The sequence below is a fragment of the Podarcis bocagei genome (genome assembly GCF_964188305.1).
Source record: "Podarcis bocagei genome assembly, chromosome: 1".
Classification (NCBI taxonomy): Eukaryota; Metazoa; Chordata; class Lepidosauria; order Squamata; family Lacertidae; genus Podarcis; species Podarcis bocagei.
In genome coordinates, this window is record NC_138125.1 from 24,267,704 (window position 1) to 24,411,882 (window position 144,179).

The 144,179-nt window shown below is 42.7% G+C and overlaps 1 protein-coding gene and 2 long non-coding RNA genes across 5 annotated transcripts; all 3 read left to right on the top strand.

Moving 5' to 3' along the window:
* The first annotated feature begins 381 nt into the window (after window positions 1-381).
* Window positions 382-101,355, top strand: TTC7B (tetratricopeptide repeat domain 7B). Of its 3 annotated transcripts, XM_081172790.1 has the most exons (22): window positions 382-564; window positions 12,797-12,951; window positions 14,699-14,867; window positions 17,793-17,923; window positions 21,951-22,072; window positions 38,964-39,042; window positions 41,618-41,790; window positions 46,219-46,282; window positions 47,142-47,279; window positions 52,064-52,147; window positions 53,145-53,249; window positions 54,267-54,384; window positions 54,546-54,603; window positions 57,066-57,138; window positions 58,644-58,804; window positions 63,131-63,247; window positions 68,550-68,647; window positions 72,542-72,709; window positions 75,266-75,316; window positions 79,357-79,497; window positions 83,918-84,120; window positions 100,285-101,355. In XM_081172790.1, the coding sequence occupies exons 1-22, from the start codon at window positions 444-446 to the stop codon at window positions 100,504-100,506; spliced, it is 2,751 nt and encodes a 916-aa protein (XP_081028916.1). In that variant the 5' UTR covers window positions 382-443; the 3' UTR covers window positions 100,507-101,355. The 3 variants fall into 3 exon arrangements, with proteins under 3 accessions (XP_081028916.1, XP_081028917.1, XP_081028918.1); XM_081172791.1 differs by lacking the exon at window positions 75,266-75,316 and having other exon boundaries at window positions 383-564; XM_081172792.1 differs by lacking the exons at window positions 72,542-72,709; window positions 75,266-75,316 and having other exon boundaries at window positions 384-564.
* Window positions 75,328-79,024, top strand: LOC308576154. Its single transcript, XR_014003120.1, has 2 exons — window positions 75,328-77,116; window positions 77,306-79,024. It is a non-coding gene; the product is annotated as an uncharacterized lncRNA (long non-coding RNA).
* Window positions 81,231-82,719, top strand: LOC308588317. Its single transcript, XR_014008623.1, has 2 exons — window positions 81,231-81,810; window positions 81,843-82,719. It is a non-coding gene; the product is annotated as an uncharacterized lncRNA (long non-coding RNA).
* Window positions 101,356-144,179: the final 42,824 nt, after the last annotated feature.

Sequence of the window (144,179 nt, forward strand, 5' to 3'; positions counted from 1 at the left end):
TATTCTAGGGCTTATAAATGTCTGTGTCTATATAATTTTATTCTTTCTCAATATGAACACCGTCAGATGGTCAATATTAGCTGCCTCCCCCAGCCCTGAAGGAGGAAGGAGCCGAGCGCAGCGAGCCGCTCTGGCGACTGAGCTCTTCTCCCGCCCGTCCCGTTTTTCCCGCCCAAGGAGCCGCTCCTCCTCCTTTCCTCCTCCTCCTCCTCCGCCCGCGCCGCCCCGCCTCGTTCCTCCGAGCGCCCGGCAGGTGGCGCTGCAGCGAGCAGCGCTGGCTCCCCCTCCGGTTCCCGTTCCGGGGCCGCAGCCGGGCTCGTTCCGCCGCCGAAAAGGCGCCCGCCGCTGCTGCTGCTGCTGCCGCCGCCGCCGCCGCGCCCCCTGCCCCCACCCGTGGCCGGGCCCCGCGGCGCCCGGGGGCCGCCCAGCCTCCCCCTGCCGCCATGGCCACCAAGAAAGGGGGTTCGCGGCTGGAGACCGAGATCGAGAGGTGCCGCTCCGAGTGCCAGTGGGAGAGGATCCCCGAGCTCGTCAAGCAGCTCTCGGCCAAGCTCATCGCGAACGGTGCGGCCCTGCGAGGGGGGGGCGGGGGGAAGGGAAGCCGCGGGGCCGGACCCCCCTCCCTGACCCACCTGCTCCTCCTCCGGCGAGGGTGGAAGGCGCAGGGGCGGTGGAGGCAGAGCTTCCCCCCAAGTAGGCAGCCGCGGTGCGTCAGGGGATGGGTGCCCTCGCGTGGCAGCGGGCAGCCCGCCTTATCGGTTGCACAACAACAAGAGGGGCGCCTCTGGGCATGTGCAGAATGCGGCCCTCCGCCGCCGCCGGGCCACATGAGCGCCCCTGAGGGCAGAGGCTCCCAGGTCGGAGGGGACGGCGTCGACGCCCTGCCCTTCCCCACAGAGGAAGCTCTGGGTGCTCAATTGAGTGGGCTGGGGGGTGGCACTTCTGTGACCCCTTCCCCCAGGCTGTGGGTGGTACCCTGCCACCTGAGGTGCCTTGTGTTTTTGCATGTTGATGCTGCAGAGTGATGTCGGTAGTCTGTGCATGCTCTCAGGTATCTCTCTCTCTCCTTTAATATCGTCCCCTGGCATAAAGTCTGAAGTATCTTGGGTTGAAAACTGGCAGGGAATTTCCTGCGGTTAATGCTGTGGTGTTAGGCCAGCCTCAAATTTAAGCCTCGAAGAGCAGCGTTAGGGTGTGAACTGATGGTTCTGGTTTGTTTGTTTTATTGGTCAGATGCTCTAATGCTTCCGTTTTATTTGTTTCATACATGCAAGGAGTTGCGTATAAGTATTTATGCCTTCAGGTCTTTGACGATGGTGCTGAAACAGCGTGCACCTGTGTGATTTTATCTAATAGAGGTCTAAGGACTTCTGGCTAAAGCTTTTTAAGCTTGCATCTCATCTGAACACCAGGTAGAGTTTCCTGCCACTTAACCAGAATTAGTGTCTCCATAATTTGGCATTAGCAAAAAGGACTTCCAGGGAGGCCTGAGAATCTGTGGCTTGCTTGGCAAGTAACAATAGCATCAATGAGTGAGTGTGCTGGGAGGAAATCACAGCCACTTCACTCCTCCCCTGGTTTTGGTACTGCTGCAATACCAGGAGCTAAACCATGGTTTGTTTTAGCGTCATGTGTTAACCTGGGCTCATTATTTGTTCAGCTCCATAGAAGCCAAGGTTTGCTCATGCCTTAGCTTCAATTTCCATAATTTCAGTACTCCCCACACAGAGAAATTGTGGCTGGATCTGCTCATTTTGACTGGCCCTCTAAATGGTTTCCCTGTTTGAGAAATTGATCTCATAGTATCACTAATATTGATATAGTATAACTAATATTGACCATCTGACGGTGTTCATACTGAGGAACAATAAAATTATATAGACACAGACATTTATGAGCCCTAGAATAGGAATACATTCATTGAAGAGTTGTAGGGGGAAAGCAATACCTAAAAACAACAACCAAAAACTTCTATCAGGTTGTACTGCCAGGGCCTATAAAAAGAAAGTTATGAGTTGTTCACTTAACATGAGGAAACAGTGACAAACCTGTTCCTCTTTCATGTGTTGGGTAATGTGTGCTTTAACTAATAAAAAGTGGAAACATAAGGTTAAGGTAAAAGACCCCTGGATGGTTAAGTTTAGTCAAAGGCGACTGTGGGATGGAGCGCTCATCTTGTTTCAGGCCGAGGGAGCCGGCGTTTGTCCACAGACAGCTTTCCGGGTCATGTGGCCAGCATGACTAAACCGCTTCTGGCATACAGAGGACCGTGATGAGTGCTAAAGTGCACGGAAACGCTGTTTACGTTCCCCCCACAGCGGTACCTATTTATCCACTTGCACTGGTGTGCTTTTGAACTGCTAGGTTGGCAGAAGCTGGGACAAAGCAACAGGAGCTCACCACTGTCGTGCAAATTCGAACCACTGACCTTCCGATCGGCAAGCCCAAGAGGCTCATTGATTAAGACCACAGCGCCATCTGTGTCCCAGTGGAAACAGAATACAATACTGAACACCCCTTGATGGGATTCTGATGCATTGAGCTATGACGTAAAATGGTCTTTCTTTCTGTAAGCAGGGTACTGGAATTGGGAATTTGATCAGTCTAAAAAGATTTGGTCCAATATTGGTCATGCATTTTTAAAAACCTTTGTATGGGATCAACAAAGATGGTAACTATCAACAGGTTTCATATATGAGCTTCTTACAAAAGAGAGAGAGAGCTGTTGTTGTAAAACAGTAATTATTAATTCATGTTTATTCCACCCCTCCTCCAAGAAGCTCATGATACCTTATGGAGCCCTTTTATTCTGACAACAACCCTGTGAGGTAGCTTAGACTAAGGCTGGGTAGGTGACTGGTCTAACCACTGTCTGATGTGCTTCATGGTTGAGTGAGGATTTAAGCCTATGGCCCCCTGGTTCCAGCCTCATCCTTTGTTCACTATGCTGTGGCCATTGCCACCTATAGCTGTGTTCCTGTTTGAATATGCCTATACAGGCGTCCTCCCACTTAACATGGGGTTTACGTTCCAGGCCCCCACATGCATAAGTGAAATCGCTTAAAGTGTGGAGCTTCCCAGTATAATAGGGAGGGTGTGGGGGGGGGAGAGAGAGAGAGAGGAGACTCATCCTGGAAATCGCTTGGGGCCACTGTTCAACCTGTCTCGAGCCTGCCTGCCTATCTATGGGGAGCTGCTGCATGTGGCGTTGGCTGGAAGGGAGAACGCCGAGAAGGGCATCCAGCAAAACTGGTGCCAGGATGGGGGTGTGGATGCGCAGCAGAGATGGGGAGAAGGAGCCTCCTGCCCCGCACTGCTGGTTGATCAAAGGCCGCCTTCCCTCTCCTGAGCAACTTCAGGGCAGTAGCTCCAGTGTGGGAGCTACTCCAGTAGAGCCTGTGTGGTGTAGTGGTTAAGGGCGGTGGACTCGTAATCTGGTGAACCGGGTTCGTGTCCCCGCTCCTCCACATGCAGCTGCTGGGTGACCTTGGGCTAGTCACACTTCTCTGAAGTCTCTCAGCCCCACTCACCTCACAGAGTGTTTGTTGTGGGGGAGGAAGGGAAAGGAGATTGTTAGCCGCTTTGAGACTCCTTTGGGTAGTGATAAAGCGGGATATCAAATCCAAACTCTTCTTCTTCTCCAAGTAAGGAAACGCTTGTTCATTCATTCATTTTGCAGCGACCTGCATAAATGCAGTTGTGCACAAGTAGGATGCACATAAGGATTTGTGTAAACAGGTAAAAGATAAAGGACCCCTGGACGGTTAAGTCCGGTCAAAGGCGACTATGTACCTGTATTTATATCAGGGAGCTAATATGAGAAGTTGTGTGATGCTTCTAGGCTTGCCCATGATTGCTGCCATAACGATTAATTTCACCATAATGACATTTTTACATGTAAGCTGCCATCTACACAGTGGCATTTTTGGAATATTTGACAATATTAGACTGGTCAGTTGCACAGCTTGTCAGCCCTATGGTTAAGAGTGTGTTGTTATATGCAACTGTAAGTCCTGAAAATAACCTTTTTTAAATTAAAAAAAAATCCTCTATGTTAATGTAGCATTTGCTGTTATAAATTACAAGGTGGTCGTTAGCTACTGTGAACATTTGTGGTGTAGTAGTAGTAATAATAATAATAATTATTATTATTATTATTATTATTTATTTATACCCCGCCCATCTGGCTGGGTTTCCCCAGCCACTCTGGGCGGCTTCCAAAAGAATATTAAAATACTGTGATACATCAAACATTAAAAGCTTCCCTAAACAGGGCTGCCTTCAGATGTCTTCTAAAAGTCTGGTAGTTGTTGTTCTCTTTGACATCTGGTGGGAGGGCGTTCCACAGGGAGGGCGCCACTACCGAGAAGGCCCTCTGCCTGGTTCCCTGTAACTTGGCTTCTCGCAGTGAGGGAACCGCCAGAAGGCCCTCGGCGCTGGACCTCAGTGTCCGGGTAGAACGATGGAGGTGGAGACACTCCTTCAGGTATACTGGACCGAGGCCGTTTAGGGCTTTAAAGGTCAGCACCAACACTTTGAATTGTGCTCGGAAACGTACTGGGAGCCAATGTAGGTCTTTCAAGACCAGTGTTATATGGTCTCGGCGGCCGCTCCCAGTCACCAGTCTGGCTGCTGCAGACTTTCAGTCTTTAGTACAGTGTCTTTCAAAATGCATTACAGGGAGCTGTGGGATTCTTGAAAGAGAAGCTATATAAAATTCTTAATAAAGAATAAATAAAATAAGAAGGAACAACTTTTAAAGAAGAACCTTAAGCATGTATATGAAGAAGTAAGTCCCACTTTTTCCAGTCGGATTTACTTCCCAGTCCACGTGTTTTGTTTAGCAGACTTAGGTTGCAAGCTTATACAATTAACTTGGAAGTAAAAGTAGAACTTCCTTTTGAATAAGCATGTTTGGGTCAGACAGGCTCTAATTGTTATATGTACATTCTTGGAAATAAGTTTTACTGAAATGAATAATTTGTAGTGGGCATCTGCAAGCTATAAAAATGTTAGTGCGGAAAGAAACATTTGCAGCTATCACTTCAGTTGAACCATAAACCTCTGTTAACATGATTATTTAAAATTCCAGATTGTCACTATTTTTGGTTGGCCTTCAATCATGTACCGGCTAATTCAAATTGCATTGCTCCCCCCAAATCAGACTTTTTGTGATAAGGAAAGTGATTGGGGTGACAACACTGGAATGAATGGGATAACTTAATATAACCTTAACAAATTGGAATGAATGAACAACTAAATAGTCATTGTTATCTAACCTTCCTGCAAATATGTGCAAATAAATCTGGATTAATGTCCAATAAACTGGTCATTTGGAAGCAACTTAACAAGCTTTACTAAAGCTATGTTGGTCTTTTCACATGTGCACTCACGAGGTCCTACACACTTGCCACCAACCAAGAAGTACAGTAGTTACTACTGAAGATTATAGGATATAACTTATGAATCTCTATGTAGAAGGAGGCAGTTTCCTGCTCAAAAAAGAGTAAGGCTTGAATGAGGTTTTGATCATATTTTGTTTACATCTTCATATCTACATGTTACTCCCTCCCCAACTAGCTCTTTTATTTCTTGTAAACAAGTCTGTTAACTGTTTAAAAAGCCAAAAACACCAAGTGTGCTGACAAGATTAGAGGATACGAATATGTCATTAAACCTATCTTCATTGTTTGTGTGCATTTGATATTTTGAGTTCCAGTGTGCTTTGGTTTAGTGAAGCATTCCAGGCTTGTGGTTATTAGTAGTACTATCTGCAGAGGGGTATTGAGAGCTTTTCCATCAACAGCGATTCTCATACCAATGGCTTTAAAGGCTTTTAGGGGATATTTGAGATACCACACTTCTCTTGTAGCAAAGCACTCTGTGGTATTCCAGTACTGCTGCCCGTTTAGTTACGATATCCCTCCAGGCATTCTTTTAAGTAAGCTTCTCTATTTATGTTTTGGAGTAAGGGAAAGCATGGCACCGGGATATGGTGATGAGAGTGTACTACGATTAGAGAATGGGGTATGTTGTTGCTACCAGTGGCTATCACGGATTAAAAAGCAATGTGATTGACATAAAGTCCTAAATGTATTTATTTGAGAGTACATACCATACCAGCAGAATTTGCTTGTAGATGTTATGCTAAGAAATATAATATATTTATTTACACCAAAGAGTTTTGGACCATAGGGTGAAGTTTAAATCTGGAAGGTGCTGAACTCTTATGACTGAGAAGCTGTCAGAGAAATGGTTTTGTTGGGTTGCTGGAAGAAATGAAACAAGTACTAGAGTAGGAGGGCTGCTTCACTCCCCCCCCCCAAATGGAAAGCACAGTTGCAACAAACCATTGTTTTAAAAAAGCATGCCACATGTTTGTTAAGGACCTGTGATTGGCTACAACTTCCTCTTGGACTGCATAGTTGGTGACAAACTGGGATTGGCTGAGATAGAAGAAATAAACTGCTGGTTTTGGCTATGAAACTAACCACAGTTTTTCATGTGAAGCTGTGGTTAGTTGAAAATGGAAAGGAGAAACTTTGGGGACATGCCATATCCAATGCTTAACCTTTTGACATACAGGCAGCAACCATTTTGTGCGGGGGCTTCCGTTCCTGGCCCCTGTGTGTGTGTGAGCACAATCCCACCACATTCTGCCCTGCCCATGTTCCACCCCATTCCTCCCTGTTTTGAGTCCAGAAGGACCTCAGCATTGGTGGTTGCACGTCAGTTGAAGGTGCACAAAATGGTCACCATCTGTATTTTATCTGAGAAAGGAAGCCCACAAAGTTTTTCATTCATATACAATATTGCTAACTCCTTTGCACACACAGAGAATTACAGGCTGGGGGTGATAACCAATTTAGGTTATGTAAGTTCATTGATTTCTAATTTCTGAGTATGCTTAATGTTGGATATTACTCTGCCAGTGTAATCATAACCATGTCTACTCAGAAGTAAGTACTATTGAATTCAAAGAGACTTACTTACAGATAAGTGGGTATAGGATATAGCCTTAGGGCAGTGTTAGAAACTCAGATATATAAGCTAGGTGCCAAATGGCTCCTTAAACCAGGGTTACAGTCGCCAAAACAGAATGTCTAGTTGCCATTTGAGGCCAGACAGCTCGGAAGTCGTATTTTTTGTTTTGACTTTTTGGTTCCTGACATTCATTCTGATCACGGATAGAATTCTAAAGGATGCCTTATTAGTGTGTGAAAACAAGCAAGACCCAAGGATCCTCAGGCATGTACCTGGCTGGTAACCAGGTGCAAAATGTGCCTGGCGCCTGGCAAATTTCAAATGCTGCCTTAGGGTGAGATCAAACAGGGTTTTACCTCCTCCTCCTGCTGCTGCTGCTGCTGCATAGCCCAAAATCTGGAATTCTATGGAGGGATCCTATGAAAGAGATTTTGAGGGTTCATGGGGAGCTGTTGTGCCAGGTTTGGCAACAATATACTGAGAGGTGGCCAAACCTATGACCAAAAAGTGGGAGAAATCATGGCAAAGTAACATTTTGGCCTGTCATCTTGATTCAAATGTGGCCCGGCATCCAAGCATGGATGAAGTGCGTCAGCCCCACCTTGGAACCCTCATGCCATGTTTAGCAACATTATATTCAAGAGGCATCCAAACGTGCAGAGAACAAACAGGTGGGCAGACAAGATAAACCATTCTCCCCCAATAGGGGTGGCATAGAAATTTAATAAAATCATACTCCCTAGAAAGTACCATATTTTTTGCTCTATAAGACTCACTTTTTCCCTCCTAAAAAGTAAGGGGAAATGTGTGTGCGTCTTATGGAGTGAATGCAGGCTGCGCAGCTATCCCAGAAGCCAGAACAGCAAGAGGGATTGCTGCTTTCACTGCTCAGCGATCCCTCTTGCTGTTCTGGCTTCTGAGATTCAGAATATTTTTTTTCTAGTTTTCCTCCTCCAAAAACTAGGTGCGTCTTGTGGTCTGATGCGTCTTATAGAGCGAAAAATACGGTATGTCAGGCACCATACACACCGCAAACTGTTCTATTGGCTACAATAAAATGCTTATTTAAATCCTAATTTCAGCAGGGGCAGGGAACGCTATGGGCAATGCGAATCTGCAGGTGCAAAATTGGCAAACCCCTGTACTAGCAGTTCAGACATAAGTCTTCTCCCTTGTCTGTCTGTCTGTCTGTCTACATGTCTCTCTCTCTCCCCCCCCCCCCGCCCCACACCACAGGACATTATTCGGCATTGCTGAACAGCCCTAAAATCTATTGTTAAGGCTATTGAAATCTATTGTTTCTTGATAATTATACAAATCAAGATCTTTTTTCAGTATTTTAGGGATATGAGCAGCAGCATTCACCTTAATGTTGTGTAGTTCTTATATACCAGGAACCGAAATTGGTAAGAATTTCCTTCCTTTGCTGCTTAGCTGTTGCCATAACCTTCTGTGATATTCCTGTTTCTTTTTCTAAATAGCATTATGAAGCAGTTATGCAGATCTCTTAGCAACTAATCTCATAAGTAGACTGCCCTAAAGTGGTTGTGTTTTTTTGTGCATGATAAAAACATGGATTTGTTCTGTTTTCTTGACCCTGCCTCTCTCTGGTTCAATTATATTGAAGTAATCAGAATTGCAGGCAGTTATTCAATAACACCTATGCACTGGAACATTGGTGCAAATTGCTTACTTCAGTTTCCATCCATGCCTCTCCCTTAGAGTGAACTGCAATTTCTCTAGTATAGCCATTCTTTGGTGTTGAAGATAATCCTGTTTTTCTCTACTTAATACTGTTACAGGACTTGTTTTCCTCATTGCTGTTGTCTTCTCAGAGTGGATATCTTAAAGTGTTTTTGCTGCTCTTCAGAAAATGCAGTGTCAGGAAACCTCACTTGACTAGGAAGGCAGGGGACAGCAATGTGGTTTCCATAAAAAGTAGTCATGTAGTATGTAGGGAGAAAATGCCACTGCTGGTATAGACGTATTTTCCCCTGTTAATGCCACATGCATTTTTTGAGCAATTCTAAAGCTTGAGACGTGGCAATTTGTTAACCTTTGCAAGTGATGCAATCAGTATTGGTAGCCTTCTGTCCTTGCTGGCTTTCTTGTGCAACTAAACAATCGACTCCTTATGCTGTTCTATAAATATTTGATTGCGGATTTTTCTGGTTATCTAATTCAGTATACAAGGAAATTGGCCACTTCCAAGCTATTCAAAATCAGCAGTGGGTTAAGATTTTTTTTAAAAAAAGTTAAGTAAAGTATGAAACCTTGATAGACATTTTGTCAGTCTTTAACTTCATGCCCTATAACAACTAGCCGCTGATTTCCCCGACTCATTAATTCTTGACTTCACTCTTTGGCAATCACTTCTTTGAAGATTCTTTTTGGTGTTTTGAGCTTCCAGTATATGGTAAGGTGGTGTCTAAGAATGGCCTTTATACCATGATCGCATGAAACAAGTTTCATTGGCTGTTCCAGGTTAATAATTCTCTCTCTCTATTGGTTACTTTTAGGTACTTACAGTTTATCATCTAGTACGGTGGTTCCCAAATAGCTCAGTAATGAAGATTCCGTTTTTCGGACTCCCTGGGGTCCACAGACTACCAATTGGGAACCACTGATCTAGTATGAATAATGTCAAGCACAGTACTGAAAACTTCCTGAAGTTACTTTATTTCCATCCTGTTCATAGTCCCAGTGTTCCATCTCTTTACTGTTCCTTGGGTTCTGATTTCTTCTGCTTAAATTATCCCAGCCAATTGAGGATTACATTTGCAAGTTCAATGACATCATGCTGCTAGCCAGTCAGATTCGTTCAAATGACATCACAAAGTCAAGCTAGAAGCGTTAACTTCTCTTTGAATGGGGCTTGAGGAGGAAGGCACATTGTGCTAATTTTTGCACCTTTGCTTATCTAAATAAGAGCTGGAAGGAGGGGAAATTTTTGTGGCGGATGCAAATACAGTTGTACCTCGAAAGTCAAACGCCTTGGAAGTCAAACATTTTGGCTCCCGAATGTCGCAAACCCGGAAGTGAGTGTTGCAGTTTGTGAACGTTCTTTGGAACCCGAACATCCAACACGGGTTTCACGGCTCCCGATTGGCTGCAGGCGCTTCCTGCAGCCAATCGGAAGCCGCATCTTGGTTTCTGAAAGTTTTGGAAGTCAAACGGACTTCTGAAATGGATTCCATTCGACTTCCGAGGTACGACTGTAGTTCAGCTCGGCCTCAAACAGTTACAAAATGATACAGGGATTTATATTTTATTTTTTTGTAGGGGAGCGAATTGGTCATTAAAAGTATTATTTAATAGGCCACAATCATATTTCTTGCAACAGCCCTGCTTTGTTGTCCTGGGGCTTAGCTCAGCTTTACTAGGGTGCAGTTTGGAGTGCAAAACAGGATTGACCAGAGGCCACAGAAATATGTATAGGAAAGACAGCTCTACAATCTTCCTCTAAATCTCTATAAAGCTATTGGCTGTGCACAGCCTGGAATGTAGACTTGATAAACAACAACCTAGAAATGCTAAGAGTTAGTAAGGCAAATCAGTTCTTTTTGTCTCAAAGTGGAAATGGCTTTTCAAACTGTCTAGGGTCCAAAGTAAACATTTACAACTGTAGCTGCATGTAATGATAGCCTGGCTTTTGTTGTGGCCCACTACTAGTGGGGGAATCAATCCTTTTGCCTGAAACTGCCCTCCCAATTGCTTTTCTCCTTTGGATAAGGCACCTGTCTGCAGAGTAAATATAGGTCAGGGCATTTGTAGAGAAGTGAATTCAATGGACAAATGGGCTAGCAGGATCAAGCCTCCTGCCTCCAACCACTGCAAATCTTCTGCCTCCTGAAGGCCCTTTGCAAAGGAGAAGCAGCTGTTAGATTAAACTTAACACTTAGCTATGGCTCTTGGGGTCCTAACTATTGGAATGATTGATTTCCAAGCTTATGCCAGTAGCTCCCCAACTCATTCTTAGAGCCGAACATCGCGTTCTTCATGGTAATAATTTCTGCTTGGGCAAAGCAGTTATTAGAAATTATAACTATGGCTTATGGGCCAGAATGAGATGTCAACTATGTTTACAAAAGCTGTAGAACACTCCTTCCTTCAGTAATATATGAACAGCAGTTCCCGTTACTTTGGTAATTATTGCATAGCAGAATGTCTTAGGGCTATGATGCACACTGTTAACAAGATGGATTTACGGTTTTGTTTACCTACAAATCAGATAGGAGTTTGCTGAATGTGCCTCTCCCAGATTCCTGGCAAGTAGACATGGGCATAAATCTTTCTGGTATTACAGTTTTCATTAAATGAATGTTCACGCAGTAGACAGTTGAAGTTCTCAAAGTGTCTGTCACCTGTGTGTGGTTACAGACAGTTAACCAAGATTGTTTGTATGCTGGTCGAAGATGACTCGAATAAAATTCATTTCTGAGTTTTTTTCTGTCTAGAATCTTATAACCCCTAGAACCAATATACTTAGAACAATGCTACTGGTGTAGCAAGCAGATTTGACATACATATAGTTATGCATGCCCTATTCTATTTTGCATACATAACTAATTCTGTTATGCATGCCTAATTCTGAAAGTTGTTGTACAGCAATTATGTGTCACTGTATAAAGCATCCAAAATTTGCTTAAATGCAATGCAGAGATTTTAAAGGATAAGACAATACCTGCCGAAAGGCTCATTATCTAATAGATGCAATACTGTGCGGAAAACCATGAGGAGGAGGGCAACCAAATTCAGTTATCAATGCTTTTCTGTGGAATTTTTTAAAGGAGCCTAAATACATTAAATCAATATGGGCTGTGCAAGCTGTTGGTCACAGTGTTGTGCGGTCCTCTGCTGCAAAAGTACATGGTTGTAACTTGGCAGTTGATGGGCGGGTAAAAAAGTGTAGAAGATATATGAAGTTAGAAGGGAAGAAGAGAACTGAAGTAAGGGCACGACCCTCCTCGCCCATGAAAATGCATTTCACAAGGTTTCTTCAGTCCAAATGGCGCATTAAATATAGAACTACTGATATCCTGACATCCTTTTTAAGGAACAGGAAAAGCCACTCCTAGGGGAGAGACACAAGAGCAGAGAAGGGAGAGTGGCATTTTCTCTCTTGCTGTGTCCCTGTTGCAGTGCCTCCCCCCCCCCCCCACGCCACTGCAGGGGAAAAGCCATGAAATTCTCTGAATGTTTGTGTAGACACTTGGGAAGAAGCAATTTGGAGTTGGGAAACAGCACACTAATTATCACCTCTCCCCTTGAGCTCTCCATCTAGTTCCATCTAGTTTTGTGCCAGGCAAAAACGTTCCTTTTTAACCAGGCCTTTGGTTGACTGACATTCAATGCCCTTTTAAAATGTGTGTGTGTGTGTAGGGGTTATTGGCATGTTGTTGTTGTTTACATTTTGATTATGTATTCTGTGTTTTTATATCATGATTTGATCCTGCGAACCACCCTGAGACCTGCTGGTATAGGGCAGTATCCACATTTAATTAACGAATTAATAAATAATCTTTTCCTGTTCTATAAGGGCTCGTGGGCTACCACTGCACATACGTAACACGCAACATTCCTTTTGGACTATGAGTCAAGAACTCTTTTCAAAGAAGTGTTTTGTGCTGCAAGAGAAGCTATGGGAATGAAAGCATTATTATTATTATTTTACTCTCTTGAAAATCATTTCTGCCGCTGTGTGTTTCACAAACACGGCTGTAGGCTTTCTGTGTCCTCTTATGATCAGCGTCTGGTGTTAGCAGCATGTGCAGACCATTGATCTGCTTAATGATCTCGTCTCTCTCCATAGATGACATGGCAGAGCTCCTCCTTGGCGAATCCAAGCTGGAACTTTTTCTAAAAGAGAACCCTCTTAAGCAGGGCGCGAGCCCCTGTGGTCCCCGGCCAAAGTTAATTGAAGTCAGGAAGCACCTCACTGCAGCGCTTGACCGAGGAAATCTAAAGGTACTTGCCACTTCTAAAACAGTATCTGGGAATTTTTGAGTTAACATATAAAGTCTGCATCAGGCTTTTGGAATCAGGTTTGGGAAGTATTTTTCCATTGCTGTGTTTGGATTTTGCGAGGTGGACACATTTTCTATATTCTTATTTCCATACTTCCCTTGTTCCCAGTTGGGAGCTCCGAATAGTGTACACAATCCTTAAAATGTCTTTTAAGGACATTCACAAACTTTCTGTTAACCCACCACATAACATTATGAGGCATTAACCACTTCCTGGACCCACATGGTCTATCCCTTTCTACTGAATCTCACCCGCCATGTTGTGCAAGGATCAAGAGAGTGCATGGCTTGCCTGACCCCTGCAAGCACCCTGTCCACATCGTTGGGTTACTATAAGAAACCGATTCCACAAAATATGACAAAAAGGTGATTGAGTAACTTCCGCTGGACTGGCAGCAATTGTGGTGTTGAGTTCCAAATGCATATGAACCTGACACCTCAAAGGGCTTTACAAATCTATCACCGAAGGCTATTGAGTGACTGGCTGTTTCTGCCTGGACTTCAGTAGCCCATTCACCACTCAAGAAGGCTCTGCTGGGTAGTTCACTGATAATGCAGCAAAGTAGGCTTTCTTGCTGCCTATGTCATCTGATAGGCTCAGTTGTGTGCTCTCACTCGTGTATTGTTGTATTTGCTACAAGAATTGAGCTCCACCTGTTGGCTGGCTCAGTTCATTGCCAGGAGCTCCTTTTTGGGCTGTCTGAGGACGGAGAGGGAGCAATCATGATGATGGCTCTACCCATCAGGCTTCATTTCGCTTTAGAATTATTTACAGTAGGTATTTGGTGTCCAATAATGGACGCAGGTGGCGCTGTGGTCTAAATCACTGAGCCTCTTGGGCTTGCTGATCGGAAGGTCGGCGGTTCAAATCCCCGCTCCCGTTGCCCAGTCCCTGTTCCTGTCAACTTAGCAGTTTGAAAGCACGCCAAAGTGCAAGTAGATAAATAGGTACCACTCCGGCAGGAAGGTAAACAGTGTTTCCGTGCGCTGCTCTGGTTCGCCAGAAGCGGTTAGTCATGCTGGCCAATGACCTGAAAGCTGTCTGTGGACAAACGCCGGCTCCCTCGGCCAATAAAGCGAGATGAGCACCACAACCCCAGAGTCGTCCGCGACTGGACCTAACGGTCAGGGGTCCCTTTACCTTTAATGGTCATTTGTTAATTTTTATTACAGTTTCATCCTTACCGTTTCATCCAGCAATCTAACAGCAAATTCCCAGCATTCCCCCCCCCCCAGTGTTGTGGCACACTAATGGACAAAGGAATAAAACCCAGGATGGGGTTATGCAGATAAAGGGCTGTGCTGTGCAGAAAGGAGCTGGAAACAGGGCATAAAAGTGCTATTTAGCTGGTATTTTGAAATAGTAAAGTTAATGGTAGCAACCATTCATATAGGGAAAAAGATTATTAGTTCATTTTTCTTCCTCTTGCTTGGTATTTTTATTTCGGTTATGCAATTTTCACAGCTGCATTTTTGCTGCAAGGTGAAATGTTATCCAGGATGTTTTTGCGACTGTGTTAAAAATAAATTTCATGAGTGTAATTATTTCCTGTGTTTTCAGTTGCAACGATTCCTCATCTTTAGAATATAAAACTATACACAATGCTAGATAGAGTGTTTGGACAAGGTAAGAATGCAGATAATGCTGTGTTTTCTTGGAGTAAATATATGCAATTTCTTTCCTCCAGCCAGAGTTCTTACAAGAAGCCAACTTGGTTATGGCCAAATCAAACTATATGGAAGGTGATTACAAAGAAGCTCTTAACATATATGCGAGAGTGGGTCTCGATGGCTTGCAGCTAGTAGCTGTACCTCCTTATCGGCTGAGGATGATAGCTGAAGCATATTCTACCAAAGGTAAGACGACTTTCAGTTCTTCCATGATTTTTCTCCCACATCCCCTTCAAATAAAATACATTGCACATGTGACCAAATTGAAACTTGGTGATGCTTGTTTCTGTTAACATTTTGGCTGCATAGGAAGAAGCATGATTCTTTGCAAGAAGCAAAGATAAGAAAACTAGTAATTCAGATTAAATGCATACACATATTGGTCAAAGTATGTCCCACTCTCAGTGTTAACCTGTTAATTCAAAAGGCACCACAGTTGGTTCCAACAAGCAAGCAAGCTGTGACTTGTGTGATCACCATCTTGGAGCCATAGATATGCACCAGATCACACCTTCTCTTCCCCCAAACTGGTACATTGCAACTTTTGGTTTTTCCATCTCTGTGGCTCCGACTTCCACTATTCACGCAAGTAGATGGCATTTATAAGCAGTTATTTTGATCATATTATCAGAAATACTTTTGAGGAACGTTATGCTTAATTTAGTTTAAGTTCACTAAAACTGCAAGCTGAAAACTCATTGAATTAGATACATGCTTTTGATTCAGCAAAGGAACTCAAATTCAGGCAGCCCTGAATAATAATAATAATAATAATAATAATAATAATAATAATAATAATAATAATAATTTATTTATACCACACCCATCTGGCTGGGTAGGTTGTCTAATCAAACCTTCATCTGTGATTTTGGAATATACCCCAGATCCCCAGCAAAAACATTGAGTTGAGAATTGTACGTTTTCAAGGCTTCCTACAGCCATCCTGTCAGGGATGTTGATTTCAGATAACTCCTTTTTGGAATATGTCTTGATGTTCCCTTCTACAAAAGTATCTTCCTTCTATATTCATTCTGATGTACTTTATCATTATGAACAGCATCTAGAAGTTAAAAACGGGCAATGATAGGTTTAGGTCATTTCCCTCTATGCAATACTGATGTAGTTTCTATAGGTGGCAGTGTTGCCCCAGCGTCAAGATGTGTTCTGCAGTGTGCGTGCATAACAGAAAGCTGGGTCATTGTTTTGAGAACACAGCAGATTCTGTGCATTGGGGTATAGAATTTTTCATGCCTTGATGCATTTGGAATTGCTTCTTTTGTCTGGATGAGCAAACATTTGCCATCTATGTGGTTTGTTTTTCTTCAGAGAGAGCAGACTCAGTGGCAGCATTGACAACTGATTCTAAATAATGTCTAAAATTAATCTGAGTGTTTGCATGCCCTGCACAGTTCAGTCCAACTGCTGGTCATATAGCTGTGAAGAGATTTTGCTGCCTAGCGTGGTAGGAGTGTAGGATACTTGATAGGCTTCCTATATAACAGTATTCGAGTTTGAAGGGGTGGGTAGATGTTAAAATTAATTTTAATGCTTTTAAAAATGTCTCTGATCTAGGGAAAAGATTAAGGTAAAAGGCACCCTACAAAAGGATTGTTTGGCTTGAGTGAAATGAGTAGATTTTTGCAGACAAGTTAACGTTGAAAACCTACTCTCCCTTATACAGTCAGACCTTGGTTTTTGAACAGCCTAGTTCTCAAACATTTTGGCTCCCGAATGATCCAAACCTGGAAGTGACTGTTCCGGTTTTTGAATGTTCTTTTGAAAGCCGAACGTCCAAAGGGGCTTCCATGCCTTCCGATTGGCTGCAGGAGCTTCCTGCAGCCAATCAGAAGCCGCGCTTTGGAAGTTGAACGCTTTGGAAGTCGAATGGACTTCTGGAATGGATTCCGTTCGACTTCCAAGGTACAACTGTACTTGCAACAAGCAAAATGAGGTATTGGCAGTGACATGCTAGCAAAAGGGAGGTTTCTGGGAAGACTTGCTCCTTAATAAGGGGTCACAGGGAACCAAAATATTGTCAAATAGGGCATTGTTAATTGACAGCCGCTTCCCTAATGCGTCTGGGTACCACAGGTATGGATTGATGCCCAGAGATAGCTTGGCACCAGTCAGATAGGGTGAGGACAGCTCTCTTCACTTGTGTTGCTCCTAGGAGCTGTCTAGAGACCTACGTCACACATTAAGTGCTCCCCCCTCCAGCCTTTCCACTGTTGCCTGTAAACCATGATGATTGCACACTTGGAGAAACCTCCGTCCATCTGTCTCTTGGCCTTAAGAGGCCGTTGGCCTTTTACTCCACTTCACTTTCCTGTCCAAATACGATGAGAACAAGTGTTACTGAGTTTCCCATCATTTTTAATTTCTTACCTCTTAGCGCTGCTATGATAGATTTAAAAATGCTTATATTATTACCAGAAACAAATGTTAGCCTATTAAGCACCGAAGCCTTCTTTTATTCAATAAATAAAGAGTAACGAATTCAGTTTTACAGTTTGTTGTTTACTAAGCCCAGTACTGCCTTCTCCAGTGTTGTATCTTCCTCCCTGAATTCAGTTAAGTATAGAATAATGTACCTCTATCAGAACAAACGTACCTACTAGCAGCCTTGTACCTAGCATTGCTTCGGAATTCTAAGAAAGCAAAAAATCAGGTCAGTTTTGAAAGGTAGAGACCACCACCTGAACATAGACAAAAACCTGCTCCTCGATCTCAGGAACCATCATGCAAAATTTTGTAAGGGTTTCCTTAGAGGTGTCCAAATGCATAGTGAACAGAGAAACCACCTTCCAAAATATATAATGGATACTGTTACGTATGTAGTCATAAACTACATGCACAGAAGTTAATTTAGTTTTCCAAACAGCAGGTCTTCCACAGTCTGGAAAAAGGTGGCGGCGGGGGGAAGACATGCTTTGCTTTATCCATGGATTTTCTCAAATCAGATATACCCCTGGTTTTTCTGTTAGGTACAGCAGTTTACAAGGACACTACGGCACAATTAACTATTGTATTGGTTTCTCTGCTTGGCCAGTGAAAGCAGACTGCCTTAGCTCCTGATTATTTTATTTTCATTGAAATATCTTTTATTTTTAGGTCTTTGTCTAGAAAAGTTGCCAATTTCCTCTTCAACAAGTAACCTCCATGCAGATCGTGAACAAGAAATTATTATGTGCTATGAGAAGGCTGGGGATATAGCCCTTCTGTACCTCCAGGAGATAGAAAGGGTAAGATGGAATATCTAGTTCAGTTGAAATATTGGATGTGATTTATTCCATAGTAGGACGTAATGCCTAGTGCAGTCCTCTTCAAGGTAAGCTCAAGGTGATAGGCATGGTTCTCCCCCTCCCCTTTTAATGCTCACAACATTAAAATGTATGTTGTTCTAAACTTTTTTTAACATTGTGTTTTTATTGTTGTAACCAACCCTGCCACCTTAGGTTGAAGGGCAGGTAAGAAATTATAGTAACAGCCACCATCACAGCCCTGTGAGATAGGTTAGACTGAAAACCATTTGGTGACTGGCTAAAGGTCACCAAATGAGTTTCATGGCTGAGTAGGGATTTGAACCCTAGACTCCCAGAGTCCAACACTCTGACCCAGGCATAGGCAAACTCGGCCCTCTAGATGTTTTGGGACTACAACTCCCATCATCCCTGACCACTGGTCCTGTTAGCTAGGGATGATGGGAGTTGTAGTCCCAAAATATCTGGAGGGTCAAGTTTGCCTATGCCTGCTCTAACCACAAAACCACACCATACTCCCAGATAAGTATGCATGGATTTACAGTCTTAGGAAAGTCAACTGTCTCTCTCTCTCATAAGGATTGCAGAAAATACATATAAAGCACATTGCACAATGTCACTGGTATAAAATGCTGTTAACATCATTTTTATATAACTTAGGGCAGTATCGGCCATCATGTTTATTCATGAAACCTAAAGATCGAAAAACTAAATTTATGTTTACTTACTTGGACTAGTTTTAACTGTAGAAATTCATGTACATACTTTGGTTTGTGAAAGAGGACTATAGAGCTGGAAAGGACTGGATCGTTCCATTAGGCCAACACTTGTGCTAAGAAAATGTTCCTTCACACAAGTCACATTAGCATATAACGACAAATTATGGTTTTGTGCTGTGTGGATGGGTTTCTATGCGCTTAAACAAAGCATTAGACATACCCCCTTGGCCTTCTGCATTGCTGGGAGAATGTCTGCTTGGTGTTACATAAGAAACTGAGACCCCGGTTTACAACAAACCATGGTTAGTTTCTATGCAAACCAGCTTCAAACCATAGGCTATTAAGCTTTCTTGTTTAATAAGACATATTCACATTGAGAAGGGCTGTAGCTCAGTAGTTTCTTGTGATTCCTGAACCACCTCAGGGAAAAGTAGCAGTGTTGGTTTGCTTCAGTATGCTACTGATCTTGATTAAAAACCTACCTTGGCCATAAATTCAAAAGGTTACTTCGAGGATGTCATTCTGTCCTGGCTTTTGCATTCCAGGTATTAGTGAAAAGAGAAAGACCTGGGTGAGATGTTCAGAGCATGCCAGTTTTGATTTATGCATGAATTTGATTAAAAAAAATATCAGTAGCATATTGTGATCAGCAATGCAATTCTGCACTTTAATTTCTCCTGAAATTTCCAGAAACTTGTGTGCCATCTAAAATAGAGCACCTCTTGTTTCTTTAAGTAAAGCATTAATTTACAGCTTTAATGCCTAATTCACTATTTGGAGACATTTACTGAAGATTAAATAACTCATTCCTTGACCCCTGTGTGCATTATTTTAATAAATCTGGCTGCATGCCAGAATAGGATATCTCATTATTTGCTGGAACTGAGCTCCTATTGATGGCTCATTTCTTTACACATTCCAGCTGAAAATAATCCAACATCATGTGCTGTTCAGCACTTTTTGTTCAGAATGCTGTGACTTTTTATCACTGTCTCAAGGTTATGACAGTGTGGCTTGCGTAACTCACAGGAAAACTCCTAAGGGTTCACGTGGTAAAAAGAATCTTTCACCAAAAATGTACCAGTAGTGTGTGGTGGAAAATGTGTTGCAGCTTTGTTCTTAATGAAAGCTGGCATGCCTGAGTGGCTTATTGGTTGTGTAATCTTAAACTATAACACAGAATTTGTAGTCCTGAAGTATATGCAGAGTCCTGGATTTTATTTATGACCTTGTGTTTCATTTTCCCAACCTGTTAAATTGACTTCATAGGAATGTACTGGAGTTTATCTGGTTTCTAAACCATAAAAATCCTCTGAATGAACTTTTTAATCCATTCTTTCCTCAGTGGTCTCAACAGCTGTTTACCGCTTGTTTAAGCAACTTGGGTTCTTGCTATCTTTGTTTATAACATTTTTCTAGCCTCAAAGTTAGGTATAAAACACTAAAATAGAGTAAGAAAGCAACAGTTACAGAAATCGTAAAATAAAAACAGGACAGTGGGACCAGGAAGTGAAAAATTGATGAAAGCAGCAAATTGGGCCATTAAATGGAATCACATTAACATAAAATGCAGTTAAAGGCAAGGGAGAACAGCATGGGCATGGAAGTAGCTTTGAGTGCTATAGCAGTTTAGATTAGCCTTTGCCAACCAGATGTTTAGGGCTACAACTTCCATCAGCTGCGCTGGTTGGGGCTGTTGGGCATGGGAGTAGCCAGGATTTTTGTTGTGGGGGCAGGACTTCGTTAGGAGGGGCATAACTGACATGATTGGTCAGTTGGTTAAGTATTTCTATTGTTTTACTTGGGGGGCAGCTGCACCTATGCTGTTGGGAGTCCAAAATATCTGGAGTTCTTCCAGGAAGAAGAGCAAGTGAGTCTGGGCCGAACAGCACCGGCCTTTTCTTGGCCCTTGCCCCACCCCCAGCCGGCAGCCCATTGTCCTGCCGAGATGGGGGCAGGGCGATGGCCACCCTGTAACCAGGTGGGTGGCACCTGGCCAGGTAATCCCACGCGGTGTCGCAAACCGTGTGAGGAGGTGAGTGGACATTGTTTTACTTGATCGGGGGGGGAGGGTCTTCACCCATGCTGTTGGGAGTCCAGAATATCTGGAGTGGACATTGTTTTACTTGATCGGGGGTGGTGGTGGAGGGGGCTGCACCCATGCTGTTGGGAGTCCAGAATATCTGGAGTGGTTTCAGGTTAAAGGTAAAGGTAAAGGGACCCCTGACCATTAGGTCCAGTCGTGGCTGACTCTGGGGTTGCGGCGCTCATCTCACTTTATTGGCCGAGGGAGCCGGCGTACAGCTTCCGGGTCATGTGGTCAGCGTGACTAAGCCGCTTCTGCCAAACCAGAGCAGCGCGCGGAAACGCCATTTGCCTTCCCGCCGGAGCGGTACCTATTTATCTACTTGCACTTTGACGTGCTTTCGAACTGCTAGGTTGGTAGGAGGGTTTCAGGTTGGCAAAGGCTAAATAGTGAGCCCATTTGAAAGTAATGCTAAACCGTGGTTTAGCACTAACTTGATGAGACTCCATGAGCTTGAGCAAAATATGGGGCTCATGCATTTAGTTTAGTTTCACTTTCAAAGAATCTCTCTTTAGCGTTATGGATGACTTGAGGATTGTGGTTTATAACAAAGCAACGGTCAGCACAGGAGCAGCTAACTAGGAGCACAGTTTAGCAACTAACCAGTGCTTTGTTGTTAACCAAGATCTGCAGCTGGTATGTAATGCTAAGCCAAGAGTTGACTGCTGGAGTGAGAGTGTGGTTGCCAACCTCAGGGTTTTAGAATCCCCACATACTCATACTTGGTATTCAGGCCAGTAGAAGTTTAGGATTGGAGTTGTAATGACCAGCACACTCTTCCGAGGTTTGGGAAAGACTCAGAGAGTGTGAGCTGCCTCTACAGTAAGCCCCAAAGGTGTAGGTTGAACGAAGAAGTGCTGGGACAGTGGCTCAGAACCTTTAAAAAGGTGATTTCTTTAGTGCCTCCCAGGTTCCCTCCCATCTGGGGATGCAAGAGTAAGTTGGAGGTTGGTGGCAGCAACTCCTGTGCTGTGGAGTAAAACCTACTGGCAGCACACCAGGACTGTTGTGTTGCAGTTGCGCAACGAAGGGAGTGTGAGAGCCTCTCTTGGGCACCCACCACTATTGTCACATATGGAACATGAAATAGATATTGAGATGAATAAAAGGAACGTATGAAGATCAATACTGTGTGTGTAAGTTGACTTGGGAGAAAGGTAGTAACTTGGGTAATTTCGATTTATTCCATTGTGTGATCACCCAGGTAATCATGGCCAATATACAGAACAGAAGCCCTAAGCCAGGGCCTGCGGCACATGAACAAGAACTTGGATATTTTTTAGAAACAGGACTTCAGAGAGCCCATGTCTTGTACTTCAAAAATGGGTAAGACTTAGTTCAATATTCTCCTTGATCATAAATTTAAGAATCTGCCAGAAAGTGAAGTAGGCCAGCCTTGGGTTATGTCTTAATATTTCAAAAGTATAGATACTTTGAAAATATTAACTCCTTCGTGACAGTCAATTTTTCATTGCACAATAATTTGAATTGTGTTCAAAATAGTGTTCAGTATGTTTAATGGGAATGTAATCGGTTACAAAAAATATATTAAAGATTTCCCCATTTGGTGGTAAAGTTTTAGTAATGAAGAATGCTACAAAAAGAAGAGTGGTTGATCTTAAAACTTCTTTTCCAAATCTCTTCAGTTACCACTTATTTTAATATTGTGCTGCAGGATAAACGTGCATGAAGACCAACAGTATGTATATGCATATTTCCATTTGTGACTACTCCGTAGATCCTTGTAGACTCTGCATGTCAGGTCATCCATAATTTTGCAATAACCTTCCCTAAGAATAGTTTACTAAGGTATATAAGAAATCCAAAAATGCTACAGAAAATGAAGAAAGGAATTCAAGCCTCTGTTCATTTTTGAAGGCTTCAAAACTTGGTGCACTAGGTTTTAGATTAGTTTGCTACTCCCACAACCCTCTGAAAGATGTGACTATTATAACATTTTAGATTCAAGTAAACCTTTATAGGAAGAGTAGAATATCCTGCTGTGTTGGTAAACTGTGTTTGATATAACTGTCGTAGCTGGTGAAAAGCACTCCAAGTTTTGAAACATAGCATGTAATTGCTCATTTGAGTTTTATAGGTCCCATTTTCAGTGTTTTGAGAACCAATATGGAATAATGCATGGCCTCTGAGTTGTACTGTAGTTCTGATGCCATTATTTAATTGGACGAAAAATGGAATATTAAGATTTCATTTTTCGAGTACCCCTAGTAAATAAGGTTGCCAGGGGGGAAGGTGAGGAAGGAAATGTTGTGCTCTATTTCAGTTTTTAGTGGGAAATACTGGAAAAGAATGAGCTACAGAATGCATGTTCCTAAAACTTTGCACAGGAGAAATATAGGAATTTTCTTATTTAAGTACACAGATAGTTTGCGTAGTCTGGGCTTAGGGTTGGTGGGCTGATCACAGTGAACTAGTTTTATTCCAGTTCAAGAAACTAGTAGTGGACTCTGGTCCACAAAATAAATTTGTTAATCTTTAAGGTGCCTCAAGACTCCTTGTTGTGTTTGCTGCAACAGAAACAGACTATCACGGCTACTACTTGGTAAATTATTCACCCTGAGAATTCATTTCTTCCTATAAAACATCAATTACTAGCTGGCTTCTGTTCTGAAGAATTAAGGCCATTTCCTACACTCTTGTGTTTGTTCCTCAGAGTGAAGGTTTCATATTTAATTAACCCAAGATCTATGAATATGGCCCTTTCAACCATCCAGTTTTCATTCTGGAAGTAACTTGGTGCAATCTTACGTGAAAATGCTAGATTTAGAAGTGGCTTGTAGATATGTTACCAATATAAGTGGCGAAGGTTGGGTGTTTGACCTCTTCAAAAACATTTGCCTGATCATGTGTTTTTAAAGTATCAACATCATGGCAAGAAATAAGATTATATGCTGGTCTGGCACTAATTGCAAATTAACCACACAAATAACCACAGCTGCTATTGTGAAATAATTACATTAATTCTAAAAATGTAATGAATTGTATATTTTATTGCATTTTTATTCTGTTCTACCGAGACCTGAAGGGGGTTCCCCTTTCCCCCATTTTATCCACACAACAACCTGATGCAGGTTAGCGTGTGTGTGTGTGTGTGTGTGTGTGTGTGACTGGCCCAGCACCACTTAGCGAGCTTCAGGGTGGAAAGTGGGCACGAACCTTGTTCTCCCTGATCTTAGTCGGACATCTTCTCACTAGGCAGTGTCTTTTACCATTGATGGTTGTTTGTTTGCAGCTATAGGAGAAGCTTTGCTTTGCTGCTATATTTGCCCATGGCTTCTGCCCTTGCAAATTACACCATCATTACAGGAAAGAAAGAAAGAAGAGAGAGAGAGAGAGGGAGAGGTTACCATCTACACAATTCCATTCCATTTTTGGAATATTTCACAGTGTTTGATTATGGTCAGATAATAAGTGGTCAGCTGAAAATATTTGACTAGTCAAATGACTGGCATGTCAACCAAATAACATGCTATTTATATGTTGTTGGAATCCATCTGCCTCAAGAGACAATGGAGTGCACCTCTGGGGGTGAAATCAAACCTCCGCATGGAAGTGACCTCCACGGGATGCAAGCCTGGGCAGTGTGCATGGAGATCCTGGGCTGCACAGACGACAAGCCCTCCCCCCCCCCCGTCTTGCTGATGTGCTCCAAAGAAAAGCAGAATAATCTGTTTGGCACCAGCTTGGCTGCAGGAGATGCCGCAAGGAAGCATACAAGGCGCCATCCCACCGTCTTAGGGACTCCACTCTGGATTTGTGTAGGGGTTACACCTTAGGCTTTTCTTCTCCCAAAGATATCTCAAAAGGTAGTGCAGGTTTGGAGTGTTCCTTCTCCTAGATGGGCTACTTCTCCAGGTTGGTGAGCTCCATCTGTCCCTCACTTCCCTCTACAGCATATGCAGAAACCGCCTTCTTGACTGTTGGACCCTCTCTTGGTCTCAATCTGCTCGTTCTGCTTGAACCCTTATTTGCATGCAGGGAAAATTCCCAACTCACTGAGGGTTTGAGACCCATTGGCTTCCCTCACCTGGTCTAGCCAGCATGTCAATCATTTAGGATTGTACACCATTCCAGGAATTGAGGTTATGCATTGCAGTTATGACTCGTTGTTGCGTGTTTTTCTAGGTATATCTGTTTTGTAACTTACAATTTTCATTGCCATAGTGCAAACACAAGTAATTTTTTTGAAGAAGGTCTTCAAATCAATCCTTACTCTGAGTGATAATCTTGAACAGTCATGACGCATGGCACTTGGTTTGGCTATTCCAATTTAGGCCCCATTGTTTTGATATCCCTTTGTGCAGGAATCTTTATTTTCTCCTAAATACCCCATTCATTGTCTTCCCTTATAAAGATGGTCATTGCTTTCTTTTTTCATACATGGCCAGTCTAATGGGGAAAAAAACATATTATATTTTGGGTCATTTCACACATTTCTATTTTTTTAGCTGCACAGCTCATCTGTTTTAAATGCACACTTGAAATGGATTATGTGAATGCAGTAAATGTGTCACAGAGCAGTTATTGACTGTGGTTCCCTGTTGAGTGTGCCCTTGGTGGCAAACTTGTCTACCTGGGTGCAACATAAAATGGGCCGAAACACAGAAAATCCTAGGATGTTTTCATACACTTTCTGCTGGTGCTTCTTTGTATTCACAGCTGTGACACATGTTAGATTTTTAAATATGTGTGTTTTCCAGCTGTCTGTAGGAAAGGGTTGCAATGGAAGTAGGAGTTTGGCACAGCTTTAGCATTTTCATAAATAATAAACTGTTATGTACTGAGTTGAATAGGATCCAAAATGCAGCAGTCTGATTGGTCCTAGAACAATAGGATCCAAAATGCAGCAGTCTGATTGGTCCTAGAACAAAAGGATTCAGAATGCAGCAGTCTGATTGGTCCTAGAACAATAGGATTCAGAATGCAGCAGTCTGATTGGTCTGCAGGAGCCACCCAATCCAGCTCCAGATGGAAGTGAATCCACAACCTGATTGGCCTACAGGAGAAGTCCAGAATTAGCCAATCACATGCAGCCCATTGTGTAAATAATGTATATAAAGCAGATACTTTGAGGGGACCTTCATTCCTCCTCACCACTATGAGCTGAATAAAGAGCATGAAATCCACTCTTGATATATTTCATAAACCATTGAAAATTTGATTGCATGTAAAGAGATACTTTTAAAAGCATTAAATGCAGGGTTGAGTTAGGAGTGAAAACTCTGTCATTTCTCACAGATTTGGCTTCCAGAGTTCTTTGGGCAAAGGCCCTGCAGTTGAGTCTGTCTGAATGCATTTGAACTTTGTTGAACAATGTGAATGATTGCACTCTCACCATGTTGATCACTATTGCTGTGTTTATGGGAGTGTGTATGAGTGGGAGAAAAACACTACTTGGAAAATATGCAAAGATACTAGCATCAGTAAAAAAGGTTAGACTCATCGCACTGGTGGGTGTTGTATATTGTTGCTTATTGAAGCAGAATAATTTATCTTAAGGTGGACCAAGTGATCCATTTAATTGGTTCCATTATTAGCTGTTTCTGTGAAGGTTTTCTTTTAAACAGAAATGTTAACCTGCTGTTAGAGACACTAATGAAACTTTGAAGATCCATTACCTTTTAGGTAAACTGAAACAGCAAGTAGACATGGAAAATCAATTATCTTCTCGAAGTCTGACCCCGTTTTATAACCATATATAATTTGTACACTTCAAGTTGTCATTAATTTCTTCTCCCCAAAAGAAGAGAAAAATGAAAAAAAATAACGGTATTGTATTCACTGGCTGCGGTCGCATGTCATGCTATACCATAGTTTAGTATGACATGCTCAAGCGGGAATGAGCCATAGTGAGCCTCAGGCTTGTGTGCTTTGTCCCTCTCATCCTGTCGCTGTCATACTATAGTTACTGAAGCTGGCTTATTTAAACTAAACATAGTTAGGATTAATCACAGCAGAAGGGAAAGCTCCAGACTCCCTCTCCTGACTGCATGGGAAGAGCGGATCATGTGAGTTCAAGGATTGTGGTGACTCATTCCTGCTCATGCACATCATATGAAACTATGGGTTGGTGCCAATATGCAAATGTAGTCTCTCTTTCATAACAGTATTCTGAATATTAAAATTACATTAAAGACTATGGTATCTGAAGAAGTGTGCATGCACACAAAGCTCATACCAATAACTAACTTAGTTGGTCTCTAAGGTGCTACTGGAAGGATTTTTTAAAAAAATTTAATTTAATTTTTTTATTTTATTTTGTTTCGACTATGAACAGAGTTATTATTCATAATAAGCAACTTTTTTGGGTTGCTTATCCAGTTGTCACTTTGCCCAGGGGGTCTTGCTCCGACCCTCAGTCCAAAGCGGTAAAAGTCTTTTATCAAAGCACTTTTCCGAGAGAGCAGGGTTCAAGGTCTGGCACGGAGAATCAGTTGTAAGTCCACAATGTGATCCAGCAGCAAGATCAGGAAACAGTCAAGAGGTCAGTGTCACATTGATATATCACAGGTTGAATATCCCAGTAAGGTAGGTAACTAGAATGGAGAAAAAGGAACCAGAGGCCTATGTTGTTTCCAGCAACTGGCAAACTCAAGAGCGAGACCTGATATACTGTGGCCTCCTAGACCATACCCATACTGACCCAAGGATTGTTTCCTCACAAGTGGAGTGACAAATCTTGGTCCATATGTTTATGCTATGTTGTTGTTCTTGGGCCTAGCCCTGGCCTTTTGGCATTCTTGAGGACAACTGGGTGGCCCAGTGTCTCCCTCTGACAGTTCCAAGGGGTCTTCAACTAGTCTTCCAGAAGAAGACCTATCAAGGTGATCCTCAGCACTGGTTCTAGAATACCCCACCTGCTCCCCAAATGGAATATCTAGTTAATCATCTGAAGACCCAGTGCCTGGCACCAAGTCAGAGCTAGGTCTGTTTTACAGTTTAAAGGAAGGGATGTCATAGTTTTGGATTTCCACAGGACTTAGTAGAACCCTGTTTGTCTCCTGCCTGCTGGATACACATGGGAGTAATACACCAATCCAGAAAATGAGAAATCTATATGCGCCTCGCAGCTCTGCTCATCATAATATCCACCCCCTAGAAAGGGAAGCCTGGATTGGGCAAATGAGAGTCACCCACAACCTTCCTAGTTTGCTTCTTGTTCATTTACCGGTGAGAGAGGAAATGGGAGCTCTGTTGAGCCCTGCAGGGATCCTTCCATGTAGAGGCCAGAAGAATATCATGCCTATCTCTCTATACTGAATTCGGACTCATTTATCACCATGCTGATGACTAAGTGTGCAAAGCTACTCTTTGCAGTCACATTCACATGAGTGACAATTTATCAACAACTTCAGCATTCAGGCATAGCCCAGCTTGTATTAATTGGCTCAAGGGGAGAATGAGAGCCATATTGTTTTATCTTTTGCAAACTACTCTTCACTGGCATTTACCTCCTTCCTTGCCTTTCTCTTTTAATTAACTTGGAATCTCTTTCTGCAATGATCATCATTCTTTCTCATTGCTCTGATCGCATCACTCTTTGCTTTATATCCTTGGGTATGACTTTATATACCTGGACTGACTCCCTGCAACTTTTAGGCTGGTTTATTAACAGGGGTAGTAAATCAGTTGTTTTCCCTTGCCTTAATGGATAACGCTTTCATTAGAACTGCAGTGAACAGAAAAATAAGTCTGAATCAAAGGGAACAGAACATCTCCTTAGACATTCAGGGAAGATAACCTGTTAGGGATATTGTTTTGCATCTCCTAAAGCTGCTTGTACCATGTCATGCATTCTCAGTGTTGTCTGAAGCTGATTTTGGAATGGAATACCAATGAGAAATTTCTATACTATAATGCCTAGATGTTTCACAATGAAATTCCACACTGTATTTTTTAAATGCAGAATGAAGCATTTCTGCTATAAAGTCAAGTGAACAACAACAGAATTTCCTTTCATTAATTTCTAACTTTTTTAACCAAGTTTATGCTCAGTGTTTGAATGACTTCCACATTTTTGTGTGGTTAATAGTTTGAACCTGCAAATGTGTTAAATTGCTCTTGTGCAGGCTCAGTAGGATTGTAAAAGTCTTTTATTGGTTGACACTATGGACTTAATTTGGGGTTCTCTTTAAAGGCTGTGAAGAAACAAGATATGCTTTAAGCAATAGCAATGGTGTTATTTAAAAAGCAAGATCTTCTGTTTTATTTCAAGTAGAATGGTTGCAAACCAGTAGCCTCCATCTTGAGACTGCTAGCTATGTGGCACCTCCTACAGTAAGGGTAGATGGTGGACTATAGCTCTAGTTACATGGTGAACAGATTGCTGTTCCTCCCTCTAAAGATTTCGCAGGGTGATTTGCACTACTATCATCACGAGTGACATCTTTCTCGCTTTGTTTGTTTGTCATTTTACTGTTGAAAATTATGGTTATCTCAAACTGTGATCCTTTAGAACCATGGTTTGCAAACTTATTTTGAACTTGTTTCAGTCCATGATTAATGGGGAATCCTGGTTTGCGTTAACCAGAATTTATGTTGGTACGCATGCAGTGACCTGGTTTGCATGTGACAGCCATGGTTGCCAGGAGGAGTCAAACCATGAGCTCGGTCTGGATGGCCTGCTAACGAAACCTTGGCTTATCCCCTGGCAGCACCAGGGGATGAGTGTAGCAACCACTATCACTTCTTCAGGAACCCACACGCTTACATGTTCATGTTAAGCCATGGTTTGGCTGAGCATGAACTGAGCCACTGTGAAGCAATGTTTAATGCTGGAGAGGGAGGGAGGATATTACTCCAGAGACGGGAGGAGGAAAGGAAAAGGAGCAAGTGTACTATGACTGCTTCCCAGTTTGCAAGCTATTAGAGCTGCAGATGGCATGGACCCTGTGCCAGACCTGTCTTGGCCCTTTTGAACTTGCTCCTTCATTCTAACCTTTTGAAAAATGTCCGAAGGCACTTCTGTTTTCCTAGTGTTTTTAGGGGACTGGTTAATTCTAATTCAGCACATCATTTCTTCCTATACTCACTTTTCTCTGTTCTGTATTCACTGTGGTTTTCATTGGAATTGCATTTTGAGTGCTTATATATTTTTATTGAAGTTTGTAAAATGCCCTAAACACCAATTTAAGTATTTTTAATTTAAATGTTAATGCCCCACCACATAGCCTGTAATAGAGTGGCAAGTCCATGACAGTACTACATAAATCAATCTTGTATCCTTTTTCCAGCTAATCATCTGCCAGTAAGAGGTTGCAGGCTGTTTTTCGTTTTTGTTTGTAAATGGCAAGGTAGTAAATCTTTGCAATTTTGGTGAAAGCTTTCTGACTCTTTTGTAATTAATACAGATTAAGGCTAGAAGTGGCTCTCAGCCCATTGCTCTGATTGCCTAATTGCATCTCCCCTATGTGCCATTGCTGCTGCTTTTCCAGCTTAGAAGCTTCCAAGTTTGAAAGACACTGCTTTGCTTGAGGTGTCGAAGTCTTCTCAGGGTCTCGCTTTAGCTTACAAAGGCATCAGAGCTGCTGCCACCCTACTTTTCAAAGATGCTCTCCAAAAGCACTTGTTGTTTAGTCGTTTAGTCGTGTCCGACTCTTCGTGACCCCATGGACCAGAGCACGCCCGGCACTCCTGTCTTCCACTGCCTCCCACAGTTTGGTCAGACTCATGTTTTTGGCTTCGAGAACACTATCCAACCATCTTGTCCTCTGTCGTCCCCTTCTCCTTGTGCCCTCAATCTTTCCCAACATCAGGGTCTTTTCCAGGGAGTCTTCTCTTCTCATGAGGTGGCCAAAGTACTGGAGCCTCAGCTTCAGGATCTGTCCTTCCAGTGAGCACTCAGGGCTGATTTCCTTCAGAATGGATAGGTTTGATCTTGCAGTCTATGGGACTCTCAAGAGTCTCCTCCAACACCATAATTCAAAAGCATCAATTCTTCGGCGATCAGCCTTCCTTATCGTCCAGCTCTCACTTCCATACATCACTACTGGGAAAACCATGGCTTTAACTATACGGACCTTTGTTGGCAAGGTGATGTCTCTGCTTAGGCTCAAGTGATTCTGGGGGGACAAAATTACTTCTCAAGGAACTCAATCTCTGTGATATGAGGCAGTGTGGTCGGTGCGTAGGACTAGGCTGTAGAATTAAACTATTTTAGACAAGGGTAAATTTATGAAGAGAGTTTACAGGCGTTTGAAAGATGGAAAAGGAGACACTGCTTTTAATGGGATTGAATGTGTGCTTGAATAATGCCTCTTGCTTGCCTGGTGGAGGATGGAGAAATGGTTTATGTGTAGAAACTCTGGCTTTTGTGAGTCTCGACTGTAGCCTGCTCTAGAAAGGGAACAGTGGCATCCATACTCTGCCCATTTTACCTGTGGTCTTGCGCACTGCTGAAACGTGCCCCCCCAGAAGGTTGCTCACAAGAAAATGTGGTCCTTGGCTGAAAAAGAAGGTTCCCTATCCCTTCTCTGTTAATTATGTGCCCCCATTGCAGAGAAATCCTAAACCAGCCCTAGAAAGGAAAAAACACAACAGCTTGTTTTCCTTTCAAGAGGCGATCTAGCTAGTTCACACCATTTCCCTCTCTTTAAAACAAAAACACGTAAAATGGATGGCAAATGCATGTTTCCATTGACTGGGTGGAAAGGGCGTTTCACCCAGTCGAGGGCAGAATTGACAAACCGGACTAATGAGGTTACAAGGTTAAATGTCCAATCCAAGGGGAGAATTACCCTGCTACGCTAATCCCCTTTGTATACGTGACTGTAGACAATTTTCAGGAAATTTGCAGGATGGAAAAACGGGGAAGCATTTGTAGATATCTTTATGTGAGGTGAAGTATGTGGAACAATCAGACATCTGGACAAGCAGGTGGTGGTTGTTCTTCAAAATGAAGTTGTTGACCAAATCTAAGGTTTAGGTTCCACCACTGCACCCAAAACGAACATGCACTGTAATGTTTTGCTGAGTATAGTGGTACCTTGGATTAAGAACTTAATTCGTTCCAGAGGTCCGTTCTTAACCTGAAACTGTTCTTAACCTGAAGCACCACTTTAGCTAATGGTGCCTCCTGCTGCGGCCGCACCACCGGAGCACGATTTCTGTTCTCATCCTGAAGCAAAGTTCTTAACCTGAGGTACTATTTCTAGGTTAGCGGAGTCTGTAACCTGAAGCGTCTGTAACCTGAGGTACCACTGTATACTACTTTCTGCCATATCAGTCCAGGACAGAGGTTGATCAGTTGCTACTTTCTCAGGTCAAGGAGCCTCCTGGATTAGAGGCATGTTGCAGGAGTCCATAATTCCTTGCATGCTGTATGCGTTGCACTGTGACTTTTTCACCCCCCTTTTCTTTCCTTTTAAAACAAAAAGACAGAGGCTGCTCATGCGCAGTCCACATAATGCTGCGCTGTATATCCAGATCCACCCGTTTAGCTGCGGGGAGCAGCTGCTCCTTTTCCGACGTCCACTGAGCCGTTGGCAGATTACAAGTCCATCTCAGTGATGTATAAAAATGCCCTCTGGTCAGGACTTCCCCAGATTTAGATTGTCGTTGGTTGCCACGATCCCTTTCCCTGGCTTTGGAGGCAGGGATAATCCCCTGGCCTGCTCCTGATTCCAAGCCTGGAGGAATAGTGGAGGCTCAGAGCAGAGCTTTAGAAGTCCTGGGTGTTCCTTCAGAGTCAGAATGACTTCCTAGTGATCTCTGCCTGCCTCACCAGGTCCAAGCTCATGAGAGGGTGGAGGCTCTTCATACACAGGAGAAAGCATGGACACTCACCTTGTTGAGGGGCTTGTTGTGCTAAGCAAGGTGAGCGTATCAGGACCCTTTGGTGATTTTGAAAACAAAAGCAGCATATTTGTATATTTGTGAAACTGTTAGATGGCTTTGGGTGGGATTCAGCTAATAAGTCCCTTTAGAGGAAGCCCTGTGCAATATTGAATTTTGCTTCATCGCGAAGGATGTACATTTGTATAGATGGTAACCTTGGAGGCATTTCTGAACTTCTAAACTCATGGGGTTATAAATCCTTTCTTTAAAGTTTAAACTCCCACTTTCGCATTCTTGTTTCTAGGGTCCTACGTAAGCAGAGTGGGCCACTTTTCATTAGAAGTTGTGGAGCCTGGCAGTAAGTGAGCATGAAAACATGCGAACTGATTCACAGCTTCCTTTTAAATGGAAAATCTATTAGCAGAGAGTTTATCTGGTGAACCAGATTTCCTGAAAATTCCTGTACTAAAAACCTCTTAAAATGACCTTTGTCCCAGTTGTTACAGTAGTACATTTGTGACTGTGCTTTTGCAAGCTTTGTGTAAGGAACAGAAATTGTATTATCACGAGAAGAACCATGCGACGGCAGCCCATGTTAAACTATGGTTTAAAACAGCCTATGTTTTAATTTGAATGAACAATGTTGCTGGTGCAAACTACTCAAAAGTTCCCATGGTGTTCCTCCCTTATCCTGCTGTTCCTGCTTTGCTACAAATGAAACAAGCCAGATACAGTGGTACCTCGGGTTACATACGCTTCAGGTTACAGACTCTGCTAACCCAGAAATAGTGCTTCAGGTTAAGAACTTTGCTTCAGGATGAGAACAGAAATTGTGCTCCGGCTGCGCAGCGGCAGCAGCAGGAGGCCCCATTAGCTAAAGTGGTGCTTCAGGTTAAGAACAGTTTCAGGTTAAGTACGGACCTCCGGAACGAATTAAGTACTTAACCTGAGGTACCACTGTACTGGCATGTCATGCCATCCAAACGGGCTTCTGGTTTGTTTTCCCAAATAAACGAAGACTCGCAACCAAGGTTTGTTCTTTGCTAACTGCTTGCGTGTTGTTTGGGAGAAACAAATTGTGAACCTGGATTTAGACAGTACAACAAACCAGACTCTGGCTTGCTTCACTCATGGCATGGCAGCAACAGGAATCGGGAGTGAGTGTCACAGGAACTTTTGAGTAGAATGCATATTTCTTATTCACATTAAAACATTGTTTCGAACAGTGGTTTAATGTGACAGGCGAACCAAGCCAGTGTGATGTGACTCTTTAGAACACAATTATAGCTACCCTCCATTTCCGTTGCCAGGGTACATTTAAAATGAAGTCTACTCTTCCTAAAATCCTCAAATCCAAAATATCTAAAAATACCGGCTGTGTGGGATGATAGCGCAGGATAGGGATGCAGTTTAGAGTACATTGATGTCCTGAAGCCAAATGTTTGATTCCAGAAGTCCCTTCTAAATTAGAGAATGTTTGTTACCATATACTAGTTTTCAGAATTATTATTTTTTAACAATAAGCTCTATTTCAATAGCCACTATGGCTGTCCATTTGAATAAAGTACTCTCACAGAGCAATCCCTTTTGTGGCACACTGATTCATATTTAAACCTTTTCAAAAATTGATAGTACATCTTACATAGTAAAGTAGTTGCATTAGTTCTTCATCACCAAAACCCTTTTGTTCCCTCTATGCTCCCATAGTGATATGGAGCCTAGAAGCGCCCCAAACTGGCATATAACCCTCCGTCCAATCCCAAAGCAGCTTGAGAGAGAGTGGCCAGGAGTTGTTGGTTGTTAGGGTAGAAGCAGCTACAGAGTTCGTACCATGGCGCCCCTTTCCAAATAGGGCCTTTTATCTCAGCAGCATGGATAGTACTACAAGGTGTCTCCTTCCCGCACCACTCTGGCAATATCAGAAACCCCAGGTCTTTGCCAATGTTGCTCCTCCGAGAAGATGGGCCAGTTATGGTTCTGAAAGAAGCTATACCTTCCATGTGACCAGGAACCTGTGATGTAGCAGAGTAGCACAGGAAGTTGATATTGAGTCCCATCTCACTGAGGTAATATTGGAACCATCTATTATTATTATTATTATTATTATTATTATTATTATTATTATACCACCCTTCATCCAAGGATCTATTCCAGCAGCAACAATATGTGTTTGCATGGATCATGTAGGGAGTCCCAGCTGAAATAAGAAAGATTTCTGGCAAGCCATTAGGAACATAGAAAGCTGCCTTTGACCAGCCCCTTAGCGTCATGGCTCACCTACCTAATACGTTATCTTTTTTACCTGGAGATAACTGGGATTGAATCTGAAACATGCATGCACAGCTCTGCTACTGAGCTAGGATCGATCATTTATAAGAGCAGTAGGAAACTAGAAGCTGCACTTTTGGTTTGGGTGCTTTTTAATTTTTATTTTGTTTAACATTCAAGAAGATATATAAGCCTGTACAGTGGTGCCTCGCAAGACGAAATTAATCCGTTCCGCGAGTCTCTTCGTCTTGCGGTTTTTTCGTCTTGCGAAGCAACCCTATTAGCGGCTTAGCGGATTAGCACTATTAGCGGCTTAGCGGCTATTAGCGGCTTAGCGGCTATTAAAGGCTTAGCGGCTTAGCGGCTAAAAGGCTATTAGCGGCTTAGCGACTTAGAAAAAGGGGGGGAAGCGGAAAAAAATCGGAACACTCGCAAGACGTTTTCGTCTTGCAAAGCAAGCCCATAGGGAAAATCGTCTTGCGAAGCAGCTCAAAAACGGAAAACCCTTTCGTCTAGCGGGTTTTCCGTCTTGCGGGGCACCACTGTATTTTGCAACTATTGCGCGTGCGCGCACACACACACACAGCCATCTATTATTATTATTAGTTGGGATCTAAGATAAGAAGCTAACCTTCAGAATGGGGGACAGCTTACATTAGAGACCACTTTTGCTTAGATGGCAGTATTGAATTTTCCATATTGCTCATACACTGCTCGTTTAGCTATTGCCTGGGCTGAAATGACTAATGTTTTGTAAAACCGGATTTGGCGACTACTATCTCCGTACTTCTGCTTCGGTTTTCGGTTCTTTTGAACCCCTTGGTTTTCTGTTCCCTTTCCATAAACAGTGCCCAAAATCTCAGACAGGAAGTTAGAACAGACAGCAAGAGACAGTGTAGGTGAGAAGATGCTTAGCAGGTTAATTTCATTGTTTTATTTCTATTGTTAAGTGCAGAAGTATTTTGGTCTGATGATCTGCAGATATTATGCTACTCTGCACTAGGAAGTTTAATGAAGCAATTCAGAGACACTGCAGAAGAAAATATTGTAAGCCCTGACGCCACGCCAAAGTGCACTGCACTGCAAAATTATTGTTTTTATCCTGGCAAAAGTGCTGATTAACTAACTTGTGATGCATTTTAATCTTGCATCAGTGCACTGCCTGGGTCACAGGTGCCCTGGCACAATGTAAATCAGTATTTATTATGCTGGAGTGTAATTGTCTCAGCCAAATGGAGTTGGTGAGCTGGACCGTTAACTGATGCAAAAGTCTGCATTTCCTCTCCTGAATTACAAAACTGCACCATTTTGATATCTGCCTGGTTCGCGTGATCAAGATAGCCATCTTTATAATGCCGAGAGTGTCTGAATTTTCATGTTTTGCACAAACATTAGAATTAGCATAGGGAATTTGCATAATTAGTTTGTTTCTTGATAACTCCAAGAAATACAATTTCTTCTCTCAGATCTTCTATTTGTGTCAATAGCATTTTCTTTTTCACCTGCTTTTCTTCTCTCGTGTAATTCAGAGAAATTGCAGTGTTAAGTTACATCTTTATTTATGTTGATATATAAGGCATCCCTTCCACTTGCCCCCAAAACTCTTGGGCAGTTTTCCAAGGGGAAATTTTCCTCCTTTTAAGCCTAGTGATAAAGGGAGTGTAAGAGAATTAATTGTGTTCTCTTCTGGAACATCCTGCTGAGAAGCGGGAAAACATCCCAGAAGTCTCTGCTTTACTAGAGGTCATTTTAGGTCATTTTTACAAAGAGGTACCTGGGGGTAGCAGAGCTTAACTTGCTGTGGGGCTATAAAGAGCACAATGTGATGTTGATATAGGAGCTTCTAGGATGATCTTCTATTATCCAATGAGGAGAAGAATGGAGGGTGTTCATCTAGCATCCACTTCTTTATTGATGCCAGGGAGGCAACGAGGAGAATCAACTAAAGTTGCAGCTTCTGTAAAAGGAAGGGGGAAGGTGGGGCGAGCGTTTGAAACTCCTATTGTTCTAGGTGCATTTTGCGACAGGGAATTTCATTAGTGCGAGCAGTTTCTGAGCTCTGGGCACACAGTATTGCGCCTAAGATTTCAGATTAAAACTGCAGAGTGGATGGAAAGGAGGACCTTTTTCGGCCTCCCCACTTCCAGCCACTCTCTGAAGACTGGAGAAGAGGGTCTCTTAAGAATACAGTGGTACCTTGGGTTACATACGCTTCAGGTTACAGACGCTTCAGGTTACAGACTCTGCTAACCCAGAAATAGTACCTCAGGTTAAGAACTTTGCTTCAGGATGAGAACAGAAATTGTGCTCCAGCAGCGCGGCAGCAGCAGGAGGCCCCATTAGCTAAAGTGGTGCTTCAGGTTAAGAACAGTTTCAGGTTAAGTACAGACCTCCGGAATGAATTAAGTACTTAACCCGAGGTACCACTGTATTAGTGGGGCAGGCAGGGGAAACATGGCTTTGTTTTTTGCAGTCTTCCGATGAGGACTAGACCATGTGAAAAATGAACGTAAGATTTTAGCTGCAGTTCATTCATTTTCAGCTTTGTATTCTTGTTGTAAAAAAAGTGTGCATAGACATTCTGTTGTCGTGCCCATACCCTAGGTTTAAGGTGCCATTTAGCGCCTAGCTTTCATATCTCAGTTTCTAACTCTGGGTGGGGCAAATGGTGATGTGGTCCTCAAGACCCACAAAAACATGGAGCCAGTTTTTGCGCTCTGTACGCATGCAAGGATACTGAGCATGATTGGTTAATTGAAGGCTGCAATTCCATGCACATTTATTTGGAAGCAAGTTGTATGGAACAAAGTAGGGTCTAACTTTCAAGTAAATGTATATGAACATGGTTGCAAGTATTAAGAACTTTCCATAAGCAGGGAAAGGCAACTATTAGTATTTTCCTAATATGGGAATATTGTAGAAATCAGTCAGCTGGAGGGCATAAAATAGGCATAAAACAATCATCCATACGAACTTCATGGATAATTTTGGTGATATATGATGACATCTTCTGGATTCAAGTGCTGGTAATAAGTTGAGTCTGTTACAAAGCCCATAATAATGAATATATAATATTTAGGATGATGATTCATTGCAATAAAGGAGGAACTAAACTTCCTTTTTAAAACTGATATGGGATTGTGTGTGTTAGAAGGGGGAAATGCTTTGTTTGAAAGGGGAAACGGTTTGTAAATTAGCAGGGGTGGGTACAGGATATTCTGTCATATACAGCTTCCATTTATGGATTGTTGTGAATCGTTCGGAGCACTGCAGAAGTCTTCACATTCTGACAAGCCGAACGTGAAGTTGTGTACTGCAGCTTTACTGCAAAGTCCAGTGTCCAAGTCTGCTGTCAATCCTGCTGTTTAATTTCATGTTACTGTTGCTCAGGTTTATTTGACCTTGGAGAAAAGGCTATTTTTATATGGTTGAGACATGCACTTCTTGCGCTCATTCTGTCCCTCATTTATTTCCGTTTATTTAGCAGTAATGGGAATACATTTTTTATGAGAGAAAAAAATGACGAGAGGTTCATTCTCATTTTAAGAAAGAATAGTGAATTAAATGTTGTGGTACCCTTCTGCTCTACTTGCTACCTCTCCTGTAAACCCTGTACTGTTGAAAATTAAAGTTGGTTGTAAAGTTGTTTTCAGAACAAGTGTATATTAAAGATATGCCATCCAGTTCTTTACTTTTCCGTCTCAGCATTATGGTTCCTTTACATTTCTGAGGGATGGGAGGGATTTTTGTTCAGCCCAGATTTATATTCTGGATTACTAGAAGAATAGCTGCAACAGGAGGAAGATAACAAACATTGCTTTGCTGTCCAGTGACAAATTAATTGCAATCTGGGCATATCTGGGATGCAGACTGTCAAAGCTGAAATGTCAACAAACCATTTGGCCTTTCTTGTGTTAGTGTTTTTTGCCTTCTCTGAAACATACATGTTATGTTTTGGATTTGAGGAAATAGTATTTTTTGTGATCCAGAGTAAAAAGTTACTTGATCTTTACAAAAGTGGATAAATCAACTTTAGTAACTGGGCTGGCATTGGAGGGGGGGCGGGATGGGACTGATGCTTTCTTATAAAGTATTAAATGTTAACATATTAGCTGGAAATACTATTTCTGTGGAATTCTGTGTATACATACAGGAATTTGACAAGAGGAGTCGGTAGATTTAGAGAGATCCTACGAGCTGTTGAAACAAGAACTACACAAAATTTACGCATGGTAAGTTTTCATAACTACAATTAACTACAGATTGTTAAAAATCGATAATTAGTGATTATTATAGTCTGCAGTTTTATACATTCCTGCTTGGGAGTAAGCCCCTATTGAACACATTGAAAAGTGGGGCATTTTCTGAAAAGTGGGACTTTTCATAAGAATGCACTGTAGTAATTTTTGATGTATTGCAGTGCAATGACCCTTGCTGTAACCAGCAGATAAAAATATTATTACGTTACAATTGGTGGTTAACATGCTTGCCTATGCAAGCTTATAATAAAAGTTAACAATTCAGAGAAGAACCTTGACCAGCATTTACTATTTATTAGAATTTTGACAAGTGGGACCCGCATTTATAAACTGTTAAGAGGCTCCATTTACAATCAGGCGGTACATAAATTTTGTTAAATTAAATAACCATACAGTGTGAAGTGCTTCTGTTCATGTTTCTAGCCACGCCGTTCCTTCACTCTCATCCCCTGACTTTCTGGGCTGTTTCTCCCAACAGCCACCCTTTCATGTGCATTGAACGTTACATAAAAACATGAAAAACCCTTCTAGGTTAGGCCAACGACCCATGTAGTTCAGCATCCTGTTCTTACATTGGCCAACCAGGTACCTATGGGAGGAGCACAACTGGACCTGGATGCAGTAACACACCCCCCCCCCCACCTGCAATTCCCATTCTGGGTGGAATTCTTCATAGCACCAAGGACAGGGGTCAGCAAACTTTTTTTGGGAGGGGGCTGCTTTACCGTCCCCCAGACCTAGTGATGGGGCCGGACTGTGCCCGTGGGAGCACACACACGGCGGAGGGGGCTTCTCTCTCTCCCCTTCTCTCCTCCGGCCTACCTCCTCTGCCACTCTGCCTGCGGTTGGGAGCCAGCGGTGGCGGCGGCGCCTCTCCTTTTCGGGCCAGCTTTCCCAGGCGCCAGGCGTGGTGCTAGCAGGCACGCCAAGCTCCAGCCCACAACGCAGCCATGGGGAGAGGCCGGCAGGCGGGCGGCGAGGCTTCCTATCAAAGCCCAGCCCCCTTCCTCCACAGGGCGGGGAGAAGCCAGGAAGGGGGAGGGAGGAGGGAGGAGATGCCACTGCGGGGGGGGGGGGGACTGCAAAAAAATGGTGCCCCCAAAAAGAGGGGGGAAATGGCGATCGCGCCAATCCAAGCGGCGATTGCAGAACCGTTCGTGGGCCGGATCCAGAGGGCAATTGGGCCAGTTCTGGCCCACAGACCTTAGTTTGCCAACCCCTGACTAAGGAGATTGTTCCGTCAGTGCAAGCATTTCTGCTTGCCTGACGGAACAATCTCCCCTCTCCTCCTTCTGTGTGTGACGTTCTGGGGGATCTCTTGATCCTCCAAAGAGGATTTGGGGAGAGGTGGGGAGGAAGAAAGCCCTGTTGTACTAGTGGAAGTCCTTGCAGTGGCTTCCACTATTGGAACAGGGTAGCTGAATCCAGCCAACTGCCTCTAAAACTAGAAGTGGAGCGTAACCATTCATAGCCTCTGTGAATTCTCAGTGGCCTGGTTTTTGTTGGGAGGGGAGTGTTCCTGCTAAGTTTTTTGTTTTTGTTTGTATTTCTTGTAATCTTGAGGTTGTCCTACGCCTGTTGATAGTGGGACTACTATGGATGGGCTTCTGGGCACAACTCTGGGGCCCCACACATCCCAGGAGCTCCTGAACAGCCCTGGACATGCCCCAGAGGTGCTAGATATCTCCCATTTTGATGTTTAAAATTTATGAGCCCATGACAGGAGTGGTGTGAGCTCAGCCAATGAGATTCCACCTTTGGGGTTTTGAGGCAAATGAGAGCAGGAAGTGGGTGGGATGATGAGGCTTGGCCTGTCCCCTTGCTACTCAGATGGCCTCGGGAGCCCCACAACTCCAAAGCTGACATCTCATTGGCTGAACTTGCTGCCACTCTCCCCCTGTGGGAGTTAGGAAACGCATGGATCCTCAAGGATCTGGTCAGCACAGCGCTTCACAATGTGCCATCCATCAGTCTTGCTTCACTTGCGAGCTTTGCTCACCCAGCTAGCTAGCCAGGCACAGAGGGAGATGTTCTGGGCCACCACTACTGACTCAAAAGCGGGAAAGTTTAAAAAGGTAAGGTGGGAAAAGGATGGAGTAGCCAGAGGATGGAATGCACTGTCTTTGGGGCCTTCCTCAAACCTGGCACCATCTCTACCCACATGTAGAGTGACCCCTTAGCTGTGTAAGGAGCTCAGAGAATGAGCTACCTTTCACCAGCTGCTCTTTTAAACCTCAGTTGATCCTGTTGGGAACTTTGTTTTTGTTAGCCAGTTTCATTCTAATACGTATTACAGTGACATCTTATGTTAATCACTTTGAGTACTATTGTAAGAAGGTATAGAACACGTTGAGCAAAATGCAATATGTTGATGGCACATTCCGTTGTTGTACCGAAGTTACGTGTTGCCATTGCTTGTTTTGCTTCATGCTCATAAGCATAATTTTACACAGTTATACTTACGTCCCTACTGCTGCAGTCTGTTTTTTTGTACACCCTTTTTTTGTACACCCTTAACTTCCGGGAAAATACTTTTCTTTGTTGACAGACAATAGCAAGGCAGCTAGCCGAAATCTTGCTACGAGGCATGTGTGAACAAAGTTACTGGAATCCACTGGATGACCCTCCTCACGAGTCACCCCTGAATGATCCCCTATGGAAAGGAGCAAATACTAAGAGTTATGCGCTTAGCAGAAGACCACGGGTGTACTCTGGAGAAAAGTAAGCTTTTTGTTTATGATAATGATTATCTTTTAATCCGTTACTATGAATTGCAACAGTATATAAATTGGGCTGATAAAGTGTAGGAACGCAACTCTTAAACTGTGCCAGTGCGCATAGGAGTGAAAGAATGGTGGAGAACAAAATTCATACTTTCTGGTTTGTGTTAAAGCTATTTGGATATTATGCCTGTTTTGTTGAGAGATGCTTTAAGTGGGCTGCAGTGTATTAGCTTAAAAAGTTGGAGTCCTCCAGCCAGTGGCATGGTCTTGGCTGCTCTTTCTCTCTCTTTAAAATTGCCAAAAAGTGGTAGCTTGAATCTCTCCTGCCTCCCAGTCACCTGCTTGTCAAGTTAGAATAGCACCAACATCTTCAGAAGTATTTTCTTGGTAGGTCCCACCATTTTTTGGAACATCATGCAGAAGTTTTTCCTACCTTAGAACTATTTTTGGAGCTTCAGAATTTTTACCTGCCGTGAGCCTTTGTTCCATGAAGTAATGAAACAATCCAATATTTAAATTTCTAATTGTTATTGCTGTAGTTCAATGTTGTTGATTATTTTCATGTGCTGTGACCTGCTCCAGTAGCATGTAGGAGGCTTTCTAAAATGATAAAGCATTTAAGTTCCCAGGGTGGGATTCACCTAACTAGCCCCATCAGAGGAAGCCTTGTGCAAGGACTCCCACTTGTGCAATGGGACTGTCCCATCTCTCCTCCCACCCCCACCCCCCATCCCTCTCCCAGATTGGCTCTGGTAGGTTGGGAGAACCCGAGAACAACACAGAGCAGGAAGGAGAGGGGGGTTGGTCTGTCTGGCAGGCTGAAAGGCTTGTGCAGAGGGAACGACTGGAAGAGCACAGCGTTGAGTTCACCAGAGATCAGCAAACTTTTTCAGCAGGGGGCCAGTCCACTATCCCTCAGACCCTGTGGGGGGCTGAACTATATATGTATATATATATTGTGGGGGGTGAACGAATTCCTATGCCCCACAAATAACCCAGAAATGCATTTTAAATAAAAGGACACATTCTACTTATGTAAAAACATGCTGATTCCTGGACTGTCCGCGGGCCAGATTTAGAAGGTGATTGGGCCAGATCCGGCCCCCAGGCCTTAGTTTGCCTACCCATGAGTTACACCCACAGTGCTTATGAAAAGGTGTCCAAGTTCAAAAAAGAAAAGAAAAGCCGATGTGTAGCTGTATTTTTCTAGGCGTTGTTTCGGAACAGCGGGAGAGCAATTAAAATGACAATGCTTCCAGTCTCTTATTAGCGATAATGACAACATTGAAATGTGTGTTTTAAAATATTTCACAAGAATAGTTAGCAAAGCCATTCCAGAAACGATTCTTACAGTACAGAGACTAGACCTGTATTTATGTTGTTTTGAGCTGGGTAGAGATTTTTCAAATGCAGAAAATTGCAGGGGAAAATTGGTTCTAAGCATTTCCCTTAGCTTTGGTCTGAAAGATTTCCCCGAGCATGTTTAAATGCACTCACTTGCATTTGCTATCATTTGGCACTTTGGACCTGGTAAGTGGAGTGAAATTTGTTTTATCCGACTTTTTTGATATACTGAATTATGCATAGAGTAGAATATTAGTGAAGCATTTCCTTAAAGGCGTAACAAAAGTAAATTCCCAGAAGAAGAAGAAATGTTCTTCTGGTCTTCCTTTCCTTATTACATAAAGAAGTTTGTTTTCTATATTTAATACCTCTGAGGATTCCTAAATAGCTGCATCCCTTGATCTTTGCTAATATTATGGGAAGGGAAGAAAAAGCAAGAAGAACAGAAGTACAGAAAGTAGGTCTTACACTGGATAGGACTATTTGTCATTGAAGCCTTATACTGCCTACTCTGGCAGGTAGCATCTCTCCAGGATCTTGGGCAGAAGTAGGAATGGTGGAAAACCATTTTGGGCTCCACTTTCAAGTGAATTGATCTAATTATTATTATTATTATTATTATTATTATTATTATTATTATTATTATTATTATTATTATTAATTACCCCACCCTTCTGGCTGGGTTTCCCCAGCCACTCTGGGTGACTCCCAACAGAATATTAAAAACACGATAAAACATCAAACATTAAAAAAAACTTCCCTAACCAGGGCTGCCTTCAGATGTCTTCTAAAAGTCAGATAGTTGTTTATTTTCTTGACATCTGATGGGAAGGCATTCCACAGGGCAGGCGCCACTACCGAGAAGGCACTCTGCCTGGTTCCCTGTAACCTTGCAGTAAGGGAACCGCCAGAAGATCATCGGAGCTGGACCTCAGTGTCCGGGCTGAATGACAGGCGTGGAGACGCTCCTTCAGGTATACTGGGCTGAGGCCGTTTAGGGCTTTAAAGGTCAGCACCAACACTTTGAATTGTTTGCACCTCATGCACTGATACGCAGGTGGGATACAATTACCTTTCTGATTTTGCACTTCTCTAAATCTTGTGATATAGTTATCACTTCATAGCCATACAAAAATGAGTTAAAAGCTATGAACTTTAGGATAAATCGTCTGCAGCAGCGTCATTGGTCACTTGATAATACCAGGAAATAGAGCCTTTAGTGCCGTCATCCTAGGATTGCGGCATACTCAGCTAAGATTCAGCAGCTGCCTTCTGTTTTAACTTTTAAACCCCTGTTGAAAACTTCTATTCCACCAGGCCTATGCAAGCAATTAAGAATACATCTTTCCACAATAGTTAATTGATGTCTGCTTTTAACTTTTCAAAATACAGTTTTGTGTCTTTTTGTTGTAAACTGCTTTGATATTTTTAATGAAATAGTGGCCTATACATATTTTATAAATAAAAAAATAAATTTAGAAATGTGCACATTGAGATAAGATGTATATATAAATATTATGTTGTGCTAAAAGATGTATGGGATGTGGGTGGTGCTGTGGGTTAAACCACAGAGCCTAGGACTTGCTGATCAGAAGGTTGGCGGTTCGAATCCCCGTTGCTCGGTCCCTGCTCTTGCCAACCTAGCAGTTCGAAAGCATGTCAAAGTGCAAGTAGATAAATAGGTACCGCTCCGGCTGGAAGGTAAACGGCGTTTCCGTGTGCTGCTCTGGTTCGCCAGAAGCGGCTTAGTCATGCTGGCCACATGACCCGGAAGCTGTATGCCAGCTCCCTCGGCCAATAAAGCGAGATAAGTGCCGCAACCCCAGAGTCTGGACCTAATGGTTAGGGGTCCCTTTACCTTTACCTTTAAATAATGTATAAAGATAAAAGTAGATACAGTCGTACCTTGGTTTTCGAACAGCTTAGTTCTCGCATATTTTGGCTCCCGAACGCTGCAAACCCGGAAGCGACTGTTCTGGTTTACAAACTATTTTTTGAAGCCTAACATCCGATGGGGTTTCTGCGGCTTCTGATTGGCTGCAGGAGCTTCATGCAGCCAATCAGAAGCCACACTTTGGTTTTCGAACATTTTGGAAGTTGAATGGACTTCCAAAATCAGTTCCAGAACTGATTCCGTTAGACTTCCAAGGTATTACTGTAGTTGAATATCAATTTTCATACAGATTTTTTTTTAATGTTCAGATTAATGCAGAAATGAGGTAGAATGGACAGGAATAAACACATGTAAAATTGTCATGGACCAGAAATATAGTGGTCCTCAGACAGAGGTCTTTCCCATCACCTGTTTCTTGATCTTTTTAAACTGGAGATATCAGTGACTGACAAGTGCCTAGGACCAGTGATGCAAAGCACTGAGTTATGGACCCTCCCCTAAATCACTTAGTCATTCAATAAAAGGAATTTGCTTTGTACCTATAAAAACTCAGTAGTGTGGGGCAGAGGAGAAACATCATCATGTAATTTAATCTGAGTTTATTGTTTCTTCAGTGGGCATTCCACAAAGTTCTGTCTATCTCAGGAGCATTCCCCTTGCTCCTGCCAACCTTCCATATTCCCAATTAAGCAGAAGAATATCTGGCATTGTAGATCTTCTAAGAAAGAATATAATAATGCAAAGTGGTTCAAGCAAATTAATGCTATTAAGGGTTTGGAGAGCAACTAAAAATGCAAGGTATTATGATCCAAATATAAGAAGCCTAGAAAGAAAATTTAGTGTTGGCTATTGAGTGTGTATTGCTATAAATCCAGAAATATGAAGGTGGTGCCTTTGAGCACAAATGCAATGTGACAATTTATAGTTGTCAAAAATAGCAAATTGGGTTGAGCTGTTAGTTGTTGATCCTAATTACTGCAGTTTTGTTAAATTTCAAAACATCTTTTAAAAATAGCTGTATTTTCATTATTTGATTTGCTGATGATATGAGACCCAAACTAGGTTTTCATAAACAAAGTTTCGGTAAATCATTAATAGCACAAAATGTGACACAGCAGTTAATTATTGTATGTAAATGAATCTTGAATAACTTGATTTTTACGGTAATGAATACTCAATTTTTAACAGCATTTTCTGTCCTCAAGAGAACACTGAAGAAGCACTCTTGCTGCTGCTGATTAGTGAATCTATGGTAAGTGAGCCATTTTTCTTTATGAAGGAACCCTCATTTACATTCCTGCTGTTGCATTATTAACCTTAGTCAACCTTTTCGCACCATGATTTACTCCATTTTGAAGACGAGCATATGCTGTACCATACTTCAGGCACTCTGTAGGATCCGTACTGCTGCTGGCATTGCCATTGTGGGTGTCTGCAACTGTGTATGTTTTTGAGCTGCCAGAAGTTCCAGGGCTGAAAGGAAATGTCAGTTTTGTTCAAGGGGAATTATAATCTTGATCTATGAAGATGTGTTTTCAAGGCAATATGTGAGTAGTTAAGCTTCTAAAAGCAGAGTGCTCCTTATCGGCCACTTTGAAAACCTACCCTGGTGACTGATTACCTTGATTCACTTATTTTTATTGACTCGAACCATTGGCCATCATCAGCGTCTTTAAAAACAGCCAGACAACTATGAGTGTGAAGTCGTGTTGAAAAGTAAAGGACGTGGTGATTTTCTCCCCTAGTCGGATATAAAAGTAAATTATCTACTAATTTATATCTAAAACCCTACAGAGGAATACATTTAGAGCAATTCATCTTTATTGTTTAATGCATCCACCAGGTGAATAAACAAATGCCATATGCACTGTTCTTCTTGTGGAGAGAGGTTGTTCAGCGTCTTTTCATGTTTTTAAACATCTCAGGTATTTTGCATCTCAGGTATTTATGGTAGTTGTGATGCAGCATCCCTTGAGAAATGCAGTTCCTTCATCCACAGCAACGAAAGTTTGAATTTGCTATTCCATTTTGGAGAACCCCAAGCATGGGACTTGGGTTTTATGTTTTTGCTTCACTGATCCTCTCTTCTCGTTTTTGGTCTTGCTATCCAGGCTAATCGCGATGCTGTGCTGAGCAGAATACCAGAACATAAAAATGATCGCATCATCAGTTTGCAAAGTGCGTCTGTAGTCTATGACTTGCTTACCATTGCTTTGGGAAGAAGAGGTCAATATGAAATGTTATCAGAGGTAAGCTGTGACAGCTGACCAATGAATCCAAGGCCCAGAGGTTCACCTAGGCGACATTCTGGGTTGAGAGCATATGGAAAGTTAACACGCCAATTCAGCATAGCATGGCACAATCTGTGTATCATTCAGCTGAATGCTGACTTTGGTGGATATAATACAAGTACTATCTTAGAGATAACAGTCATTGTGTAATGTGGACACAAATAATGGAATGTAATTCATAATCAGTGCAGCTAAACATTTCTTCAACTAGATGATTGTAGTGTTTTTGTTCGGCACGTTTTGTCCCAAATTAAACAGTTTGATTCAGGTTCACACTGCTCTATAGTTAGGAGACTTCATTACTTGTTCAGTACCAATTTGCTTAGCTGTGTATTTGAGTGATCCCACCTCGTGACTGTCTTTAAGATGTTATAGAAAATAAGGTGAGAGAGCTGACAGATAAGTATTTTATTTTTTTTGTATGTAACAGGAATGCTTTTGTCTAGCTTGCTGATGCAAAATTTAGCAGCTACAGCTTAATGGAAGCCAATTTTTAAAAACCCTTTACTACTAATATTGAGCCAACTCCAATGGCTTTTGAGTTGTTTCCAGGCCCAATTCAAACTGCTGAATTTTATCTTTAAATGCTTAAATGGTTTTGAACCTAGGTATCTTACATTCTGGCTTTCCCCATAGATTGTTAGTTGAATTCTCTTTCTGGCTAGTGTCACCATAGTGATTCAAAGCCTGGTTGAAGAAAACGTCGCCATCACATTAGGCAAAACCAACTTGAATGCTTTCATTGCCTTCTTATAACTAGATTCTGTGATAAAAACAATATTGCGAATGAATTCTTAGGGTGTTTTTGTTTTGTTTTGTTTTGCTTTAAGAAAAAAATCATACACATGCAGAGTCCTGTTATTTTCTAAGGTTACAATGCTACACAAGCTTACCTGAGAGTTGCCTCAGAATAGACATGTATAGCATTGTTTTGGGGTATTTGAAGTAACTTTTAAGTTAGCATTTGTTAAAAATAAATTAAAATTTATCAACTTTTATTTAAAAAGCCAAGTTAAGTGTGTGTGTATGAATAGATATTCCAAAATATATATAGACCAATTGAAAATTATTTAACTCCCCTGAATTCTCAAAGCAAGGGAGGAAAATGGTATGCTGTACATACATCAGGGATGCTATTACTAACAACTGTGTAAAAACATAGTACTGTTACTCATGCTAGAACTTCTCTCTGTGACTACATAATAAATGGCCTACCTAGAAGATGAAGATGTGGGGAAATGACTGTATCAGGTCAGAAAGTTTGAATGGTCCCAGTTCACTACTTTAGCTTGGCTTTTGTTGTTGTTGTTTTGTTATTATGGCTGAGTGTTGGTGAATCAAATATTTTAACTTTAAGTTCTATACAGTGGTACCTCGGGTTAAGTACTTAATTCGTTCCAGAGTTCCGTTCTTAACCTGAAATTGTTCTTAACACCACTTTAGCACCACTTTAGCTAATGGGGCCTCCTGCTGCTGCCGTGCCGCCGGAGCACGATTTCTGTTCTCATCCTGAAGCAAAGTGCTTAACCCGAAGCACTATTTCTGGGTTAGCAGAGTCTGTAACCTGAAGCGTATGTAACCTGAAGCGTATGTAACCCGAGGTACCACTGTATTGTGAAAAACAATATAGGGAAAATACTTGCGAGGGGAAATACTTTAATCTTGCCATTTAAAAACAAATCAATGGTTCACAGCAAGTAGATGCAGAACTTGGACTGATGCGTGCAGCTGTGAGGAACTGAGCAACTCAAGCAAAACTTTGCATGAAAATATTCAGAGTATACTTGCCAGGAGATCACCATGGTGGTTACAGTAGCTGGTTTCCTTTTTGCAAAGAGATGACCTACATTTCTCACTTTCCCCATTTGGATCATGCACTGTTGCTTTGAAAGGTCGTATCTGTAACCTTGAACCTACTTTGGAACTTTCTTGTTACACTTCCCTTGACTTTTTCCTTTTACCTTACTCTTTTTACGGACACAGATAAAGCCAGCTTGTGCTTTGTCCTCCTGATCTGTGTTCTATTGATTCCGTTGTCTTGATCAGTAGAGCTTTTGAACTGGAATAAATCAGAGATTTCAGAAGCTGTGCACTTTGTGACCTAAAGTGTTTGAGAGAGGCTCCCCCCCTCCCGCCCGCCCCCAGCTGCATCAATCTCAGCATGAAGAGTTTTTATGAAGTGGCTTAAGGAATATGCTAGGAGTTAAGGGGGAAAGAGAGGGAGGGAAGAAGAGACACGAGAGAGGATCCCCCCAATGCTATGAACAATATGTTCCACTTGGGAAAATTAAGTTTGGGTTTACAGTGGTACCTCTAGTTACGAAGTTAATTCATTCCGGAGGTCCGTTCTTAACCAGAGACTGTTCTTAACTAGAGGCGTGCTTTCACTAATGGGGCCTCTTGCTGCCGCTGCGCTGCCGGCGCACAATTTCTGTTCTCATCCCGGGGCAAAGTTCTCAACTTGTGGTAACTCTTCCAGGTTAGCAGAGTTTGTAACCTGAAGCGTTTGTAACCTGAGGCGTTTGTAACTGAAGGTACTACTGTACTTTAAATGTGAAATTTTCAAAAGAAGGGAGGATTTGCATTCTTTGATAAAGAGAAGCTAAGTTGCACATACAGTGGTACCTCAGGTTACAGACGCTTCAGGTTACAGACTCCACTAACCCAGAAATAATACCTCAGGTTAAGAACTTTGCTTCAGGATGAGAATATAAATCGTGCGGCGGCAGCGGGAGGCCCCATTAGCTAAGGTAGTACCTCAGGTTAAGAACAGTTTCAGGTTAAGAACAGACCTCCAGAACAAATCAAGTTCTTAACCCGAGGTACCACTGTAATTTTACAGAATCACCCCCCAAAACGAGGGAAGAGGAAGGAGAGGCATGAGTAGTATATTGTTTAAAGCCTTCAAACCAGTCTACCTCCTTCCCCACAGACCCTCTTGAGAGTTAAGAGCAGCTGAAGGGGGTCTCTTGGTTGTTGTTCTACTCTCAGAAGCTTGCGGGGGGAGTGGCAGTCTGGAAGAAGACATTTTCTGTGACATCTTCTGTTGTGGAATTCCCTCCCCACAGAGATGTGTATTTTACTTTCCCTATACAGTGGTACCTCGGGTTACATACGCTTCAGGTTACATACGGTTCAGGTTACACACTCCGCTAACCCAGAAATAGTGCTTCAGGTTAAGAAATTTGCTTCAGGATAAGAACAGAAATCGGGCTCCAGCGATGCAGCGGCAGCGGGAGGCCCCATTAGCTAAAGTGGTGCTTCAGGTTAAGTACAGTTTCAGGTTAAGAACTGACCTCCGGAACGAATTAAGTACTTAACCCGAGGTACCACTGTACAGCTTTTGGGGAGTGCAGAAGACTCATTGCCTCTGACACCTGATACATGTGCATTCAGGACCTGCCTTATTCCTAGGGCTGCAATTTGTGTTTACTGTTTTAAATGGTTGTAGGCCCTCCTGGGAGCTGCTGGGGAAGGGTGGATAATAAGTGTAAAAGTAATAATAAAAATAAAAGTAATAACAGCAGGAAGCAGGTTTCACTCCATATTTTGTGGGCCCCAGGCAAGAGATCTGCAGTATGCCCAACCCATCCATTTTCTATCTCCAATGCTAGGGCCAAATACCCTTGGAAGAAACTGCTTAGGGGCCACATGTCCAGAGTAGGTGGGGGCACAAGAAACACGCACCCCATTCTTGCACACATTGCATTCTCACGCATCACATTCTCTCTCTTGTACATTGACTTATATCTTTCTTCTTTGGCAATCACTCGTAGCCGAGTAAGATTGTCTTCCATAAACACGGTTTTAACAATGGGCCCATAAGTGACTGTGGAGGCCAATTCTGGATCCACACGTCCTTCCACAGTGGGGTCATTGGTTGATCAGTGTGTGGATTTGCCAAGCGTGCCTTCTTCCTAGCACGTTTCTCCCTTGCGTCCTGAGTTCAAGTGTCTTCAAAGCCTTTGGTAAAGGCTGTTCTCGAACTGGAGCGCTCGCAGGCCAGTGTTTCCCAGTTGTCAGTGTTTATACTACATTTTTTTAGATTTGCCTCGAGGCAGTCTTTAAACCTCTTTTGTTGACCACCAGCATTACACTTTCCATTTTTAGCGATTGGCTAAGATTTCATCTCTGTGCACTGAGAAAGTAGAACCCACAGAAAGAAAAAGCAGTGATCTAGCCATGCACAAAACTTCCTTCATGGCTTATGTGCATCCACATGAAGACACCCTTCTGGTTTGTTCCTTTCAGCACACAAGTGGCTGAACCGTTACGTGCAACCCTAGACACCTATGGTTTACAAACAAGCCAGAATATTAAGCCATGGCTTGAAGTTATTCAGTTATTTCTTTGGTATGTAAAGAAAGCCCAATACCTTGTGGAAGGAGACCTGAGAGGTGGGTTCATATTGTGCTGTGGAGAAAAAAATAGGTTAGCAGAAAACGTGAAAAAAAGGAAATCCCAAGTTACAATTGTAATAAATTTGCCTTCTTTGGGTTAATGCAGCGATGTGCACTTCATGAGTCATAAAAATGTAAAAGTAGCCCTTTGTTTTTTGCATTCGGCAATATTACTTTTATTGCACTTTTATTTTATTGAGAGGTTTGTTTAATTGTTGCTCATTTATATAGCACTTGCAAAAAGCCAAGTGCCTTATAACTTTTATTTATTTCCAGGCTACTGCTGGAAAGATGCACGCTATCACTTTAACTGAAACTGGGTGTTGTTTCTTCTTGTTTTAGTGCTTGGAAAGAGCAATGAAATTTGCATTTGAAGAATTCCATCTTTGGTATCAGTTTGCACTGTCCTTAATGGCAGCAGGAAAAGTAGGTCTCTTTGCAGATTTTGTTTTATTGAGGTCTGCTGCTTATAATATGGGCTGCAATCCCGCACATGCTAAACCGGTGGTGTTTTAGGGGGTTGTACTTGGGTGCAGGATTGTAGCTTTAACTCCATTTAACACCAAAGAACTTTAAGTCACATTTACTGTCTTTGTGCAAGACTGAATATAATTTCAGTAAGGCAAACACTTTTATATGCTCACTGTTAAGCTTAGCATTCTGCTGAAAGAGGTTGAATTCATTTTGTTTTGTTTTGTTTATTTCAAGTGACTTGAAACTTTTTAGCAATAATCTGCTAAAATTAATCCCTGCAGGAGGTGTGTTTTCAGTCACTGTCTCTGTCCAATGTATTATTCAGAAATTCTGCCCTATTTTTTTTTAATTGAGAAAAAAGGTTGATAACTAGATGGATAGAAATATGAAATGGCATTCGTTGGTTCCCTGGTTTTGAACTATTCCCTCCCCTCCATTCCCTTTTCTTTAGAGCAGCCTCTTCACTCATAAATGGGAGGAAAATGGAACATAAGTTGTGCTGGGGGGAAAACAGCCATAAAGGGGAGGTATTTGGTGGTAGTTCTTGCTAATATTCTTGCTAATATTTGGTAATATTATTAAATAATATTTTTAAAAAACCAGACTATTTTTTTTAATCCAGTGTGGCAGTGTTCCTCCATCTCTTAAATACAACTTTCTGGCTTATCTGCGGCTTGGAAATTAGACATGTAGCCTGTGACCCACCATGTTTGATAGCCTGGCTGTGTTGCACAGGAGGCAATACCTGTTCCATTCTCTAAAAAGAAAGATACTCACAATCAGATTTGTGGGTATTGATCCTATAATGGATTTAAACTAATGCCTTTTATTTGAAATTTGTTTAGAATTCTTTTGTTACAGCTTGGAAGGGGCTTAAATGGCAAAATGCAAAATTCTTACTATATTCCACTACCCTGGTTGTCTTATCCCGAGACATGTTTTTGTACAGTCTGCTCGAGCTGTGAAGGTCTTGAAAGAGTGTATACGGTTGAAACCAGACGATGCCACAATCCCACTTCTTGCTGCCAAATTATGTATGGGATCCCTTCATTGGGTAAGTTGTTTATTAGTTCTCTTGAGTCAAGAAAAATGCGTATTTAAAGAAATATGCACACATGCCGTTGCTTTGCTGCTTTTGATCCAGCATGATTAATATTCAACGGAAATGTGATTCCTTCTGCCAGGTCAAAATATCAAAATTCCAAGAATATATCCGATTGAAAAGAATATACGTTCAAAAGAGTGTTGAGATCCCCAACCACTGCCACGATAATTTTAGAATTTTTGAGCACCCTGAGCTGAGTGTCAAGATGGGTAAACTTGGTTCAGATTGGAAACGGGTTGCTAATTGCAGGTAGCATTGGAGAATGCTAAAATATATATGTTGATAAAAGCTGTAAATTGACTTGCAATTATGGTGCATGTGCGACTCTTTGGAATACATGAATACTCTCAAGAACTGGGGTGCGCAAGTTGGGAAGCAGCATGTTGGTTGGATTAGATAACCCTATCATTCTGTGTTGCCCAGGCAAAGGTTGCGATTCTTTAAAAATTCATCTGATTGCTCAAAAGATTAATAAAAATTATCAGTTTTTTTTAAAAATGCATGCCACACCAAGCACACTGTTACAGATCATCCACAATTAACCAACCATATGAGAATAATCTCCAAAAAAAGTAGCAGTTTTCAAAATAGTTTCATAGTTGGTTTATTGTTCACAAGGTAGGACCCCATCCCTCTGTGCATAGTCAGCTAGATTTTCTTTCTTAAAGGCCACTTTTACATGATGCATACTCTGACCCACCTCCCCATTAAGGTGGATGCAAGCATTTCCAACTTGGAGATTCTGGACCAAAACTGATTGATAAAGTCGGGAGAGAAAAACACCCTGGCAGCCTTCTATAAATACCCTGTTCTATACTTGTTCTATTCTTAATTCATCACTGAGGATGGCAGTCCAATTAATCTAACATTTAAGCAGACCCCATTTGAAATAGATAGTGACCATTGGGAGTGAACATGGTTCTGTCTATTAACTAGTCTCGTATAAATCTGTGCTTTTGTTTTTAGTTAGAAGAAGCAGAACGGTTTGCCAGAATGGTGGTTGATATGGGGGACAAAACATCAGAATTCAAAGCGAAAGGTTTCTTAGCCCTGGGACTGACTTACAGCTTACAAGCTACAGATGGTAAGTATATCAGTTTATAAGGGTAAAGTGTCAACAACATAGAGCATTTAGAAATATGTCAAACAGTCAAAAGGATTCATTGTATGTGCATTTTTTTTATTTTAAAAAAATGCTTGGTCTGAAGCCTCTGCTTAATATGACTAATTAAATCCTGTTTTTAGCTTCTTTGCGCGGGATACAAGAGGTCCTGCAGCGAAAGGCTCTTCTTGCATTTCAAAGGTGAGTGGGTGTTAATCTTTTCATTCAGCTGTAGATAATGAAAAAACCTTATGTGTATTTTTAAAAGAGATATTTATAAATGATTATGTAATGTGGATTTTACCTCTGGGAGTCTGCGTGCATGAGTACAGAACATATTGCGTTAACATTTGCTTCATCAAGTAGTGCTGGCAAATCCTTTGGAATCAGACTGGATTTCCTCTGATTTCATTATTAAAGATATTTTTGTTATCAGCTAGTAGAGAATAATGTTTGCGCAACATCTGTTTAAAGAATGACTCTTTGTCTGAATACACATTTTGTTCCAGAAGAAGAAAATGTAGCTCTGAATAGCATTCCCAAAATTGACAGAATATACTGTATATGATATTGATGTTGTTTTATTAGATTGGTTTAAAGTATTTATTGTTCATTCAGGGACTTAAACCCTCTTATTCTAAGAGGTTATGAGCAAATGCAATGTCTTCACCATGACTTGTAATGTGGCTCAGGAATTCTCATAAAGCAGAAGGATGAAAATAGTATATTTCTTCAATCGTGTTTTAATAACTTAAGCGTTACTGGTTCTCTATTAGCTTTCTAGAGACATATTATCTTCAATCACAACTTCTAGCTCCTTAACTATGTACACAGGCAGAATAGTTGCATGAGCAGAGAATTAGGGCAGATCCATTCGATAGTAACATGATTGTGAGCCGTCTCTAAATTTAATTTGTACCTCAAGCAATATAGTGATTGACTGATTCGTCCCCTTAATAAATAAATAAATTTACATTTTTATGTAAATAGAGGCCCCACATCTGATAGAACTTGAACTTTCTCATCTAATTCTTTTAATTGTTCTTTCGGATGTTTTAATTGTTTAGTAAAGCACAGCTGAAATTAAGGCATAAGGACTAGGCTGTAATGTTTGCTACAGGACAGGGTGAACATGCTTTTTAACGGGGGGAAAAATGTTCTGAGTTAGAAGGCTTCTGGAGAAATTCCTTTCTGACTCTATTCATGACCCTCCAGCAGTGGAAAATATGGATTTAGCTATCATATACACTTTCTTGCTACAGATGGCATCACCTCTGTCATCTCTTGTACCATAGCAGGCATTTGTGCAAGCAGTATTAAGTCTGGATTATTTCTGGGCTATTTACAGAGGTCTGAAATTGATGGGTGTCATATAGATCAGTGGGCAGCTGCCAGATGGTAACAACTTTAAGTCAGTCCTAGCTTTAACTGGATTTTTGAAACAGTAACCTACAAGATAAAATCTCTGTATCCCATTATTAATTCAATGAGCTGCCTATTTATCAGTTTTTTAATTCACTTCTTAAAAATAGAATAAAATGTTAAAGGTCCCCTGTCCCTTAACCTCAGAGCAGAAGCTATTCTTCCTACTTCAAGAATATTATTACTTCACTGCATATTTTGCTTGTGAGCATATGCCGAGACCATATAACACCGGTCTTGAAAGACCTGCATTGGCTCCCAGTACGTTTCCGAGCACAATTCAAAGTGTTGGTGCTGACCTTTAAAGCCCTAAACGGCCTCGGTCCAGTATACCTGAAGGAGCGTCTCCACCCCCATCAGTCTGCCCGGACGCTGAGGTCCAGCGCCGAGGGCCTTCTGGCTGTTCCCTCACTGCGAGAAGCAAAGCTACAGGGAACCAGGCAGAGGGCCTTCTCGGTAGTGGCGCCCGCCCTGTGGAACACCCTTCCAGCAGATGTCAAAGCGATAAACAACTATCTGACATTCAGGAGACATCTTAAGGCAGCCCTGTTCAGGGAAGTTTTTAACGTGTGACATTTTACTGTATTTTTGGTTTTTATGGAAGCCGCCCAGAGTGGCTGGGGAGGCCCAGCCAGATGGGCGGGGTATAAATAATAAATTATTATTATTATTATTATTATTGTGAGCACTTGACAATGGAAACCTTGAAATACGGTCCCTGGAAAATGTGTGAAAGTGCCTTCATCTCCCATCTTCCCCAGATGTTCCAAACATTTGATTTTGCATTTATGCATGTATTCAAATATTCCAACGTCTGCAGGCCACAGATTCCCCACTCTGAACTAGAGACTTACTTTGCAAAGCTGTGGTAGAAGACCCAGTGGAGAGTCATGAGAAATATGAGGACTCTCTTTCTTCTAGTTCACCTTTGCCTCTCCAGCCTTACACCCTGTCAATTTGGTCCTTTTTTTTGTTTTTAACACCCACCACATGCAAAACTGTGGAATAAATAAAAGCAGAGATCCTCACATGAACTGTACGGTTAATAATAAGGCTGATGGCTGTAATGTTGTGGTTTAAGATGGGGATGCAAGAGAAGGCTGAGGAGCAGAGTTAGCTTCCTGCTCAGGAACAAAATTCCGCTGGTAGATCAGTTATCAGCAGTACAAATTGACAAATACAAAGGTAAACCTGGACATTTAAAGTGACTTGATGGTCTAAATACGTTTACTATTTTTCAGGGCTCACATCTTGTCTCCAACTGATCACCTGGCAGCATTTTATCTAGCTTTACAGTTTGCTATATCCCGACAGGTGAGTTCTGAAATTGTCACGTTATTGGGTCCCCCCCCCCATATTTTTCAGCAGAATCCATATGCCGGTGGGGGAGGGGGTCAGCAAAAAAAAAAACCCTACAGGGGGATAATTAGGGAAGTATAAATAATAGCTGTATTAGTTAATGATCATCTGTACGTTCATATTTATTCTTGATCTTCCTGTTTCTAAGAAGTGGAACAAACGCTTTCTTCGTCCACCAAGAAGTGCAAAGAACAGCTTCAGGTCCTTCGTACCTTGAAAACAAGGCTCTTATGCTGAGATGTTTAAGAAGAACTGGAGATATCTCTGGGATGCATCTAGCCTTCAGAGTCCAGAAGCACAAAGGCTTTGATATTTTTACTCAGCCTTCTTCTCTGACCCTCAAGCCCCATCCCAACATGAAATCCAGTCCCTTGCTGCCTTTCTATTTTAAGGAAATCTCCTCTCATTCTCTTGAGAGAGTTGTAGGATGCTTCCAGATGGGGGCCTTCTATTGCAAATGGGTCATTCATATCAGATTTTTCTGAGTGTGCATCTGTCATGTTACCTTCCACACATTCTCATTTTTCAGCCATTGATATTCATGGCTGCTCTGTTTCTTGCTGTCCATACCAGTGTCTAAAGCTTGGCATTTTTATATCGGTGGGATTTTTTTCTTGTCTCCCCTTCCCCCACCATTATTTTATTCCATTCTGGATATGTGTCCAGGTGTTTCTATATCTTTGCTCCTTTAAATAACTGAGGTCTTACGCATGAGTGCTAAAGAGATTTTGCGCAAAACCTCTGTATTAAAGCCTGATGTATGTTCCACAGTTACAGTGGTGGTAGCAATGAAGCAAGGGGCACCACTGATGTTTCCAGCAGTGTTTTTCTTGAGACCTCACTCATCCCCAACCATGTGGTGTAGTTAGAACCACTCCATGTTCATCAGAAACAAAACCACACTACTCCTTTTGGACAGCAGGGGTTTGTTCTGAGGACAAATTTTTGGATGACTATCAACACCAGCCAAAATGGTGTCCCCCTGTATAGTTATGCTTGTTTCTTGAAGAGTATTGATGTTTTAATTTGTTACATAAAATGCGACAAAGCTGAATTTTGTTTAGTCAGAAGAAAATCTGTTAAGTTGCAAAAATTCTGATGCCTGAAACACCAAAGCTTGTTCCAAGTTGCTTTGCGTTTTGAGTGCAAAGGGAAAATGTTAAAGTTTATTTTAGGAAGCTAATAGGAGTCACATACTTTGGCTACTTTTCATTGCCAGTGAACGGCAAGATCATCAGTGCCTCTTGACACTTTAGTGAACAGTTTTGTGTGTGTGTGTGTGTGTCTGTCTGTCTGTCTGTCTGTCTGTCTGTCTGTCTGTCTGTCTGTGTTTTCCCCCTAGCAGTGAATATTTCCTTGGTGGAGGCACTTTCCATTCTCATTTCTTCCTAATCTCGAAAAGCAGGGGAATTATACTGTATGTGATAAGAATAACCCATTTCAACTTTTCTTTCAAATAGATACCAGAAGCTTTAGGATATGTTCGTCAAGCTCTTCAGCTTCAAGGAGACGATGCTAACTCTCTGCATCTCCTTGCCCTCTTGCTGTCAGCTCAGAAACACTATCACGATGCGCTGAATATCATTGACATGGCCTTGAGCGAATACCCAGAGAACTTTATGTGAGTAGGGTTTTTTGGTAGTTTCTATGCATATGCGTGCTTAGTATGAGACAAAATTTAAACCCTTGAAATGACTGAGCCATTTTTGGCCTTGCAAATTTTGTGCATTGCGTTTCTCCCTTTTTCCATGTTGCAAAAGGCTATAGCTTTCAAACTTGGTGAATAGCAATGTGATATTCTGCTTCCTCGATTCTTATTTTTCGTTGTATTGGTTAGCTTTTGCAGCAAAGTAATATTCACAGACCTTACATGATACACAAAATGAAAATGACAAGCTCTCGTCCTCTCCTTTTCTTTTTTTGAAAGAAATGTCATGACTTCCCTTTGCAAAGTTGATGGGTTCCATTGAGTGGATTATCTTGCTGCTTTTCTCAATGTATCATGATAAATAAATGAGAATAAAGAGCCACATCACAAAACAGCTGAGTGGCAAATAGCACTTATTCAGCAGACGTGTGCACATCAATGTGCTTAAAATGTCACTGGTTCTTATCATTCTGTAAAAACAAGTAGTGTATCAGAGTGGTTATGAACATGATCTGTGAGTCAGAAGTTCCTGGTTCAAATATTAACTCAGTTTTGAGCTCATTTAATGGCTTTAAGCAAGCTGCTGTCTTCCACCTTTATTCCCTACCCCTGTAATCTGCTGTGTGTAGTAGTATTGGCCTGCCTTATAGGGGTGTTGTAATGATTAGCAGAAAAATGTATTTGCTTAGGAATACACCCCTTAAGAGGAGGTTAAGGGGTGATATGATAGCCATGTTCAAATATATAAAAGGATGTCACATAGAGGAGGGAGAAAGGTTGTTTTCTACTGCTCCAGAGAAGCGGACACGGAGCAATGGATCCAAACTACAAGAAAGAAGATTCCACCTAAACATTAGGAAGAACTTCCTGACAGTAAGAGCTGTTCGACAGTGGAATTTGCTGCCAAGGAGTGTGGTGGAGTCTCCTTCTTTGGAGGTCTTTAAGCAGAGGCTTGACAACCATATGTCAGGAGTGCTCTGATGGTGTTTCCTGCTTGGCAGGGGGTTGGACTCGATGGCCCTTGTGATCTCTTCCAACTCTATGATTCTATGATTTTATGATTCTAAGTGTTATATTTCTACCTGGTGGTAGTGTAATACTATTAAAATAAATGTAAATATTGAAACACCGCCCCCCCCCCAAGTGTAAATCTGTGTTTCTGCTTCTCAGGGCTGAATTTCATGACAGGCAGAAAACCTGTAAAAAAAACCTGTAAAAAAACCTCCAGGAAACCCCAGTATAAGAACATAAGAGCCCTGCTGGATCAGGGTGCAGTACTTACATAAGCTTGCTTTTTTTGTGTGGGGAACTGGCTAATGATGGGCTATGGCAGTTTATAAGATTTGGGTTTATTTACAGATATTCAGGTTGAACATACGTGGGAGCACAGCATAAACGCTCCCAACGGCAGCATCAGATCTCCAATGTGAGATAGCCAAGACCCCAAAACACTGTTAGCTTTCAAAGCCCAAATCTGCTCATTCTCCTTCTCTGCTGGCCTCCGGCTCAGATTTGACTCTGGGCTCAGACCTGACAACTGCAATCTGTTGTTTCTCCTTACACCATTGAACCTCTTCATAGTATAGGACTGCATGTTATTTAGTGGCCATATGCTATTCTTGGGTTTAAAAAGTCACTATATCATTTGGCTGTGGCAGCATCTCTAGAGATTGGTAGAGAGAAGGGAAACAGCTTGATGCTTTGAGATTGGAAAATAAACCACTCTAATGTGAAATTATTGTTTTTCCATCTTAGTATTATCATGGCATTCTGTCTTTGGTTAAACTTGTGTTAATTTTTTTTCTTCTTTCATTACTAATGACTATCAGAAAATATGGTCATCATTACTAATGAACATCAGAAAAATATGGTCTCCTGGTGGACAAATATCAAACTACAAACTCTGCTTCAAGTAGACATCTGTCAGATGTTGCTTGTGTTGTTTTAAAAAGACCCTTAATACATTTATTTACTTCAGTTTTTATTGCTCCAAGTCTCTATGAAGAAGCAAAGGAATAGTTGTTAAAAAGAATGGGTAATGATTTGCTTTCCATCATAGCTTTCAAATATTTTTTAGGACACTGAAGATTTCTCACTAAAGCTATTACCGCAGAGCAGGGGCACATTTACATGGCATCACTGTTGGTTCTCATTGATATTACTCCTTTCCTTATTCGTGTAAGCAGATAACTGTTTTGAAATAGGGCCATTAAGATTAACTGGTTTTTAGTTGTGCCTGAAATTCCTTCTACAAGTATTAAATTTCTCAAAAAAACAGGGTCAGATTCTTCGCATATGCTAAAGATGTAAGTCATTCTGGTTGGGTTCCAGTTGTTTATCTGACTTTTGTGCTGAGAGTTTCTGCCTGCTCATAGCCATTACCAAAAACCAGCCCAGTAAATATTCCATCCTACTGTTGAACTATAGGAATACTGACTTGTAGTAAGAATCTTTAATCCATCATAAGGCATTGTAATGATAGTACACACGTGAAAGGACACACTTCTTTGCTTTTTTACTTTGTTTTGATCCTAGTTTGGAGTTGTTTAATGCTGTATTATAATTGTTTTTAAAGCTGTTTCATTTTGTGAGCCAGCCAGAGAATAAGTCATCATTATGTGGTGCCACATAAATAATGTCAAATAAATTAGAAAATAGTATAGCCCTTGTCTCTCAGAGTGCTTCATCATTTCTACACCTGCAATCTATGTGGGGACCATGCCAGTTTCTATACCAGTTGCTTGTTGAAACAACAGAGAAGGGACTTACAGGATCAGTCCCAAACTGCAAGTGCAGTCAGCCATTATGCCAAACCATGGTTTGTAAAGCAAAACTGTCATTAGGTATTATTCCAGCTTACAAACTATCGTTTGCAAGGGGCTGCCAATGTTGCAAATGTAACAGTGATTTGCTGTTACGACTGAATTCACAAGCTGTTGACTATCCACAATTAGTGCCATTGTTTGTCAAAAGTCTGCTGCATCGTGAACTTATGAAACTGAATGTTGATTGTTTTATCTTCTGCTTTTTATTATTTTGCTTTTATTGTTTGAGTGAATTATTTTATTACATTTTTAAGTTTGCATATGAAAGGTGGGATATAATATGTTAAGTCCTAGATCTGGATGAGTAACTTATATATTTTTTAGCTACGTCTGTATTCTGCAAACAGCCGTCTGGAGGCTGATACATACTTTTGATACACAAATTGGTGTTTTCGTTGGAGCCTACAGTCTGTAGAATTGATACCCTCTAATAGAGAGGGTTTTGGTTAAGGGGTGGTACATGACTGGACCACTATTTAAATCTACTCAAAAGAGTGATGCAACGGTCAAGTGCAGAATCTCTCTCAGTCTTTGAAAACAGCTGTGAAATTCTGAAAACATTTTACCACGGCATAATTAAAACTTGATCAGACCAGCTGACTGGACACAATCCCACAGGCACTTTCTTGTCCATTGCTTAAAGCAATTGTGCACTTCCAAGCAAAACTTGCAAAACCCTCACAAATCCCCTCCTCGTGTTTCTGGGCTGCTTGCCTTTTTTAGAATTACGCCTACAAACCAGTTCAAAATGTTCTATTTTGGTGGATGGAATTGACAGATTAGTTGACTTAACACATTTCTCATTCGGTACACCTCTAATACACTTGCTTTCCCTATAACAGTTAGTTTTCGCTCCTCCTAATTGCTTCCAATATAATTCAGAGGCACGCAACCTTTAGCAAAACAAACTGGTAAGCAGAATAAACCTTTGCATTATTCAAGTATAATTTCTTCAGCATTGTAATGGTTCCTTTTTTGTTGCCATAAAGCTTAATAGAAAATTGGTTAGTTTTGGCTGCTGACTAGAGTTCTTTCAAAGTTAGAGTGTACATGTTGGCTTGGTTTTTGAGTCCACTTTCATGAGCTACTTTGTGAAGAAGAAAAATGATGCTTGTTTGCTGTTTTCAAAGAGAACGTCTGCCTCTGTGCTCTAGAACCGTGATCTAAAACCTTTTATCTTTAGGGAACCCTTTTCATATTGACTTGCCTACAAAGAAACTCCTTCGTGTGGGTAACCTAGAGTAATTGTGAAAGCACTGAAGTTCACAAAAAAAGGATCCGCTAGGCTTGTTAAGTCTTAGCATCACTTGGCGTGAACCAAGGCTGCTTGTCTGCTTTCCACAGGCATCTGGGACGGACACTGGAGGAAGTGGGATGATGGAGTAGATAGCCTTTGCTCTGCCCATCAGGGCTGCATTCATGTTTTCAGCGTCCTTTATTATTGAATTACAGTTTGATTTCTTCTCCTTCTCAGATTACTGTTTTCAAAAGTCAAATTGGAATCACTCTGCCGGGGCCCAGATGAGGCGCTCCTCACTTGTAAACACATGTTGCAGATCTGGAAATCCTGTTACAATCTCACTAACCCCAGGTAAGGACAATACAGAACAACATGGAACGCATTCTGTTTGTGTGTGCAGGGGGTCGGAGCGAATCCTTTGCATGTAAATAAAGGTTGGAATTCAACATCACCCTCTTCCAGTCATTCTGTTTGTGCAAGCATCGCAGTTTGCCAGATGGGACAATCCTCCCACCGTTTTGTGTTCTGGGTATTCTCTCCCCCTCCCCCCCCCCCACCAATGGGGGAGCAGGAGGAAGAAAAGGCAGGGCAGCCTTGTTGCACAATGGGAAGTCCTTGTGCTGGGATTTTGCTGGATGGTTAGGTGAATTCTGCTCATAGCTTGTTTGGGGAGGGGGGAGTATCATACTCCAGTTTATATTTCATGTGAGGTTTGTGTGGCTATATTTTTGCTTACCATGTTAGTTGCTTTTCTGTTATGGGTGTGGCGTATGTGCATTGGACCAGCTTGATTTCTTTATTTAACTGGAAAGAATCCGAACTGTTCCACTTGAGTGACCTTCAAGATAGTAAACAAAAATGAAGTTTGGGTTGTATCCAGTTGTGGCATTCTGCTGACAGAGGGCTCTTTGATTCGGCAGAGACTTCCATTAGTTGAGATTGTAGGGCAACGGTTTTCTTTGATTTCCCCCTTCCCTTTTCCCCGTCCCCCTGCATGCTCAATCTGCTCCAAGAAGAAATGAAAATCTTGAGTGAGTGAAACTCTAGAGTGGTTGCAGTACAGTACAAGTAGCAGAAATTCTGATTTGCTTTCCGTAAAAAGAGAGGATTCATTCTGCTTTGCAAAGCAAAATCAGAATCTTGAGAGTAGAAACACTGTTTTTTTTCCTGGTAGTACTTTACAATTTTCTACTGCTACATTCCTGTCAAGTAAATGAAAAGATACAATGACGTTATGCCACAGCAAGGCATATCAGAGTAATATTCCATCCTGTATGATGCTATCAGATCAGCAAGGTCCCCCATGCAGCATATCACATTTCTCTTTTCAAATTCTGTAAAAGCCAGCATGTAATAGCTGTGGCCCCGCTGTGAGTTAACAACCTTCATGTGGCGCTCTCTTTATGCCAGGTGAGAACTGACTCGGAGTAAACGCTTGCATATGCGCCCAGCTCGACTTCAGCAGTCTTGCAGATGTCATTCACTGTCAGACTTCAAATGCGTGATCCAAGATGAGACAAACATTTATGTTCTGCATAAAGGCTGTGGGTTTTATGTCTTCCCCTCCACCCCTTCAAAATGTTGATTCATTTAAGCACACAAAGCAGGCAAATGAGGCAGAGGGGAAAGTATAACCTACCAGTTATGGATTATGCACTTATTATAAGACAAACTCACTGGTAATTGGGTTTTTTCCCCCATTTGAGATTTGGCATATGTGATGTTTCATACATCAGCTTTCCTAAAATGTTTAGGAAGGACCTATGCTGTCATTGGTACACGCGATTAGAAGGCTGTGGCTCTGTAGACCTGGTTGCTCCCTTCATTACCACTACATTTCCTTGTGGGGTGGCAAGCCATAAAAGTTTATTAAGCCTAATGAATGTTAGAAGAGTCCTTCTGGATCAGATCAAAGGCCTATCAAGTCCAACATCCTGTATCTCACAGTGGTCAGTCAGGCGCTTTGGGGAAGTTCACAGGAAGAACATTGGAGCAACAGCCTGCTCCCAGTTCCTTTACAACTGATGATCAGAAACATATTGCCTCTGATCCTGAGGGTAATATATAGCCATCATGACCACTAGCCATTGGTACTCCTATGCCTAGCCTCCTTTTAAAGCCATCAGAGTTGGTGGCCATCACCACGTTTTGTGGCTGCAAATTGCGCCATGACCCTCCAGCAGGTAGAGAGAAGAAGAAAACACAGGAAGTAGAATGGCTGTGCAGATGGTGTCATCACCAGAGAGGGCTGCAACATCCCATACATCCTCGCCCAACTTATCAGTGTGTCTTACTGAGGCTGAATGAAGCTGGGGGTGCTGCTAAATGATGTATTAAGTGTATTAAGTTTAATCAGAGCTCTAAAGCAAGGTTTAGGGGCATCCCAGGGTTCATTTTATGACTGGTTAACAGTTACCAGATACAGCAATGAACCAAGCGTGAAGGGCATCTTATTCTGTGCCTGCCACCCATCCTATTATGAGTGATTCGAGGTATTATAACATCTGCCTATGACCACAGCAGTAGTGTGGGCAGGGCCTGTTTTTAATAAGAATACTAAAAATGTTGTTAATGATGATGATGATGATAGTAGTAGTAGTAGTAGTAGTAATAATAATAATAATAATAACAATAATAATAATAATAATGCAGTACTATTATGTAAATAATATTTTTCCCAGTAATTTCACATTTCTGTGCACAACTTTTAATTCAGAGAACAAATGTGTGGGATTGTGCTTTAAATTGATAATGTTCCCCAAAATAAAATACCCTGTCCTCATTCAGTAGGTATCTGGGAAATACATAGTTAAATCAATTGCTCGTCTCTAAATTTTAAAAGTTGGTTTCAGTCATATCTAAGTCTACGAATTGTATTTTGATTAAGTAAAAAGTGGATTATAGTTGTTGCTGTTGCTGATAGAATCAGTAGATTCAGAAGCAGCCTTTTTCATCTTAAAAACATTTTGAAGCTATTTCCCCATTCTGTATTTGCAAAATGTTCTGCTTATCTGAGTTTCCAGAGTGCTGATTTGAGCAGTGTGGTGATAGTTTCCTTTTACACCTAATTTCAGCATGATATCTATGTGCACACAACTGCAGTAATATGTTTAAACCTTCAAACTTCTGCAGCTTGCTTGATGTCAGCACAGAATCTAATCATGTTTGGCCAGTGCTTTTCTGATGAGCTTGATGCACTCTTGGCTAAAAATATTTTTTAGTAGTGATTATCCTGGAGAGCAGTGTGCATTTTGACCTGCAATGAACCAGAGAAGTTATACCATTCCAGTGGAAAGTACTGTATATAATTTTCAAATGACATCATTTGTTAGTTGTTTCAGTTTCCTTGCTTCTTACTAAGTCAGTTAGGGTGCAGTTGTAACATTGCTTTTTCTGCCTTGAGTTTAGAATTGATGACTTAAAAAAAATAAATCTAAGAACTCAGTTATTAAAAAGTAAAACACAATTAACAACAACAACAATTTATTATTTGTACCCCGCCCATCTGGCTGGGTTTCCCCAGCCACTCTGGGCAGCTTCCAACAAAGATTAAAAATACATTAAAATGTCACACATTAAAAACTTCCCTGAACAGGGCTGCCTTCAGATGTCTTCTAAATGTCAGGTAGTCTTTGACATCTAATGGGAGGGCGTTCCACAGGGCGGGCGCCACTACCAAGAAGGCCCTCTGCCTGGTTCCCTGTAGCTTTGCTTCTCGCACTGAGGGAACCGCCAGAAGACCCTCAGCGCTGGACCTCTGCGTGCGGGCAGAACAGTGGGGGTGGAGACGCTCCTTCAAATATACTGGGCCTGGCTGTGGAATATATAAGAAGAGAACTTTCCTGCATCACATGAATTAATAATCACCAGTAAAGGACCCCTGGATGGTTAAGTCAGTGAAATTTGACTTTGGGGTGTGGCGCTCATCTCCACTTTCAGTGCTGAAATGCTTTTACGTACCTGTGCTTAATGAAAATTGGGTTGGCTCAGGGTTATATGGTGGCAGTGGCAACAAGTAATCTGTCTCAATATGCAGTTATTACACCTTCTCTGCCAGGTCAGTCAAGATTCAGAACCAGTTGTGCGGTGGTTGGTACACCAACCGAATCCTTATTACTGACTACATACACTTATAATGGACTGTGTCTGAGTTATGCATAGCAAATAAACCATCCTTATGGACTACAACAGCTCATGTTTCTCACTCATTAATGCTCCTGCCTGGGCTGCCCAGCTGGAAGCAACTGAGACCTGTGCTAGCCAGCCGAGCCTCCACAAGAGCTTATTTACCTTCAGCTTCATTTTCTTCCTCACTGACGTTTGGCACAGCATTGTTCATGTATCAAGGAAGTAATTAATAGAGCTGTTTCCAGGAAATGTGTGCTGACTGATGTAATAGTTATTGGTTGATAAAATGGACTAAGGAAGGTCCCTTCTGTTTCCTGTGGATTACTGTAATTGCATCATTGCACAAGGAATTAGCTGTGTTGGTGTCTTACAGAGTTTTTTTTGTTTTTTGTAGCATTTTAACAGCAGCCAGACAAAGAAAGGAAATAGTTTCATTCTGTATATAGAACACATTGCTTAAAAATTGGATTTAGACATCTCACCGAAAGGAAATTTTGAGTTTATTCAGATTCAAAACCAGGAAGCCATTTTCCAGCTTAGGATAGATGTGAAGAAATGAGGATTTCTACCACTTTAAAAACCAGATCACTAGGGATGACAGCAGTGTTGATGCCACTAAGCAACATTGCACCCCTATAGAAAGGGACGGATAGTATTTGCTTTTAACTGGCGCAATTATAACATCATCCATATAATCATTCCTCACCATTTTGTCACTATACTTTACAGTCATACCTTGGAAGTCGAACAGAATCCATTCCAAAAGTCCGTTCGACTTCCAAAACATTCGAAAACCAAAGTGTGGCTTCTGATTGGCTGCATGACGCTCCTGCCGCCAATCGGAAGGCACGGAACCCGCGTCGGACATTCGACTTCCCAAAGAACGTTCGAAAACTGGAATGCTCACTTCTGGGTTTCGATCGTTCAGGAGCAGATTTGTTTGGGAGCCAAGGCGTTTGAGATCCAAGGTACGACTGCCTTTCCAAAATAAGAGGGAAATAATTCCCTTTTCCTGAGCTGACACTGGCGGTATTCACATTCATAAAGTGGAAGACGTTCCATAAATATGTGTAGTCATTGCATTTTCTTCCGGCATTCATCCCTGCCTTGATTTCCCTCTCGTCCCTCTGTTGTTTCCCTTGTGTCTGTTTTTAGATTGTAAACCCCTTGGAGGAGGGTATCCATCATCTCATTCTGTGGAAGTCATTCATGGAAAGACTTCTTTTTTTAAGCTTGGTCTCTCAGATCCGCCAAGTGGAGCCAATCATTTTCATGCCACAAGTGACTCAGTAGGGTAGACATCCACTCACAATTAAACAAGTGCTTTGAAGTGATCTGAACCATAGTGTGAAAAGACTTTAATCAGCATAAAATGCAGTGTTTTTTATATGATATATGGGCTGTCTATCCCGTTGGTAGATAAAGTACACATAGCGCTGAACTCTGTATATGAAGAGCTGTACAGTAAGCTAAATAGTCACTTTTAAAGCCTTAAATGACAAATGCCTTGCATTGTTTCCTACAGCGATTCTGGACGGGGCAGCAGTTTGTTAGACAGAGCCATTGCCGACAGGCGACAACTTAGTACAATTACTTTGCCAGACTTCAGTGACCCTGAAACAGGTGAGGATTACTGTCTACAACAATAAAGTGTCAGAAACTATATGTGTTGTCTGCTAGATGCCTTAATCTAAAACCTATCAAAGCAATTGAGGCAAGATAGAAATTTGCTGCGGTATATTTATTTATTTTATGTTTAGTTTCATATTACACACACACACACACATTAAATTTATACATATGCAATAAAAGTTCAGGCACATACTCTTGAGTTGTGTGTTAGCCCTCTCCTGTGTTAAATGCTTAACATAAATATCCATGTATACTAAGGGCCAAAAGTTCATAATCCAAACTTTGCGCCTTGGGCAATCCTCTGCATTGTTACTAAAGAGTGATTCCTATTGCAGGGGTGACTAATTCCAATTCCTATCAGCCCAGACCAGCATGGCCATGGATGATGGGATTTGTAGTCCAGCCTCACATGTAGAGCCAAAAGCACAGAATTCCTTGGGGCATAGTATCAAGTAAACACAGGACTGGATGGTACAGACGTCTTCATACATTTGTTTTTAGGCGTATATTTCAGTGTATGATATAAAAAGGGTGAATGTGGGAAGCAGATGTTTGAAAATCATATCTCTCCCACAAGTACACTCATGATGGAACCAGCTACATTAGTTCATGAAGTCTTTAAGTTCAGGCAGAACCCTAGTTTGTTTTTGTTTTTCACCTGTAAGCCCTTCTACACACCTAAAGATGTTTTTGCTGCATTATGTAAACAATATTGAAGGACAAAGTTTTAATATTTTTTACAATATAAAGTAATGTAAGCAGTTCCACTCATCATAAGTAGATTTCCTGCATGACTTCTGATTCGTTTATTTTTAGTTTACTGGCTCATTGAAAGCATACTTCAGTTTAGGGATGGCCACATAATGTAATGTGGACACATTTAACTAAAAATATATATATTTCAACCTGCCAAGTCATTAGCCTATCATTGAAAACAGGGCAAAATTAAATTGCATAGTTTATCCATATTGGTCTTTACTATATCTGTGTGCAGTCTCTTTCTTATGCCTGTTTGTTTTCATTAGCATATAAAACCACTTTAGATCTTCCCAAACCATACAGTGTTGCCATAACAGATAAAAGTTTCCATATTAAAGAGAAAATTTCTAGTGTTCTAAATGAAGATACCCAATCTACTATCTGTCTCCTATTTTCTTTTTCTTTCCAATTGGGTATTGGCAATGAGGTGCATTTCCCAGTCTTCACACCGGAGTCGAAATGTTTTGTGTTGTTATTTACATGAGTTGCTATTTAGGCAGGCTTCAGTTCTAAAATTCCACAAGCTCTTTGCAGGCAATATAGTACCTGTCTATACACAGTGGTGGAATCAGGCCACACTAACTGGGCCCATCTCTTGCCGCTCTGGACCTCTCTGATGTTAAAGCAATGATTTCACGTTCAGTTATGGACCTTTGCACATTCCCCCCCATTCGATGTCCAATGTCCAAATATCAGGCAAGTTTGGAAGCTGGGACTGGGAAAATGGCAGGGTTGGTAGAGGGAGGTATTGCACAGTATAAGATGAAAGAGCTACAGGGACTGGTCAGAACTGGACCTTCAGCATACAACAGAGTTACAGCCCCTCCCCAAGGGGAGAGGGTGGGCTCTGAATTTGCTGTGAGCAAACATGTCCTTATCTGGCATTTAGAGGTAGGAGTGGAAGATAACCCTGTCCGAAATGCTGAAGAACTGCAGCCAGTTAGTGTAGAGACAATACTGCACTAGATGGACCAGTGGTCTGACTGTATAAGGTAAATGTCTGTGTTCCCCCAGGCCAGAGGATAGTAGACCATGCGTTAAAAGTTAGTATGGCCTTCACTTTTTTCTTTGCAATCTTTTAAACTGGTCTAGATTCCTCCCAGGGGACGCGGGTGGCGCTGTGGGTTAAACCACAGAGCCTAGGACTTGCCGATCAGAAGGTCGGCGGTTCGAATCCCCGCAACAGAGTGAGCTCCCATTGCTCGGTCCTTGCTCCTGCCAACCTAGCAGTTTGAAAGCATGTCAAAGTGCAAGTAGATAAATAGGTACCGCTCTGGCGGGAAGGTAAACAGCGTTTCCGTGCGCTGCTCTGGTTTGCCAGAAGCGGCTTAGTCATGCTGGCCACATGACCCAGAAGCTGTATGCTGGCTCCCTCGGCCAATAAAGCGAGATGAGCACCGCAACCCCAGAGTCGGTCACGACTGGACCTAATGGCCAGGGGTCCCTTTACCTTTACTAGATTCCTCCCACCCACCTTATAACCATGCCCTTCACCCATTTTCAGAGTCAAAAGTACTTTTCTGGATCTAGGTACAACAAAGCCAGATCATAGTTTAGAGGCAAGTTTAGACTACAAGCATCAATGGACCTTAGTCAGACTTTTTTTTTTAGACTATGGGCTGCTAATCTGGTTTTAGGACAGAACTGAAGATTAAGTTTGATTTGTTTTCAACCTACCTATGCTTATGTGTCAAAGGCTGCTTTGATAGTGGCTCTGGCCAGCTGCCCACCTGGAACAAACTCTTGCTTGTGCTTCTTTTAGCAAGCTAGCCATTCTTTACGCACTTTTCTTCTGGTCTTCATTGAGGCTTCAGGGACCTCCCAAAACGGAGGTTCAAATGTAAAAGTTGATCCTTGGCGGCTTGCTCCATCCATGCATGAACTGCAAAATAGCCACTTCTCCTGCTGCTTCATCAGTACTGGAATTTTTTTGTTTTTTGTTTTAATGAAGAGCCAAAAGAAAAAAGTGAAGTATGAGCATTTGTAACTAGATCAGAGCTGATAGACAATTTACCAGTTGTTTCATAGATCTCTTCTTTAAAACAATCAACTGTGACTGCAATCTGCAAAGCGTTATCTGGCAGAGCTGTTTTCAGTGGTGCACAGCCCAGCATACCCAGGCTGTCTCCACCCACTCATTTTCTACCAGCTCTGACAAGTTTTCCCGCCTCCTTTTCAAGCAAAATGGCTCGTCTAGAGCAAGAGGGAGTCTAGTTCCACTACAGAATTTGAATTATAGGGAGGATTTTGGAGTTACTTTGAAGCAACTCTTTATTTTGAGGCCTTGCCTGGCTTATTTACATAAAAGGGGATAATCCTTTATATGCCTCTGTAAATTCTCGGGAGGAAGAACTGGATTGAGTAAAAATAAATGCACACATTGCCTTTGATATTGTCAAGGGAGGGTGTGAGCAACAAATTCTCGAGTTGCACCTGAGCACATGAACCAGGATGCTTTGCCAGCGAAATGACACCAGGATCTCCTTCCTTTCATGGAACAGGGTGATGAAGCGGACCTTCTGTCTCCTGTCGTTCAAGGATTGATTTATTTTTTAAATGAAGTTCAGTATCACTTACCTAGACAGTTGGTGTTTTATTTCTAACTTGGACAAGCATTTGGCAGCTTCAGGCACTCAGGTTTTAGGACACAGTGGGCAACATGGTGCTCTGCAAATGTTGGACTACGACACCATTCCTCCCTGAGCATTGCCACACCAGGTAGGGCTGATGGGAGTTGGAGTCCGAAGCATCTGCAAGACACCACCTTGGCTACCCCCGTTTCAGAAAATAATTTTTCCCATCTGTATTCCTATTGGACGTGCCAAATAGTTTGCCTTACAAATGTTTCCAGTATAACAGTTTTCCTTTCCAAAATAACCTGACTTGATTGAAACTGGTTTTACTAAATCTCAGTAGACATTTAAAAAATTTTCGTGCAAGGAAAGTGACCTTTTTGCAGTGCTTGTAGGAAAATATATTTTGTGTGGTAAACTGTTGCTTCCTTTTTAGTGGTGGTTAAATGAGCTATACATTATTAGGATTATTCTTTTCTTTTCATGGCATCCATTAAGCCATTCAAAACCTATTCCTGGCATTTTCTTTATGTTTTTCTCTTTCACTTTTTAGCTTCTGATTCCTCCACATCTTCACCTCTCTCAAGAACAGACTCTCCTCTCCACCTGTTTATGTCTCCTCAGTCTCCTCACCCTCATCCCAAATCCGATACCTTTGTCTGGCCCTATGCAACCAATCCATACTGTGACCTCGTTCCTGGGCCCTGCGAACCGCCACTCTGTAAACTGATTTCCTCTTTCTGATAGGCGTGCTGGTTTGCTCTGTTTGTGCTTCTGATAATCTCCACAACTGCTAAGCATCCATTGCCCTGAAATGTTGTTGAACATCAAGGTATTTGGTATTAGTGCAACCTACCTGTTTGGATTATATGATGATGATGATGATGATTTTTTTAAAAAAAATCATTAGGGCATTTGAAACTGTTTTAGGCTGCAATACTCCATGTTTCTTCAAGTAAGCAGTGATGGTTTCAAGTGGGCATGCTCTTAAATCAGTCTCCTAACTCCTCACTCCAATACCCTTGGAAGGCTCATGAAATGTTACATCGAGGGACCACCAGGGGGCTCCATGGCCTCCCTGAGAGCACTGAGTAAGTGCTGCCATAAGGCATTTTAGCAATATTGCCATGGGTCAGTGGCACAGCTGTTCCAAGAGTCTGTTGCGCAAGGATTGGTACCCATTGTCGATGCAGTGCTGTGGAGCGAGGATTAACGCTGGGGGTGTACCAGGATGTGGAAGATTTCCATGTCTTGGCTGTGAGCCAGGAGAAGAAAGAAGAAGCAATGGGGTTGCCATTTTAACTCCCCAACCCACCTCACAGCTCTGGATCTGAAGCCTCAAGCTGGAGAAAACCTGGCTCCTTGTAGGACATGGCAACTCTTGGTCCACATTCCTGTGCCTCCACATCATGTGTGATGGAGCACTCGGAAAACACGCTGTTAGTATTATAAGTATGTGCCCAAATTTGTCAGTACAGTGGTACCTCGGGTTACATTCGCTTCAGGTTACAGACTCCACTAACCCAGAAATATTACCTCAGGTTAAGAACTTTGCTTCAGGATGAGAACAGAAATCATGCTCTGGCGGCGCAGCAGCAGTAGGAGGCCCCATTAGCTAAAGTGGTGATTCAGGTTAAGAACAGTTTCAAGTTAAGAACGGACCTCCGGAACGAATTAAGTACTTAACCTGAGGTACCACTGTACTATACTGATTCTTGAGTGGTAGGAACTCGGCTCCTACTTCTCCTTTTGTACTATAGGTGCAACATTTTTTATTTTTTACTGGAGTTTGTTCTCATCCATGCAATTAACTCGTTTTGAAATGTTAGGACCTTTATTTGACAGAATTAAATATAATTGGCAACAATTTTCATTCCTAGAAGCTAACTTCAAGACAGGAAAGATTTCTTTTGCACTGTGGTGGTTGGTTGTTTTTTTTCCCTATCGTAAATTGGTGTAATCTGTTCGTTTGGGAGAGTAGAGTAAGTAAATCGTTGTCTCTGGCACTGAATTAGATGACAGGTGCTGGAAAATAAGTAGCAAAGGAGTGCAAATTAATCAGGTCACAATGTAGTTGGATCCTATTCAAGATGCTGTTTGAAAGGATAGCACTTGTGCTTTCATATTGGTATTAATTCTGCTCCCACTTGTTTTGTTGAGGCTTTTCTGTGATCCTGGTTCTTCAGTGGGACATTTAAAAAAATATCACCCCTCCCTAAGAGCCCCACTGCACCTTACAGAAAGTGAGGCCATAGCTAAGGTGATACAATTCTGGGCTCTGCTACTTTGGGCTGCAGGCCAGGCAGTCAAGTAGTGCATCTGAAAGGATGCTGTGCTAAAGATTTTTGTTTTGGTGTGTTAGTTTACTACCTGAAGTGAGGTGGGGTTTCTTCATGAGGGAGCATACGAAAAAAGGTCTTTGCTTCTGAAATGGTGCTGCCCAGAAAATTGCTGTGAGGTGTAGTTTGTGGTTTGGTCTTCGTCTACTGGTCTCTGATGGATCTGTGTCAGAATTCATTTTGCAGTGGTTGGAATCGTGCTGTCTGCACTTATGGGTGCTGATATGAACTTTTGGGGATTTATCCCCCCCCCCAAAAAAAAACCACTTTAAAAATTCAGGACTAGTTATTACTTTGGATGCTAGCTAACAGCTGGGGAAGTGTGATAGACAATATCCTTTTCTAAAACAGAGCCTCTACAGAGCATAGCCCACGTAGCATTAAATTGTTGTTGGTGAAGCCGCGAACTTATTTAGCTTTCCATAGGGATGTAGGACCAATCATGAGATGCTGCAGAAATGAAAGCACAAAAGCAGGCTGTGAATTTCCTACCTCCAGCGAGAGCTGCAATATCTTATGAGGGCGGGGGGAAATATAGTTATGGGGCAGTTTTGTAAGAGCCTCAATTATTTGACCTCAGAGCAGCTGTTTATGCACTTTCATTCCCCCATTGAATCCATATGAATAGAATTGGTCCAAACCCTCTGTAGCTTTCTTGCTCTCAATATGTATACTCTGTTGTTTTTCTATATTCAATTTGATTGTTAACATGACATGGAAGGGATTTATTTAACAAGAACTTTCTCCAAATTCTTACCGGAAATTCATCATGACTTTAAACTCCTTATTTTGAAATGTTCACTGTCCTTTGGAAAAACAAGAAAACGAGCTTGCAGTTTGAAGGTTATCAGAAGTGTATTTTGCTTTTTTTGTGCGGTTCTGTTTTATAGCTGTTATCCTTCGTGATTTTAATTTGTGGTTTGATCTGTTGTTTAAAGGCAACCCTCCAGATGCTTACTTTCATGGTTTTTTCTCCCTTTTTTCAGTTTGTAAGTAGTATTTACTATACAGGTCTATTTTTAAACTTCTAAAGGCTTAGTAATAACACCTTCCCTCCACCACAGAATGTAAATGTGTGTCCATTCGTCATGGAGGTTTGACATTGTGCAAAGCGAGGCTGCTGCTCCTTAGCCATTCAAGTCACCCCTGAGGCTGCAATCCTGTGAGATCTGAATGCCCTCAGCTAGGACTAGAGTTCTGTTGTTAAAGAGGCAGTATTGATTTCTGGAGGGCTGCAAATAAAGGTCCTTGGGAGCAGGGGCTGACTTTATAAAATCCATTGCATAAGTCCGTAATCCACCATATTTATGATTTCTCCAGATCAGTTAGTTCATTTTCTGGCCTCTTGGCTGGAAGGAATAAGGGGCGGAAAGAGATTTTAAAAGAAAATAAAACAAGGTTAACCTATTCTAAAAAAAAAAAAAAAGCACTTAATTTATTTATTTATTTAAGATACGTTGTTGGCATTCTTACGCCTAATACTGTATTATTATTTATTAGCCATCTATGTGGTCTTGGCACCATTCTAAATGATGTTGATGGCAGTGTACGATCAATTAGCAAAAAGCGCATGATACTTGTTTCATGTACCAACCCTATGGAACAAAGAAAGTTTTGTTTGTTGATTTAAGCCCCAAGCTCCTCTTCGTTAATGTACGCCATCCTTTTTGGAAAACGTCGACGAGCCTTTTAACATATTGGAGGTAGGGGACGAGTTATTGCAGTTGCTAATAAAGGGTGATATACAATGTTCATCATATTCAGACTAGATCCATTGAAATCAGTGGACACTATTGATGCCAATGTTTTTACTCTCAGTATGACTATCATTGGGTGTTGCCCACCGTCTTGTGGGATTAGCCCAGGGACAGCCAGTGTGGTATTACCTCCAGTTATTGTGGACTATAACACCTATCAGCCCAGACCATTGATGATGCTGACTGGTCTAATAGGCTTTGTAGTCCAAGCAGCTGAAGGGCACAAACTTGGCTACCCCTAGATTAGACGTACACATACATGTTTTATTTGGTCCTACAGAATGTACTGTCTCTTCATCTAGAGAGAGTTTTACTCGCACCGGCATACAGATCTCTGCATGTATCACAGTTTGGCACTCTTACATGCTCTGGCACCTGCTTTTTTTGTGTGTGCATGTGAAATCGGGTTGTATTTTCACCTTGCATGATTTTGCTCATTTCCTTTCCTTTAATTAATACATTGTTCTCATGAAATTTGATTGAAAAGCAACTTTCCATTTTGCAGCAAGGAGAGGGGTGAGCCTCTGAAGGATTTGCATTATGTCAAGTATTTACCATTTCATCATTCACTTGGCAATCCTAAAGATAAACACAGGGGAAGTAGCAACATGCTCATCATATTAAGAAGGGGATTCCCCCCATCCCATAAACGTTCAAGTAGAAAAGCAATACAGAATTGTCTTCTTTTGGTTTTTTCCCCCTTGTGCCGGAGTCAGCCAATTTATCAGCTGTTCAGAAACAAAAAAGGCCTTCTCAAAGTAAACACTAGCAAAAAAATGCTGGAAAATTTAATAATCATCTTGTCACAATGACAGGCTTCCTTTGTCGGTGGTTCAAATAGTGGCAGGTGTCCCTTGCTGAAATAAAGCACTATAAAATTAAGCCGTTTAAACAAAGCACTGGTTCATCCTAGTGAATGAAATCGTAGCTCAGTTACTTTTGTTAAGTTTATAATGACTCCTGGAACGGGTATAAGGTGAAGTGGTACACAAATAGCTATGCAGTGTAATAAGAAGTGAGGCAGCAAATTTGGTGGCTGAAGTCACAGCTGAATATTGGATTTTTGCTATTTTCAGAAAGTTAAGCCCTGACCATGAAAAGGGTGTTCTAGTTAAACAAGCAAGCCATAGTTGATAGCAGAAAATCTCCAGTTGGCGATTGACTAGAAAAACATAAATGGGAGGTATTGGAACAGTTGTTGTGATCGATGTGTGTTTGGAGATTAGATGTTTGCCTTATCCCTACCATCTCCCACACAGGCCTCATTTTCACTGAGACCCTAAGCCCATATCAGGCTTATGTTGGTTCACTGCAGTTGGGGCTCACTTGACTTGAATGCTGCTTTATAGGACCCAGAATCCTAGATGCCAGGGATAATATATGTACTAAATCAGGTATCAAAGCTGGTTTGGGGGGAAGACCTGGTTAGTCTTCACCACATTTATATGTGCCAAAACGTATGAATGTCCTCTCATAGCGGTCCCCCTTTCAATAATGAGAAGTCATATTACTTATGTAATATTTTGAATTCGTGGTGCCCATGGCATTTCCAGTCATTAGAAAATAAAAGAGCTCTCTTGGATAACACCAAAGGCCCATATGGTGCAGCATCTTGTTCTCACTGTGGCCAATCAGAAGCCCATGGGAAGCCCATAAGCAAGATTTGAGTGCAATCTCCCCACCTGGGATTTCCAGCAATTGGTATTCAGAGGCATACAGTTGTGCCTTGGTTCTCGAACGCCTTGGTACTTGCACATTTTGGCTCCCGAACGCTGCAAACCCAGAAGTGAGTGTTCCGGTTTGCGAACGTTTTTTGGAAGCTCCCGCGGCTTCCAATTGAGTGCAGGAAGCTACTGCAGCCAACTGGAAGCCGCACCTTGGTTTTCAAACCGTTTTGGGAGTCGAACAGACTCCCGGAACGGATTAAGTTTGAGAACGAAGGTACGATTGTACTGACTCCTGACAACAGAGGCAGAATGTAGCCATTGTGGCCAGAGATCTAACAACAGCCTTCTCCTGCATTGATTTGTCTAGTTCTCTTTTAAAGCTGTTCCTTTTGGAGCTTCTGTGGGGCAAGCAGTTCAGCAGATGACATTTACCCTTTCTGCATGCCAGGGAAAGTTTCAGTCGATTAAGTTCTGCTTGTCACACAGGTCTTAAAGACCCAGGAGCTCTTGCCAGACTTAAGACACCGATAACTTTATGAGTGAGGAAGAAGTTACAGTGTAAACACCTGACATTATTTGAGGTACATTTTAGCAGCTCTGTTCCAAAATTGCCGTCAAGGAAATATTAGAAGGTGATTGGATGAGTGTGCCAATTTGTTTGTAGCTTGAGAAAGAAGGCATTCGTCTCTCTGCTTCTCCTTGCAAACATTTCAGATGCTTCACTCTTCGTTTATATTCTTCGGTGTCCTCCGCTTTTGTCAAGCGTGCATTTAAGTCTTGGAAGGTCATGTTTAATTGGTACCACGTTAGAGAGATGCAGTGAGTGTCTCACATGTTTAGGAACTACAGCAGAACTGATATGTGAAGATATCTAGTATTATAGAAGGAGTTGCTTGTTTATTTGTACATGCATATCAAATAGAAATTGGCTAAAAGCAATAAACAGTAACATATAGGAAAATATCAAGGAAAAGAATAATCTGTTGGTTAGATTCCCCCCTCCCTGCTTAGATTTATCAACTCCATTTTGGATGAAGTGCTCATTCTGTTCACTTCCCCAGCTGCTAATATTGGTGATTAAGTGAACTTTATAGTCTTTGCAGCTTAATTGGTTTCTGTTCAGGGAAACGTTGAGATCATTCTGAATTTCTTAGGTTATTTTAGTCTCTCTATTATTATCCTTAAAATAGTATTCTAATTACCCCTCCAGGGAGGTGGGGTGTTCAGTGATAACTAGCAGTGAAGAGTAAGTAGTAAGAGTTACATCATATAAGCATCATCCCCAAACCTCTTTGAGTCTTACAGCTTGTATGTGTGTGTGTGGAACTTGTATACCTGCTGTCGGTCGTCGAAAGCTTTGTGTTTCACGAGTGGCTGCTCCAATCTCATCTGTCATTTCCGCTAGTAATGTAATAGGCTTTTAATGCAGGTTCACTAACACTAACATCCTTATAATCGGGGAAGGGGGAGCCTGGCAAACGTAGATGTTTTAAGGTTTCGCAACACCTTTACATGCACAGAGTTAAAATGAAGAACAGCAAGCAGCTGAAGCCCAGGCTTTCTCTTTCTTTCTACTGATGCAAGCTATGTCTATTATTTCCGCAGGTTCGATCCATGCGACGTCGATAGCAGCCTCTAGAGTGGAGCAGGCGCTGTCTGAAGTTGCCTCGTCTTTGCAGAGCAGTGCTCCGAAGCAAGGTCCTCTGCATCCTTGGATGACTCTGGCTCAAATCTGGCTTCATGCAGGTAATAGGGCACAGCTGCTGTTTTCTTTTTTCCTGCTCATTAGCTACAGGAATCTAGTCATTGCCTTCAGCGGGGCAGAATGTTTTTATTGTATGTCAGCTAAAAGCACAGCTTTTAAGGACACTTATTCGGAATGTGGCATTTCGTTACATTTCAAGACAAGAACATTGTATGCTTAATTTATGAAACAGTAGTCTAGGGGAGGATGGCATTTAGTATTTAACAACCTTGTCAGGAGGTTGAGTTCCCCACCCCACCCCACCCCCGCCGCCCCCTTCCCATCCGCTGCTAAGGTTGTGTTAAGTCATGGAAATTTAAAGTGCCTCATTGAAAATTAAGAGTGACGTTGTTTTGGTGAACTTTAATCTGGGCAGCTCAAACTATGAATTTCCGGCAAAAAAGATAAAATGCCATCTGCAATTATATGCTTTTCAGACTGCAAATGAGAATAGCAAGCTAAAACTAATTTCGGGAGGGGGGTGGAGAATCTGAAATACATTTTTTATGTAGAATAATAAAATTGTAAAGTTGGGACCACGCGGGTCATCTAGTCCAACCTCCTGCAATGAAGGAATCTTCTTGCCCAACATGGGGCTTGAACCCAAGTCCCTGAGATTAAGAGCCTGATGCTCTTCTGACTTGAGGTGTCAATAACAAACTCATGTAAATGTGCTTTAATAGAGTAAAAGAGGTTGGCTGAACCTTCTGGTGTTAAAACTCAAATACGTGAGGTATATTGAGATACCGATATTACAGTTATGGAATAACGTTTAAGGCAGTTCAACCCACAAGTGAGGTGGGAAGCTATTATCAGGGACTATAATGTACCTATTTCAAGAAACGATGCTGTTTTTGAAATACAGGTCAGAAGTAAAATCACCTTGCCCCAAAACAAATCAGCCGTAGATCCATATGATGTATTTGTTAACTACGCTGTATTGTCTTAGACAGCAAGTTAGAGGAATAAGATCCACAGATTATTTTCCCAAATGAGATGTTGTCTGCAAATACAGAAACTAGAATGCTAGTTACTCACTCATTCATAAAACCCATCTTGCTCTAATCTTCATCATAAGGTTGTTCTGAGTATGGGCGGGGGGGGGGGGCAGGACATGTACACTGTCCTGAGTGCATTAGTAGGGTACAGAGATTAGAAACTTGCAGCCTTGTACCCAGCGTTGCTCCAGAATGCTGAGAAAGCAAAAACTCAGTGCGGTGTTGAAAAGTTCGGTCTGCCATCTTGATTGAAAATGGCATCCAATGATGCCCATACCTGCTTCTTGATCTCAGAAACCACCATGCAAAAATTTCATTAAGAAGTGTCCAAAATGCATAGAAAACAGGCAGGCAGACAAATACCGTTCCAAAATATTTAGTTGGGGTAGTAGTAGGATGATAAAAACAATAGGAAATCTCAGCTACCAGTTTCCAAGTAAGGGCATATAGGTTTGCAACTGTATATTGTGATCCTGCACATATTAATCAGAAACGAATCACATTGAGTTCAGTGGGGCGTGCTGCCAGCTACTTAAGGTTAGGACAGAAGCCTTTGTCTGCTTCCTAAAATGATAAATAAATAAAGAAAGGAAGAATCTTGCAGGGAAGAAAAGAATGTACTTGACCTCAGATCTGAACTGTGCCTTGAGGTTGGAAATATAAAGATGTACAGTGTGGTGTTGTGGTGTTTTGTTGTAAGGCACTGTTACTGTTGTAAGGCACTGTCTCCACCCCCATCGTTCTACCCGGACACTGAGGTCCAGCACCGAGGGCCTTCTGGCAGTTCCCTCACTGTGAGAAGCCAAGTTACAGGGAACCAGGCAGAGGGCCTTCTCGGTAGTGGCGCCTTCCCTGTGGAACACCCTCCCACCAGATGTCAAAGAGAACAACAACTACCAGGCTTTTAGAAGACATCTGAAGGCAGCCCTGTTTCGGGAAGCTTTTAATGTTTGATGTATTATGGTATTTTAATATTCTTTTGGAAGCCGCCCAGAGTGGCTGGGGAAGCCCAGCCAGATGGGCGGGGTATAAATAATAAATTATTATTATTATTATTATTATTATTATTATTATTATTATTATTATTATTATTATTATTATTATTACAGTGGAAAGTACGGTAAGTAAATGTCCCTGTGGTACATCATGAATGGCCCTTGGGATCCTGGCTGTCACTTTTTCACTTATTTCTATCATGCTGATGATAGTAAATAGCGCTTATTTAAAAACCTTCGTATGGGAGCAGTTTTTTATATATCAACCACATTATTTTACAGCGATGGGTAGGGGGAAACACAATTGTGTGTTTGTGTGTGTGTGTGTGTGTGTGTGTGCGCATGTGCATGTAGATGTTGTTTGGTTATTAAAGTACAAGTGAGCAGGAAAGGGGAGCTATATAGGGAATTTATAAATCAGCATCTTTACTGCTTCTGTGAAAACTGAGGTAGTTCACAGCAGTATGAATGATATCAAGCAAAATTTGAGAGAGGGAGAGAAAATGCCTGAAAGTGTCAGTGGAAACAAATTGCATGCAGCCCCTCATCATTAATAACTCATTGGGAGACAGACTTGAGTGCCCGTCTGAGCCTAATCATAAGGCATTTTGCTCTGTAGCCTGGGCTGCAATTTACTTAAACATTGGCTTTAAAATTATCAAATGCTTTCATGAGGTCCTTGATGTTTTTATGCAATTATTGGAAGGGCTTCATCAAACTTTTCAGATTTTCCTTTATTCTTCCTCTGCTGGTTCCCAGCAGATCGAAGTGCTAATATATGCCTTCACACCTTTGGTTAAAATAATCTTTACTTACTGGGCTGGGATCCAGACAGCTACTTTAAGAATCCCCAAAGGCTTGCATGTGCTCCTCAGATTCCCCACCCCCGCCTTTGAACACTTCCCCATCCCATATTGCTAACAGTTTATGAAACTGTCCCTCGGTTTCAAAAGCGGTTGCTATCGTAGAGAGAGGGGTTGCTCTCTTAGAAATAAAAGTCCAACTTTCCCCTGAGTATTTGGAACTAGTTGCCTGATTCTTTGCCCCAACCTGGAGCTGAGATAGGGGATTTTTTTTTGGGGGGGGTGTCACATTGTGTGACTGGATTTTGTTCAGTACACATGACAGTTTAGTTGAATCCCACTCATTGTGTTTTTAAAGGGTCTCAAAGTTCATGCATGTTGTCTGAATTCTCCTGTTCCAGGGCCATGTTGTTGTTGTTGTTGTTGTTGTTGTTGTTGTTGTTGTTTTTAAAAAAGTTCAAGGATCATAATAATAACATAATAATAGTTTATTATTTATACCCCACCCATCTGGCTGGGTTTCCCCAGTCACTGTGGGCGGCTCCCAACAGAATATTAAAAACACGATAAAACATCAAACATTAAAAACCTCCCTCAACAGGGTTGCCTTCAGATGTCTTCTAAAAGTCAGGTAGTTGTTTTATTTCCTTGACATCTGATGGGAGGGCGTTCCACAGAGTGGGTGCCACTACCGATAAGCCCCTCTGCCTGTTTCCCTGTAACCTTGCAGTGAGGGATTCGGCAGAAGGCCCTTGGAGCTGGACCTAAGTATCCAGGCTGAATGATCGGGGTGGGGACACTTATAGAGATAGGAGAGGTTTGAAGGTTGTTTTCTTTCATATGGAAACAACCCAGTACTATTTTTCTAGAAAAAGAGGTGCTGGAACTCACCATGAACGCCTCCCTTGTTCTCTTCTAATGGCAACGGTGCCCACCTGAGAGGTGCCAGAACTGATTTCTGGCGAGTTCCAGCTGAGAAAAAGCCCTGAAACAACCCATGCAACCTCATTATTGTCCCACATTTTTTTTTTAAAGATATTTATTGAAATTTTACAGACAATAAAAAATTACAAGATTAAAAAGAAAAAAAAGAAAAAAGAATAACAATAATAAAAGAAAAAGAGATACAAAAATAGAAAGACAAAACACATAAAAAGTAAGAAAAATTTAAAAAGAAATCAATATTTTCATGTCTTATATTTCATTTACTTGTTTCCTGACCTCACACCCCCCTTTTTTCTATTCCAGTTCACATAGTTAATTCAGCAAATCCTTACCCTCTATCCATTATTGTCCCACATCAGAGCTAAGCCCAAGTTTCCCTTTGTTCTTTTCCCACCCTACCCTTTCTACCCTTGGATTTACAAAAGCTGGCGCCTCAAGAGAATTAATGAAGATTGGAATATATATAATTGAGAGAGAAAATATTTGCTTGAGGTAGTTTCCTTGGGGAACTTAGCCATAAAACAATCAATGGAGAGTATATTAGAAGAAGAGTTTGGATTTGATATCCCGCTTTATCACTACCCGAAGGAGCCTCAAAGCGGCTAACATTCTCCTTTCCCTTCCTCCCCTGTTAATTAGGGAGGACCATTCATTCGTCTCTCTCCTTCCTCCTCCTTACAGCTGAAGTATACATAGGAATTGGAAAGCCTGCAGAAGCCACAGCATGTACTCAGGAAGCTGCTAACCTCTTTCCAATGTCTCACAACGTTCTGTACATGAGAGGTCAAGTGGCAGAACTTCGGGGAAATATTGATGAAGCCAAACGCTGGTATGAAGAGGCCTTATCCATCAGCCCAACGCATGTCAAAAGTATGCAGAGATTGGTAAGTCCTGTTTGTACCACAGAATGCATGCGAAGCACTTGAACACTGGAAAAGACTTTGCATATGTCAAGTGCTCTGTGGTTAATATTATTATTGCGCCCCAATTATACAAACAGTTGGATAATTAGAAATTTGTTGAGCAGTCTACAATGATGTTTCGTAAGTTCAGTTAATGTGGAGCCTTAGGGCATTGGTTTCAAAACTGTTTTGAGGCTATCTGCGGTGGAAGAAGAGAAAGAACCACATTGGTAAAAATAATAAACAAGGAACAAACCACTTCCAGTGCTGCTCCTTGGCAGCCCCCCACCCATGCACCTCACAGTTGCAGCACCAGCCACATTTAGGTAGTAAAGGGGGGAATTCTCTTGGAGTTGCTAGTTTGACTCGTACAACTTGCAGTTGTCAATGGTGACCTTTTGCCCAGAGGGGCCTTTCCCAGGGTCAGCCAGGGCACCCAGGAGAGGCGAGGTGAGACAGCCAGGAGGGGTGGGCGTCCCCCTTTCAATCACCTGGTGTCAAGTGATCCATTTTTGCTCCGTGCTTAGAAAACCCAACAGGAACACAGCTCTCTGCAAGCATCAAAGAGCCCCAGGCAACACTAAGCGCAGGGTTCTGCAGGTGACACCTATCAGCTGGTCAGCAAACTCCACAAGCCACATTTGGGCCAGCCATGTGTCGTATCTGCCCAAAAGCTCATGTCCTATATGCTGCCAGATTTTGGGCAGGTGGGTGCAGGCCCATGCAGTGCTTGTGTGAGGCCCAGGCAGGAGTCTTGTTAGAATGAAGTTATAAACTCAAACAAAAAAAGCAGCAAGTCCCAGGTGCCCCTTTCAGCTTAGCCCTCTGAGACCCGGGTAGATGTACCCGGCTGTTCCCTGCTCTGCGTGGGCCTAGGTGGGTGTGGCTTGACTAAGCCCAAACCATCATGCCTGCCTTGGTGAGCCTAATTAGGCTGTGGGCTGTAGGTTCTGCACCGATGTTAGCGTAGCTTTGATTGTTCTCCCAGATTGCAGTACAACACTGGACCTGCTGACATGCTCATTTTGATTTTGTTCACAGTATGAATTACTTATAAGGCATTTAACTGCTGCATAAGGCATTTCGCTGCATCTGATTTTCGTACAACTTAACTCAATATTTTTACCTCTTTCCTATTCATGTCTTCTGCTTCATGTGGATGGAAATTAGTATTGATTTCAAATTTCTTTTTCAGTTCTTCAAGTGGTTGCAGGTTTTGTAATAAGTTTTCTTTCTAAATGCTGTGTGTGTGTTCACATTTATTAACAGAGGAAGGGGAGTCTGAAATATTGGGGCACAACAGTGAAATTCCCTTGGTTTTCCTCTACATTTTCTCACTAATAAATGTGATACCTGATATAGTTTCAAACATGTGGATGGTGCCAAAAATCACACAACCTCCCGATATATAATATACAATTCAAGACAAAGATATAAGACACCCAATGCAAATATGTTTCCAATGATACGGGAATATCCTACAATACAGATCTTTTGGAAGAACTGTCTTATTAAAAAAGGGGGAGGGCAGGACTTTTGATATTATCTTCCAAGGGATCTAGTAGTAATTTTGTTTGGATATCTTAGAGGTATAATGTTGGAAGAAGACCTGGAAACGGTAGTTCGTTTAATGATGGCGGCTAGAACGCTAACCTTTCAAAACTGGGGGGGGGGGACCCCAACCGCCTGTGATATAAAGAAATAAATGTAATAACTTAGGAGAAGGCACCCCAGGATGGCAAGGTATTCATGCCCTCTCTCCCTCATTCCACAACAACACAGTCCAAGTCTATTGGAGGGGGTGTGTGTCTTGTTTTATTTGTCTTATTTATTAAAACCAGCCATGATGGACTAAAAAATGCAGTGCCTAGTTTGATGTTAGTAAATTGCTCATAGTGGTACAGAAGTTATAGGCGCAAGTTCAGGAATCTCCTTTCGGCCAGCAGGAATGGTATCTTTGATCTATTCCATTAGAATTGTATTGCAGAGTAGCCTTTTCAGCGTAGCTTTGCTGTGCAAAAAACTCCAAAAAACCCAAAACCCCACTGTCCCATTTTAACATAGCTGTTCAAAGTACCTCTGCTGCAAATAGATCTCAGTGGAAAAGTTATAATCCCTTCCTTGTACCCAACGTTTTTATTCAAAAGTAGGAGCTTGTTTCTGCCTAGGCCCCTATAAATTATTCAGAGAGGCTTTTCCTCCCTGCATCCCGAAAAAGAGCACATAAGGCAAAACACCAGAATGGAACACAGAACAGGGGAAGGTTTCTTTTTCTTTTCTTTTTTGGTTCTCCGGCTGTTTGAGATAATTAAGCACATTGGCAAGTGCTAAAAGGTACCTTGTAAAGCGCGTGGGCGGTGGACAGAAAGCAGCACACTTATGTTAAAATAAAAGCCATACATTAAAATCCCCTGCCTTGCCCACTTGAGTTCAACTTGAAAGAAGCAGTTTCTATTATATTTCCCGTAAAGACTCCTCTGAACGCCATAGAGACTCTTGTCCTCAGCTGATAGAAAATGGGCTAGGATAACTTCCCTTAATTCTGGGGAGAAGCCTCCTTCCCCCCCTTTCCATAACAAACGTTACACAAATTTTTAAGATTTAGACAAGAGTGTGGCCCTCTTCCCCATCCTCCCCACGCCCTCTTGCCTTTCTTTCCCTTTATGTTTTTCCCCTTTACATTTGGGGCCCCTCCAATTATAGCAGGATGGGTCCTATGCTGCCCCGAAAACCTACATGTTTTCTGCGTCAAGTGTTTACTTAATATATGCAAGTGAGCAGTCACAGTTTGCGTTTGCTAAGGGCTAGTGTCTGTAAAATGGGAATAACAAGTCTTCATAGTATTAACAGAATGAGTAAGAGATCAGTGGCATAAGGTTTACGTACACACTTCCCAAAATTTTGAAGAGAGGATTTTTTGACTGTGTTTCCAGCTTCCTATAGCAAAGTTTTCTTTGGGTGGATGCTGGTTTTATTTGTGTCTCTGCTAGGACTTTTGTGATAATTCACTTTTATTGGTAATTTTGTACTGCTTTTATGGTGGATTATATTTTATTGTATATATTGCTGTACGCCGCCTTGTAGTGTGAACCGGCATTTACTTAAGTCTGAACAAACTCACCCTGTTCTGCTCCGTTATTATGCTAACTTGAGTTAGATTCTGCTCCAAGAGCCCATTTCTCCAGAATGAAAACATTTAATTACAGTGTATTTTTTTTATGTTGCCATTCCTTGGTTCTCCTGCTGAGCATCTATGCATACATAGTGAGCCTGCCTTTCCCGAAATTGGCTCAGGGGGTCCGGAGGAAACCCGGAACAGCATAGAGGAGCAAGAGAGTGGCCAGTGGTCAGAATATCTTGTTTGATATTCTTCTTTCTGTTGGCAGAGCGGATAATTCCATTAAGTATTTATTTTTTAAAAAAATGTACTGGAAAATGTTACTGAAACAAAGTTTCTGCCTTGTAGTGCAACAGTTTTTATAGTGGTCCTTTGAAGATGAAATGTCAGGTGGCAGGTTCATGTGAGCTTTCCATTTTATTGTCTCCTTTGTGTGTTAGCGTTGGAAAAGATGCTCTTTTCCATTGCTTATCAGTTAAACAGAAGCACTTCTGTGATTTGGAAAATATAAATTAATGGCAGTGCTCAAGCTAGAGCAAGTTGTGGCAATGACTTCATGCTCGTGTATCTAATTGCATTGAACTAAGTAGATCGTTTCTAGCCAAACGTAGGATGTCATTGCGATTCACTCATCTTGCATCTGGTTAAAGTGCTAGTGTTGAACTTCACTGGCCTAACAAGGTGCATTCTTCAATAGAGTTATATGTTGTTGTTTAGTTGTTTAGTCGTGTCCGACTCTTCGTGACCCCCCTGGACCAGAGAACGCCAGGCACTTCTGTCTTCCACAGCCTCCCGCAGTTTGGTCAAACTCATGCTGGTAGCTTCAAGAACACTATCCGACCATCTCGTCCTCTGTCATCCCCTTCTCCTTGTGCCCTCCATCTTTCCCAACATCAGGGTTTTTTCCAGGGAGTCTTCTCTTCTCATGAGGTGGCCAAAGTATTGGAGCCTCAGCTTCACAATCTGTCCTTCACAATCTGTCCTTTCAGTGAGCGTTCAGGGCTGATTTCCTTCAGAATGGATAGGTTTGTTCTTCTTGCAGACCATGGGACTCTCAAGAGTCTCCTCCAACACCATAATTCAAAAGAGCTACATAGCGTGTTTTATTTAATGTTTTGTCAAATTGTGCATATCAGAGAACAGTGTTCTGTCATGAGGGTCAAGCCAAGCTCATCATTTAAAATAATAATGATGTACAAGGTGTAGCGCCCCCCCCCCCCGATTTACTAGGACAAATGACACATGATGCTAAAAGTGTCCATAGTAACTACTTCAAACTTTTTCCTAAGACTCATAGCCAGACTCATGGAGATCACAGCTTGGGAATAAACACTTAAATTCTCCGTGCACACTGCTGTCCTGGTGAAACTGCTATTGAATTGCTTTAAAGACTTCATGTAGCTATTAATAACACATTTAGCCTGACATATAGTTTTGCCTTAAAAGAATGGGCAGAGAATTCTTGAGGATGCAAGAAACCTAGCCTATTTCACAGAATTCAAGGAGATGCTGAATGTCTGCATTTCAGCCCACTGGTGCGGCAACATACTAATTTTGTATCAGCTTGCCAATTTTTTTTGTAATGTATCGGTATCAATATTTGCCTAGTATATAGGCCAATTTAACTGTGGTTCCATGATTTCTGAACCAGACATAATTATGTATAGAAACTTAAATGATCCAACTAAGAATTTTAGTAAATCAACTGATTAATCAGCTAGCCAATTAAATCATGACTAATGCTCAGTAGCAGTGCTGTTTCCTGAATATTAACTGATGGTAACTTCATTTTGACTAAGTATAGCATGTGTTGTTGGTTTTAGAAGAAGAACGTGCATCTTTAAAAAAATAAAAATGTAAGGAAGCTTGATAATGTGTTTATAGTGTCTGCTCAGTTAGATAATGCACTGTATTACCTTTTAATTTGGTGAGTGGCTCTCCTATTCAAGGCTTCTTAAAGCAATTTAATGTTATAATATTAATTAAGAACTGATTATCAGTTTTGCTGCAAAATTGGCCATGAAGATGTGATGTTGAATGAGATTAGATTATATTCCGTTACCCCCCATGATCCTTAAGGACTGGGTGAGCTGCAGGCAATTCAATGAAAGTAGTAATTTTCTTTGCTGCTTGCCTATATCTTTTTTCTCTCTCTGATCTTTGTCACTGTTTAGTTCTACAGTTGTAATATTTGCATAGCCTTGTGAGATGCTATACTTAAATACAGCATGCTGTTTTCCTTGCACTGAGCCGCTACACCAGAATGCAGCAGAATAGTTATCGTGTTTACTCACTTTGTTGAATGTTAAGGCCTTTATCTGGACACTTGGTCCTGTTTAAATAAAAGGAGTGGGGAGAAGAAACAGGGCCTTTTAAGTGGTGGCTCCTCTTGGTTAAACCTGCTTAACCAGGCAAGTTCCCTGGTGAATGTCAGAAGGTTCCCAAAGACCTTCCTCTCTAGGAGTGCCCCTTGGGTGAGTGATTCTGGCTCTTTGCTTCACATTAGTTTTAGATTTTTAGTGCTTAGCGATTATCAATTAAGCTGTCTAAAAGAAAAACTTGGCCAATAAATAATTCCGTGTGTAATAATGAACTTGTTCTCCAAGTGTGGATCCTTGTGTGGCCAAACTGGCAGGTATCAGCACATCCTGGGAAGCCCTAGCATTTTGAAGTATGAAAAATCTTCAGACCAAAATAAACCAGTAAGGATTGAGCGTACTCAATGGCCACAGGACGCAGAGTGTCTAGGGGTGGAAAACCAGGAGGGGAGATTTCGGTGGAGCATTCTAGGAGACAAGATGGCTGCCTGGAAGGAACACTGAACAGGAGCTCTGCACACTGCAATATTTTGACTTCGGTCTTCCATGATCTGCTTCCACCTCTCCACCTGCTTTTTTCCTGTGTTGAGCAAGAAGGTTTGAAGAGGGGTTCTGAGTGCGTTTGGCTGGATCCCCATGCCCTATCTTCTGCTTACCCATAGTTTGTAAAAGTAAAGGGACCCCTGGCCATTAGGTCCAGTCGTGATTGACTCTGGGGTTGCAGCGCTCATCTCGCTTTATTGGCCGAGGGAGCCGGAGTACAGCTTCCGGGTCATGTGGCCAGAGCAGCGCATGGAAACGCCATTTACCTTCCCGCCGGAGCGGTACCTATTTAGCTACTTGCACTTTAACGTGCTTTTGAACTGCTAGGTTGGCAGGAGCTGGGACCGAACAACGGGAGCTCACCCCGTCACAGGGATTCGAACCGTCGACCTTCTGATCGGCAAGTCCTAGGCTTTGTGGTTTAACCCACAGCGCCACCTGCGTCCCGAGCACCCATAGTTTATATTGTGGCATTATTTCAAAAAGCAAGGCTTTTAGGGAAGCATCCGGATCATACATATTGAGACCCTGACATTGTCTTTGAGAATATAGCTCTGCGTCATTGTTCGGGGCTTTTGCTTAGGAAAATTGGACAGAGAAGTTACGCTGACAAAGATTTGGCATGCTAAAAGGAAGCTTCCATGCCCCAAAGCCACATTTCCTCGCATATAGCATTTGACCTGGAAGAAAGGGTCTTTTATAGCACTTAATGGTCAGGTTTTAAAAGGGGAGCAAAGCAGGCCATTAGCAAACCACCAACCTTGAAAGAGCACAGAGACAAAAGGCCCTGTTAGCATTACATGGGAGCTAAAAGCTTAAGCATCATGCAGTCCTCTTTGGGAGATGCTAGAAAGCACCATGCACAGGAAGCCCAGGAGCTGTGCGCACATTTCTTTACACTTTCGCTTTGGATAAAAATGTGTTTTACATGTAACTAGTTAATAATGGAGTAAGAACCCCAAGTATATATTCTTTACCCAAGGCCTGACTTTTCAAGGGAGTCGCTTTTGCTTCTCCTCCTGCCATCTGAGGTGAGGCAAGTGGTAAGAGGGGAGAAGGCTGCTGGCCTTGATGGCCGTCAACGGTTTCCGCTGTCTGAGGCGGTGTGCCCCTGAATACCCATCGCCATGGGTGGAGCCAGGATTTTTGTTGGGGGGGGAGCAGGTCTTTTGTTGAGGGAGCAGAACCTCAAGTTTGCTATGCATTTTTATTGGTTTTTATTGATTGGGGGGGCAGCTGCCCCTCCTTGGCTATGCCCATTGCTAAAGATCGCAAGTCGAGAAAGCTCTGTGGCAGTCAGGTCCTGTTTGCAAGCTTCCCATACGCATCTGATTGGTCACTGTGAGAACAGAATGCTGGACTAGATGTTCCCTTCTTATTTCTTACAGTCTTTGTTGTTGTGGCATCCAGTTTGTGGAGCTCTCTCCTGAGGAGTCTCTCACCCGGAGAAGAGAGGAATAGAAGAGGGAAGGAAGGAATAGAAGAGGGAAGGAAGGAAGGAAGGAAGGAAGGAAGGAAGGAAGGAAGGAACTTCCAATTGCCACCTGTCAGTTACATACAAAAAAATTATTCAAAATATTCTCTCTAGGCTAACATCCAGCTGTTCTACCTTCTGATAGTAGTAGTAGTAGTAGTAATTACCGTATTTTTCGCCCCATAGGGCGCACCGGCCCGTAGGGCGCATCTAGTTTTTTTTGGGGGGGGATAAAGAAAAAAAAATCCCCCCCCAGGCGCGGGGCTGGGGCGGGGGAAGCCCGAGCTTCCCTCGACCCCAGCCCCCAGAGCAGGCTGCTATCCACAAGCCTAGGGAGCCTGGCGGGAAAGTCGCGCTGGTCCCCCCAGGCTTGCGGATATCTGCCCGAAGCCCGGGGTGCGCTAAGCAGCGGGATGCAGGCAGCTCTCCGCAAGCCTTGGGAGTCTGGCACGACTTCGCGCCAGGCTCCCACGGCTTGCGGAGAGCTGCCCGAAGCCTGGAGAGCAAGAGGGGTCGGTGCGAAAGCCTGCATTTGCCCCATAGGACGCACACACATTTCCCCTTCATTTTTCGAGGGGGAAAAGTGCGTCCTATAGGGCGAAAAATACGGTATTATAATTTATACCCCACCCGTCTGGCTGGGTTTCCCCAGTCACTCTGGGCAGCTCCCAACAGAATATTAAAAACACAGTGAAACATCAAACATTAAAAACTTCCCTAAACAAGGCTTCAGATGTCTTCTGAAACAATACTTTTCCATACTTCAGACCTAAACATCTCAAATTCATTCGTTTTCCTTTCCCAGGCTGTGACTTCTCCCATTGGGTCATCTTGGAATTTGGAGTGCCAACTTTCTTTTTTTTAAAGTAATATTTTAGGTTTTGTGGTTGTGAAAGCATGATGACCTTGATGCTGAACCATTAGCACAAACTAATGCTTTGAAATATTTCATCATTCAGCTTGGCTTCTTCTTTTTAAGCAGTGGAAGAAGAAATAGGGGAAGTACCGGTCAGTTGAGCTGACAGTTGGTGCCTATGTGTTGCTTCAGTTAGTGTGAATCATGTGTATATCATCTTGACACAAAATTAAAAATGCATGGAAAAGAGAGAAAGTGCCTCCTCACATCACTCACATTTATGTGTAACTCATTTCTTGGAAATCTTTGCAGTTATTTAGCTGCTGTACAAAGAATCTTAGCAGTGAAAATCTTGGCAAAATGTCTGCTCAGAATGGCAGAAAGCACAATTATTGGAAGGGAGGGGAAGTTTTGATGCAGGTGGGTAGCATGTGAGGGATATAGATCCATTATTTCTATGTGCCCACTAAGTTCTCTGGGGTGACCCTGGGCAAAGTTGCTCAGCCTAGTTCACCTGAGAGCGCTTGTGATGCTCTTTGTACACTGAAATTGGACAGAGGATAACAATAGCAAGGTAGATTGTGTGTGGCTTCTGAATGGCCTCTATAATTCAATGCATTTTCATTATTGAAACCAGAAAAGTACTTGTAGAAGGATGATGATGATGATAACAACAACAACAACAACAACAACAACAACAACAACAACAACAACAACAATATTTTCTTATTTATAATCCACCCATCTGGCTGGGTTTCCCCAGCCACTGTGGGTGGGTTCCAACAAAATATTAAAATACAATAGTCCTTAGATATTAAAAGCTTCCCTAAACAGAGCTGCCTTCAGATGTCTTCTAAAAGTCTGACATCTGGTGGGAGAGTGTTCCACAGGGCAGGCGCCACTACTGAGAAGGCCCTCCGCCTGGCTCCCTGTAACTTCTCTTCTCGCAATGAGGGAACCGCCAGAAGGCCCTCGGAGCTGGACCTCAGTGTCTGGGCAGAACGATGGGGGCGGAGACGCTCCTTCAGGTATACTGGGCTGAGGCCGTTTAGGGCTTTAAAGGTCAGCACCAACACTTTGAATTGTTCTCGGAAACATACTGGGAGACTGGTGTTATCTTGGTCTGTCAAATAATGTGTTTTTCATATGAAAGGACATCAAAAAACATAGAAACCTTGACTTGAAAATAGATTTTTTGATACATTTAATCAATTATATAAGACATATTACTGTACTATTGAAGCTTACATAGTCTCCTTTTTCTTCCTAAGCAGCCAGAGATTCATCACCTGGAGCCAAATTTGAAATAGTGGCTTTGAAAAAAGGGCAGACACGCCCTCTTATGCCCAGAGCACCTCTTCTGCCTAGAATTTTTTTTCGTGGGGGAGGGGGTTGTACTAGAACTGTCACACAAAAATCCGTTCTTCAATCAGTCAGTCATTTTATTTGTATGCCGCCTTTCCAAAGCTAAAACCATGTTCAAGGCAGCTTACAACATATAAAAAAAATTACCTGACTACAAACATAGCAAAAGTAGTCATAAAGAAAACATTAAAAAGTAAACAACCAAATTGAACAATTGCCACTTAAATTATAAGATTCAAAATGAAAGTACAGAAAATTAACAGGAACACCCACCCCCAAACAAAACCCCCTAAAGAATATTCTGTTCAGCAGCCTCAGCTTTTGCAGCTGGAGTCAGTCCAGGCCCTGCCCTCCCAGGCCAGGTGGGAAAAGGTCTGTAAGGCAGGGAGCAGGTCTTCCAGGGTTCACAGTCAAGATTCTTGATCCCACTCCGCTCAGAAAACACCATTTATATTGTTCTGTATAATACCTGTAAAAGATACAAAACAACAACAACAATTGATTTGTTTCAGTAGCCTAATTTGGAAATAGAAAAGAAAGGCTATTTCTGTTGTTAAACAGTTGGTAATAGGAAATCCTTGGTGCTCTACTGCAAGTTATCCAGAGATCTATCCTGCATAAACAAAGCTCAATCATCTTTTGTATGAGCCATGTTTTGTAGCTCTTGTATCAATATTATTTACTTTTCTCTTCCGCTGATTAAATGTTTAGATTCATATCAGATTGAAAATGCTTCTCTGTAATAATTTCTGCTTATACTGGGGAAGGATGACTTAAGTAACCAGTATTGTTGTACTAGAAAGCAAAACATCGTATCTCATTTTGTTTTGTTGCTTTTAATTAAAAACAGCTATTCAGTTGAATCTATACACCTATGAAATAAATGGTTTCGTAAAATACACAGCAGGGCCAGCAGGAGGTGAGAAAATAAGCTTAGAAATGAAGGACAGAGAAGTTGTGCCAATGTGGAAATACAATTCTCCTACTCGACTCATCAGGGCCAACTCCATTTCCTGTATTCAGATTCCCCCCCCCCCCACTTTACCGCAGGTTCAAAACCATGAATGTTACTGTTTTCTTGGCAGCTCAGAATGAACTTTAATGGATTTAAGTGTTTCTGACTTGGCACATAACCCACTTGTGCAGATGTAACAAAGCACAAATTTCAAAAGAAAACAGATTTACTGCCATTCAACGTGAATTTATTCCATATATGTCAGATTCACATCACCCTTTATGAAAGCAACCAGTGGGGTTTTTTTTTCTGGGGGGGGGGAACGCAGGGGTACGCATACCCCTAAACATTTTGTGAATCTGAGTTTGGCCTCATTGAGGGGCAGTATTTTAATATGAGTAGGAAAATGAGAGTACCTCTAAATTATTTTTTTTAGAAAAAAAGGACTGAAAGCAACACACACTTCGTGGAGGGCCCTGTGTTGTGTGCATACAGAGAGATACAGGCACTTTGTCGGGCAGCCTTTTTACAGCACCAGCATTCTCATAAACTGCAGAAATGTTCATCCAAATGCACATAATTGTGGTATACAGTAGTAGTAGTTGTTGCTGCTGCTGCCGCCACCATGTTCATTTTGTGCCAGCCATTAGTTACTGAGAAATAAATGAATAACTGTCCTGCTGAGGTGGGGTGATAAATGGAGCAATGATACAAAAAGCAGAAAAATTGTCAATGATGTGCTTGAGCTTTGGAGTTGATCAAGAAAACCTATGTAAAAGCAAGATGTACTAAAAAAAAAAGAGGCCAAGGGAAACTGTCTGTCTGGTAGTATTACTGACAAAGGTGTCCTGTCATTGTACAAACTCTGGCTTTTTGGTGCAGCTGGATTCCTGAAAAATCTAAGGTTTTTTTCCTGTTCCTTTTGCTGCGATCGAATTCCTAGCTCTGACTGTTGCAGAGATGCATTTTAAAACCGTGTGTGACTCAGGCCTCATGCAGCTGAGTTGTGTGGGTGGATGCAACTTGCATTTGAAGAGAAGTGTTATGATTTAAACAGAAATAGATATCTAAGGGCGGCAAGCAGTTGGTCTTGTGTTCTTTTGCCGTAGGAACCTGGAGGCAGTACTGCAGGCCAATTACACATCTTGTTAAAATGGGCCACAGGGCTTGGTTTTTCAACCTGCTCATGGTGCAAAGCCAAAAAGATGTAGACTATTGTGCTACTTTGTGCATTCACAATTTTTAGGCCAATAAGATACATCACCTGAATCATGCCCAGCAGAAAAGCTTGCCTAACACTTGCTTTGGTTGTATTTTGCTACCAAATGAAGGCCTTTTTATTTTCCCAGGCCTTTTAATCTATTTAAGATTTATTTAAAAAAAAAAAATTCTCTGCAACTTGTCTTTCTTCTGTAGCATACTTTTACCATATTGTTATTTAATTTCAAGTTGTTTCCTTGTTGTAAGCCTCTGCTTTAGGACAGCCTGTGCAGTCATACCTTGGAAGTCGAACAGAATCCATTCCAGAAGTCTATTCGACTTCAAAATGTTTAAAAATCGGAACACACACTTCCGGGTTTTCGATCGTTCGTGAGCCGGAACGTTCAACTCCCAAGGCGTTCGGAAGCCGAGGTACGACTGTAAACCTTCCAAGCAAATAAGTAAATAAATAGTTTGGCTTCCCCCCAGTGGCGTGCCCTGAAGCTGGGGGAGGAACTAGCTGCCCATGGCGGACATTCGGCATGCCACCCACCCACGACTCCCAAGTCACTCGAACTCCAAAGCTGTCAAAATGAAGGGAGAAGGGGGAGATGCTGCCAGCAAAGCAGCATAGCTCCCCCCCTACCCCGACGGCTCGGGGTAGGCTTGGGAGTCGCAGGCAGGTGGCGGGCTGAATCTCACCCCCCCCTCAGTGAGGACACCCGGGGCGGTCGTCCCCCCACCACCATCTCCCTTCTATGCCCCTGCTCCCCCCCCACCACCAACCTGGTGCTCTCCAGATTTTTTTTCTCTACTGCTTCCCTCAGCTTCAGCAATGGTCAGGGACCGTGCAGAGTTGTAATATCTGACAACCTCTGGAGGGCTTGAGGCTGGGGAAGGCAAATGTTTTCTTTAAGCAGCATGAGCCTCCCTTTATCAGCATGGCATTTAAGGAATAAACAAAGATTTCTCAGCAAGAAAGAGAATGATTTAGAATTCAGTAACAATAAAATAGAAGTATATTTTTATTTCACTCCAGCTCTTATTCATTTGATACGAGCTGTTATGGCTAGTATGAATTTAGGATGAGTTTTAACGCAGCAAGCATCCTCATGCCCAGTTAGACAAATGGTGCGCCTAAAACGGCACTGGTACATTCTTTACTTTAAATATATCTAGGTCCCTTTTAGTTTCTTTTGAAATTGATTTAATTAGTTTACTTGAAATCAGTGGAAACATCAGTGGATTGTCATGTTTAAAATACATATTTGCCATTCTGGAGCGCTGCAGCTTAAAACAAACCGTACACTCTTTCCATTTCAAATGTTCTTCATTACAAAGCTTTTCTTTCTTCTGCAAGGAGCTGCTTTCTTCTTAAATTCTTCTAGAATTGCACTAACTTGTTTCATGCATTCATTTGTTGTTGTTTTGGAGCAAAATAAAGTTCAGCGTGTAGCAACAACCACGGCTGACCTTACGAAAACACTGTTGCCAAGCAGAAGAGCATTTTCCCCTTAGCAACAAGAGTTTTGCAGCAAGGGAAAGCAATTCAATACCTTAGCTCCAAGGTTTGTTTGAGGGCGACAGGGCGGGAGTGTAACAATAATGAGGATTGGACTTTTCACTATAGCACAGCTGCATTTATGTAGTATACCAGAGAGTTTGCATTGTACAATCAAATAGACAGGAACAGGCATGAAAAACAAACATAATAACATGGTCAAGACATACATTGCATACAAACAGGGTTCCACTGTCTACTTCAGTTCGATTCTTTTATTGTGAGGACTTGCAAACTTTACTTTTTAAAAATAAATAAATAATCCTTTTCTTTTTCCTTCAGAAGAGAAACAAGTAACTGTTTTGAAACCCTTCCATCTCTAAATGAATAATATATTCTGTTGATAGCCTTCTCCTGGCATATTTAGGATTTGGACCTGGGGGAAGGAGAGATGGTGCCTTATATTTATCAATAATCCACCAGTAAAAGAACTCAAAATAAATTATCTGGTGAAGTTTTGCCCAAAATATTAGATGTAGAATCTAGAACTATTTGAATAAGCTGTAATTTTGCCATTGACCGGAGGGATTCTTGAAGATCCTAGATAAAGTAGGATCACTAATACCCAATAATTTAAAAAATATATTGTGTTTCAATGTAGAATGGATATTATATTCCAATAGCCTTAACTGACACAAAAATATAGTTTGACTACCCGTTAATTTTTGTCAGTTTTTATTATTTGAATGCAAAGTTCATTTATTGTGAGTCAGGTGGAGAGGAAGGATTAGCAAGGAATGTTTGCATTCTAAAACCCTCCTGGGTTGGTTTGTTTTTTACTACATTCATATTTTCAAATCTGAATGCCGCTTTTAAGATTTTATCTCGTTTGCCCAAAGCACTTGCCTGATTAGAATAAACAGATTAAATGTCACATGTGCCCTTTCTTCAAACGAAAGCACTAATAAATAGTTTCCTGGATCATTTCATGCTTCCTTTAGAGAAGCAGCCATGCTACTTCTGCTACCCTTTTAATCCGTTAGATAGACAATAAAATCCCTAAGAAGGAGGAGATGTCTGGATTCATTTATTTGCTGATATACTTTTAACCTTGTCCTCACAGTCAGTACAAAACCTGTACCTTTCTCTGTATGTGCAACTGATACAGCTGGAATACCCCTCCCCTTAATACTAATTTAGAAAACTAATATTCCAAGCAGAGTCACATCACAGAGTTGTTATAAAGGCATTGTTATTTTAAAAAATGCTAGTTATCCAGTATGGTTGAATTCTGAAGGATAAATAAAATCTAATGATGCCTTAGCTATAGTGGCTGACTGAAAAGAACTCTTTTTATTTAAAGGTATACTGTGTATAAACAGAGCTCACTAAAGTACATTCTGCTTATTAAGAACAATCAGCAGAATGGGAAATGTCACCTCTATATACCTTAGAGCAGTGGTTTTCAACCAGTGTGCCGTGGCACCCTTGGATGCTGCGGACGATGCTGGCCTCTGTCCCTCTTTCCTTCCCTCCCTGCTCTGATGCCCTCTCGCATCTCTGCCTCCCAAAGGCCTGCGCAGCTGTTTGTTGCAACGGCCCTGGCTACAAGCTCCCCAGGCGAATGGTGCCTCTGGGGCTGGCCAGGGGGTGCTGGTTGCCAGGAGCTGAGGCGGCCTCAGAGTAAGCAAGTAAGCAGGTGAGGGAGCTCAGCCAGCCAGTCTGCCAGCCCTTGCTGTTGGGAATGGACAGACAAGTCCCAGGACTCTGTGGGGCAGTGTGAGGGGGCAGCTCATAGACCAGGGGTGGTGGTAGCAGCTACCTGGAGGACTCCCAAGGAGAGGGGAGAAGAGGCTGAGGAAACGCTCCACACGGAAGGGTATTTTTCAAAGGGTGAGAGGCTGCCAGCTCTGCAGGAAAGGGGTGACACAACTGGGTTCCTGAGCCCCACAGGGGTGCTGCAGAAAGGATGTAGTTGGTCAAGGGAGCCATGGACTCAAAAAGGTTGAAAACCTTTGCCTTAGAGTGAATGTCCCGGGGGGAGGGGAGTGGTTCCATGTATGCATAGTGTTTTGTGATCTTTACATACTCGTTTAATTTGTTTTCTATGTTTACAAAGCATAGTTTATAGCCACTTGCTGTTCTGTTTGTTTTCTCAAAAGGCTAGCTTCTACCTGCCAGAATTTGAAGTGGAAGGAGTCCTCAATTGACTAATAGGTGGATGATCTCATTATTCTAGGAGTTTAAAAAGCTTGCCCTTATTTGAGAATACCAAAGAGGAAACTTCCCATTGGGAAAAATAATCCTGTTTTATGGGGGCATCCTTCCCTCTTCCAAAAAAAAATTGGTTCCCTACCAATTGCTTGACATAGAGGTGGAATGTCTCCCTTCCACTGAATCTAATAATTGCACATTAATGTGTACAACTGAACTGTTTATTTGTGTGCTGATGAAGAATGCATACTGCTTGTCTTAACTGTAATGGAAAACTGCAAGAAGTGCTGTTGAATAGCTGCCTTTTCCTCCAGGATTGCACAGCCAACACTTGCCCTTTAGGAGTTCCTCTCAGCTAAATCACTGGAGGCTCAGCCTCTGCACACATACATCTTCAGTTCATTTTCCATTTTAGCATGTGCTCTTCCTCTTACAGAATCTGCCCAAATATTTTGGGATTTGGTAACGGCCCAGCCTTGTTGCCATGGTCTTCTCATTTGCCCTGACCGAAGAATGTGCTCTTCTCTTTTTTAAATTTGCAGTATTTCATTGCCGTTCCCTCAACCTCTTTCCCATGGCACTCTTTTCTCTGCTCGCTGCAGGCTTTGATACTTCACCAGCTTGGAAGGTACAGCCTGGCCGAGAAGATCCTTAGGGACGCTGTCCAGGTGAACTCCACGGCCCACGAGGTTTGGAATGGCCTCGGGGTGGTTTTGCAAGCTCAGGGCAATGACGATGCGGCAACCGAGTGCTTCCTGACAGCGCTGGAGCTCGAGGCCAGCAGCCCCATTGTCCCTTTCACCATCATCCCTCGAGTCCTCTGAAAGGCTGTCCGGGTAAATTGATGAATCATCATGTGAGAATGTTAGGAAGCATGCTGCGTAAGCCTTCCTCCTGATTCGAAGGGCGGCTCTTCAGGCTGAGAGGTAACGCAACAAAACAGGCAATCTGCTCATTACCGTGGGGGATTCTGACTGCGGAAGTGATACAGCATCTTATTGTTAATGCAGAGAAATAACTAACCAGAAGTGTGGGGGAACCACACACACGCCACCACCCGTGTATCACCTGCATCTTCGCCCCGTAGTAGTTTTAAAGCCTGACGCTATTGTTCAAATGGGTATTGTGCCATGTTTTATTAGGTGACATCTGAGTGTTATGTAAAACTTTAAATAGAATCAAACACCAACTGTAGAATAATAGATTCAAGTTAAAATTCAGTGGCAGAGGAGCCTATTTTTAACCAAGCCTGTCAAAGACCCGTTCTCTTCATGCCTTTCAACCTCTCTGGGCCCGGAATCAAAATGTGAAATTTGCTGTGCTCCATCTCTGCAGTAGTCCAGGCAGACAAATTAACCGAAAGGTTTATGTTTTTAGTTGTTTATAACTGTGATGTGTAGCTAATTGTTATTGCCTTTATTTAGAAGAGAGGTTGTGTACAAGAATATTTATATTTTACCAATGTATGCCTGTTTAAAAGAAGAAGAAGAAATGAAAAGAAAATATTAGTTATTTAAGTTTAACTTTTTTATGTGAATTCAGAGTTTATTTATCAATGGAAATATGTAAAAAGATGCTAAAGACGGAATATTTACCGACATTCCTTATGCATTATAAACCCACTTGGCTCAATGGGAAGATTATGTTAATAATAAAAATGATTTTTGGATGGATATAGTGCTTGTCCTTCGTTTTGAGAGCTGGATGAAAATAATCAGGCTGCCCCAAAATGGCAGTCTGTACCATAGCACAGCCACAGTAGAAGATACCTCTGTTTTACAAAAAGATGCTCAGAAGAACATCTACCGTATTTTTCGCCCTATAGGACGCACTTTTCCCCCTCCAAAAATGAAGGGGAAATGTGTGTGCATCCTATGGGGCGAATGCAGGCTTTCGCTGAAGCCTGGAGAGCGAGAGGGGTCGGTGCGCTGTCTTCCCGCTGTCCCCGGACCTGATCTGAAGGCGGGCGGCGGGGAGAAGAGCGCTTTTCCCCGCTGCCTGCCCCACAAGCTCCGGGGACAGCTGGTAGGCGCAGCGCGTCTTCCCGCTGTCCCGGGACCTGATCTCAAGGCGGGCGGCGGGGAGAAGAGCGCTTCTCCCTGCTGCCTGCCCCGCAAGCGCCTGGGGGGAAAATAATTTTTCCCCCTTTATTTCCCCCCAAAAAAACTTGATGCGTCCTATGGGCCGGTGCATCCTATGGGGCGAAAAATACGGTAATTTGAACTATTCTAAAATCCAGGGCAAATGCCAGATCTGAGAAAAGGTCGAGATCCACCATTAAATCAGGGGCTCAACTGGGCTTACACATAGCATGCTGTTTCAGTCATGTCAGAATCCTCCAAGAAGTGGTTTTAGAGCATACCATGTGAGATGGGCTAATCTCTGTGACAAACAGCTGCCAGTTGTTGACCACACTTTCCCTTTGCTCAGAGTTCGCTGTCCAGGAGTCTTTTCATTTGCTGCACATAAGTATATGGAAGGTGTAAACCAATAGACCACTTTTATGTCGAGTTATATAATACTTAATAGAAGCAGCTTGTCTTCCTATTTAAATTGGGGTCTGAAAACAGCCCTTGATCACAGCTGAATCAAAAACTTCATCCAACTGGCCTGGAAATTCCTGTTGAATTAGTCTCCAACGGAGAGCTGGGCCTGTTTTGTTAAAAGGTACTTAAAGCCACTGTTGGACCCTGAGATGGCAAATGCTATGGAGCATTGAAGAATTAGCTCTTATTTGGCCAGCAACTGTACAGACCCCTTGATCAAAACAAGACACAGCAGGTCTAATTGGTAATTTACAGAAAATGGAACCAATGTGGGTAGCCATTAGCAAATTAACTAAAAACATGCCTTCCTACTTGTAATTCCCTTTTGCTTGATCATCATGCATAGGGCTTTGGCCATGTGGCAGCAGCTGGATGGAGGGCAATGAAGTAGGTTCTGTTGTCCTTTAAAACATTAATATCCTGCCTTTAAAAAAATCTTGCTAAAACTCTGCAAAATCTATAAAAGTTGCATTACAAGCCCGGAATTGTAGCTTAACCAACAGCTATAAAGAGTGCTTTTGACGCGGCACTCATTTCTCACTAGTTTATGGTTGTGTTGTGGAACCCCTGGGAGGAAACTATCCAACTTGGATTGTAGCCCTTGTAAGTTAACTTCCGCACATGATCTGTAACAGTGCACTTCTTTAAAACAAAAACAAAAGGGAAGAGTGCAACACAGAATTGTAAGAAACACCCCACCCCACTGTTGGATTAGCAGTGGTGGTGACTGATGCCCATTGGGACCAGTAGGGCAGAAGGAAGAGAGGTCAACAGTAGGCGGAGCTAGATCAGTTATTGGCAGAGCTTGACCCAATGACTGGCTGAGTTCTACAATGGCAGCTAAAGAAGAGGAAGGTGGCAGCCCATGTAACATCCTCTGGACTGTTTGTAAGTAAGGCAGAAGGCAAGTGGGGGCAGACTGAGGTTGATCGAGCAGTGCCCCATTTGCACTAAAGGACCCCACCTGCACCAAACGTGCACACCCAACCCCTACTTTGTGGAAGGAAATTAAGAATTGTCACTGTGAGCCAATTGACTTGAAATAGTTTCATACACGTGGGGGACACAATGAAAAACCTGTCTCATGGAAGATGGAGCGAGCCTGTTTTCTCCTGCTCTGGAGGGTAGGACTCGAAACAATGGCTTCAAGTTACAAGAAAGGAGATTCTGACTAAACATCAGAAAAAGCTTTCTGACAGTAAGATCCTTTTGACAGTGGAATGGACTCCATAAGGAGGTTGTAGACTCTCCTTCCTTGGAGGTTTTTAAACAGAGGTTAGGATGGCCATTTTAGATATGCTGTAAGCTGCTCAGAGTGGCTGGGGAAACCCAGCCAAATGGGCGGAGTATAAATAGTAAAATTATTATTATTAAAAGTCATGGATGCTTTAGCTGAGATTCCTGCATTGCAGGGGGTTGGACTAGATGACCCTTGGGGTCCCTTCCAACTCTGCAAGCCTGTTATTCTATGATTCTAACTTTAAACAGATGGATCTTAAGCTGATGAAGGTCTATCATCTTTCCAGGGAACTTGACTTGCATTGTTGCTTGTACTCAGTATTACAACTTACTGGAATTTCCCTTGAGTCTTCCTAGCAAAAGATTCTCATATGGGATCTTTCGGATGCCTTACAGATTTAACACAGAAAGGCATTGGGATTTGACAAGCGTCTTCCAGCTTTTTCCTCTCTTCCTCTCCGCCCCCTCACTTCTCCCCCTGCCAGCCCACCCCTTTGCTTACTTGCTAGGAGACTCTGGCAGGCGCACTGTTGGTTGTGCTATCTGGATTGGTGCTGACTTGGAGAATGGGGAGGCAACATTTGCTTTGCTGAAAAGAAGAGGTTGATCGGTGGCATTTTGGCAGAGCTAAAGCAGCTGCTTTTCTCTGGGGAGAGGCTGAGAGGGGAATCGCTGTCTAAAGCAGGCCATGGGGTTAACGCTCTTGTGGGTCCCTGCGTTTTCGCTCTGCACTTCTCTTTTGCGTCTGCGTGCCCCCGGCTCAAAATCTGCTTTGTACACAAGCGTCATGGCTGCCCTTCAGCTTCCTTTCAGATTGACAGGGCAGTTTCCTCTGGCTGGCTGCTGCAGCCTTCAGGGGGAGCCCAGATTGTTAAATGATGCCTGCCTAAACAGGATTAGCAGAAGAGAAGCAGCAATGTAGGACCCTCGTGTGAGATGCCTGCAACTTCCATGATACAGTGAAAAGATGCTCAGGGTCTTTACCAGGGTCGGCTCCCCTCCCCTTCCTCTGCTCCCTACATCCAGGTCATCTATTCTGACACTTTTAAGGGAAGCATCTGTGACAGAGGACAGCGTGAACTGATGCTCCACACTGATTAGCCATGTTCAAATATATAAAAGGATGTCACATAGAGGAGGGAGAAAGGTTGTTTTCTGCTGCTCCAGAGAAGCGGACACGGAGCAATGGATCCAAACTACAAGAAAGAAGATTCCACCTAAACATTAGGAAGAACTTCCTGACAGTAAGAGCTGTTCGACAGTGGAATTTGCTGCCAAGGAGTGTGGTGGAGTCTCCTACTTTGGAGGTCTTTAAGCAGAGGCTTGACAACCATATGTCAGGAGTGCTCTGATGGTGTTTCCTGCTTGGCAGGGGGTTGGACTCGATGGCCCTTGTGGTCTCTTCCAACTCTATGATTCTATGATTCTATGACTTCTCCCCCTTTTTCAGTTCCATGATTCATGGCGAGCTGCTAAGCATTCTGCTCATGTAGCTTTTTGTACTCCAGTTCCTAGAAGAAAGCAGGCTTCAGAGGACCAGGCTGTGCCTGAAATATATCAGCTGCTCAGCAGCAGCCCAAATAGCTGCTTGTTGGTAGGGCAAATTCAGGGAAGAGTAGAGGTTACGGTGTATTGGTTCTGGCTCCAGAGGTAAGGCAACCTTCTCCCATTGCTTAGTCATAAGAACAGAGGAATCTGCCTTATGTTGAGACAGACCTTTTGGCTCACTTAGGTCTGGATAGCTCAGTTGGCTAGAGCGTGGTGCTGATAATGCCAAGGTTGCAGGTTCGATCCCCGTATGGGACAGCTGCATATCCCTGCATTGCAGGGGGTTAATCTACATCCTCAGGGTCCCTTCCAACTCTATGACTCTAGGTCAGTGTTGTCCCTGTGATGACTGGCAGCAGCCCACCAGCATTTCAGCCAGGGGTCTCCCCTACCAGAGAGCATGTGGCCCAGACCCTGCCAAACTTGGAGCCAGCCCTGCACAAGTGGAACTAACCGAGTCTTATTTTGGGAGGCTTCACAGTGTATGAGGAAGCAGTGGGTCCCAAACACTGAATGTGGCCCCAGCCTGAGACTCGCTGCAGCATATTGCTGGTGAGAAATGCAGTTGCGACACTTGGCTGCTCCTCCTTGCTCTTAAGACAGAGAAAAGATCAGTGTAAAGAGCACAGAGTTAGGCAATGGACCACCCATATACCAGCCCATGGGAGGAATCTACTGGAATGAGAGTCAGTTGAGGTGGAACAGCCTAATGAGAACTGGGTTTGGGGAATGGGTGACTGTCACAGAGCGGTGCCTGCCATGTGTTGCAAGGCGGCATTGTAGTTGTATGAGATTTCTTTTTTACATAGATCACTTTTATTTATCAAAAGGTGGGAGAGAAATCAAATCCTCAGGTGTTTTAAGGCTGGGCTGGGTAGTATGCAGTCCCATGACTCTACGTGGCCCTCAGCCTCATTGCATATGGCCCTGGTTCCTGCAGAGGGCAAGCAGCAGGTGAACAAGAGGAAGCAGGGGGCAGAAGGAGAGCGTGGTGCACTTTGGGCTCTCAAAATTCAGCGGCACCCTGTGTGATGCTAAAATCTGGCACCCCTACCTCTTGTGCTCAGTTCTACAGCACTGTTGTGGCACCCCCTGCAGCACCCAATACAGCTGCACTGGTTGTACTACCCTAAAATTGCCTCCCTTGGCACCAGCCCTGCCCTCCACAGGCTCCTGCAGCACCAACATGTGGCCCCCAACAAATTGCCCCCAAAGGAATGTGGCCCTCAAGCGACAGAGGGGGAAAGGGCTTTTAATGGATATTCTTCTAGATAGGGGTTTCCAAACTGGCCGATGAGCTTCATTCAGCTGCTCTGTAAAAATGCAATGAAAAATCATACAGCATCTAGAGCAGCCCATTCCAACTGCTAGAACAGGCGGGGAAATCATTAGTTGGTCTAGCAATTTTCAAGTGGTCAAGGGGGTTGGGGAAGGTTTGGAGATCGTCAAAACACCACCCACCCAAACGCTGCAAAATGGAAGCTCCATGAGGTCTCCCTCTTCAGAAAGACTGAAGCAGCACCTGTTTACATCCTTTTCATGACGTCACTGTCTCATTTATGCACTGTGCTCTTTGCCCAAATAAACGTTGCACATCCCAGGTTTCTGGTTTCAGCGAACCTAATTGCCCCAGAGAGACCTTTGCAGCACTCTTCTGAAAGCACTCTTTCCCCCATAGGCTCTGCAAAGCCATGCTGTCATTGGTAACAGTGGAGAAACAGCAACAAGGCTTTGAATCAAATGCTCCCTTTTTTCCTTGCTTTCAGCAAGAATGACATTGTTCGAAGGAGCCGGTTGCTGCCTTGTGCCCCAGTCGGGTTATGCAGAAGCTACTCCGTTATGAATTAGTCATGGAAATTAAGTATGTGTGTGTTTTTGGAAGCGAGATGATTCGCTCTGAAGCAGCATTCTTGTTTGGTATTTATACAGCATGTAAATCTTGGAGGAGTTTTGCTCACTGCTGAAAGTCAAAGTGATGTAATTTCACTTGAAATCCAGTGGGATGCAATGGAGAGAGACTTTTTGGCTCGAACAGAAGGAATTGCCGTGCTAGATCAGCCCAAGTTGCTGCATCCTGCTTTGAACAGCAGCTGGCACTATATTTCTGAGAAGCTCAAAGGGAGGCCTTGAAAGTAAGTGCCGTTTGCTGCTGTTTGTCCCCAGGAGTATCTGGTTTTTGCCCCTCTACATGGAGGCCCCATTTAGCATCTTTCAACTGGGTGGGATAGACCAACATTTGCCATGGGGTCATGGTGTGGCATCGGGCAGCTAATGTCTCTCCATTTCTGTTCCCCTGCTACACAACTCAAATAAGAGTAATACGTAGGACTGCAACAAAATGTTGCAGTGTAGAGCTGTCCTGCTCAGGGTTTCAGCCTGCCATAACATTTTCTAGGCATTCTCCGTTTCCTTTTCTTCCCCCCAACAAGCGCTCAGCATTCTGTAGGCACTGAAGATGCTCAGTTCTCAGGCTGTGTTTTTTGGGGGGTGTCTTTTAGGGTTCCCCCCTTTTGTACCTCTGCAACCCTTGGGGTTCCCTTGAGTCCTCTAACAGCTCCATCCTGTTCATGAATGGTGCCTTTTTGGCTATAACCAGCACTCTGATAATGAGTTCAGTGTTGGTAAATATGATAGACCTTGTAGAGTTGTTGTAATGTCAAACATCTATCCTTGATTTGAGCCAGTTCTCATTTGAGGCTCAGCACTATGTACAAAGGAACACGGGAGTCAGTTGGTTGGTCCATCTAGTTCACTATTGTCTACACTGACAGCCAGGGATTAAACCTGAGACCTTCTGCTTGCAAGGTAGATATTCTACCGCTGAGTGATGGTCCTTATTTCCACTTGCCAGGAGATCAACCCCAGCATAAGCATGGGCAGATTGCTGATAAATGAGCAAAGCCAACCTGCCCTAAATCACCAGGGAGTAGAATTCCTAGCTCAGAAGGAGGAAGTTCCAGGTAGACCTAAGCCCCTGCATCACTCTTGGCCAATGTGATGAATATTATCTTTCAAAATAGAATGTTGAAATAGTGTTGCTCATCATAAAATCTGAAAGAAGAGCAAGTTTTGGATCTTTTGTTCAGCCTCCTCTTTGTACAGTTTGCCCTTTGCATCTAGTTATTATGTTGATGTGACACAACAGAGCCTACTGAGCAAGGGAAAGGGAGGAAGGGAAAGAGAAGGCATGCCAGGAAGAAACATCGCACCTCAGGAATGCGGCCGTCCCTCAGGCTTTGCCTTGTATCATCCCTGATGGCTCTGCATCGGTCAAAATTCTGCCAGCTGCAGAATTATTGCAGCGCATTAAATGACAAGCAGTGTGCCTTACTGCTCATGCGTGCACATTGAGACGCATGTCAGTACCAGAGACAAAATGCACCAGCTTTTCATCAGACAAGTTAACATCCACTGACTAAATGGAGGGGACTATAATGTCAAATGGAAACCTTAGTAGCTTTTTTGAAAGGTGTCCCCTACCCCACAATTGCTTCTTCTTGAAGCCAGCTCAGCTGGTGTGTACAGACAAGACTTTAGCCAAAATAAGGCCATGGAGAAAGAAGAGAGGGGGTATCAGAATTCTCAGGGGAAGATCGAGGTTTGCAGAAACACAACCACCACCACCACCACCACAACAACAACAAGGAAATGAGCAACCTTTGCAGTGTGCAACTGCTGCCCCACACAGCCCAATTTGGACTGAGTGGTCAAGGAATGCAATTGCCAGGTGAGAGAGATGGGAATGTTGGGTAGGGCCCGGCTGGCTGCCTAGCTGGCACATTGAACAGGAGCGCTCCCACACTGCAGTATTTTCACCTGAATGCCAAATAGCAAAACAGGGACAAAGCAAGGAACCCTTACTTTCCTGGGACAGGTAGCAAAAGCCAGGGCTGTTTTGGGTAAACACGGATTGCATGCACATCTTCCAGGGGCACCTCCACGTCGTCAGATTCATGGGCTTCGTTCACCCTTCTGTTATATCCTGGCAGCAGTTGGAAGTATTGGCGACGCTTCTCAACTTCCGCTCAGTGAAGTTTTCCTATAGTGCTTGTTCAGCATTTCAAGCATGTTTCAGGAATCCTCCAAGACATGCCCTCTGCCTTTTTGCTCAAGGAGCACAAAGCTCACTGGGGCACAGCCATGGCCCTCACTGCTGACTTCATTTGACTCAGCACAAACACTTTGTCATGCCTCCGCGTTGATGGGTGGTTTTTTTTTTTTTTTTTTTTGCAAGCGAATGGAAGGTACACAGGGAGAATGTTAATTACTTCGTTGTGTTTTTTCCTTTGCAAGTTCCAAACACGGGAAAGCACTTGTTTGTGATTACAAATGACAGTGTCTGCAATGAGCCATTCTTAATTTGCTCATGATTACAGCACACAACCCTCTGGATTGAGAAAACCTCATGACTTATGTTTGTACCTGATAGGGTGGTGGCATGGTAAACCTGCTTCTTTCTCTCTGACAGTGTGTACCAACCAGGTTATAATAATAATATAATAATTTATTATTTATACCCCCGCCCATCTGGCTGGGCTTCCCCAGTACTTGGGCCCTGGTACGCAAGGGGGAAATGCAGCTCTGTTGTATTTGGATGCTGGCTTCAACTAATTTTGAGATTGCTCTCTTGAATACAGTCACAATCTGGCTCTGGTTGGTTTACAGTAATGCTTCCCTCATGGCTGAGTAAGACATTTTTGCCGCCAGCAAATCCAAATGGCAGTTTCACAAATCAACACAGGACATGGGCAGCGGGGCATTTTCCTGTGAACGTCTTAATGAAATGAATGGGTTCTTGTGCAACTGTTGTTTCTTGCATTGGGGCTTACACAGACAAATTTTCTCCCCTGCTGTGCTACCTGTAAACTGGCCTGCTGAGATGGCTGCCTCACCTTGCCTAGCAGTAGTAAGAGCAGCCTGCCTCCGCCTTTCTCTGCCTGTACCATGTGGAACAGTGCCTTTATGCAGGGTCTGCATCATGTGTGTCAACACTCACTTTATGTGTTGTGCAAAAAGATATGGCCCTGTCATCAACAGTTAACATGAGTACAGTTAAGCTGTAAGTATGAAGAATTTGTGTATATTTGATCTGTTTGCCTTGAAAATATACATGAATGCAGGATCTTAGTTTTTCCTGGATCACCAGTTCTGAGTGTTTTACAGGATCACAAGCAGAATTTCACACATGCAGACAAAAATGCCTTAATATGACAAACTTGCAGCTCTCCGCCTGCATTTGTGACAGCCTATGTGAAATAGATGCGGGAAAATTCCTACAAGATGTTTGCCGTCAGCACATTCCTTGTGGGCAAGCAAAAGCCTGCCTAATTCACACTTTCCATAGCAATCTTAGAACTGAGACACAGCCATCCTTCGAAATTCAAACTTCTCTGAATTTTGCAACGCAGTTCTCCAGTCAAATAACGTGCACAAGAATGCACATACTAGGGTAACTTATGCATAAACATGCATATATTTGTGAAAATAGCATACAAAATGTATTATATTGAAGTGGTTTGCAAAAATGTGTACATTGGGGAAAACTGCATATAAAAATGTGCATATTAGGAAATATTGGTGTCAAAATGTTGGTGAATTTTCATGAGGGCTTTGCCATAACAGTTTGCAAACTTGAAACAAAACAACACACACACACACTGTGGAGAACAGAACTTAAGATTGGGAAACTGAGACACCGAAATTGACAGTCACCCATCCCAGCGAGTGAGTGAGAGTGTGAGAGTGAGAATGGAGCATGGGAAGAACTGCACCGTCTGTTCTGTGTTGTGGATGGCAGCCACAGATAAATATTGCCTAGCTTCCTAGGAAGGGGACACTGAGAGGACAGGAGGAAAAAGAATAAATTTATTTCTCAGGGTTTCATCCTGCCATAACATTTTCTGCATTCCCTGACCTCAGCTGCCAGTCACTGGCTTTTGGCCTGGAAAGCAGAGAGGAGAGCTGCTGAAATCTGGCTGATAAAAGATGCCAACTACAAATGGAGGGAAGTTCTCCAGTCTCCGAGTAGAACCTGGCTCTTTGCCAACCTGAAGCCCAGAGCAGCCAAAGACAGAGAGAAGGCAGGAGATAAAGCAAAACAGAGTGGTGCTCCATCGCCAAGCTCATCTTTCGTTTCTTTCAAAACATTATAATCAAACACAACATTTGGGAAGGCCTTCAAGAACACACACACACACAGAGACTGTTTCTAACAATTATTTTAAATGTGCAATTGTTTTAATTGTTTTTACATGTGTAACTATTTTATATGTGTTTTTATTATATTGTAAATCACTTTGAGGTGCCTCGTGGGAAGCAATTAATAACGTACATTTATTTGTTAAATTTCTCAGCCACCTACTACTGACATTGAGCATAATAAATAAATGGGTTGGTGGCCTTTTGTGTGTGGTTGGGAGTGTGATTAGGAAGATGCACCAACATTGGCGATCTCCTTTCCCTTACCCTCATATGTTCACTCATGTGAGGAATTCATTTGAAGACATAATACAGAAACATAATTTTGATGTAGTTTTATTACATTTATTTCTGACCTTTCTTCCAAATTGCTCACGGCATCATTATTCTTAAAATTGATTTATTTAATATTTGAGAGCTTTGCATCTTTTGTCTCATACATAAGGCTACTGAGGAATGAAAGCAGGAAATATTTGAATACAGCCAGGGCATGGAAAGGGAGAAAAGGAACTGTTTTAAACAATCTCAGAAGTTTGAATAAAGTGGGGGTGGATACGTGCTGAGAGGGAAATGTGGCCGCTTTGAACAGCAGCAGAGATTTGAATAAAGCACAGAAGAAGAGACACTGACAGGAAAAAGTGATTTTAAACAATGTCAGATGTTCGTGTAGAGTGAGCAGGGAGTGACATGGAGGGGCAGAAGTGGCAGTTCAGTTTAAAACAAGATATGAGTACATTGAGAAGGGAGTTTGGGAAGGCTTTGATGTGTTAGCTTTTTGATATTAGCTTCTGTGTTGCAACCATCTCTGATATTTCTCCTTAAGACTGGTCAATTCATTTTTCCTTAAAAAAACAAAAACAAAACTCCAGTGTCTCTCTCCATCCCTGAGTTACCCAAAACACTGCTGGAAAATGGGGTCTGTATGTGAAAAGGTAGGCAAACATGGTCCGGAGACTAGAAGAGAAAAGTGGCTTCAGAAATGGAGCTGGGAAGGTGAAAAGTAAGCTTAATAGTTGCATGGGGTAGTAAGGGAAAGCTCTAGGGGGGAATGGCAGAGACGTTGGTGAGCAGAGCAAGCGGGAGAGCAGCCCCTGGTATTTTATGAATTTAATAAAAACATCTAATCGTTCACCGGAGACTCTCACAGAAGCACAAAGAGGAAAGCCAAAAAAGACGGTAGAATAATATAAATATAAATGAGCATGTATACCCTAAGCACATACACACACACTGAAATATTAATGTCTAGAAACTTAGGAAAGGGAATTTAAGGCTAAAGGACAGTATCAAACAACATGTTTTTATTTAGTTATCAATATCTCATTTTTAACACCAGCTCTCTAAATTTCATACAATACAGTGGTACCTCAGGTTACATACGCTTCAGGTTACAGACTCCGCTAACCCAGAAATAGTACCTCAGGTTAAGAACTTTGCTTCAGCATGAGAACAGAAATTGTGCTCCGGCAGCAGGAGGCCCCATTAGCTAAAGTGTTACCTCAGGTTAAGAACAGTTTCAGGTTAAGAATGGACCTCCAGAACGAATTAAGTTCTTAACCCGAGGTACCATTGTAAAATATAACAACAAAAACACACTGAGCATTAACTATAACCAGAGCAGTCATACAACTAGAGGTGGGTGGGAACCAACAATTAAAAACAACAACAACAACAGATGGTCTATAAAAACAGCAGAATCAATTATAAAATGTCTTCTGGAATGAATAAAAAAAGGTTTTCAATGCCCACCTAATAACAGGGAGGGAGGGAGTTTGTCAGATCTCCCCAGGGAAAGAGTTGCATATGTTTAAAATACATATCCCCCACAACTGGCACTGGGGGAAATTAAAACAGTGTCTAGACTCAGCAGCCTGGCTCTGGTTGGAGAACCACTGTAAACTACAGCCAATGATCAAGTTACAGGTAGGTAGCTGTGTTGGTCTGCCGTAGTCAAAACAAGATAAAAAAAATTCCTTCCTGTAGCACCTTGGAGACCAACTAAGTTTGTTCTGGGTATAAGCTTTCGTGTGCATGCACACTTCTTCAGATACACGGAAGCAGAAGCCACCAGACCCTTATATATAGTGAGAGGGTGGGGAGGGGTATTACTCAGAAGGGTGGTGGGAATGGGTGACTGGCTGATAGGTGTGGTATCTGAAGGTGCTACTGGAAGGAATTTTTTTTCTTGTTTCAGCCAATGATCAAGTGGTCAGCAAAATGTGGAGAACCGAATTTAAGATTAGAAACTGAGAAACCGAAAGAACCAAAATTGACAAGTCCTTCTGTGCACGTTAATGAGACACATTTACAACAAACAAATAAACAACAGCTAGATTACCTCGTTAATCCCTAATTTCATTTTATGCTGACCCTTATCCTCATTGTATTTCCTGATTTCTATGACACTAGCTCAGATTCGCACCAGTGCTATTTTTCTAGAAAAAAGAGATGATGCAGGAACTCACTGTGAACACCTCCCTCATTCCCTTAGAATGACAATGGCGCCCACCTGAGAGGTTCCGGCAAGTTCCGGCTGAAAAAAGGCCTTGCCTCACACTCTCCCTCAGATCCTCTTGACTGGTTTCTAACTACCTGGAATACTTTCACTAAAGCAACTCCTCCCCCAGCATTCCAGAGACCAGGCATCATTTTAATCATAATCATAATCCTATTCTGCCCGGCATCCGAGGATCAATATAAAAACACAAAAAATCCATAACTTCATATCAAACAAAAACAATACCCCAGCCCCTCAAATATTGGGGAGTGCCCAGCACTGCCCAGGAATTCAAAGAAATCCAAAAAATACTTTGGTTTTTATATGCATAGTGTGATTTGTGAATTTAGAGTGTGTGCATATTCTCCCTTCACATTGATTTCCTCCTCATTCTTTCTCTGAGTTTAGTTATCACCACTTTGTGTGACTTTCAGAGCAAGCAAGCAAGTAGCCTTTAACTCATTGTAAAGGACTTGGGAAGAAAAAGAAGTGTGTGGGGGAGGAGTTTTCTTTATCAGATGTAAACTGGCTAAGAATATTACATGTCAGCAGCCACATTAGGCCTGATCTCCATGGAAACAACTGCAGGAAACCTTGGACTATGGGAGAAACACTAAGAAGCAATCACACAAAAACCATGTGATTTGAGGCTCATATTCCAACAATTATTCTGTATTTTTAATATCCTACAACAGCTGTTGATGACGACCCAATCCTATATCCATGCCCACCCTGGAATATACCACAAGGCTTTCCAGCTTGCCATTTGAGCATGCTATAACAGAATACTATTGCTGTCCCAATCTGAGGTTTCATTCTTCCCTTTAAAGAGGAGTTTGTAGTCCTCATGGTTTTGAGGAAAAGGCTTAGAAATGTGTGGGCACAGACACATAGTACAGGGACAAAGTTCTGATTTGCACACTGTTCAATAACCGTTGATATCTAATGGAGGATAAAATCTGGTTTGCAGGAAAAATACAGCATGGAGACAGCATGTACAAACGAGCAGAAATGTCTTATTTGGGTTTTCACTGTTGATAATTCAAGAAGGTAGTCTATTATTTTAAGTTTTTTTGGGGGGCGGGAATATGAAAGGGAAAAGGGCACAAGATCATGCAAGTTTTGCTCGTGACACTAGAACCCCACGTCATCCAATGAACCTAAACAGCGGGAGATTCATGAGAGATATTAATTTTAACATGTACTTTTATTAGGTGTCATTGTTTTATAACAGTTTAAAATTGTTGATCTGATAGATAGACAGATCATGTTATTTTTAATAAACGTTTTAGATTAGATTGTATTTAATAAACCACTAAGATGTCATCATCGATTAAGCAATGTATACATTTAGTTACAGTAAAGGTAAAGGTAAAGGGACCCCTGACCATTAGGTCCAGTCGTGACCGACTCTGGGGTTGCGGAGCTTCCGGGTCATGTGGCCAGCATGACTAAGCCGCTTCTGGTGAACCAGAGCAGCACACGGAAACGCCGTTTACCTTCCCGCCGGAGCAGTACCTATTTATCTACTTGCACTTTGAGGTGTTTTCGAACTGCTAGGTTGGCAGGAGCAGGGACCGAGCAACGGGAGCTCACCTCGTAGTGGAGATTCGAACCGCCGACTTTCTCATTGGCAAGTCCTAGGTTTGACCCACAGCGCCACAGTAAATGTAGATAAATACAGTACACAGTATAGGTCTCTAGTCTTTAATTAATGTTTACAAATAACGTGGCTCTCCCTAAGTGGAAGATATAATTTATTCAGCTATCATGTCTCTAATACTCTATTAACACTAGCCAAAGAGTACCGTTTAGTTCTAGCACAGATAACAGATGACCTAAGCACTCTCTTCAGCACACGCTAGAATCCCCAAGGTCAACCAAGCACCATTGTGGCCTCTCTTGTTCCACATCTAGATCCTTTTGATTTATCCATTAGCAAACACTTAAACAAAATAAAATTGTTAACTCCTCGCAGCAAACCTACATCTGCAGTAGTGCCATGTCATAAAAGCATCTGAAAAACCTTGCTGCATAGGTTCAATAGTCCAGCAATTCTAGCATCCTGCTTCCCACTGTGGTCAGCCAGATGGTGCAATCTTGCAGATATATAACTGATAACTAGATTTCCTGCAAGCTACACCCACTGGCAGGTTTCCAAAGCAGCAGTCCAAGAGCTACGTGGTTATCCTTCCCATCCACATTTATGAGGTCTGAGTGTATATCCCAGTTTAGCCCTGGAAAGTGTCTTCCTCCTCCTTCTGTATAGCAATGGTGATGGAAGGGCACCATTTGGTTTAGCTAAATTTCACAAAATGGAAATCCTGTTCAACAAGCAAACTCAATGATTCACAAATCTGTTTCATTAATGTAACACCTGACATTATTTGTATGCTGGAACGATGTATAACAAACCACACTCATCTCCTCTATGCTACCTTTGACCCTTGGCCAAGTCGCTGACACTTTGTTATTTGCATTTGTCTTATTCAGTTGCAGCCTGTGGAAGGAGCATGAGTAATAAAAGCTCCCACACTAACAGGATTTCAATATGCATGCATGCATGTAGAAGACATTTAAATAAAAAGGCACTCCCACCCACCAACCTTTTCAAAAACAAACACTCCTATATAGCATGGAAGCGGAAGCGGCAGAGGACCCCAGTTCCATCCATCCCTGTCCTAAAGTCTTTCATGTGATATTTGAAGGTGTAAAGGTAAAGGGACCCCTGACCGTTAGGTCTAGTCACGGACAACTCTGGGACTGCAGTGCTCATCTCGCTTTATTGGCCGAGGGAGCTGGCGTACAGCTTCCGGGTCATGTGGCCAGCATGATTAAGCCGCTTCTGGTGAACCAGAGCAGCACATGGAAATGCTGTTTACCTTCCCGCTGGAGCAGTACCTATTTATCTACTTGCACTTTGACGTGCTTTCAAACTGCTAGGTTGGCAGGAGCTGGGACCAAGCAATAGGAGCTCACCCCGTCACGGGGATTTGAACCGCCGACCTTCTGATTGGCAAGCCCTAGGCTCTGTGGTTTAATCCACAGTGCCACCCGCTAAGCACAAATGTTGATGGACCAGCCTTTCCAATCCCCCGACATTGGCCATGCTGGCTGGTGCTGATGGGAGCTGGAGTCTCACAGGGGCAGCTTGCCTCTCCTACAGAGTTATAACACAAGACATTAAACCTGACAAATTTCCCTATTCCTTGCAGCTGTTGGAAGAACAAAAGCCTTGGACTCCCTTGTGGGCACTGCAGGGGTGGGGAGAACCTGTGGACCTCCAGATGTTACTGAGCAGTAGTTGCCATCATCCCGGACCTAGTCGTTCATCCCCTGTGGGCTAGAGCAAGGTTGCAGTGTTGGAGAGGAGGAGCAAGTCCAGGAGGCTCATGCCAGTGGGAGTGAGTCCTTGGCAGGCACCCAGCCAAGCTGACCCCAGCCCTGTAGTCATGCACAACAGCCATGGAATGCCAATGTGTTTGCAAAGGATTCTGGGTCATGTTCCAGCCAGTGGCGTGGCGTGGGGGGTGCAGGGGGGGCCGGCCGCACCGGGCACAACATCTGGGGGTTAGGGTTAGGGGGCACAAATCCACGGGTTAGGGGGTGCAAATCCATGGGTTAGGGGGCGCAAATTACTTGCCTTGCCCCGGGTGCTGACAACCCACACTACGCCACTGGTTCCAGCACCCACACTGAAGTGTGGGTGGGTTCCCACGAGGCAAGACACAGTGGTAACAGCAAGAGCCTTTATTGAACTACATAACTGGGAAACAGAGGCAAAGCAACTACTTATATACATTTCTGAAAGCCTGGGCCACTTCCACGCCCAACGTGATTGGCTGTCTACACTTCCAAGCTGCCAATCACGACTCAGAGTTCAAGGGCCAATGGCAGAGGCTAAAATCCTGGAATGTTCTGTGATTGGACAACATGTATCGAATCAGCACACAGGAGCCCAGAATCCTTAGTCCAGACTCAAGCTTAGGCAAATACAGAGCACTGAATACATAACACACACTTGGCTCATAAGGGGAAGTGGCTGTGTCTCTTGGACCTCAAACTTCCCAGAATGCACCCAACACTCCATTGCAGTGGCATTAGGTAGTGGTGTTATCCAGGAAAATTCCTCATTCCTAAGCTTTAAAGCTATTTAAAGGAGGAGGAGGAGGAGGAGGAGGAGGAGAGTTAGGCACCTTTGGCCACATGGTGTTGCCGTTGAGAGTTTTGCATGTCGTTTCCCTGCCCATTGTAAGAAAGGAAAGTGCTTTCAGCTGAGCAGATCCCAGCTTGACTCAGCATCTTTCAGTAGCTCAGCTCCCTTCTGTGTTTATATATATATTTTTAAAAAGTTAAAATAAAGGAGAGCTCCTGGGGGACAGCAAATTAGCAGCCAATCGTATGACATTGTTTGTCTTTCTTCTGACAGATGAGCAATCTTCTCTCCCCCCCATCTCCGCCAACACACACACACACACACACACACACACACACACACACACACACACACACTTTCTTTTAAAGTAAGAGTTGGCTGCACTTTCTTTTTAATGAGTTTCTGGAGTACAGCCCAATTCTGATCAAAGCCGCCAGCAAGAAAGAGAGAGGTGATGGGGAGATGGTGCTTTTCAAACGGAGGAAAAATGGCACCTTTTAATTAGTGAAGGGAATGCTGATAATGCGGATTGATCCTTTTGCTGCACCGTTTTGTGTTTTGTTTTTTCCAGAGAGGACTCTGCTTTGCAAAATATGCCCTGAAACTCATGGAGTTTGGCTGCTGCCCTCAGAGGAGGATGGATGATGCAAAGGGATTGTTTGTGAACAGAAGTGTCTTTCTTCCTGACATCTAAAGCAGTCGCTGGGGGGGGGGGGATTAAGAGAAGATTTGTGAATGATTCCCCCCCCCCATTTATTATATGTCACGCTAGTTACCGCTGCCAATCTTAACATGGCGGCTGTTGCAGGAGGAGCGACAGCTTTGAGGTGGGTGGGAAGGGTTAACATGAAAAGGAGACAGGATGATACAAAATGAGGAAGCAGAGGAGAATTATCATGGGGAGAAAGAGAGGGGGAAAGAATTGTCACATGCATACCAAACATTCAAAGCATGTGGCTTCCCCCCCCAAAGAATCCTGGGAACTGTAGTTTGCTGAACTTGGCAGCATAGAGACCACCTGCTATCATGGTTGTACTGTGGTCATTACAGAGGAAGCAGGGAACAAGTAAGACTATTGCTGGCTGTCAGATGGAGAGCATCTTAGCCTCCTCAGCCCTTCTCTCTTGCAACTGTGGAAGAACAGCCTGTTGGAGGAATCAGAAGGGTTGGCTATTTATCTCTACCCCTGTAGAGTAAGAACTTTGACACAACTGTGGCTGGTTTCTGGGGAGAGGGGACACTATATATCTGGAGACCAAGATATATCAGTGGGTTGCCACTGATGGGTTGGCTCCAAAGGGAACAAGGTCAATGGGAATTGCTCCTTTGGGGCATAATGTGGGTAAGGACGTTCCTTCATGGTAATTGGTTGTGGATGGGAGAGAGACAAGGAAACCATCTGTCATGGAAACTTTAGTTGAGATACCTGCATTGCAGGAGGTTGGACTAGATGACACTTGGGGTCCCTTCCAACTCTACAATTCTATGAGACAAAGAGAGGGAGAGAGGAAGGGAAGGAGGGCCAGGGAGAGAATACCTGGTTTCCAAATAAAATGTGGAATGCTGGAGAGCAGATCATCATCATCATCATCATTTATTATTTCTAGCCCGCCCATCTGGCTGGGTTTCCCCAGCCACTCTGGGTGGCTTCCAACAAAAGATTAAAAATACATTAAAACATCAGTCATTAAAAACTTCCCTAAACAGGGCTACTTTCAGATGCTCACCAATGAGATTTGTGGGTATCTGGCATGTGTGCTATTTTATATTGTTTTGATTGACTTATTTCACTTTTATTGCATCTTTCATTTATATGGATATGTTGTTCACTCTTTGAGGGGCCTAACTATTTAATAAACCAACAGTTTATTGATAAATTCAATTGTATTAATATTAATATTAATAACCCACAAACCATAATTATAGTATAAATCACAGGTGTAGAAGGAAATTCCAGGGTTGGCTGGAATTTAAGAGGAAACGTTGCCTGAAGAATGGACTGCTCCTCATGTGCCCACCCAAAGCGTGTTCCTGGGTGGGGGCAACACAGGAAATGATGTGGAAACGGGATGGCTGGAAGCTTTGGAAGAATGAGCAGCAGATATAAACATGCCAGGCTGTGACAGGAACCGAGAGTATTGTAAACAGGAGGGAAAGAAAATTCCCCAGTGATCCGCTGCTATCACACGGCGTCTGAAGAGAAGAGGCCCAGCAACAAATCCCTGTGGTATCAGCTGGCCCAAAGGAGACTGAATGAAGTGTTCTTGGTTAACATAAATGTTGCTCAGAGGAGGGAGAAAACTGAACTACCACGAAGAACTGTGGAAAACTTCATTTAGTGAACACACACAAACATAGTTATCAGGAGTGTGGAAACTTTCTCAGTCTGAGGGCCGAAGCATCTTCTTAGCAACCTTCTGAAGACCACATGCCAGAGGTAGGTGGAGTCTGAGGCAAAAGCGGTCCTTAATATAAATATTGGGTGGAATTCAATATAACAAGCATTCCCTCAGTGCAAAGATTTACCCTAGTGCAACTGAATGTTTCCCCCTTCTCCTCCCTTCTATGGGACCCTGTAACTGCCCTAGGGGACACCCCCCAACCCTCTGGGAATATTTGGGGTTGTCATGGGGCGGGCAGGGGAGGTTCCATTGCACACATTGAAATTTCCTCCCCCAATTTTATTGCACTTTACCTTTGTACCACACACACACACTCCTCCATTCTCCACCCCAGGGAAGCAGGAGGCACTGTCAGAGTTGATGAACACATTCCAGCCAAACAAAAACAATGAAAAACGATATGAAGCAGGGGCAGTAAAGGGTGTGACATCCTTCCGTTTTGGAGGGCCCTGCCATTCTCCGGAGCCAATTCCTCTGGGCTGCAGGAAGACAGTGATTCCACCACTCCTTCTACTAATGGAGGAACCCAATGGATTTAAAATAAAATAAAAAACTCCTTTGCGAGTGCCAGAGTACCAACTGGACTCCACTCTTAATTTTTAACCTCAAATAAAATGTCCTTTCTTTCCGTTAGTCAGTGTAGGAGTGAAAACGCTGCATTATCTGATATTTTGGCTCTAATGAATTAGATGGAGAGCATCAGCTTGAAGTTTCCAGAGAAGCGAGATCAAAGCTGTTCATCTCCCAGATCCACACCACCTTGGGGCGAAACAGCACAGCCAGTTTGTCAGGAATGCAAGTCAAGCAAGCAGCACCATTTACAAATTCTGAAAGCGCAAGAAACGAGAAGCAGCTCCTCAACTGGATTACAAATTAGCCGAGGAAAAGGGCTCCAACAGTTCTAGGGAACAACAACAAAAAAAAGACTAAAAAAGATTTTGGCTGCTGAACTGAGAAGTATTGAAAGATCTCCATTAAGGGGGGGGGAGGGGAAGTATCCCGTACGTTTATCCTTGCAAGCAGTTTGGTTTGCATGCTCCATGCATGCTAAATAGGACTGGCTAACCATTAATATAAACACTTCTCCTCCTGATATTGTTGTAAATAAAAATATGCCCTTTTCCCTTATGGGGTATCCAAGAGCCCATATAGAGTCCTTACATAGGTTCCCTATTGGTAGGAGAAAATAACAGAGGCCAACCAGAGAATATTGAGAAGCAAAGCAGCTAGTAAGCTTGATCTTTATTGATCTGTTGCAACAGGGTACTCCCATCACACGCAGGAGAGGACCCAGAAAAATGGCCTGCAAGGCCTTATAAAGACTTTTGAAATTCCCATTCTCTAGATCAAGACCACCCCCAGAAACATTATGCATACATCACAGAAGGGGTGTAACCTAAGACCACCCCTCAGATACATCCCATCTACATCACAGAAATTTAAATGTTGTTTTTCTCTTGTCCTTGTTTATCTCCTGTCTAGCAGGTTACTTGATCATTCTTTTGTAGTGGTAAAATACTTATTTCCTGGGCCAGGTCACAGGCTCACACCTTATTCAAACACAGATTAAGACAGGATTTGTGAAGGAAGAGACAATGGGGAGGCTTTCCCATTTTTAACCTTGCAGAGAAAGAATTTGGTCAGTTTAGGAATCAAAATGGTTCCAGGTTGGCTTTCCTGTGCTGATCTATGTATGTGCAGTTATGAACATTACTATATATCTAAGACCATAAAATTCCTATCACAATATTACCACACATGTGGCTTCTATCAAAAGTGGGGATCATGTCAGAAGACATTGGTGTGAACTGGCACCACTTGTGGTCTAGGCGCCTTCACAGTACTATTTTCAGTGCCTTCTTAAAAGGTTTTTGTTTAGGGTAGGCTATCCAGCCATGTAGAATGTTGATGTGCATTTTAATTTGGTTTTTAGCTTATTGTTTATTTTATTTATTCTTTCTAATGCTTTCATGGAATCATAGAATTGAAGAGTTGAAGGGACCCCAAGGGTCATCTAGTCCAACCCCCTGCAATGCAGGGATCTCAGCTACAGCACCCATGGCAGATGGCCATCCAACCGCTGCTTAAAAACCTCCAAGGAAGGAGAGTCCACAACTTCGCAAGGGAGGCCGTTCCACTGCTGAACAGCTCTTACTGTCAGAAAGGTCTTCCTAATGTTTAGCTGGAATCTCTTTTCTTGTAATTTGAATAATTTAATATTAGGTTATTGGTTTGTTTGTTTGTTTGTTTGTTTGTTTGTTTGTTTCTATTATGTATTCCGTGTTTTTCTGTTATGATTTTATGTTGTAACTGCCCTGAGATTTGCGGGTATAGGGCAGTAAACAAATTAAATTAATTAATTAATTCATCATCATCATCCACTGGTTCAGATCCTGCACTCTGGAGCAGCAGAAGACATCCTTGTTCCATGTTGAAATACTCTTGTGGCCACTTGGTATGAAAAGCTGGACCACCCTGTTTAGCCATTGGGTAGGGTAGCCATCAAATGTTGCTGAGGGCCAGCAAGAAAGGTCTCAAGGGCTTACACTAAAGGATTCCTTTCGAAGTAAGAAAGTAAATGAGTAAGTAAGTAAGTAAGTAAGTAAGAGAGCTGGAGCAGAATCAGTGCACAATCTGCCAAACCCAGCTCCTCCTCCACATCAAAGCTCTGGGCTAAGTTCTTTGAAGTTGTTTCCATTGTTTCAGAAAGAAGCAAAGCCAATATCTTGCAAGGTATTAACAGTAAGCTCACATTTTCCCTCTCTTGTCTCTGCTCTCAGTAAAACCCACACAATCCTTTTTCATGGAGGCTAGGAAACCCCCCAGCAAACAAGATCCACCATTTCTTAAATCCCAGCAGAACCATGCTCTGCCTGATTTCTATTCTCTCCTTGTACCATCACCGCGCTCCCAACCACGGAGGTGCAGGGGGGGGAGGGGGGAAGAGAATAAAAGGAGCAGTGTTTGCATGTCAAAAAGGGCTGTGTGTCAACTGGCAAATTAAAACGGAACTACCATAACCTACTATCCAGTCTGTAGTTTTGCTGAGCAGCTGAGGGCAATGGAAGATCTATTAATAGACTCTGACACATAACTAATCAATTGAAGGACAAGAGACTGTGGATTAACCAAACTGCAGATAACAGAACAGCCTCCCTCAAACTGGTACCCATCATCATGTGGGCTGGCGCTGATGGGAGTTGTGGTCCAACGCACCTAGAGGGCACAAACTGGCAGAAAGATGCAGTAAGCAAAACAAGGATGAAAGGATGAGAGATGTGAAAGCAGAATAGTGTGGACCTGCAGAGTGATGGGTTGGAAGCGCAGCTGTTTGGTTTCTCCACATGGGGTTGTCTATACTTTGAGAAACTAGGGCATCATTCCAAGGTTTTGATAAAGAAAAGGCTGAGAAGCACAAGAAGGGTCAAATAATATATTCATGTTGATTCCAAAATCTAGTCCAAGGGACAGCAATACAACCCTCTTGCCAGGGGTGCCAACTTGAATAAAATATTGTGGGGGGGGGGGTTAATATGGGGTGGAGACTAGCCTCACCCAGCATAATTGATCACAGGGCATGGTGCAGACACAACATTTGAATGGCAATGCCCAACAACTTTGGAGGCATGTATAATAATAATAATAATAATAATAATAATAATAATAATTATTATTATTTTATTATTTATACGCTGCCCATCTGGCTGGGTTTCCCCAGCCACTCTGGATGGCTCCCAACAGAATATTAAAAACACGATAAAACATCAAACATTAAAAACTTCCCTAAACAGGGCTGCCTTCAGATGTCTTCTAAAAGTCAAATAGATAGTTGTTTATTTCTTTGACATCTGATGGGAGGGCGTTCCACAGGGTGGGCGCCACCACCGAGAAGGCCCTCTGCCTGGTTCCCTGTAACCTCTCTTCTTGCAGTGAGTGAACTGCCAGAAGGCCCTCGGTGCTGGACCTCAGCGTCTGGGCAGAACGATGGGGGTGGAGATGCTCCTTCAGGTATATGGGGCCGAGGCCATTTAGGGACACCTTATAATAATATTAATTTTTTATTTATACCCCGCCCTCCCCAGCCAAGGCCAGGCTCAGAGCGGCCTACAAGCAATAATAAAAACAAGATGAATGATTACAACTTAAAAACAAAAATAAAATACAACATTAAAATAATGGAACATTAAAATATTAAAATGTAGCCTCATTGCAGGAGGAGAAGGAAAAGAAAAAAGAAAGAGAGGGAGGGAGGGAGGGAATCAAATTGGTTCCAAGCCAAAGGCCAGGCGGAACAACTCTGTCTTACAGGCCCTGTGGAAAGAAATCAGATCCTGCAGGGCCCTGGTCTCATGAGGCAGAGCGTTCCACCAGGCCGGAGCCAGTGTTGAAAAGGCCCTGGCTCTGGTTGAAGCCAATCTAACTTCCTTAGGGCCTGGGACCACTAGGGTGTTGTTATTTATGGACTTTGAGGCTCTCCGTGGGGCATACCGGGAGAGGCGGTCCTGTAGGTACGAGGGTCCCAGGCCGTGAAGGGCTTTAAAGGTCAAAAACAGCACCTTAAATCTGATCCTGTACTCCACCGGGAGCCAGTGCAGCTTGAAAAGCACTGGGTGAATATGCTCCCATGGCAGAGACCCCGTGAGGAGCCTCGCTGCAGAATTCTGCATCCGCTGGAGTTTCTGGGACAGCTTCAAGGGCAGCCCTGCATAGAGCAAATTACAGTAGTCAAGCCTGGAGGCGATGGTCGCATGGATCACTGTGGCCAGGTCGGGGCGGGAAAGGTAAGGGACCAACTGCTTGAGTTCCACGAGAGAAGAAAGGTGAAATATAAATGCATGAAAGTGTTCAAATTGTCCCAGGGAAGCAGTGGATTCAAAGATTGTTTGCTGTGCTTATAGCTTTATGTATACAGTATATATAAGCACAATATAGGAGAGAAGAACCAGAAGGTGTGCAATGCATCCGCCTTTCTGAAACTGAGCAGACCTGTGTCTCTTCAGTGCCTGGAAGGGAAACCAGCTGGAAACATGGAGGCAGTCTGTTTGGACTGCAAGCACAATGCGGTGAGCTGCAGCATCACGGTGAGGTTGGGTCTCCAATGCACACCTGTCTCTGTGTTACTTGGCTGGGAAAGCAGCTGCTATCATAGACTCCTTTTGTGGCACTGGCAAACCACTCTCCCATCGCTTCTAGCCATTCTGAATGACGTAAAGTGGTACCTCTGGTTACAAACTTAATTCGTTCCGGAGGTCCGTTCTTAACCTGAGGTACCACTTTAGCTAATGGGGCCAGCGGCTGCCACAGCGCTGCTGGAGTACGTTTTCTGTTCTCATCCTGAGGTAAAGTTCTCAACCCAAGGTACTACTTCAGATTAGCAGAGTCTGTAACCCGAAGTGTTTGTAACCCAAGGCACCACGGTATTGCTTTGAACCACTTTCTGCAAAGTCCTGAAGCAAACAAATGCTGGACATTGTAAGCTGCAGTTGTGGTTGACAAACACACTGGTTTTCTTTACCTCAGGTAAGTTTCTTCCCACACACAGAGACATAAGCGTGCTGCGCTTTGAGACTGGCAGAGGTGGCAGCAGTGAGCAGCAGTAAACTGCAGCAAAGGACAATGAGCTTTCCGAAGGACAATCGCATTCAGTGTATCAATGAATAATAGACCCATTTGCGCTGTCCCAAACACATAGCTTAACTTTCTTCCGCATCAGTCAGACTGTGAACTCTTCTTTATATAGCAGCTCTGCTGGAACAGTGCAAAAATGTGCACACAGAACTGGATTAATTGTGGGCAAAAGCTACTAATTCCAAAAGCCGCTAGCTAGGACCAGGCTACATGTTACATTTCTGGGACGAATTTCCCCTCCAACACACACACACACACACACACACACACACAGAGAGAGAGAGAGAGAGAGAGAGAGAGAGAGATAGGGGAGAGATTTGGTTTGGTTCATATTTTAAGATGAATATTTCCCAAAAGAATACACAATCTGAAGTGCAGCTCTCCTTCAAAATTTGCACTTCTCCTATTTATTCAGAGCACGCCTCCAGCTCAAAAATCTGCACAATAAATGTATATATTAGGGGAAAGTATACTAAAAATCAATCTATATTTGTGAAAATAGCTTATAAAAATACATTATATCAGGGGAAATCGTTTACAAAAAATTGAATGTGAGGCAATACTGCATACAAAAAGATGTATGTTATATGCACTAAAATACTGAGGAATTTTCATTAGGGGAGGAATTCAATGTCACACTCTTCTGATCATTCCACCAGGACTTGTGTGATTAAATGAATCCCACCCTAGGAATGTCTGATTGTTATTTTGTGTGGAAATGTGGCAAACTGCATTTATGATTGGAAAAGTGAGAACCTGGAAGAACCCACAGTTGACAGATTTGTTCCTCCCTCCCCACAGCCACAATGCCAGTTGCTGCATAAACTAGAGCCAATTCCCTGGAAAATAATTTCCTCAACCACCCACCTAGTAACCCCCATCGGCATGGAGCAGGAATCAGAGCCGTGCAGCTGTGAGGGTGGGTGGGATACTCTCCAAGAAGATGCCAAGTCTCCATGGTGAACAGAGCATGCAGCCTAGAACTAAGGAACATGCTCCAACTTTTAATTGTTGTGATGAAATTCAGTTGAGGAACTTAGCAGCTCGGTGGCTTTACCATGTCAGTGTCTTATAATTACAGTTATTAAAACATAACCACAACAAGAAGAAGAATAAACAACTGCCATCTTCCAGTTGAACATGTGCTCCTGATCTCTTTTTATTTTCATAGATATGATCACTGCTCTCCTCCTCTCTGTCGCTTGGCCAGAAGACTTGATTTCATAAATTCACTGACAAAAAGCACAGTAGAACACAACAAGGCCAGACTGACATTTTACTGTAACCTGGAGATAATTTAGGCTACAATCCTAGTCACACTTTCCTGGGATTGGATTTAGCTGTGAGGAAATGTGCACAGAATTATACTATAAGCACTGTAAGTAGCTCCAAGATAATCCTGTTTATCCCTCCCCCTTGTTATTCCTCTTTCTACCATAGGATGGGGGTTGCAACATTTGTGGACCCGTGGTCCAATCTGATAGGCTTTCTGGGTCTACCCAGCAGCCTATAACAACCACTCCTTCTAATAGCAAATACAGTTTTCGAACGTTTCCGTTGATGAACGTTTTGGTTTTTGAATGCCATAAACCCAGGTGGCGCTGTGGGTTAAACCACAGAGCCTAGGACTTGCCGATCAGAAGGTCGGGGGTTTGAATCTCCACGATGGGGTGAGCTCCCGTTGTTCGGTCTCTGCTCCTGCCAACCTAGCAGTTTGAAAGCACGTCAAAGTGCAAGTAGATAAATAGGTACCGCTCCGGCGGGAAGGTAAACAGTGTTTCTGTGCGCTGCTTTGGTTTGCCAGAAGTGGCTTAGTCACACTGGCCACATGACCCAGAAGCTGTACGCTGGCTCCCTCAGCCAGTAAAGCGAGATGAGCGCTGCAACCCCAGAGTCGGTCACGACTGGACCTAATGGTCAGGGGTCCCTTTACCTTTAAACCCAGAAGTAAATGCTTCCATTTTCAAATATGCCTTGGAAGTCGAACGGCTTCCACTGAGTTATTTTTCTCAGTTTTCTCTATTAAATTTGCAGACTGCCCTTTGCGTCTCGGTTTTCGACCACAATCCGTTTCTGAACTCAAACAGTCTTCTGGAATGGATTACGCTCGAAAACCAAGGTACCACTGTACCGACAAAGAGTGCTGACAGAATTGTGGCAGAATTGGGCCAGTGAGAAAGAAGAGAGAGATATTACCATGCTTGAGAGAACCCAGAAGTTTGTAGAAGTACAAAAAAGCAAAAGCAAAACAAGGTCAAGGGGACAACCCCACCCACTCCCACAATGGGGACTGAGGAAGGACAGGGTCATGGAATACAGAGTGACAGGTGGGAAAACTGTTAGTTTCTTTTAGGGTAGGGCAGAGCTGAATATTTTCTCATTTTCAGGGTCAAAAGGGAACTTTCAGAGGCCCCAAATGTTTCCTATCCCCAGACCCCTTTTTATCCATCGTGTGTGGTAGCTTGCTTCCATTTTCTGCTGTTGCAAAAAGTGCCATTACCTTTCCCTGGATGAACCACATACTGAACACTCTGTCTCACTATCACAATGCCACATAGCCAATCTGGCTGCATGATAATGCCACAATGACAATTCAGAGGGCCAAAAGCATTGACATCATTTTTAAGTAGCTGTCCTGCAAACATTTTAAAGTAATCTCCACCACCCCAAAAAAAAATACGGAAGGAGGAGCACCAATATTTTACAAAGCAGGCAAGTACACACACACACTCATGTTTTAGATTAACCTGAATTTCTGATGACTATAGTACATAGATTGCTGACTAACTGAAACCTTTCTAGATAAAATTTCCTTGGATAGACCCACAACATCAGAGCAGCACCACACATTGATTATTTCTGGAAGATTAAGCTATTACTCATAAAACCGGATGTTATGCTGTAAGTAACCTTGCCACTTCTAATCTTCTTACCCTGCACTCAGCAAGCGCAAATGTGCTTCAGATTGTATTTGTCCAATTACAGAGAGAGCAAATTGTTTGCGCCCCATTGCAGTGGGTATTACTAATGGAGAGGTTAAAGACAGGTAGCTCTTGTGGTCTGTACACTTGAGCTTGTCTCACTCACATAAAGATCCAGCTGGATGTAAATTCAGCTTTGGGGAAACCAATCCCCCGTTCATCTCAAGGGAGACGCAAGTAGAAGGTTGAGTTCCTCGCTAGATCAGAAAAAAACTGACCCAAAGTTTCACTTGCTTAGCGCCAGACAAAACAAGACAGGCTCTGTTCAGTATGGTTTAATCTTATTCAATTTACATTGGAATGGGGAGAGTTTTGAAAAGTCCCAATGCGACATGCTTTCTTGCCCAATAGACGGGAGAGACAGTTCCTAATCCTGGAGTATATGTTAGAAAAGGAGGCATAAATATGCTGTGCAGTAGACAGACCAGACTATTGTATAAATGGTTACTGGTTTTGCTTTCTCATTATTGTTGATTTGTTTTGTATTCCTGTATTTTTGAATATTTGATTTTAAAAAATTACCCACTAATAATAATAAAAAGCGTACCAGGTCCAAATAGTTGACTCTGTTACACATCTGAGTCCAGACAGGATTTTGTAATATGTTGCATACTAAGGACAATGGTCCTTGGACAAGAATCTAGGGATCCCTTTGTCATGAAACCAGCATATAACAGCCATCATGCTAGGAACCAAGGCAGGGAACCTCAGCTACTCTATGGAAAAGGTTGTTGCCATATCCCACCCTGCTGCTCAAAGATGATCTGAAGCTGCTGTCAACTCACCAGACAATCATTTTATATTTCCACAGAATCATTATCGTGTTAGCCTTTGATCATATTATTTGAACAAACCCGGACATCTGGGTTAATGGAAGAAAATTCTATTTGGAGTGGAGAGTGTCAGGCAGGGCGGACTACGCTCTTCATCAGTGGTTGTCCTAACCATATATTCCAGCCCAAGATTTGATAGAAGCATCTGCCTGTGGTGCAATTAGACTAGGGACAGGCAAATCTGCCAGTTTCGGTTTCTTTAGGTGTCTGATTCTTCTAGCTTTTAAGTTTAGCTCGCCCCATTTCTGCATCACTTGGATTTTTTAAAAAAGTTTTAAACCAGCATTTTAGTGTGTATTTCTCCCAATATGCACATTTTATATCAAATTTTGCTTGATATGCATATTGTTGCAAAGCAGTTTTCTGTTAACGTATTTCATTTTTTTGTATGTTATCTTCATTAATACAGTGGTACCTCGGGTTAATAACTTAATTCGTTCTGGAGGTCCGTTCTTAACCTGAAACTGTTCTTAACCTGAAGCACCACTTTAGCTAATGGGGCCTCCTGCTACCGCCACACGATTTCTGTTCTCATCCTAAAGCAAAGTTCTTAACCTGAGGTACTATTTCTGGGTTAGCGGAGTCTGTAAGCTGAAGCGTCTGTAACTCGAGGTACCATTGTATGTGCATTTATGCACACTTCCCCCTAGTACTGTATATGCATTAATTTTTGTACATATATATTTTTTAATTGCCTTGCACAATGTACACCAGTGCAGATTTCAAAGGAAGGCTGTGTGTTTTGTTTCACATACTGTGAAACAAAACACAGGAGAGGAAAACATTTGGTACGTTAAGTGGGGAGAATCAGCTTCCTAACCCATTGGGTAACCCCATGTTTTTGCTCCTGTGCCACCTCCTGTAACCTCAGGAAACTGCTGCTGCACCAGCAATGCCAAACCCACATAGTGCAATCTTACCCCTTCTAACCTGGTATTAAGCCCCTTTGAGTTGGGGCTTATACATTGTGGGGCCGTGGAATGGGTTGCAGGTTTGAGTTGGAGATTGTTATTGGTGGCTGCTGCGAGGGCTGTTGTTGATTGGCTGTCGCTGCAGCAATGGGGCGGTCAATTTGCTGCTTTTAACCCCCCAGAAAGCTCAACTATCCTGTGCAATTCCCCTCCCCCAAAAGCTCAACAACTTTGGGGGAATCTCCCCCCCCCCACTTTCTTAATTTTGAGTCCCCGAAAATAGCAGGGGGGAGGTTATACATGGAAAAGTACGGTACCTTGTGGACCCTGCAAAGGTGTGGTTTAATTCTGCTCGCTTACTCACTGTGAGCTCAGGGCCGGCCCAAGGCATTTTGCTGCCTGAGGCAGTGCAGCAAATGGAGCTCCCACCCAAAGTCAATGTGCAGAATACCCAGGGCTGGCCAATACATTTTGACACCTGAGGCACAAAATCCCACAAGTGCCTCTCCCTGGGAGTAAACGTTTGTGAAGAATCAGCTAAATGACTAGCCAACTGCACCTTGTCATGACACCTAAAACCAGGGGCCTCACTCTGGGGCCCCTTTTTCAGCCTTGTAGGCCACATTCCCTAGATGAGAATGTTCCGGGGACCACATGAGAGTGGGGGTTGGAGGCCCAAGGCAGAAAGACGCGACCCTTACCTTTGTGTATTCCAGCCATACTAAAGTCACACTATACCTTTGGAGACCATTCAAAACACAAGGAGGGTGCAGTTGAGGGCTATTGAGGTTTGTGGCCTGAGGAGAGAGAGTGCATGTCTTAAAGAGAAGCCATGACTCTTTGCGATAAAAGAGAACAGTAAGGGAAAACGAACCGAGTTTCTCTACCTGCCCCTTCTCTTTTCCAGCCCAGGTACCCTTACAAGGTCTCCATTTTGCACCTTGTTGAAATAATGGCGGACCTAGTATGCAAGTGGAAACTAAATCTGTTCAGTACTATTTCAGAAGAAAGCTTCAATAGCTTTCATTATAGTAGCATTTCCCACAGAGAATGCAGCAGGGAGAAGGGTCTGTCGTAAGCTCATCAATATGCTTAGAAAACGTTTTGCAAGCTGAATTTCAGGTGCTGTGACTGCAGCCTTTTTTGATCTGTCATTGAGCTGGGAAATTCATAAAAATTCTCTGAGCATATAACACAGCTGCCTTCTTCACAGGCTGCTAAACATCCGCACTGCTTAGTATGGCTGCCTCCTCCAGGTACAGTTAGAAATGAGGGAAAAAACCTTTAAAAGTGGTTCAAAGGATCCTAGGAAATGACAACTGTAGTCAGAAAAACCGTACTGTATTTGCATTTTGATACAGAGGTAATTTCCAGGTGACTTGTTTATTGAGCATTCATCCTGATGTGTCTGCAGGGAGATTAGATGATGTTGGCAATTAAATGAACTTTCAGCCTGATTTGTTTGTGGGGAGACTAGATGATGTTGTGCCAAGGCAAGTGTTGTCCTCAGGGCATTTCCCAATCGCCTTCCTTGTTGCAAAATGGGTTTGGAAAATGCTTCAGTTTGGAACCTATTAAACTCAGTACATAACATTGTGCAAGAGCTCCAAACCAGTTTTTATGGTGTGTAAAATCCCCCAAAATGGTGACAGACCGGATGTGCCCATAGTGTTTGCTTAACAACAAGCTTTCACACTTGGAAATGTGTGCAAACCTGGTCAAAACGTTTTGAAATGAGATGGGGAGCTGGTCTGAATGATTCCTCAAAGATTTCCCACAACCTGTCATTTGGTTGCAAAAACAGGCAGTGGGTCAAACTGGCTGGACCAGTATGGCTTGGCAGGTTCCCTTTTCTTGGGAGGATCAGCACTGATCCACCCGATAGCTGGCCTTTGCATAACTGAGGAGATGGCCATCACAGGTTCCTTCTTGAAGAGGACATGCCTGTCTTCCTCTAGCTTCCACCTCCCTGCAAAGGGATGAAGAAGTGGCAAGTCAGGCTGAGAAAAGGAGACGTAGAGGGCTGAGTTGCTCTCTGGAGGAAATCTGGAGGAGCTGGAGAGCAGCAAAAACTGGCGCACCTGTGAATCTCCTCCTTATGCTCAACCTGTAAATGTATGTAAATATAACTTATATCCCAGAACACCAACATTATCTCCAGTGACTACAATTCCCTGGAGATCTCATCACTCAGATGTGCAGACGACAATATAAAAAAAGATATCCTCTGAAATAAAAAAATATCAAGGTCTTATATATATATATATATATATAAATGTTCATAAATGTACCAACCAAGCACGTACATAGATATGTGGACCACATGTCTGGAGCAGCACAGGAAGACCGTCCTGAAACCATTTTGACTCCCAAACTGACCAAATGTTTTCTCTGCAAGGAGGGAGGGTGTGAGGGAACCTTCTCATTGTCTTGGGAAATCACCATCTCAAAGGAATGCCCAGACTACCAGGAAAGGCAATCAGATAAGGCATTATCAGATAACCTGGCAGACAGGAAAAACAACAACATTCAAATTTCTGTTGTAGACCGCCTTTTCTGTGATGTAGGTATGATGTTTGTGGGGTGGTGGTCTTGAGTTACACCCCTTCTGTGATGTATGTATGATGTATGGAGGGGTGGTCTTGAGCTCCAGGGCAGGAAATTTAAAATGTCTATATAAGGGCAGGCACACCTTGGTTCTGGGTCCTCCTCCTATCTCCTGCATGTGAGGGGAGCCCCCTGTTGCAATAAAGATCAGGCTTACTAGCTGCTTTGCTTCTCAATATTCTCTGGTTGGCCCCTGTTATTTTCTCCTACTGATGGAGAACCTACAAAGGATTCTATAAGGGCTCTTGTGTCCCCCATAAGGGGATAAGGGAAGATTTTTTTTACAACACCTCATGAAACCAAGAAGTGTCCATTTATACCCAACGGAGAATGGGAACGACATAGCCATCAATCAACTTGAGCCAACATTACACCAAACACATCATCTTCCAGTTTGGCTTGACCTGAAAGGTTATCTTATATCAGCCCTGAATCTGCCACGATAAATTCTGTTCCCCTCCCCCATGGCTATTCTGCACCATTTCCCTTTCCGAAGACATAATGCGTCTAAAGAGTGTGTCATGCTCCTTTATTGCTATCATAAAAGCCCTCACTGCAAGCCAGCCTCCTGTTTCGTCGCCATAAACGAAAGGAGGTGACCCCAGCATAACCCTGCTAATCTCCGGCGGGCTCATCACTTTGTTAATTGGTTTCATCTACCTGGGTCTCTATTATCATTGCCCTTTATATCAAGCAAGGGTCGAGGCTGCCATGTCACTCAACACCATCTTGCTACATTACCCCGTTTCTGAACATGAATGGACTTTGTCCATCACGGCTCCAGCTGCCCATCTGTTTATTTTGCAAGCCGGTGTTTGCTGCTGCACAAAATCCAGATTGTGGAGTCCCAGGTATACTGTTCTATCTGGTAATCTGGTAGAGCTGTAGATAAAAGAAAGCAGAGCTCCCAGCAGCAAGCTTTGTCTAATTCACTCTTACTTAGTGGAATATTCTGGGGCAGGGAGGGGGAGTCCACAAACAAACCCTTTCTTTGTCCTCCTTGTTGCTATATGTATTAATGTGTTTGCTCAGTGTCAGTAACCTGATAGCCTGGAGCTACCAGGCTCTGAATATAGCAACTCCATAAAGATCACATTCTTTTCTTTACTGTAGCCAGTCTTTATATATTCATAGAATAATAGAATTGTAGAGTTTGGAAGGGGCTCCCGGCGGTCATCTAGTCCAACCCCCTGCAACGTGGGAATCTCAACTGAAGCATCCCTGCCAGATGGTCATCTAGCCTCTGCTCAGATGAAGGAGACTCCGCCACCTTCCAAGGGAGTCCGTTCCACCGTCGAACAGCTCTTCCCGTCCTCTTATTCTTCCTTTTGCAATGCTTTTTAATGGAACTGCTCTCCATTTTTATTGGCTGAAATATCTCTGTAGTTTCTGTTCTGCTTACTTCCAGTTATGCATGTCCATAAATATTGTTATAGATGATACGGAAGGGGGGCATGTCTTCTTCACCTCCTTCTTCACTACAATATATCCATTTATTTCCAATTGTCAATGTCAAAAAGGACTAAAATCTATAAAATTCATAGAAAAATAAAAATCAACGTGCCAGTTTGCTCAATTTCTCTAGGACTCCATGACACCCCCCCCCCTGTCCTCCATAATCCCTCAAGCAAGGTGTCAAGACCCTAATCCTGTCAAACCACTCTGCCAAGCCTTTCCTCCGGGCAAGGCCAGGTGGCAGACCATGCATACATGGACCATTGTCTTCTCATCAGGTACTCAGGATGTGCTTATCTGCGCATATCTCCAGCTCTGCATATTCCCCCCTCCCTCCTCCATATGTTAATCCTGTGTGACCCAACCTCTTCTTAATGTATTCATAATGTAATCTGTGTAACCCAACCTCTTCTTAATGTATTCATGATGTAACTGGGATGTATTTTGCACTGTATTCTGGGACATGGAGGGAAATTTCAAAAGTTCATGTCACCCCTTTCTCGGTGTTCAATCTCGTCTTGAACCTGTTGCGCAATAAACTTGGATCTTCTGCAGTTTGCTCCTGTCTCCGGCTGAGCTCATTTTCTTCCGCAGGGACCCGCGGACTTAGTCCGACGAGCTGGGTGGCAGAGTAGCCTCGCACCCAGATTTTACCGTAACAGTGAAATAGGAGGGGATCCCCCTAAACACTAGGAACAAATAAATTTTGATTTTGATTGGGTTATGGATTAAACAAACATAAACTGCGGGGCTGTGCTAGACAGGGAATTCCTGGTCTGCCCATTGCAAACCAGTCTGGCTGGCTGGGGGAAGAGCAGAGCTGTTACCATTGCAATAGAGAGCCACTGAGGGTCCTAGGGAACTCCTTGCCCCAGGTGTAACTAGAGACTGGAGATTTGGAAGGTTGCCAGGGTTAATGCTGGGGGGTGGGAAGAGGCTTCTAGGAGGAAGAAGGGGGAGATCCCACGCTGGCAAGGGAGAAGGAGGGACTGCCTGCAATGCTTTGGGCCATGCTGTAAGATCTGGACTCCCTCCATGCAGGTGGAAGGCATAAATAGGAGAATAAACCCTATTTCTCAAAGCAAGACAGTCTCCAGAATGTCTTCTATTCTTCAAAGAGACACAGGCCCTGTGTGGGCGCCTGAGATCCCAACCTGGGGACAGATGAAGCTCTGTGCCATTCACGGAAAGGTCTGTAGAGAGAAGAGGAGGGCTTAATTTAGAAGAAGACTTTCAATTACTATTCTTTTTTTATTTTGTCCCTGACTCACAAGTGTGAGAATCTAAGCCAGCAGCATGGAGTCATACCCTACGGCCATTTCACCATTACGATGGCTCAGTGGGCTGTGAAAAATTCATAGGTGAGAGGCTTAGATCTGGGCTGGCCAGTGCTAGAGGCATCTAGCCAGTCGCACCACCCAGAGGGAGGAAAGCAGCAAGGTGAATATCGCTGGTTCCCAAGAGGTTATTCTTCTGGACTAGTGCTGTCACATACCTGCAGAGCAAATTTTGCAAGGCTGTTCACCCTTTAAAACTAAACCCATGGGTAAAAGTTTTAAAGTCAGGCTCTGAATGGAGCACTCTTATAAGAGAGCAATTATAATAATCTGCCACTCCCTGAAATGAAAACTATTCTTTTCAGTGGACTTAATTGAACTGCGGCCAAATCTGAAACAAAACCACCGCATTTCCTTCTTTTCAAATCTCACTTTGCATGCAAACTGCATCCTTTCAGATGCTCTGCTTTCGATGTGTCTCATCTATCAAAATTAAACATTCTGGATTTACGTTATAAGTCAAGCAGAATGTATTGAGCGACAATCAGAGCTAAGTAGTTTATAATATTCCATGTTTCTCTAGTTGTATAATTTTATATTCTCTGTTATACCCTACTAGCCCCAACGTCTTCCATTTCTCAATTTTGTATTGTTATCCTGTGAATGAATTACTTGAATGGATGAGTTGAATGAATGACGACTCTCCCTAAAAATTACTAAGGGACACAAAACATGGTGGGAGATGAGCTGAACAGCTGAATGAACAGGACCTTAGAAAGCCATGGAAGGTCCTCCTCCTCTTTGAGGACTTGGCCACAGAGGCAAATGGGGCACTGCCCCACTAGCCTCAGCCTCCCCTCTGCCAGAAGCCATCTGCCTGCCATCTTCTTTACAACCAGTCAGGAAGTGGCTCTGCCTGCAATTATTTCTGGCTCCACCCACTGCTGGCCAACTTGCCTTCTGCCCTACTAGCCCCAATGGGCAACTGGGTGCTGCTGACGTAGGGCAGAAACAGGATCCTTTATTCACAAGAAGATGATGCCTAGCTGCTAGCCCTTTTGCAGTAAACTTTAGGCCTGGAAACCTCCCTATATTCTTAAGATACACATCTACAATCTACTACCAGACCATCAAATGGGTTGTCTTTGCACTAATGTTAGCCCAATGCATGGGGCTTTGACACCAGGAGGAGAAGCCATCACCTGCCATACAACAATTGATTAAATATTTGCAAGTCTCTCTCCTTTTTTAACAGGTGGTGTGTAATAATAATAATAATAATAATAATAATAATAATAATAATAATAATTTATTTATTTATTTATACCCTGCCCATCTGGCTGGGTTTCCCCAGCCACTCTGGGCGGCTTCCAACAGAATATTAAAAGTGTTGACATGAGCACAGAGGAGACAAGTATGGAAGCATTTGGACAGATTTTCTTGAGACTTAGGCAACATACTTGGCCTGCTTTCTTTCCAGCTGTTATGGTAAAAAACCCAACAACCTTTAACACCCTTCCTTATCTGGACAATTCCTTTCTCGTTTTCGTTAAACTGTTTGGTTTTTTTCCAAATGAACTACATTAAAAGAGAGGGGGGATGCAATGCTTATGAACGGTCAGTTTCACTGTAGGTCGTCAGGTGACGAGTAAACAAGTTGTGAAAAAAAGCTAAGAAGGTGCACTGCCATGTTTGAATTATTCCAGAATAAATTAGATTACAGACACTTGAAATCTAAAAGGAGATGACTGAGCCACAAAGCTACAGTTCTTAGAAGGGACAAACCATGACTGTTGAAGTGCAATAAAATTACATTAATCTATAGTGTGGGTGCACCATAGCCCTGTAAAGGCGTTGTGCTGATTGTATTGAGGATGGCTAACAGGTCCAAAGTGAATTCATATGGCATTCCCTGAATTGAGCTGAGGGAATTATTACAAAAATAGCAATCTGGCGTGCTGGGAGGTCATGAATATTCCATTTTTCTGCTCCCTAGCTGGTGCTTGATGGTAGCTGAAGAGGGCGTTCCTTGCCCAGGACATGGGGTGTGTGTGAATTAATTTCAATAAACCCTCCACGGTGTGTTTATTCTGGCCCACTGCATTGTTTCTGCAGTCCGCCCCGCTCATGATGGTTAAATAAATAGCCACGAATTAGAAGAAGTTCACCATTTAATTGGGCGTTTTGTTCTAACGCGTTATAATATTAGCAAGGGATCATACACCAAACGCAAATCTCCCCTCAGCCAGCACTAATACGTAGCCACATCACTGGAGGTGACAGCAGCTGCATAACAAAGGGCAGCAATAAAAAAGAAAAGAAAAAGGCAACCATAGAAGGCAGGAAATGAAAAAGGCAGCCTCCCTCAAGCAGAAACTGGAGGGCAGGAGGTGGGCGTAGCCAGGAACGCCAAATGAAATGACTCTGGAAAGGAGGAGGAGGAGGAGGAGGAGAAGAAGAAGTAGCAGTAGTAGTGGGGGCAGCAAGAATTGACCAGGAGAGTAAAGGACAGTTCTTGACTGTTGCACCGGGATGTTGGTTCCAATAGGAAAACATTATCTACAGCAACTGCAATTTAAAAAAAAATAAAAAATAAAAATTTTTTACTAGTTTTTTAACATATCATTTCCAACATTCATATATCATAACTTCTTATCTTATACAATATTTTTGACTTCCGTCAACACCTCTGATGATTTTCCGTTCTTTATCACTTATTCTGCTTTTCTTAATTTCTCTATTAATCTTAATTATCATTAACTAATAATTCTCCTCATAGTCTTACTTGTAATATTTCAAATAGTCCTCCTTACAAAACTTCTTGCAATCCTACTAGCGTAATCTGTTCATTACTATTACTTTTCAAATAATTCATATATTTACTCCAGTCTTCTAAGAATCTCTGGTCCCGCAGGTTTCAAATCCTTCCTGCTAATTTATCTGGCAGGGGAGATACCATGATCGCAACTGCAATTTTGTTTACAGTGGAGGCAGGGCTTATAACTTTCAAAAAAATAAAATCCGATAGGATGCTATAGGTGCAGCAGGGTGTGTGAGAGGAAGAATATCATACCTTCCAGGTGTCCCTATTTTCCAGGGACAGTCCCAGAATTACAAAAGCCATCCCGGCTTCTGATTTGATCCCGGAATCTCCCGCTTTTCCTTAGGATGTCCCTGTTTTCATTGGGGAAATGTTGGAGGATACGGAGTTATCTGACCTCCGAGTCGTCTGAAGGCAATCCCGTATAGGGAAGTTTTGTTTAATATTTTATTATGTTTTTATATAGGTTTTGGGACTACAATTCCCATCTTGTCCTGTTAGCTAGGGATCATGGGAGTTGTAGTTCCCAAACATCTGGAGGGCCGAGTTTGCCTATGCCTGTGTTAGAAGCTGCCCAGAGTGGCTGGGGCAACCCAGTGAGATGTGTGAGGTATAAATAGTAAAATTATCATTATGGAATGGGCTGTCCCTATTTTCATCAGAGAACTGTTGGAGGGTATGCTTTTAGCCTCATCTTGGTTTTTTTTAAAATAGCTCTGACCCCACCCCTACTCAGGCACATGTACAATCCCATTTAGGTGACAACTTTGTGTATCTGATCTGACAATCTGCTGTGGCCCACAAAAGAGTGTCTTCAATGTAGCCCAGGACCTGCAACAGACTTATACGCCACCCCTCCTGGGTCGCAGGCTGGAACTGTTGGCAAATAATTGAACTAGATGGATTTTGAGATCCCTTCAAACTCTATAATTCTGCTCTACAACTAGTAAGGTAAAATAAAGGAACCCCTGACCATTAGGTCCAGTTGTGACTGACTCTGGGGTTGCGGTGCTCATCTCACTTTACTGGCCGAGGGAGCCGGCGTATAGCTTCCGGGTCATGTGGCCAGCATGACTAAGTGGCTTCTGGCGAACCAGAGCAGCGCACGGAAACGCCGTTTACCTTCCCGCCAGAGCGGTACCTATTTATCTACTTGCACTTTGACGTGCTTTTGAACTGCTAGGTTGGCAGGAGCTGGGACAAGCAATGGGAGCTCACCCCGTCGCGGGGATTTGAACCGCTGATCTTCTGATCAGCAAGTCCTAGGCTCAGTGGTTTAACCCACAGCGCTACCCGTGTCCCATTCTACAACTAGTACTAAGGGGCAAATGGTCTTTTGTCAGCCATTACTGTCCTCACTGAACAACCCTTGGTGTGCTTCCAGCCAGGGTTCCTTAAAACATGACTCAAAAGCAACAGGTACATATTATGCAGCTAGGGTTATTTGATTCATTTCAGTTTAAAGGAGTAAAGTTCAAATCAGCCTTCTTCTTCTCCTGCTTGATCTGAGAGGAAAGTCTCTCAGACGCAGGTCCCCGTCAAGGTGGGGCATTCCAACAATCCTGGGGGGAGATAATAAACTTTACTATCAACGACACAACTCAGATAAGCGCACCTACAATTAAGAGAGCTGTCACTCAATATATTGTGTAGTAATTCTCTTAATGCCAAGCACCCAATGGGTTGTAAAAAACATTTTTTCCCATATGACTCATGCCAGCTTTATTTTGTTAAGTTGGCAAATAGATAGCTGCCTTGGTAGTATATTGCTATGGGAAACTCGTGTTTATGGTGCTTGCATTGCAGTCCTGGGCATATTTATTCAGTGAGTGTGTACAGGATTGCCTTTCCAAGCTGCAGTTCAGTGGTAGAACATTTGCTTTGCATGTAGAAAGTCCCATGTTCCACAAAGATTAGAGGAGACCCCCTGCCTGAAACTCAGTCTACTCTAGACAATACTACGCTAAATGGACCAATGGTCTGCCTCAGTACAAACACACCATACCTTGAAAGCACTCTTATAACCGAAAGAAGAATGGAGGATGAAAATGATGGGCTATGCAGAATTAGATAAACTAACAGGAAGAATTCGAAACCTGTGGGACCAGAGATTCTCAGAAGACTGGAGTAAATTTAGGGACTATTTGAAAAGTAATTGTGATGAACAGATTACGCTAGTAGGTTTGCAAGAAGTTTTGTAAGGTGAATTATTTGAAATACTGCAAAAAAGACAATGAGGAGAATTTTTAGTTAAAGACAATTAAAGGTAATATGAAATTAAGAAATGCATAGTAAGTGATAAGAACCGAAAATCATCAGAGGTGTTGACGGAAGTCCAAAATTTATTGTATAAGATGAGAAGTTTTGTTGTATGAATGATAATATGTTAAAAACTAATAAAAAACGTATATATATATAAAAAAATGAAAGCACTCTTATAACACCTGGGGAATCCTGGGAACTGTAGTTTGTTAAGAGTACTGGGAATTGTACGTCTGTGAGTTCAGTGCCTTTAAGAAACTGCATTTCCCAGGATTCTTTGGGGGAAGCCATGAGTGCTTTAAATGTATGACGTGGTTGTGACCTAAGGCAGCTCCCTATCTTCCATGAGCCCCACAGTGGCTTAACAGCGAGAGTAGGACCCCAACACAAAGGGCCACCAACGTATTCTAGTTTTCAAGGTACAGCATCCCACGGGCATCATGGTCAGTTCCGGCACCTCTTTTCTAGAAAAATAGCACTGCTTAACAATGTCTATAAATGGCTTCCCGAAGAAGATATATATATATGTCTTGATGGAGTGTGCTGGAAACCCCCTATGTGAGCCCCCACCCCTTGGGCACTGCTTCTTAGCCATATATATATATATATATATATATATGTAGGTTTTGGTGTCTTCGGGTGTCTTCCCGTGTAAGAGTTGGGGTGTCTAGGCGACGTTTCGACGAGGTCTCACTCGTCATCTTCAGGCTGGTGCTTTCGGCTTCTTGTTACTGGAACAGAGCAGGATCTCAGTGTTTGAGTTCCTATAAATACTGTTGAGGGGGTGTGGTGTATAGCCTCCAACGTTCTGGGCAGAGAGGAAGTTCCCAGGTTAGTGTGTCTTTTCTTCTTTTGTTCATTAATTACTTGAGGGATATCTTGAGTGATTTCTTGAGTGATATTCTGAGTACCACTTAGGAGGGTCATTAGGTGTGGATTAGTTGCTAAAGCTTTCGTGTCTTGACCTATTGAGCTCAAGAGGTCAAGACACGAAAGCTTTAGCAACTAATCCACACCTAATGACCCTCCTAAGTGGTACTCAGAATATCACTCAAGAAATCACTCAAGATATCCCTCAAGTAATTAATGAACAAAAGAAGAAAAGACACACTAACCTGGGAACTTCCTCTCTGCCCAGAACGTTGGAGGCTATACACCACACCCCCTCAACAGTATTTATAGGAACTCAAACACTGAGATCCTGCTCTGTTCCAGTAACAAGAAGCCGAAAGCACCAGCCTGAAGATGACGAGTGAGACCTCGTCGAAACGTCGCCTAGACACCCCAACTCTTACACGGGAAGACACCCGAAGACACCAAAACCTGCATTCCTGTACCCGTGAAAATCTACGAAAGCATATATATATATATATATAGTCTTTTTTAAAAAAAAAATACATAGTTACCACAGCAACAGAGGGTGAAAAAGCTTAATGTCCTGGAACATGGTGATTAAATATTGTTACAGAAACAGTCGCTCGATTATGTTACCATGGCAGACACATTGAATCATAGAGCTGGAGGGGGACTATCTAGAATCATGGGATCATAGAGTTGGAATAGATCTCGGAGGTCATCCAGTCCAAGCCCCGTGCTCAGTGCAGGATCGGCAATGCAGGATGTACCTACTTCATCCCTGATGGATGGCCTTCCAGCCTCTGCTTAAATATCTGCAATGTGTTCCACTGAAAACCTGGAGGGCCCCTGTACAGAGTGGGAGCAACTCTGTGGAACTCCATCTCTAAGGAGATTCATCAGGCTAGAGAAGCAATAAAGAGCTTCTCTCTTTCTGTATTCCATAATAAGGCACTTAAGGGTACTTAAGTAATGGACCTTATCAAAACATTTTTTGCTGCTGCTCTTCTTCCGACCTTATTTGCCAGTTTTTATTTCGCTGAAGCTTTGCAGAGCAATCCTATGGTTGGGGGGAGGGGGAAACGTAGCTTGTTATAAAGGTGCTAGGAACTATAGCTGTGTGAGGGATAAACTACCATTCCCAGGATTCTTTGGGGGAAGTCAAGTGCTTTAAATGTATGCATTTCCATGAAAACTAGAATTGTTAGCAGAGAGGCTGTTGCCACAAAGAGCATAACTGAAAATAAAATTGTGAGGAAATCTACTTTTGCAAGACCTCAAGACTCTTCCATCTTCCAAATGGCCTACTGCAAACTGGAATAGCAAATTGTTATCCTACCCGCAGCAATGGTTTGCTGAAACTCACCTCACACATCGAGAGCTAAGATGTTGAGAGAATTCACTCAGTTCCCAATGGCAGCCTACCCCTTTGTGTTCTTTACCGAAAGCAGAAGACAAATATGATGATGTTATAATATACCCACAGAGTTCTGCATCTTGGATGCTCCCAGGCAAAGACCCAGTATACCTTCTAGCTAATTTGTAAGCACCTAATTCCTCCTTTAATGGTATTTCCCTTATGCCCAAGTTTGTTACTTTTCATCTTGGATGTCATCTACAAAAAGGCTCTTGCTGCTGATCACTGGTTCTTATGTTGTCTCTGGTGTTTAATTAGATTTAATCCTGGATTCTACACAGCAGAACTAAGGAGAGGCAGAGTCTCAGGCTACTACAGCAGCTAAGGAAAGAGGCTGTCTTTGGTTAATGTCTGTTCTGAGGATTCTTTGTCCCATAATTTTCTTCCGCCTTTGGAGGAAGTCAGGTGCTCTGAATGTATGGTGCATACACAACCTAGGCACATTTTTAAAAAGCCAGCTTCATAGAACCATGGAGTTGAAGATGGATCTTCTAGGTCATCTAATGCAACTATCTACTGCAGGAAACCCAGAGTCAGAGCATTCCCATGTATGGCTGCCCAGCATCTCTGCTTGCAGTTCACCAACCCTACGAAACTGGTTGCATTGCTGAACTGCTCAAATGTTTATCTTAATGTTCTGGTGAAATCTACCTCCTATAACTTGAGCTTGTTCAGTCTAGCCCTGCCCTCTGCCATATATTTGCAAAGGGTGGTCTCCCCATAGGACTAGTCTTCTGTACCCCTAACCATCTTCTCAACCTATCACAGGGGTGTCTGCATCAGGGGCGGAGGCCCTGTTGCCATCCAAAAGTTACTGGGCTCCAACAAGTGTCGCAACAGTACTGACAGATACCACAACGGTTT

Excerpts from the sequence above, each read along its gene's own strand:
- TTC7B (XM_081172790.1), top strand. The coding sequence starts at position 444 with ATGGCCACCAAGAAAGGGGGTTCGCGGCTGGAGACCGAGATCGAGAGG. Across the intron at positions 39,043-41,617 it reads CTACACAAAATTTACGCATG|ACAATAGCAAGGCAGCTAGC; the intron begins GTAAGTTTTCAT and ends CTTTGTTGACAG. Across the intron at positions 79,498-83,917 it reads TCAAATCTGGCTTCATGCAG|CTGAAGTATACATAGGAATT; the intron begins GTAATAGGGCAC and ends TCCTCCTTACAG.